Here is a 142292-nt window from a genome sequence, read left to right on the forward strand (position 1 = left end):
AAGGATCTTTTGGCCCACATTTTGGCTCGTTCTCCATTGACGGAGGTGATGTGGAGTTAGGTGCTCTTCCATCCTGGAGGTTGAGGGCCCCGTGGTACCAGGTAGGGTGCCAGGGAAAATGAGGGATTCCAGTGCCACGAGGCTGAAGGTGCTGTAGCCTTGCCGTGCATGAAGCTGGAGGTCTGCTGCATTGCCACCAAAGAACCCCTTCCTCCTTTGTTGGTGAAGCAACGTTGATTGGCAAGCACTCCCTCTGGTGCTTGCCAATCAAGCCACTCATGTGGCTGAAGGTTGGGAATGGAATGTTAAAGGGTGCGCCTTGCAGGTCTCTTTGGTGGTGGGGTTGCTTGTCGCCTGATGCTCACCCGTTCCATGAACGAAGGGGTCAAAAGAACTAGTAATTTTTTGTGAACAGAATGAACAAGGTCACCGCCCATAAAATACCCGTTCAGTCTGTTCAGTTGCAAATACTTTTTTTTTTTTTTGATTGGCTGGAGAGTCACTTCACCGTTCCTTTTTGCAGGGCGGGACTATCTGCGTGCTTGCCTGCTTATCCTATCGTCGCACCTCGCTCTGGGTGGGTGGGGTTAGCTGACTGAAAGACAGAGACCGAGAAATTGACCGACCCTGCCGGCGACCTCGTTCATTCCGTTCACAAAAAAGAACTAGTTCTTTTGACCCCTTCGTTCATGACTGACACACGAACGAACATGAACATGAGTGAACGGACTGACTTGACACGGCTGACCGGGTTTATGCACGGGGAGATCACAGGCTAACGACCAATTGACCAAAATGACCAAAATGACGGAAACCAACGAAATGAACGGATCTTTTTATGTAATGAAACCGGAATGATCCAGTTCACTGAAATGAACGGTTTTGCCCAGCACTAGTTTGGAACTCGGCAGATGTCATGAACAACCCCAATCAAACATCAACACAATAGATAGATTTAAAACAGACAAGGCTACTTGTGTAGAACAATAAGTAACAATTATGTGGCTTAAAACGAATAACTTCAGAGCTATTTATTAACGAGACAGTACCAAAGTACGCTGGAAACCAGGAAGTGCACCCATCGACGCTACAATATGAAGAGGAGCAAGTAACTGCTGCTTATGATGTGGGCGACATAAGATGTCAATTAAGGGGCTCAATTATTGAATTTCTTCTCCTTAAAAAGCTGTTATTTTATGTAACTCTATGTTCTCTGTATTATGTGTTATTTGTGTACTCTCAATGTATACATGTTATAAATATATACTTTAAAAAGACGCTTGTACATTTTCGAAGTAGCCACAGGAGGGCGATAAAGGCCCAGATAACCTCTGTATGTCCGTCACAGGCCACCGTAGTGATCCTACGCTCGGGCGACGTCACGCCAATTCAGGTTCTCCAAACCTCAACTATTTGTTTCAGATGTTCCAGATTATTAGGAGTGAACAGGGTCACCTTCTTAACTTTGAACAATTCTATCAGAAATGTCACTTCCAGCCACCAATATACAAATGAAAACATTTACTCAAAGCCTTACCAGAACCCTTTTTATTTTGGGTTACCATCTCTTCCACAGCTTAGCATACACGGTCTGTCATTAGAGGAGAAAAGATGCACCAAGTATTTTATAAGATCATCTTTAACAGGACACCCCTACCCAGGGAAACAAAACCTCCAAAAGTAAGAAATTCATTTCAAGACCATAAATAACATCTATCCATCTAAAGAGTTTTTGAGACTTCAGTTCAACATGGAGGACAAATGTTGTTGTTGGGATATAGAGACAACAGAGCATGTGTTCTTTTCATGTGTAAATATGCTAGGTTTTTGGACTTTGTGTACTCATGGTTGCAACCACTTTTTCCTTCTCTCACCAAAAGCTCCTGTAGTCATGATGTACTATTTGGTGTGATCTTATCAAACAAAAAAACAGGACTAGTATGTAATACAATGCTATGTCTAGCCAAATTCCATATTCTTAAATCTAGATATTTAAAACCCTACCAAATATAACTGATTTCCAAAACTATTATAGTAAATTATACCTAAAATCCTTGAAAGCAATCAAGAGCAAAAATGCATAATGTATATACCCTATCTGTTCCAATCTGGCTTAACCTTGATTTTGTACCCCCTTTCTTATTTGTTTTGTTTTATTTTGTTAATTATATACTTATATTTTCTTCGGCTTTGCTTATCTATGTAAGAGGGCTATTTCTATGTCAATATGTTCTGTACTTGAGTTCACTGTATTGTAATGCCATTTGTTTGTTAATAAAGTTATTTAGGAAAAATATATATTTAAAAAAATGTTTAGCTATAAAATGTTTGTTCTCCTGCTGCACGGTGCTCAAGTGGTTAGCGCGCAGACCTCACAGCTAGGAGACCAGAGTTCAATTCCACCCTCGGCCATCTCTGTGTGGAGTTTGCATGTTCTCCCTGTGCATGTGTGGCTTTTCTCACTGTTGAACATTGCGCACTGCACTTGTTTTTTTTAAGAGTGATGTTTTAATAATGAGTGGTTAGCATGTATAGGCCACACAGGAGATCGGGAAGACCTAGGTTTGATTCTCCGCTTGGGCATCTCTGTGTGGAGTTTGCATGTTCTCCCCATGCGTGGGTGGGTTTTCTCCGGGTACTCCGGCTTCCTCCCACATTCCAAAAACATGCTAGGTTAATTGGCGACTCCAAATTGTCCATAGGTATGAATGTGAGTGTGAATGGTTGTTTGTCTATATGTGCCCTGTGATTGGCTGGCCACCAGTCCAGTTCGCCTCTCGCCCAAAGACAGCTGGGATAGGCTCCCGCGACCCTTGTGAGGAAAAAGCGGTAGAAAATGGATGGATGGTTTGGCGTCCTCCTCTGTGGTTGCTCTTATTTGTATACGGGTAATTTTGTTGCAGTTGTAGTTCGTTGTATATCAAGATATGAAAAATAATTTTGCACCTCAATAAACACCTCAATTTTCGAAGTAGCCACAGGAGGGCGATATTGGATCACATCGACTTTGTATGTCCCTCAAAGGCCATCGTACTGATCCGTCAATAAGCGGTGACGTCACGTGAATTACAATCAAATCAAATCGTACCCAATTTTTGATAGCACTTCACGAATGGTGCCCAAGGTGCTTCAGAGGAGTATAAAGAATGTATAGCAAATCGGGTAAGCTCGAATATTATATACTATAAACTAAACAAATATACATGCACAGATAATTAAAGCTATTAAGATCTTTAATTTGTAACTAATAATACTTTAAATTGTTGAATTTGGTCCAACCACTGGCGATATTGTCTGTATTTTCGTATACTGTTAATATCGATTTAGTTGTTGGTCGCTAGGGTTACAGGATGAGGCTGGCCCTTTAAGAGGAATTGCATTATAGGAGTTGTGTGCTGTTTTAGCACGAGGGGTACCTCTCTTTCGTCTTCAGACCCTCTGCAGGACATGTATGACCACAACTGTGACATCATAGAAGTTGCTTGTGGCTAACTATTATAATGGCGTGAAAGTCGCTTCCTGCTGCCGTCACTTAGTTAAGATGTCACTTCCTGGTTACTTCCTGAAATACATAGCGCACTGTTCAAATCCTATTTGAATCTGTTGCCAGTCCGTTTAACTTGAGGCATCGCCGTAAGGTTAGTGCCGGACGCGCATCTCATGTTCGGACACATTTGGGACATAGAAGTATTAGTAGCTTGTGACTTAAAGTACATTATTTCGAAACATTATATATTTTTTTATTTCCAACTTTGTTTTTTTTTATTGCAAACTTCAATTGTACTAAACAGTATAAGCAGAATTGCAGGAACATAAAAGAATAACATTATCATAAATAAGAGCGAGAGTAAAGAACAAAGAAAGGGATGTGCGACATATATTGCTTGAAAATAAAAACTAAAAAATAGAAAACATGTCACTTGTTCTTCATATGAACTCTTTATAGACATTCTCCAATGTATGAAAGGTTTTCATTGCTTTTCTGATTTTGATTATCAGCTTCAGTGATTCATATAATATCTTCAGTTCAGAAGAAAACCCGTGAATATTTGGCTTACATAATATCACGCTGGATTTGTCAATATAGAATTGACCTAATAAACAAAGACATTTCACAGCATTCTCCAAATCTTTATGAAGGTTACATTGTAGAAACAAGACCATTTCCATTTTAATGTCAATGAGTGTATTCAAAGACATAAAAAGGCAAATAGAATGATGACCAAACCAAATCAACTTTATTTGTATAGCACTTTTCCATCGCTGTTCCCATCTCGCAGCTCTTTTAACATGTCACTGGAGCTGTCCGTCTTTCCTTTGGATTGGAAGTCTGCACTCGTCTTCCTGCTCCTTAGAGGTGGCACTGGCTCTGACCCCAACTGCTACAGACCCATCTCCATCCTGCCGTGCCTTGCTAAGATCCGCGAAAAACTGGCTCACAAACAATTAAGCCATTTCATGGCCTCAGATAATGTTCTGTTCAACCTACAGTCTGGTTTCTGGCCAGGCCATGGTACCACAGCGACCTTGGAAGTCCTGGATGACATCATTACCTCCCTGGACTCCAAGCAGGTTTGCATTGCTGCTTTCGTGGATCTCACCGAGGCATTTGATTCTGTAAATCACTCCATCCTCCTTCGAAGGCTCACTAGCATCGGTTTGTCATCATACTCCTGAAAACATCCTGACTCCCCCTCGCACCATCACCAAAGGGGTGCCGCAAGGCTCTAGTTTAGGCCCAACACTGTTTTCCATCTACATAAATGACGTAGTCTTATCTGCTGGTAAGTCCAAGATCCACCTATATGCTGATGACACCATCTTATATGCAGAGGGCCCTTCATTACACTCCACATCCACACTTCAGTTCAGTTTCACCTCAGTAGAGCAGCACTTCCATAGCCTTCACCTTCTACTTAACACCAAGAAAACCAAATGCATCATCTTAGACCGGAAATCTGATCTCACCCCTACTCCCCAAATCTTCTGTTACAAATATCTTGGCCTCTGGTTGGACTCGCCCCTCTCCTTTACCACCCATATCAAGCACTTACGGTCAAAGGTCTTGAGTTTCCTCTCTTACATCTTTCTCACTTTGCATTCAATCTAAGGTCCAGTAATCACATCAAACTCTCCATCCCCAAAGTTCGTAGCGTCTGCTGCAGCTAATGATTGGAACACCGTACAAAACTCTCGAAAACGTTCAGCCTTCACATCTGTCTTTAAACAAAACTTGCAACCAATGACATCTGACTCATACACTTGCTGATTAGGCCTATTACTATTATATATTGCTTTAGTGTTGTTTAATGCATTTGTATTGTATGTATTGTACATATTTATTGTATTGATATTTGTCATTTTATATAACGTTATTTTCAGCACCCCCCTTTCCCGTCAAAGTGCTTTTGCTCTTTGTTCAGGCTGCATTTGTAGATAAGAATTTGCTCTTAAATTGCTAGCCTGGGTAATAAAGGTATCATCATTAAAATGAATGAATGAACTATCAAAGGATGCGGAGTACAGCTCTTGGTAAAAATTTGAGATATAGGTTTTCATGGCGAAAGTAAGTAATTATCGGAAGTAAGAACATCATTTATGTAAAGTTGATCAATTTTTTTAGTAGACCCATGTTTCTTCTTAGAACGCTTTTCCTAAGACTCCTCTTTATCTCTCTGAGAATATCTTCCTATTCTTTAGCTTTTTTTTTTTTTAGCAAGTTCTTTACTAAAGCCGATAGAAAACTCTGCATTCATGTTTCAGCAATTCCGGCTTCTGAGTGAAGGTAACCGCCTCCATTTCCTTGTGGCAGGTAATTATTTCTTGAATGGACTGACAGTAGGACGTATTGTTTAATCAGGTACACTTTAGTTTCCAGTATCCAGTGTTCCTGTTTGGATTGTGACAGTAGCAAGTAAATCCCAGCATGATCAGCCAAGAGGTGCTGTTGCCATCCCACATGAGTGCAGGACATCATGCAAGGAGTGTGAAATCAGCCAAGGATATGACTTCCTTGTCATATCCTTTTGGAACCGTGTTGAAGAATCCCAGAGGGGTCTAGCACGTTAGTAGTCTAGTTATTACAGAAGGTGCAGACTATTGGATTCATGGTGGTTTTATTTCTCTGTGGAAATCACTCAAGTTTGGCATTTGGTGCTTTGTTAATAGTCTCCTCCAGAGGCTGTAATAAATTTTGTTAACATGCAATATTTTTGGGACTATTTTGTCAGAGCTTCACATTTGCAGCTGAGATATTGTAACCATATACATTGTAACCATAGCATTGAAGTGCATGTCCATAACTAGAATAATGCAAAACAGGAAGAACCAAAACAGCAGCAGCTCAGGGAGTAGAGATAGCAACCGGCAGGCAATTACTCCAGGCTGCTGTGAACAAAGATGCAAGGGTTAATGAACACAAATTGAACAAACCTAACCCACTTAATACAAATAAATGACGTCTAATTGGCCTAAATGATGCCTAAAGATGATGCCCCGTGTTCAGCAGAAGCTAAACGTTGGCAGACAGTGTGCTACCTACGTACAGCAGGTGACCACGCGACGCAGTGTTTCCAGGGGTCACGCTCTCTCTCCCTCTCTCTCTCCCACCCTCGCCCCAGCCACCGAATGCACTGCAAGTCAGTGTTAAAAATGAAGTCACCAAACCACACAGGAGACGTTGCTTATAAATTCACTTGTCTTGATTCTCATCATTCATAAGATAGATCATAAGATTCATAAGATACCTTTAATTTCAACATTGAGGGTCGAGGCAATCGTACAAAAAGCAGGAATAGCATTTAACCCACAAACATGAGATTTTTTAAATAATAAGTAGAAAATAAAATACAGGAATCAACCCACACACAAAACAGATTCATTGATGCCTTTCTATATCCGAAATCCACAGTAAAATATCCAGCAGCAATGACTCCAGTTGATGCACAAAGTGCAACTACCGCCACTGCAGCGTAGCAGTATAGAAACCTCGCCCACTGATACAAATAAACATGAAAGTCTATCTGGGAGCTAGTCTCAAAAATGAATGACATTTTATCCTTGTTGCATTGCATATGCACTGATCAGGTCAGAATCATCAACAGTGCGTGCAAAGCATGAATACAGAGAAAGTAAAGCTACATGGAAAAAAACAGACATTTTACAGTACATAGTAAAATAAGCATGATAGCCATGGCCAAAAATTTGGGGAGTAAGTTCAATTTTGGGCTTTCTGCTTCATTTTTCATTTTTGCAATCCGCACAAAAATGTATTCTTCCTTTTGCCCACAAAGTCAGTACAAAAGGCAAAAGGTGCTCTTGTATTTCTTTACAATAAAACATGTGTCCCTTAACGTGTAGCAAATGGCTACAGAACTTAATATGTTCTGTCCATCAGTGCCCTGGATCATATGCTAACATAGCTGCTGACAATATGGCATTCAAGTAAATAACATTCATTTTCATAGAAATATTTGGTAGTGCAATTTCGCTACTTCCCGATGATGCGACACATCCCACACTCTTCATATAAATATGGCAGCAGGAGGAAAAAAAGCGCATGTGACTCATCTTCTGACATGCTGCACACATTCACAGGCAGGGACACAAAACATTCACACTTTTTTACATGATGTGAACGTGTTCAGTTCACAGAAGTTCCGCTTCGTCGCCATCATCCTCCGAACCGGATGGGCCCTGCCGGACTTCTTCATACCACTTGTTGGTTAGAGTCTTCATCTGGATCCGTCCGTGCATCAGGTCCTGCAGGATGCAGTGATGACACATTAGCTGACATGCTCCCCAAAGCTCAACAAAGAAGCCACCGCAGGTTTTTCAATGAATTAGAAAACTAGAAAAGATTCATTCTTTCATTCGTCTGGACAATTTGGAATGTTTGCATTGCATTCTGAAGTGAGGAACAGCGCAATGAAACTGCACTTTCTTTTTATCGAGTGTTCAACTTGTTGGCAAAAAGAGCTCACAGAAGACACAGTGAGAAACAGTGAGGCAATGAATATGTAAACATTCTATGAGTTACAAATACAAATAAATATTAACCCACAAAGTCTCTGAGGATGCAGGAGACAACAGAAATGTACTATTTCCTTCTTCTTTCTCTTTGGGCTTTTCTCTTCAGGGGTCGCCACAGCAAAGTCTTTCTGCATCTGTCTCTCTCATGTCCTCCTTCACTACATCCATAAACCTCCTCTTTGGTCTTCCTCTATGCCTCCTACCTGGCAGCATCCTTCTACCAATATATTCACTATCTCTCCTCTGGACATGTCCCAACCATCTCAGTCTGGCCGATAACTGACTTTATCTCCAAGGCCTCTAACATGTAATGTCCCTCTGATGTACTCCTTCCTGATCCTATCCATCCTGGTCACTCCCAATGAGAACCTCAGCATCCTCATCTCTGCTACCTCCAGTTCTGCTTCCTGTCTCTAGACCAAACAACATGGCTGGTCTCACCACAGTTTTGTACACCTTTCCTTTCATTTTAGCTGAAACTCTTCTATCACACATCACGCCTGACACTTTCCTCCACCCGTTCCATCCTGCCTTCACACGCTTCTTCACCTCCTTTTCACAACCTCCGTTGTTCTGGACCGTCTATTTCCTTGAGGGATACAAATCACGGACACTTGACAATGACATAATGTTTGCAGAACATGATTAATAAATGTTCATTTTTAAAAAAGTGATATTGTATAATTCCTCACAACACAGCCGACGATTTCTCACTAGGTGAAAATCACTGCACTAAGGTAACCAAACTGTCTTCATTGTTTTGCAACTAAAGCTATTTGTTTTTGTTGAAATAATCCAGTATCTTCATTGTTTACATCATTACATTGAAATGTTTATGACAGCTATTTTTTTGAATGATCAATTGATACTATAGCTGGTATTATTTCATGTTGTAGTTATTTTTCCAGTAAAACTTGAAAAGTGAGCTATTCTTTTCTTACAGGCCCATTTTTGTAATATAGATTACTTCATTCCCAATATTTACAATACACCATCAGCATTTGCCGAAGAGGTATTATTTCAGGCATAATGCATTGTGTTGCATAACCTGTGAGAAGAGCATCCCTGCAGTTTCTTTCCCAGGCCATCACTCTGATGAACACTCTGATGACCCCCCCCCCCCCAAGCAACCAAGTTTTTTAGCAACACAACCACTTACTTGAATTACACTGTCCATAGATTATTATCCCTTCTGCGCATCTTAACCCTTTAGCGTCAGAGTTTTTTTCATTTTGACATTGCTATTTCAAATGGTTGTAGCTTGAAAATGGTTAGAAGTGAAGGCATACTATAAATGATAAAAATCATTATAGGATGAGATTACTCATCTAATGTGCATATGAATTGGTCAGATCCCTTTCGCCATGATACCTGCTCATCAAAATGTCTGATCCACTTGTAATACTCTTCCTCATCTTTCAAGCAAACCCAGCCATCATCATCGTGGGATCTTGCAAGCCACACTTGACAGTGCACCAACATTATTACACAGATAGATAGAAAGTATCCATCTATCATGTCTGGAAATATTGTCTTCCATCCAGGTCATTATATTCTCAGTGTCAAGAACCGGTCTGGAACCCAAGATGAAGAGGCATGTTGTGAAACAAAAATGTTTTATGAACAAAAAGTGTCTGCACACGGAAAAGTCCAAAAGAACAGGCAGAAGGTAAACTGAGATTATACAGTCCAAGGGTAAAATTAAAAAAAACTGTAGAAAACTGTAAAAACGAAAAAAAAAATGAGGCACAGGGACAAAAAACACAGCTGACAGCTGCAAATAGCAACAAAAAACTCCATTGCAAAAACCAGTGGGCTAGTACCTGTGGAAGCTTGAGGTACGGTACAATCTGGCGGTGAGCAGGGCTGTGAGCAAGGCCGTAGTCCAGATAATTGACTCTTAGCAGTGCATTTTTTCCCCAATAGTTTCCCGTGTATTGTTACACTTATGACGCCAATGCCACGTTTATTTATTTTTTACATTCCCACTACCCCCTTACCATGAGCTGTGTATTAACAAGCCATCACCTCCCCTCCTGCCACCTGGAACACGATTTAGCAAAGCATCGGCTCAAGTATGCTGCGTGGAGGCTGTCATGACGAGCCAACTCGCTCCCAAAAGGGCTTGAAAGCATAGAATCTTTGGCTTTGTCTGAATCCAATCAAGCATAAGTATTGGTTCATCAATAATTAATCATTTGTTTGTAAATCGTTGGAGTTTGAGTGTACTACCATTTAATATATCAGGTTTAGCTGTGGGCTGGAGATAAATCTGTAGGATAACATTTCTTCTCTCTCCTGGAAAACCTCATTTCAAAAACAAATACAGTAAAGTCTCGTTATATCGATATTCTCGGGAGTCAGAAAAAATACCAATATAACCGGACTATCCATATATCCGATCCTGCGCCGAACTGCATTAAAAGTGGGCGGATCTTTGATATGGCATGTAATTTTCTCCTTGAGTTCATGGATTCCGTATCTAGCATGCTTTTGTACTACAATAAATTTTGTACTACAGTAAATAAAAATAAACTTACGCTGTAGTGATTACCGGTTACCGGGACATAATTCACCCCGGAACTATCGATAGGGAAGGTGTTACCCCCCGGAGGGGTAGGCGCGAGGGACGGGTGTTTTCCGCTGTGTGTGCTGCACTCTGGTGGTGGAAGTGTGAAAAATAAAGTTGACTGGAAGCAGCCGTTCGCCGTGTTCTTTTTTAGTATTGAAATCCTTAAAGCTACGTTCACACCAACGCTGAATCGATGGCGAATTAAATCGGCGAGCAAAGCGGCGGCAAAGCGTAACAAAGCTTAATGAAAGCGTAAAGACCGTAATACAGCATAAGAAAGGTTTGAGCAATTCTGGACATTCGGCAAGAGCGCCAAAAATTTTTAAACTGTTTTTAAATTTGAGGCGATCTGTCACGAATTGCGTAAAGCGGGGAGAGCGTATTAAAGCTTATCAAAGCGTCACAAAGCTTATCAAAGTTTTGCTCAAAGTGTAGGAAAGCTTAACAGAGCTTGGTTCAAAAGATCAATGGATCTGCTGCATCTTTATATATTGTAGCGTCGTTGCCGACGCTATGGAAATTACACGATTGCGAAGCTTTTTATTGCACAACAATAATACTGGCTACTGTCGGCCGTAACCACGCTGTTGCAACCACCGCCAGCAACACAACAGTACTTCCTCCACCAGACACGCCCCCAGCCCCTGGTGCATTCACAGTCACCCGGAACAGTCGGACACCCAAGAGCACAACGTCAACATGAATACGTCAGGGTCGCTACAATATGCTCTGGATCAGAGGCGGGATGCAGTCGGGATCTCGAAATTTTCCATTGCGTAACAGAGCCTATCAATGCACAAGAGAGCTTGATAATCGTATCAGAGCGTTATTTAAAGCGTGATAAGCGCACCAAAGCTTATCAATGAGTATTAAAGCGCATCAAAGCGTGATTTAAAGCGTAACAAATCCTGATCAATCGGCATCAAAGCGTGAGTTGCCGTAGCGATTCGGGAAATAATTTGTCGCCTAAAGCGGGAACGAATTTCGTATCAGAGCGTATCAGAGCTTAAACATCTGAGGAGATCGTGAGATTTTTTGAAAAATTACGCCGAATTCGTCGCCGATTCAAAGCGTGACATTCGGCGTCTGTGTGAACGTAGCTTAAGCAAAGATTGATTTAAGCTGCTTTTGTATCGATATAAGCAGACCAAATTGGCTGGCGGGAGATGAAAAGGGCATCCTAGTAACCGGATTATCATAATAACCGTGTATCGTACTAACGGAGCTAATTATATCATAAAAGACTAGAAATTTGCCAGGAAATGAAAATAGTATCGTAATACGTAAGTAGTAATTCGTTTTAACCGATATCGATTTAACAAGACTTTACTGTAATGTCAATTTTCATTTGTTCGCCTTTAGTGATGTTACTACTTTGTTCCTGTTGCGATTGAAGACAGATGTCGTTCTGTCATGGCGTCAGGGTGAACATGTGAAGACGTGACACAACCAGGAAGTGTGACGAAGGCTAGAAGACTGGTTCGTGGCTGGAGGAGGAGCCTACGAATAAAGTGTCATCTTTGAGTTATCATTCAGTATCTCGTTTCTGGACTGAGTGTCCTGCTTTTTGGGAATCAAAAGTAGTGTAGAGTATACAAAAAAATCCTTCAAGGATTGCCAGCAAAATGATGAAGCAGCCGCCTGAGTGACAGAATATTTCTGTCTTGCCTTCTCTTACCTCTTGCGTTAGCCTCCGGGTAAAGAAAGGGTTAAGGTACTTAGCATCAAGCCACATGAAGCCCTTGAGATCCTGTCTCTGGTATATCTGAGCTTCATATTCCTCCTCCGTCAGTTCTGATAGATGCTCCGACTCAATCGTATTCCCCTATGGGAAGATAAAAGGGGGAAAGAGAACAGAGAGAAATGAAGTGGGATGTCTGACTACAGCAGAGCAAAAACAAATGGAGGGACAAATGGTGAGCAGTGGACGGCCATCTCAATAGTAGACATGTCAAGATCACAGTCTCAATAAAGCCATTTGCTTGCCAGAAGGGGAGTCTAGTTGGACGGACAAACAAGGTATCTTGTAGTTGGTCTCCTTGGAGTCTAGCACGCAATTTAAAAAATACAAAATACGCAAATGTTGAACACAGAAAGTTAATGACTTTTTTCTGGTTGAGTTTCTCTAGTTTCTAGTTTGAAACTGAGTGCCTTTATAATGAGCATGGTTCACATCGGGCTAATCATGTCCCCTTCGCACAACCCATCTCCAGCCCTTTGAAGAGAAATGTACAGTATACTCTGATGGCAGAAGATGAAGATGGCACAGCTTGTATGAATATGATTTTACTGTGTGTGTGTTACCATTTTCTGTGTCTTGCTGAGATTAATATCTTTCTTGTTCTTCCTCCGTGACTGGCTATCCTCAATATCCATGATGCGGATGAGGGGCATGGTTCCGCCCCCAAGGAGGAGGATGGTAAAGAGCACAATGATGATGGTGGTGGTGCCAATGAGCTGCCGCTTCTCGATGGGCTCCAGGCCAAGATGCAGACTCAAGGCATATGGGATAGCGCCTCTCAAACCTCAAAGAGGAAGAGGAGAAGAACAGTAAGGAATGTTGATGGTTTTCAACATGCATGCATGCATGCATACAAGTTACATTTGCAATACAGGATTTTAAAGACTAAGTCGCACTTTTTGGCCTGTTTTGTTAACACTGTTACTCCTTTCGCAACATGCCGTACATATTGTTGATGAGCGCTTCCAGTACATCCTGCTGAGAGCAGAGTATTTACTCTCTTTGGAATGTTGCCGTCATTGACTAACTCCTTTGGACTAATCGCGGCTTATTTAGAGTTTGTCACAATCACTGAAAAAATGCACGGGCAGTAGATCAACGCAAGGATCCATTGTTTTGACCATTTCAGTGCAGTACATGTACTTGTGTCTGACAGGCTGCTGCAGCAAACGGTGAACCAAGTAACATGACATTTTGTAATGGGGTTTGATCCAACATGGCTGTGTTAACAAATCGAGCACAGATACAACATTTTGTATTTGTATTTTAGTACATTTAGCCATTTTACAATGCCTAATTTAGACAAAAATATTTTTGCCTGTGTGTATAATATATATATATATATATATATATATATATATATATATATATATATATATATATATATATATATATATATATATATACACGTATATATACAGGGAGTCGGAAAAAATACCGATATAACCGGACTATCCATATATCCGAACTGCATTAAAAGTGGGCAATAATGCACTCGACATTGTTCTATAGTATAGATATCTGATATATAGATATCTGAATACAACACAATTAAATACATGTATTTGTACGCTTGTGTCTTCGCTGGAATAGGTGTGTATGCTATGTCAGTTGGTTCTTCTGTTGCAGGCATGTGTTTGGCCAGCTATGTGGGGCGGGTTGAGCATGACCTGTGAACCAGGAAGTGCGGGAATCGGTGTGTGTGCTGCGCTCTGGTGGTGGAAGTGTGAAAAATAAAGTTGACTGGAAGCAGCCGTTCGCCGTGTTCTTTTTTGGTATTGAAATCCTTAAGCAAAGATTGATTTAAGCTGCTTTTGTATCGATATAAGCAGACCAAATTGGCTGGCGGGAGATGAAAAGGGCATCCTAGTAACCGGATTATCATAATAACCAAGTATCGTACTAACGGAACTAATTATATCATAAAAGACTAGAAATTTGCCGGGAAATGACAATAGTATCGTAATAAGTAGTAATTCGTTATAACTAATATCGATATAACGAGACTTTACTGTATATACAGTGAAGAAAATAAGTATTTGAACACCCTGCTATTTTGCTATTTCTCCCACTTAGAAATCATGGAGGGGTCTGAAATTTTCATCGTAGGTGCATGTCCACTGTGAGAGAGATAAACTAAAAAGAAAAATCCAGAAATCACAATGCATGATTTTTTAACAATTTATTTGTGTGATACAGCTGCTAATAAGTATTTGAACACCTGAGAAAATGAATGTTAATATTTGGTACAGTAGCCTTTGTTTGCTATTACAGAGGTCAAACGTTTCCTGTAGTTTTTCACCAGGTTTGCACACACTGCAGGAGGGATCTTGGCCCACTCCTCCACACAGATCTTCTCTAGATCAGTCAGGTTTCTGGGCTGTCGCTGAGAAACACGGAGTTTGAGCTCCCTCCAAAGATTTTCGATTGGGTTCAGGTCTGGAGACTGGCTGGGCCATGCTAGAACCTTGATATGCTTCTTACGGAGCCACTCCTTGGTTTTCCTGGCTGTGTGCTTCGGGTCGTTGTCGTGTTGGAAGACCCAGCCACGACCCATCTTCAATGCTCTGACAGAGGGAAGGAGGTTGTTCCCCAAAATCTCACAATACACGGCCCCAGTCATCCTCTCTTTAATGCAGTGCACTCGTCCTGTCCCATGTGCAGAAAAACACCCCCAAAGCATGATGCTACCACCCCCATGCTTCACAGTAGGGATGGTGTTCTTCGGATTGTACTCTTCATTCTTCTTCCTCCAAACACGCTTATTGGAATTATGACCAAAAAGTTCTATTTTGGTCTCATCTGACCATAAAACTTTCTCCCATGACTCCTGTATCATCCAAATGGTCATATGCAAACTTAAGACGGGCCTTGACATGTGCTGGTTTAAGCAGGGGAACCTTTCGTGCCATGCATGATTTCACATCATGACGTCTTAGTGTATTACCTACAGTAACCTTGGAAACGGTGGTCCCAGCTCTTTTCAGGTCATTGACCAAGTCCTGTCGTGTAGTTCTGGGCTGATTCCTCACCTTTCTTAGAATCATTGAGACCCCACGAGGTGATATCTTGCATGGGGCTCCACTCCGATTGAGATTGACCGTCATGTTTAGCTTCTTCCATTTTCTAATGATAGCTCCAACAGTGGACCTTTTTTCACCAAGCTGCTTGGTAATTGCTCCGTAGCCCTTTCCAGCCTTGTGGAGGTGTACAATTTTGTCTCTGGTGTCTTTGGACAGCTCTTTGGTCTTCGCCATGTTACAAGTTAAAGTCTTACTGATTGTATGGGGTGGACAGGTGTCTTTATGCAGCTAACGACCTCAAACAGGTGCATCTGATTCAGGATGATACATGGAGTGCAGGTGGACTTCTAATGGGCAGACTAACAGGTCTTTCAGGGTCAGAATTCTAGATGATACACAGGTGTTCAAATACTTATTTGCAGCTGTATCACACAAATAAATTGTTAAAAAATCATGCATTGTGATTTCTGGATTTTTCTTTTTAGTTTATCTCTCTCACAGTGGACATGCACCTACGATGAAAATTTCAGACCCCTCCATGATTTCTAAGTGGGAGAAATAGCAAAATAGCAGGGTGTTCAAATACTTATTTTCTTCACTGTATAATTGTTGGCGCGAACTGGCACAGGTGGACTCCTACCATAATAACATACCAATAATAAAGAACCGCTTGAACAATCATTACTTAAAGCTGGGTCAAGTGACAAGTTAGGTTTTTGACTTGAGGTATAGTATCCTTTCCCTCATGTGTTGTGTACCATTAAAATTGAGGGTTGCTTTGATATGTTTGAGAAGCAATTATGGCAAGCGACTTGAATTGAAGGACAATGCTGTCCAGGTCACGCTCTTCTATTCTTGTGTTTCTCCATTTGTGTTGTGTCGCTCTCTCTCCTCCTGTGTTCCCTGCTCAGATCCTGACACCTCCTGAGCTGGGCGGAGCTACTGGGACCCTGCAGCTGTTTCCAATTAGTTCCCTTCTTATCCTCCTCACCTGCAGCCAGCCAGTGCTGGATTATTCTCTATGGTGGAGTCTTCATGCCATGTGCCTTCCCGCTCACCTACCCTTTCTCGTCCGCCAACTGCAGCTTGCTTCTCCTCCTTGCCATCCGGCCGACCTGTACTCTCACAGCCCGTCCAGCTCATGTGGTATACCCTTCTATGTTTTTTCGTCCACGGTGCCACCTTTTGTTTCACCATCACCCTGAGTTCCAGTTCCTGTCCACATTTTTGTGTTTTCATTAAATTATTTTGAACTGTCCCCGTGTCTGCATCCTGGGATCCATTCACTCTGCTCGGTTGAGCATGACAGTCCACCTGTGCCTTGTCAACAATAACTTAGATGTGCAGCAACATTTCTAACCATACCTTTGACCAAAACAGCTCATGTGATCGCCCAGGGGCTCAACAGCTTTACATGTGCCATGTGACCATAAACCAACCAACACCTCGCAGCCAAAGCAGTCATGCAATATACCAACGAGAGGTTGTACGAGTGGTTAAATATTACTCATATAAAAAGGTGAATGTGATTTCCCTCTGGCAGGACTGCGGCTGAGGCCTAATTGTGAGCCTTTCTACACCCACACATAACATGACTTCCTGTTATTCCTTAAACAAAAAATGTTGACTGCATCATCTCACCACTGAACCACATGATGAACATCATCTTGGGTGTGATCTTGTGGTCTCTGCAAAAGTTAAGTAGGAATGAGAGAGGAAAAATGTTTACAGCACGACCCAGAAGAACCAGGACCTACAGAAAGACAAACAGCTGTCAAGTTCATGCTGAGGCGAAAACAGCACAAATGGCTGCAATTCATGGCACCAAAATAAAATGTACTTACAATGCACCAAACAACAAATGATATTTCAAAATTGTGAGGGAAGCTGAAGATGGACAGTCCGAGGAAGGCAAATACACATGTCTCTGGAGGGAGAAGTCAAACAGTTACAATAATACCATTTTTTGTTATAGTACCATTATATTGGGTACAGGTTAAAAAAAATAAGGATCTACTGACCACACATGAAAGCAACTGTACGCAGTGTCTGCTGCATGAGAATCTGGGTGACTGGAGACAAGTTGTGATGGGTGTAGTGAGACATCACAATACCAGCAAACAGGATGGACATAATTCCTGAGTGGAGAATGGTGCAGGTCAGCTTGAGATATGAAAATCAGATCTCAAAAAAATGTAAAACTTTAAGTGTGCACCTACCAGACAGTTTAATACCCTCTGCCAGGCCATAGGGGAGGTAGGCAAATATTATCATCATGCCAAACTCCAGTGAGGGTGTCTTCCTCAAGTCAAAGTGTTTTAGAAACTGGTGAGCAAGTTAGGGAGTACAAATAAAACCATTTCACATAGACGTGACAATTGTAGACATACATAAACACCCAGATTATTGGATACAAGAGCAGAGATGAGTCCTGTCAGGGTTCCCAAGGCAGCAGAACCAAAGAACATTTTCAGGAAATAACCCACGGCTTGTAGAAATGTTTCCCATCCAGTTACCATGTTGCTGTCTGAGCGGGAAAAGAATCCCTCTGCTGTGCTGCAAAGACCAGATGCAAAGAAGCAAATGAAAAAATATATATACCGTATTTTCTGGATTATAAATCGCTCCGGTGTATAGGTCGCCTGAGGCCAAAAATGCATAATCAGGTAGAAAAAAACATACATAAGTCGCACTGGAGTACAAGTCGCATTTTAGAACATGAGAATGGAGAACATTCTGAATAGGTGTAATATATGCTAACACAATGGTTATTCAGCTACACCAAAAATAAACATGAACAGAAAAGGTGTCCAGTGTTTATGTAACATAAACTGTTTTAAGTACAGTAACTGTTTTGTTTTCTTCATGGCAGTAAGAGTAGCCTCCGCTTCGCGCTTCACTTCCCTCACAAGTTTCTCACTTACTCCAAACTTTCTCTCTGCTGCTCCGTTCCTGTTTTCAGCTGCATTTCACTACTTGCAGCTTGTTGTCTGCAGAATATGAATTTCTTTTGGGGGGCATTTGTGTTCTGTCGTTCTCAGTTGTCTTTGAAAGCTAGCTAGCGCCTCCTGACCATCCAGAGCCTGTCTCAACCACTGCCTAAAAATCCTACAACACTCTTCTTGTTTCAGCTTCCACCATTTGATCCTCTTCATCTTCCTCACCGTGAGGGTCCTTCTACACCCCCCCCAACCTGTGCTGTCTGGCTACACTTTCACCTACCACTACTTTGCAGTCACTGATCTCCTTCAGATGACAGCGTCTACACAAGATGTAGTCTACCTGGGTACTCCTACCTCTACTCTTATAGGACACCCTATGTTCCTCTCTCTTCTGGAAGAACGTATTCACTACAGGCAAAGTCAACCACCACCTGTCCTTCTGCGTTCCTCTCCTGAATACCAAACCAACTCTTTCCCTTCAATTGATGCTCTGCATCAATTCATCAAGGTCCTTTTTTCCTCCAACTCCCATCCTATCTGACACTCTTTTTACCTCCTGGACATTCTTAACCAAGTCCTCCTCCTCCATTTCTCTTCCATCTACACCATGATCGAAGGAGTTGAACCCTGCTCCTAAACTTCCAGCCTTGCTACCTTTCCGCCTGGTCTCCTGGACACACAGTATGTCTACCATCTTTTCAACCAACTCTCTACCTTTTCCTGTCATGGTTCCAACATTCAAAGTCCCGACTCTCAGTTCTAGGTTCTTGGCGCTGCTCTTCTCTCTCTTCTTATGGACACATCTTCCTCCTCTCCTTCTTTGACCAACAGTAACAACAATTTTTAACATGCTCGCACCTAGCAACATAGCATCAAGTGGTGAAAGTACTAAGTCACTGGTGTAGTGGAGCGGCTCAGAGGCAAGATTCCAAAAAATGTGCATTTTCAAGTCATGCTGTTGAAAGTGGTTTAATAGTCTATACAATGCCGATTATCACATATCACAGATTAATCGATATTGATGAAAATTGAGCCGATATATTAACTTTTTTTCCTCTCTGAAGGTTGATTCGTTGTTGTTACTGATCAGGCTTATTATGAGGGAAGCGTGGCTAAACCAGATTTAGGGAGACTAATCCAGCGGGCTGGACTCCTGAATGGCCTTCTCACCAGGCTCTCTAAACGAGCTGTAAAACAGCTGCAGTACATCCAGAATGCTGCTGCTCGAGTCCTGACAAGAACCAGGATATATGAGCATTTTAGTCTAGTACTCGGGTTAATTGGCAACTCTAAATTGTCCATAGGTATGAATGTGAATGATGCTTTGTCTATATGTGCCCTGTCAGTGTGCGAACAATCCAGGGTCCGAAGTCAGCTAGGATAGGTTCCAGCATATCCTCACGGCCCTAATGAGGATAAGTGGCATAGAAAACGGATGGATGGATGGATGGATGGGTGGGTGGAACGAATGATGGATAGTCCAGTATTCAGGCCTCTGCCTTGGCTTACTGTTGCTCAGAGAATAATAACAATCCTCAACTTTGGCAATGTTCAAATCCAGGCTGAAAACATTTCCAGTCAACTGTGGAATTAGCAACTGAAATTTGTGCAATTTTTAAATTTGCACTCTTCATTGGCTGTATTTTTTTTTTTTTTACGGAATGAATTGTGGAATTTTATGTATTTATTTTATGTCATATGTAATGATTTTTAACATTCTTTTCTGTAAAGGACTTTGAATTACCTTGTGTACAAATTGTGCTCTATAAATAAACTTGCTTTGCCTGAGCCTTTCACATCAGCCACGTATACCATGAATGAATGAATATTATATATATATATATATATATGGAATATTCCTTTCACCAATCCGATTGAGGTGTCCTGTACCCGCTCAAATGGAAAGTTGTCGGGGTGCGTTCTTCTTCTTCTGTTTATCGGCGGTTGGCAAGCAGCTATCGGTGTGCATTACCGCCATCTGTGGAACAGAATCTAAACTCTTATAGTTTTTCTTATAGAAGAAAATATATATCTCTATAAAACATGTCCTGTTTTTAATTGTAAAATATTGGCACGATTGAATTTGATCTTCTCCTGTTTCAATTTATGCTGTTGCGTTCTTTCAGCGCATTCTCAGATATGATGTAACACGCAGTAAAGAGGAAAAACTCCTCATGTAAACGTGGCTATTGTCTGCTAACATCTTCTTGACAGTTCCTTTTGTGACAAACTGCGTCCACATCAAGAATGAGAAAATAACATAATAAATGTCAATGTGTTCCTGCCATAGTTACGTAGTCTGAGAGGAAGATAATCTTACTTTGTGAGGACGATAGAGACTGCGTCGTTAAGGATGCTCTCACCAAACACCAACATGTTTAGGACAGGATCCACATTGAGGGCATTAAAGATGGCTATGGTAGCAACCGGGTCCACAGCTGAGATGAGTGAGCCAAAGGCAAAACTTCAGCAGAGGAAAGGGGAGTTTAGGTAGATATTACCTATATACATAAATGGAATAATGATTATTGTAAGTCAATACTCACCTATCCGTCATGGTCATCTTGTAGATCACATCTGCCTGTTGAGAAAAATTAAGTTGAAATGAAATGATAATCATTTATTATCAGGGTTTCTCAAATGTTTTGGACAGAAAATGAACATAAGATTGGAACAATAAAATGAGCCCACTTTTGGTTTAATTTGATTTCTTAGTTCCTAGTAGGGGTGTCACAAGATTAAAAAAGATTAAAATGTGAAGTGATTTCTCATTTGGAGAAAAGCTAACAGTGCTACAAGGGTTTATAATAAATGCAGTATGTAAGTGGCAGTGTGCAATGCATTATGGGAAACACACATTAAATGCTTTATGCACACTTTAAACCCTGCAATCCAACTTACCTGGTGTTTCCGGCATCAGCATAAGGGACTGACGTGCGGATGTTTTTTTCCCAGTAAGTTGGTTAATATTTAATATTCAAGCAGACGCTATAGTAATTCTACACTTCATCAGAGATACTAGATTTAGCGGACCGAAACACTTACATGTTCAGACTTGCCTGCATCCTTAAAAGAAAACTACACGTTTTTATTTTGCCCATCATGCACAATTGTTATATTAGCTTATATGAGACAGGAACACACGTCACTACGCCGAACGAAAGGGCTGTGGCCAGCGCACTTTGCAAATTTCATGAAGAAGCACAGCCACAGAGATGAGCTGTCATGCTTTTTTTCTGGCGGACTTTTCACTTCCAAAATGTTGCGCTTTGCCTGCACCATGAATAGACCAGGTCGGAGCTGACGAGCTTTCAGCACACATTTCACAAATTGTCACTGCACCAAGCTAAAACTGTGGACACCAGTCTCTTAATTCCTTCCTACCTTAAACCCACATGGGCAATTCTTTGGGGGCCAACATGGAACCCTCGGACAATCCCACTTGCATTGCTTGAGCTGCTGCAATAACTAATACGAGGTCAATAGAACAGGATACGCTACACAATGTGAAGGGAGTCCAACAGAGGGTTGACATGCCCCTGGATGGAGGACGATAGGCTGAAGGGCTGCCATAGCAAGTTTGTGTCAAGATTATTGTCTGTTCAACAGGAAGGTGCTTGGAGATAGTACAGTTCTAGAAAGCAAGCCAAGTAAAATAATATAAAAAGCCATTTTAATGACTAATAGATAATTAGCTGATGCTAGATGAGATCCAGGCAGCAGTAGGTGTAGGCACAGGCAGAAGCTGGGTGAGATTCAGGTTTGAATGGATGTAGGCTCAGACGGAAGAGAGTTCAGATTCAGTCTGTGGCAGATGTAGGCTCAGGCTGAAGCCCACCGATATGCACACACTGCAGCAGGGGTAGGCTCAGGTTAAGTCCACCAAGATGTAGGCTGCAGCACATGCAGGTCCAAGCCAAAGCTAGCTGAGATCCAGGCTGCAGCAGGTGTAGGCCCAGGCTGAGGCCCACCCAAGATCAAGGTTACAGCAGATACAGGCCCAAGCCAAACCTAGCGAGATCCAGGCTGCAGCAGGTGAAGGGCCAGGCTGAAGTCAACTGAGATCCAGGCTGCAGTAGATGTAATTCCCGAGTGAAGCCACCCAAAATTCAAGCTTCAGCACATGTAAGCTAGCTGAGATCCAGGCCACAGCCGGTGAATGGGCTTGCAGCAAATAATTCTCACTTGTTGATAAAACTAAAAGTCCATAAAAGCAGTCAGGTAAACTCTTTTAGGACGGGAATGAAGGCAAACTTTCACAAGGCAAGCTTCAAACAGACCGACTGAGCTGGCGTCCATCTTGAATCTAAAGTATTTACAAACTGCAATCTTCACATCACATCAGCAGTAGTGGAAATGTGATAATTACACATTTTTTGCAGGACCACCATGTTCCAGACCGTGAGCACGGTGGTTCTCTCAAACCTCCATGGACGCACAGCGTGTCCCGACATTAATTCACCTTTCCCGGCGAGTGTGCACAGCAGTTTGGCGGGTAGTTCACGTTCATGTTCACAAAAACAGTCCGGTGTGAAATGCCGTTGACAGATGAAAATAGTTTTCTCTTTTTCCAAATAACTTCTGCCTGAGCTTGCCTCGTAAACAGAGCAGAGCTTGGGGGAGGGTATCGCACCTACAGCCATGTCCATAAGAAGGTTTGCCCCTCTGTGACATCACAAAGGAACAGGAACCGAACGTTCAGAGCCATCTGAAACTTCTTTCAAACCACATGTATTCTTATGAAACTTTGCATGGTTTAAGAATACAACATTCCAACTACATTTATACAGTGAAGAAAATAAGTATTTGAACACCCTGCTATTTTGCTATTTCTCCCACTTAGAAATCATGGAGGGGTCTGAAATTTTCATCGTAGGTGCATGTCCACTGTGAGAGAGATAAACTAAAAAGAAAAATCCAGAAATCACAATGCATGATTTTTTAACAATTTATTTGTGTGATACAGCTGCAAATAAGTATTTGAACACCTGTGTATCATCTAGAATTCTGACCCTGAAAGACCTGTTAGTCTGCCCATTAGAAGTCCACCTGCACTCCATGTATCATCCTGAATCAGATGCACCTGTTTGAGGTCGTTAGCTGCATAAAGACACCTGTCCACCCCATACAATCAGTAAGACTTTAACTTGTAACATGGCGAAGACCAAAGAGCTGTCCAAAGACACCAGAGACAAAATTGTACACCTCCACAAGGCTGGAAAGGGCTACGGAGCAATTACCAAGCAGCTTGGTGAAAAAAGGTCCACTGTTGGAGCTATCATTAGAAAATGGAAGAAGCTAAACATGACGGTCAATCTCAATCGGAGTGGAGCCCCATGCAAGATATCACCTCGTGGGGTCTCAATGATTCTAAGAAAGGTGAGGAATCAGCCCAGAACTACACGACAGGACTTGGTCAATGACCTGAAAAGAGCTGGGACCACCGTTTCCAAGGATACTGTAGGTCATACACTAAGACGTCATGATGTGAAATCATGCATGGCACGAAAGGTTCCCCTGCTTAAACCAGCACATGTCAAGGCCCGTCTTAAGTTTGCATATGACCATTTGGATGATACAGAGGAGTCATGGGAGAAAGTTTTATGGTCAGATGAGACCAAAATAGAACTTTTTGGTCATAATTCCAATAAGCGTGTTTGGAGGAAGAAGAATGAAGAGTACAATCCGAAGAACACCATCCCTACTGTGAAGCATGGGGGTGGTAGCATCATGCTTTGGGGGTGTTTTTCTGCACATGGGACAGGACGAGTGCACTGCATTAAAGAGAGGATGACTGGGGCCGTGTATTGTGAGATTTTGGGGAACAACCTCCTTCCCTCTGTCAGAGCATTGAAGATGGGTCGTGGCTGGGTCTTCCAACACGACAACGACCCGAAGCACACAGCCAGGAAAACCAAGGAGTGGCTCCGTAAGAAGCATATCAAGGTTCTAGCATGGCCCAGCCAGTCTCCAGACCTGAACCCAATCGAAAATCTTTGGAGGGAGCTCAAACTCCGTGTTTCTCAGCGACAGCCCAGAAACCTGACTGATCTAGAGAAGATCTGTGTGGAGGAGTGGGCCAAGATCCCTCCTGCAGTGTGTGCAAACCTGGTGAAAAACTACAGGAAACGTTTGACCTCTGTAATAGCAAACAAAGGCTACTGTACCAAATATTAACATTCATTTTCTCAGGTGTTCAAATACTTATTAGCAGCTGTATCACACAAATAAATTGTTAAAAAATCATGCATTGTGATTTCTGGATTTTTCTTTTTAGTTTATCTCTCTCACAGTGGACATGCACCTACGATGAAAATTTCAGACCCCTCCATGATTTCTAAGTGGGAGAAATAGCAAAATAGCAGGGTGTTCAAATACTTATTTTCTTCACTGTAGGTCAGAAACGTGGAAAAAACATAGGTCCCTTGTAAAATGATTTTATTTTGATAACATGAAGGCCACCTTTAAATTAACAAACCAAGAATGAAGTATACATGTAGTAATTCTTAATTACTACGTGCACTATGTAGCACTTTTAGTGCATGGGGGAGCTTTCGTAGTGTGCGGGGCTGAATCGAAAAAAAAAAAAAAATAGCACCAGTTAAATGCAAAAGTTTGTTTGTCCAGTCATATTATTCATTGCACTGTTCCTAAAATTATTGTTAAAATCTCGTCTTGTGGACTCAGTCTTGTGTAATGTTTTGTCTTGTGAGTTGGGGTTCTTGTGAAAGCCCGACTTTCTACTAATATCAATATTTATGGCAGAAACTGAACATAACTGCGTTAATTAAGTATCAGCTTCATGGATTCCTTTACAAGCACCTGAAGACACGACACACACAAAGTTTGAGAATGCCTGCTCTAGAAGACTAAAAAAAAAACTGAAAATAAAAAAAAAAACATAAACTGAAACGTAACAATGAGAAAAACGTTTTATGTTTTTGAACATACCGTACTGACCGTAACTTACCTGTCCAAGGAAGTAGATGCCTCCTCCAACTATGAAGGCAGAGATAGCTGTGCCAATCACAGCAAACAGGGTGATGGAGCCGATGTTTTGGAAGAAGTTACCCTAAATGCACATGGTAGCACATAGGTATTCATGACATCATTTCAATGTGGAGAGAGCTGTTCCTAATTTTAGGTCCTTCAATGTTAAATATTATAAATTTAGCGCTTTCCTCTGGCACTGTCCCTGCAGCTTTCAAGATTGCAGTTATTCGACGTCTACTCAAGAAACCAAACCTTGACCCTGTGAGTATTTGTACTTATAGGCTGGTGTCTAATCTCTAATTTATTTCAAAAATCCTTTAAAACATTGTAGTGCAGCAGCTTAATGATCTTAATAATGGCCCCCAAAAATTAAGTCAGTCTGGTTTTATGGTGAACCACCGTACAGAATCATCCAATCTTCTTTTATTGATGGATCGTGACATCTCAATATTATTATTATTATTATATCTCAATACTACCTTCGATACCATAGCTCACACTATATCACTGGAATGCTGGTACTTTCTTTTCTTGGCTTACTGTACATCTTATCTCCAGAATCGTACACATTGTGTAGTTTATATGTGACATCTCAGTACTGTGGTGTCACTTGCGGCGTTCCACAAGGATTAGTGTTTGTCCCTATTCTGCTCAATATGTAGATGCTGCCTCTTGGTGACATCATTGTCAAACATAAGATTAGCTTTCACTATTATGCCGATGACACTCAGCTATATGTGCCACTAAAGTTAACTGACCCAGGACTGCTCTCATCTGATCTCATCTCTCTTATCTTATTGATATTAAAGAATGGATGTCCTGGAACTTTTTCTTCTTAAACCCTGACAAAACTGAGATATTAATAGAGTTGTTTGGACACCACTCTGAGTTTAGATAAAAGTATCATTAGCCAAAGTGGCTCAGTAGGAAATATCAGTGTGATATTCGATTCAAGTCAATCCTTTCAAAAGCTCAGCAAGAATGTTACCAAAACTGAATTTTTTTCATCTTTGCAACATGGCTAAGATACGGCCTATTCTATTCTCTGCCTAAGCAGCGTCCCTTGTCCATGCATGTGTCACGTCTTGCCTTGATTACTCTAATGTGCTGCTTTCTGGCTTCCCAATGTCTCGTTAGAAAAGCCTGCAATTAGTACAAAATACAAAACGACTCCTCACGGGGATGCATACGTTCAAAGTATTTTTCTAGTACTAGCCAACCTGTTCCAACCGGTTCTGTTACTTGCCTACAAAATATACAGTGCATCCGGAAAGTATTCACAGCGCTTCACTTTTTCTACATTTTGTCATGTTACAGCCTCATTCCAAACTGAATTAAATTAATCTCTTACCTCAAAATTCTACACAAAATACTCCATTATGACAATGTGAAAAAAGGTTTTTTTGACATGTTTTGAATTTATTAAAAATAGAAAACAAAAAAATCACATTTACATAAGTATTCACAGCCTTTGCCATGAAGCTCAAAATTGAGCTCACGTGCATCTTTTTTCCACTGATCCTCCTTGAGATCTTTCTACAGCTTAATTGGAGTCCACCTGCAGTAAATTCAGTTGATTGGACATGATTTGGAAATATAATAACTGTCTATATAAGGTCCCACAGTTGACTGTGCATGTCAGAGCACAAACACCAAGCATGAAGTCAAAAGAACTGTCTGTAGACCTGCGAGACAGGATTGTCTTGAGGCACAAATCTGGGGAAGGATACAGAAAAATTTCTGCTGCTTTGAAGGTCCCAATGAGCACAGTGGCCTCCATTATTCGTAAATGGAACACGTTTGGAACCACCAGGACTCTTCCTAGAGCTGGCGGGCCTTCTAAACTGAGCGATCAGGGAAAAAGGGCCTTAGTCAGGGAGGTGACCAAGGCCCCGATGGTCACTCTGTCAGAGCTCCAGCGTTCCTCTGTGGAGAGAGGAGAGCCTTCCAGAAGGACAACCATCTCTGCAGCAATCCACCAATCAGGCCTGTATGGTAGAGTGGCCAGACGAAAGCCACTCCTTAGTAAAAGGAACATGGCAGCCCATCTGGAATTTGCCAAAAAGCACCTGAATGACTCTCAGACCATGAGAAACAAAATTCTCTGGTCTGATGAGACAAAGATTGAACTCTTTGTGTGAATGCCAGGCGCCATGTTTGGAGGAAACCAGGCACTGCTCATCACCAGGCCAATACCATCCCTACAGTGAAGCATGGTGGTGGCAGCATCATGCTGTGGGGATGTTTTTCAGCAGCAGGAACTGGCAGACTAGTCAGGATAGAAGGAAAATGAATGCAGCAATATATAGAGATATCCTGGATGAAAAGCTGCTCCAGAGCGCTCTTGACCTCAGTAGACTGGTCATGTACCTTGACCATATAGACAGTAGACATTAGCACACAGCCAAGATCTCAAAAGATTGGCTTCAGAACCACTCCGTGAATGTCCTGGAGTGGCCCAGCCAGAGTCCAGACTTGAATCCGATCGAACATCTCTGGAGAGATCTGAAAATGGCTGTGCACAGACGTCTCCCATCCAACCTGATGGAGCTTGAGACTTATTGCAAAGAAGAATGGGCAAAACTGCCTAAAGATAGGTGTGCTAAACTTGTAGGATCATATTCAAAAAGACTTGAGGCTGTAATTGCTGCCAAAGGTGGATCAACAAAGTATTAAGCAAAGGCTGTGAATACTTATGTAAATGTGATTTTTTTGTTTTCTATTTTTAATAAATTCAAAACATGTCAAAAAAACTTTTTTCACATTGTCATAATGGAGTATTTTGTGTAGAATTTTGAGGTAAGAGATTAATTTAATTCAGTTTGGAATGAGGCTGTAACATGACAAAATGTAGAAAAAGTGAAGCGCTGTGAATACTTTCCGGATGCACTGTAACATGGGTTGGCACCTTCCTATTTGGTTGACCGAGTTGTACCTTATGCTCTGTCCAGAAATGTACTTTTCATGCAGTATTTCTGCACAAACTCTCAAGGGTGGCTGAAAAGTCTGTATGCTGCTGTACCTTATGTAATGAGTATCCAGATTCAAAGATGATCGGTGGCAGGAGCAGAAGAAAGAACATATTGGGTCGGAACATTTCCTCCTCCTTTTTGAAAACAAGAAGCAGCAAAAAAGAAGAAAACATTTCAAAAGTCAGACATGTATAAAAAAATGTAGAGCTCCATCACTGTGCTTTAGAGAAATTCAACATGCATTCAATGTAATTGTTGCTAAAAATGAAGCTAAAAACATGAAATTTAAAGAGTAATAATATAACATTGAAGTTGATTCAACAGGATACATCATATTTTACAAAATTGTTTTATTTCCGCACATTTAGTTTATTTCCTCACAATACACACATTGTGTTTTATTCAAAAAGTGACCTTGATGCTAACCAGTCTAGAAAATTAACCACAGAATGCTCAAACACACACCGATACAAAATTTAATTCAATATTACTTGAGATTCATTTGAGTGGTGGTGGTGATCATCATCTGTTTAGTTTTGGACAAGGGTAAGAAGGTAAGCTTCAACTGCCAGTCGCCATGGTTTATCTGGCAAGGCATGTTAGCATGTTGTTTTCCTGATGACTGGTGCACACACACACACACACAGTGCTCATTGGGGCATTCATACATGCATTCAAAGAGATCTAACAGACATCAACACACACGCTATAAAAAGACACATGAATTCCTTCCTCAGTATAATCTTCACACACACACACACACACACACACACACACACACCCTCTGTTCCTAACTTTCCGATTATTTCATTGAAATAATGAAATCATTGTTGCATCTCAGCTAAATGGGCCGGCTTCCTAGGTCAGGCGTAGGCATCGTGTACCCATGCATTGCTCTCTGCTTGCCATTTCTTACTGCATGCACCCATGTACTGTAGTATGTGCAGCATACGGACCAGCGCACAGACACGCGTATGAGTGTAATGAACATGCATCGTGTGTCCACTAATTATAGTCATGATAAATGACAGATGTAAATCAAAGCTATAATTCAAGCTGTAAGTATCAGACCAACACAGTATGCAAATGAGTCCCTACAATTGCACTCAGTGCATGTTAAACTTAATACACTGTGGGCATTATAATAAGAAGGCAATATCTATTTCTGGGTGGTGACTGAGGCGCTATTTGTATCAGTTCTGAAGATTTAAGAGGGCCACTTCATATTTACACATCAACAATGTATCTCTTTGTGTTATAGGCTGCAGACCTGACAGCTTGGTAGAGCTTCTCTGCCCCAATGACCCCACAAGCAGATGGACTTGAACACAGACTACAGTCATCATCTCCAGGCACAGTACACCCATGGAGAACAGAGATGGAAAACGGCCCCCTTGTCGTGAACCGGGGCCAATAGCTGTATTTGTTTCATACCTGCAACAAGTACAACTTGTGCAAGGGTACAGGTGTGCCTTTGTTGCTGATTATTTGTTAAATATGGCTATTGGACTTTCCTGCATAGAGGTGTGGGTGGAGATTGCAGTCACAAAAAAATTACCGACTTTTTAATCTACCTACAGTGATCAATCAAATGTTAGCTGGAAAACTGGACCCTAAATGTACGGCCCAGAAATTAAGATGTTAAGCTAAACAGGCGTACGCTAAACAATGAGACAAATTAAAACGATGATGTAAAACTACAAAATTTCAGGCATAAACCCCAAAAGATTGTGTTGACACAAATGTACACCACTCTAACAAGCTGTTAAAAGTAGGTCATGCAAAGGGATTGCTTACAGAGGATGTATGCACAGAGTAAATGGCTATTTTCGTGTACTACCCTACTCCGGTGGTAAAAAAAAAAAAAAAAAAAAACTGCAATAGATGCTTTACGGTTGCTGCACTTCATCAACCTAAATCTCGACTGGACCTTACTCCTTCAGGGAATATGAAAGGTCAACCATGTATATTAACATCTTTAACACAGCATTTCATGCATATTATATATACAGTGGCAAGAAAAAGTATGTGAACCCTTTGGGATTTCTTGGATTTCTGCATATATTTGGCATAACATGTGGCCTGATCTTCATGTAAGTCACCACAATAGATAAACAAATTCTGTTGTAACTATAATGGCACAAAATGTTATATTTTCATCTTTTCACTGAACACATCATGTAAAAAACTCAACAGTACAGGGTGGAAAAGGTATGTGAACCCCTTGGTCAATGACTTCACATGGAACATGGAGTTCAATGCATGTGGCGAGTTTGCAGGAGTCGTATCAAGCTGCACTGCCCTTTACATGTGTATGTATATGTATGTATATGTGCATATATACATACATATACATATATACACATTTATATATATATATATATATACACACACATTTTTATATATACACGCTCACACACACACATACATACAGTATGTCACAAAAGTGAGTACACCCCTCACATTTCTGCAAATATTTTATTATATCTTTTCATGGGACAACACTGAAGAAATGAAACTTTGCTACAATGTGAAGTAGTCAGTGTACAGCTTGTATAACAGTGTAAATTTACTGCCCCCTCAAAATAACTCAATACACAGACCTTAATGTCTAAACTGCAGGCAACAAAAGTGAATACACCCCTAAGTGAAAATGTCCAAATTGGGCCCAATTAGCCATTTTCTTTCCCCAGTGTCATGTGACCCATTAGTGTTACAAGGTCTCGGGTGTGAATGGGGAGTATGTGTGTTAAATTTGGTTTTATCACTCTCACACTCTCTCATACTGGTCACTGGAAGTTTAACATGGCACCTCATGGCAAAGAACTCTCTGAGGATCTGAAAAAAAGAATTGCTGCGCTACACGAAGATGGCTTAGGCTATAAGAAGATTGCCAACACTCTGAAACTGAGCAGCAGCACGGTGGCCAAGACCATACAGCGGTTTAACATCACAGGTTCCACTCAGAACAGGCCTCGCCATGGTCGACCAAAGAAGTTGACTGCACGTGCCCAGCGTCATATCCAGAGGTTGTCTTTGGAAAATAGACGCCTGAGTGCTGCCAGCATTGCTGCAGTGGTTGAAGGGATGGGTGGTCAACCTGTCAGTGCTCAGACCATACGTCGCACTCTGCATCAAATTGGTCTGCATGGCTGTCATCCCAGAAAGAAGCCTCTTCTAAAGATGATGCATAAGAAAGCCCGCAAACAGTTTGCTGAAGATAAGCACACTAAAGACATGGATTACTGGAACCATGTCCTGTGGTCTGATGAGACCAAGATAAGCTTATTTGGTTCAGATGGTGTCAAGCGTGTGTGGCGGAAACCAGGTGAGGAGTACAAAGACGAGTGTGTTTTACCTACAGTCAAACATGGTGGTGGGAGTGTCATGGTCTGGGGCTGCATGAGTGCTGCCGGCACTGGGGAGCTACAGTTCATTGAGGGAACCATGAATGCCAACATGTACTGTGACATCCTGAAGCAGAGCATGATCCCCTCCCTTCGGAAACTGGGCCGCAGGGCAGTATTCCAACATGACAACAACCCCAAACACACCTCCAAGACAACCACTGCTTTGCTAAAGAAGTTAAGGGTGAATGTGATGGACTGGCCAAGCATGTCTCCGGACCTAAATCCTATTGAGCATCTGTGGGGCATCCTCAAACTGAAGGTGAAGGAGCACAAGGTCTCTAACATCCACCAGCTCCGTGATGTCGTCATGGAGGAGCGGAAGAGGATTCCAGTGGCAACCTGTGAAGCTCTGGTGAACTCCATGCCCAAGAGGGTTAAGGCAGTGCTGGAAAATAATGGTGGCCACACAAAATATTGACAATTTTGGCCCAATTTGGACATTTTCACTTAGGGGTGTATTCACTTTTGTTGCCAGCAGTTTAGACATTAAGGTCTGTGTATTGAGTTATTTTGAGGGAACAGTAAATTTACACTGTTATACAAGCTGTACACTGACTACTTTACATTGTAGCAAAGTTTCATTTCTTCAGTGTTGTCCCATGAAAATATATAATAAAATATTTGCAAAAATGTGAAGGGTGTACTCACTTTTGTGACATACTGTATATACTACATACATATACACATACATACATATATACATATACACACACACACACACACATTATATATATACACACACACACACACACATTATATATATATATATATATATATATATATATATATATATATATATATATATATATATATACACATACATGTGCAGATATGTACACATTAGGGTGCATCAAATGTGAAATTTTAATTTCATAATATCAATTTGGCTGGCATTTCATTTTTTTCTAATGAACATAAAAATGTCTTTTGCAAAGTTTTGAGGAAATCAATTGAGACTTAGGGGTGCCACGTCACACATAAACTTCGGAATTTCGGAAAATGTGCAAATGTGTCTAATTGCCAAAAAGTTGACCTGGAAATGTTGAGTACAATGAACTTCTATACAGCATCATTTTCTATAAGGTTATCAAAGTAAACAATATTTGTTTTCTCTTTGGGCAGATTGGGTATTTCTCAGAATTCAACTTTCAAGATTCTCCATTTATTTGTCTATTGACAAAATGAATGGCGGTAAATGGGACATGTTCACATGGCCTTACCCTGAATTTTATGTCGCAGTGATGGATATTTGACATACATATAAAGTTTAAACACTTTGTTTTTCATTTTATTTGTATTTTATTGTAAACACAAGGGGCAATAGTAACACATTTAAATTAACTCTCTCTACTGCCAAACTCACTAGAAACTCACAGGGATGAGAACATTAACTAAACCTCAAACATAATTGCTTAGTCTATTGTGCCTCTCCACTGAGGAACATCACAAGGGAGAGATGAAATCTGAAGTGAACCTCACCAGTGCATCTAACCCCAGATTTGTCATCCCACCTGCCACCCAGGAGTAACCCTCCTAATTCAGGGATCAGCTTGGGTTTGCAGCGACGAAGGTTTGGCTGTTGGCTGTGGTCATGTTCAACCGCCTGCAGCACATTCTTTATGTTTTATGTTTTAACTAGAGCTCAGAAATTGTCATGATTAATCAACATGAGCAACTATGTCTAAAATATGGCCATGTTCACAGTATTTAATGGAGAGAACAGGACAGGATATTTATATATATATATATATATATATATATATATATATATATATTTAATTGTTTTTCCTGCGTAATTTCCAGCATAGGGCCACACGGTGGTCTGGCCACACAGTCAGGAGATCGGGAAGATCTGGGTACGACTGTTGGGCATATCTATTTCAAACTGAAGGTGTGTGAGAGAGAATTCAGAAAATTCTTATTTGGAATGATGATGGACTGTGTAGAGACATTTAGACGGAGAAGCTGACAAGAATGGGCAAAGCATGCAGCTGCCTCAGGGGTCTGTACACCCATGCTGGCTTGTGCAGAGATGCTGAAGGCTTGATAGATTAGTAAAGTGGGCCATCTTTGGAAACATGCTTACAGGGGGAGAGAACGCTTGCTTTCAGGGTAGCTAGAAGCATAAAGAAAGTACGCAGTATGAACCCACCCTAAAAAAACATGAAAGAAATATAATTGGGGGAAAAGACTGTGGATACTACATTACAGATTTGCTCTATTGGTGAAACTTATTTCCTAGGAGTTAAACAAAAATATTTTGATATAGTTTGCTACTGGCTGTGATTACACAGGTTAGGTTACACGGTTCATTCGGCCTTGCATTATGGGTTGTATACAGTGTTCCCTCATTCTCTTGCGGTTGCTTCACATTTCGCCGAATTTTTTTTGGTGCTTTTTTTATGACAGCGAATGAATGCTGTTAAAGACCAAGCCTGGCCCCAAGAGTGTGTCTTGCTCTCTCTTCCATCTCGGCCTGTCTGCACCACCCATTGTCTTCTGCATCCTGCTCTAATCTCCTTCGTGCCACCATGCTGACTGCTGTATCTCGTTAGTTTGCAGTCTTTGTTTGTTTGCAATTTTCCCTCCCGATAAAACCCAAAATGTTGATGAAATGTACTCTGCCCAAAAGGCGGAGGAGGATGCTAATCATTGAACAAAAGGTTGGAATTCTGGAGATGCTGAAGGAATGTAGAAGATACGCAGCTATACAGCGCCATTAAAGAATATTTTTTGTATTGTACTACTGTAATGCACTTTATTCCGGAATTAGCCAGAAGTCTCTCTCCCACTTCCAGTTAGTCCAGAACTCTGCAGCACGGCTTTTAACAAGAAGCAAAAAGAGGGAGCACATCGTGGAGGGATCATATCTGTAGTGGAGCCTATCTGTAGTTGGCCCCAAGCTATGGAACTCTCTCCCCACTCAAGTAAAAAAGGACCCCATCATCGAAAGCTTTAAGTCTCATCTTAAAACTTTTAACTCTGCATGAGTCGTATGGTCCTCACGTGTCTTTTAGTTTGAATTAGTTTTATTTTTTATACTCTTATTGCTTTGGTTCTTGTTTTTAATATTTTACTGTCTTAAATGTCTTTGTTCTTATTTGATCTTTTAGTTCTTGATTAAACTAAATTTGTACTTTTATTTATTTTTATTTATAACACTTGAGTAATTTCAATAATTTCTTGTCTCCCCGGTTGATCGTCAAAATTCAAACAAAGGTTTGAACTTTTTTTGAGTGTTTAAACATGAGAAAAATGTGAGGACATGTCATGCCTGTCTGAGAAAATGTATAAAGTGTATGGTGAGGGGTTTTGCGGTCTTAAAAGAACTAATAATTGCACACAAACAGTTGGCTCCTGAACGGATTTCAGGGAATGAGGGAACACTGTAGTCCACAAACTTCTAGGGTTAATTAACCCCTTTGAAAAACCTATGAGGCTTTGTAGCATACCATAGGCACAAAATAATGAATTTACCTACTCTGCAGTACAACAACATTAAAAGGAGGTTTCTTCTGATATAATCCGATCCGTCTGTGAGAAGGCAGGTTCAGAACACAGGTTCTGAAGAGTGAATGATCTCTGAGCTCTCACGTTACTGGGGTCAATGACTCCACAGAATCCAGGGGGCCCCAAGGTAAAAAAAACCCCAAAACAAAACAAACAAAAAACAATGGGCCCCTGTGTGTATAAAACATTGACACAACCTGACCCCCCCGCCCCCTTTCTGTGTTTCTCTCTCATCGCTTGTTCATTCATCCCTTCCCTCAGTTACAGAGAACAAGGAATGTTAATTAAAGGCTGCAAGTGCCAGAAAAAAACAGTGGGTTGGGTGTTAGTGGGGGAAATGGGGTATTTCAAGAGAGACAGCCAGCAAAGAACAGAATGAGCAGCTAACAGGAGCATAGATTGAAGATTAATGACAAAAAAATAGCAGGCAAGACATGGCTGAGTGAGCAAAAAAGAAACAACAAAGAACACAACAAAACCTAAAGCAAAAGAAGAATTGAGTATTGTTAATTTTGGGGAAATTATTAAAAATTTGCAAATTACATTATTAAAAAAGACAGGCAGGGTGGATTTTATACAGTTGAACCTCGGCTACAGGAGGTGCAGTGTGGTATTGGTACAGGGGGGTACATTGGGAGTTTGCCCAGTCGGTCTACACATGCTTGTGGACTTGGAAAAGGCATTCGACTGTGTCTGTCGCAGTGTCCTGTGGGGGGTACTCCAAGAGTACTGGATTGGTGGCGCGTTACTAGGTGCCATTCGGTCCTTGTACAGCCAAGGCTGCCCTTTGTTACCGATTCCGTTCAAAATTTGGATGGTGGCTGGACTCAACCTAAGAGATAGCGTGAGGGGCTCAGTCATCCAGGAGGGTTCAGAGTACAGCTGCTGCTGTTTCAAATTAAGCCACCTCAACAAAGGTTGAAGTGTCTAGTCTCTAGTCTGGATGCCTCCCGTACACCTCCTTGGTGAGATATTCCGGACATGCCCGGACGGTCCTGGGCAGACCTAGGAAGCGCTGGAGGGATTATGTCTCACAGCTGGCGTGGCAACACCTTGGTGCCCTTCTGGTGGAATTGGAGGAGGTGGCTGGGGACCGGCAAGTCTTGGCTTCCCTACTGTTGCCTCTGTGACCTGGTTGGATGGTATAAACTAAAGTTGAGCGATATTTTTTATGTACCGGTATAGATTCTTCCGATAACAAAATGACTTATGCTGGTAAAAAGGATATACATAAGCATGCCAAGTTGACGACTATGCGCCGCGGCAGATATATAAGATGAATAAAATGCTGAAATTGTGAGAAGGAAAGTTTGTGCGTGAAAGCATTTACTCAGCAGACCGTTCAGTCGTGTTCCAAAATCAAAATAAACACTGAGCAATGCCCTCCCAACCAAAACAGGTTGAATTGGCAATAAATCCTGGCTGAATCTCCTTTTACACAGCATAAATGGAGCTAGCAGGGTTAGCCTGTGTGGTTGTGTGTGCACGTGTGACTTGTGCTCAATATTTTCATCATGTTGTATTTTACAGTTTTAATGGAAGGAACGTTTTCCAGTGCCTGGTGACAACATGGAAGTCCTGAGTGAAAATATCGGAGAAGCACATTTATTTTTTAACATAGCTCATCTTAGCCATCCATCCATTTTGCTACGCTTATTTGGGTCCGGTTTGTGGGGGAAGCAGTCTCAGTAGGGAAGCCCAGACTTCCCGGTCCCCGGCCACCTCCTCCAGCTCCACCGGGAGAACACCAAGGTGTTCCCAGGCCAGCTATGAGACATAATCCCTCCAGGGTGTCCTAGCTCTACCCCGGGGCCTTTTCCCGGCTGGACATGCCCGGAGGCATCTGGACTAGATGCCCGAGCCACCTCAACTGACTACTCTCGATGTGAAGGAGAAGCGGCTCTACTCTGAGCCCCTCCCGGATGGCTGAGCTCCTCACCTTCTCTCACCATCTCTTAGGGTGAGTCCAGCTACCTACCGGAGAAAACTCCTTTCAGCGGCCTGTATCCTCGACCTTATTCTTTCGGTCATGACCCAAAGCTCATGACCATAAGTGAGGGTGGGAAAATAGATCGACCGGTAAATTGAGAGCTTTGCCTTCCGGCTCAGCCCTATTTTCACCACGACGGTCCGGTAAAGCGACCACATTACTGCCACGGCTGCGCTGATCCCTCTGTCGACCTCACGCTTCCACCTTCCCTCACTCGTGAACAAGACCCCGAGATACTTAAACTCCTCCACCTGGGGCAGGACTTCATTCCCAACCCAGAGGGAGCATGTCACCCTTTTCCGACTGAGAACCATGGCCTATGATTTGGAGGTACTGAGTCTCATCCCAGAAGCTTCGCACTCAGGTGCAAACCGTCCCAGTAAACGCTGAAGGTCGCAGCCCTAAGAGGTCATAAGCACCGCATGATCTGCAAATAGCAGAGATGAGATTCTAAGGCCCCCGAACCGGACTCCCTCAACACCTTGGCTGCGCCTGGAAATTCTGTCCATGAAATTTGTGAACAGAATCGGTGACAAAGGGCAGCCTTGGCAGAGGCCAACGTTCATGAGGCCAACGTTCACCGGAAACAGGCTCGACTTACTACTGGCAATGTGAACCAGGCTCCTGCCCCGTTTGGACAAGGACCGGATGGCACGTAGTAGCGCGCCACCAATCCCATACTCCCGGAGCACCCCCCATGGGACGCCGCAAGGGACACGGTCGAATGCCTTTTCTAAGTCTACAAAGCACATGCTCCCATGTACTCCCATGTACCTCAAGTCCCCTCGTGAGGGTGTAGAGCTGGTCCAGTGTTTCGCGACCAGGACGAAAACCACATTGGACCTCTTGTAGCAGAGGTTCGACCACCGGTCGTACCTTTCTCTTCAGCACCCTGGAATAGACTTTCCCAGGGTGGCTGAGGAGTGTGATCCAGCAATAATTGGAACACACCCTATGGTCACCCATCTTAAGGAGGGGGACCACCACCCCAGTCTGCCAATCCAAAGGTACTGTTCCTGCCTTCCATGCAATGTTAAAGAGACGTGCCAGCCAAGACAGTCCCGCAACATCCAGAGCCTTGAGGAATTCTGAGCGGAACTCGTCCACCCCCGGAGCTTTGCCATTGAGGAGCGTTTTGACCACCCCAGATACCTCAGCCACGTTGATGGCACTGTCCACGTATGTGTCCTCAGACTCTGCTTCCTCTATGGAAGGTATGTCAGTGGGATTGAGAAGGTGAGAAGGGCATAGTATTCCTTCCACCGTCCGACAACATCCCCAGTCAAGGTCAGCAGGCCCCAATCCCCACTGTAAACAGTGTGGACTGGGCACTGCTTCCCTTTTCTCAGGTGCCGGATGGTTTGCCAAAACCTCTTTGAGGCCGACCAAAAGTCGTGCTCCATGGCCTCACCGAATTCCTCGCACACCTGAGTTTTTGCCTCGACAACCGCCGAAGCTGCATGCCGTTTGGCCTGACGGCACCTGTCAGCTGTTTCAGAAGTCCCACAAGCCAGCCATGCTCGATAGGACTCCTTCAGCTTGACCTCTGGTGTCCACCATCGGGTTTGGGTGCCTGCCGCCACGACTGGCACCGACTGCCTTGAGGCCGCAGCTCCAGTCACTGCCTAAGCAATGGAGGCACAGAATATGGCCCATTCACACTCAATATTCTGATCCTCCCCGGGGATGCACGGGAGACTGCCAGACTTTCCCAGCACACCCTCACACCCTAACTACTCGTTTGGGTCTCCCAGGTCTGTCCAGCATCCTCCACCGTTGACAGCTCAGCCCCTCTCTTTACCCGTGTCTCCAGAACAAGCGGACGCAGGTCTGAAGATACGACTACAAAGTCGATCATAGACCTGCAGCCTAGGGTGTCCTGGTGCCAAGTGCACTTATGGACATCCCTATGTTCGAACATGGTTTTAGTTATGGCCAAACTGTGGTTCGCACAGAAGTGCAGTAACATCACACCACACAGGCTTAGATCAGGGAGGCCATTCCTCCCAATCACGCCCCTGCAGGTCACACTGTCATTGCCCACATGGGCGTTGAAGTCTCCCAGTAGAACGACAGAGTCACCAGCTATGGTGCTCTCCAGCACCCCCCGATGGACAAGAAGGCCGGGGACTCTGAGCTGCCGTTTGGTGCGTACGCACAAACGACAGTCAGGACTCTTTTCCCAGCCTGCAGGCGTAGGAAAAATACCCTCTCGTTTACGGGGGATGACTCCAACACAGAGGCTCCAAGCCAGGGGGCTGTTAATAAGCCCACACCGGCTCGCCGCCTCTCCCCCGAAGCAACTCCAGAGTAGAACAAGGTCCAGCCCCTCTCGAGGAGTTTGGTTCCTCAACTGTGGGTCAAGGTGAGTCCGACTATATCTAGTTCAGGCTCTTTCCCCACCAGAGAAGTGAAATTCCATGTCCCAAGAACCAGATTTGGCCGCCAAATACCACACTGATCACATTACCGTGACAGTCCATCAAAATAAGAGCGCAGTTTGCCCCATATCTGCATAAAACAAAACAGGAGTGTCATGCAAAATGTCTTACATGCAGTGGGTTGCAAAAGTATTCATACCCATGAGCAACACTCAATTCTTCGGCACAGAACAAAAGGAAAGGTGTTTCTCCTGTTTACATGAAAGGAATTAATCACAGTTTTTGTTCATAAGTACTCTTTACTACAGAGAGATTGCATAAGTCTGTATTTCATTGTTGCAAAAGTATTCATACCCTTGAACTGAAGTTGTCATTGTTAGTGGAAAATGACTGCACACCAAAAAATCTTGCATCATAGTGTCACAAGCCTGCATTTACACACCGATGACTCTTATAGGCTTCATTACTCCCTATAAATTGTGCCCAATAGTCACCTGTCCATATTGTCAGTGGTCAACAGTCATAAAGTCAAAAGGAGCTGTCAGAAGACAACACAAAGAAAGTATGAGACAAGCATAGACATGGGCAAAGCAATGCAGCCATTTTGGGTGCCATCAATTTGCCAAAAAGTACTGTTGCTTCACTTGTCCAGATGTGGACAAGTGGTGCCACTGACAACCTCCGCAGAACAGGGCATCCCTCCAAGATCACGGCAAAAGGCAAGAGAAACTGCTGAGGAAAGCAAGAAAAAACCTCTCTAACTCTTGAAGGCCTGAAGCAGTCTCTCCAGGTTGCTGGGACTAATGTACACAAGTCGATATATCCCGCACTTTACGCAAGGAAGGTCTCCATAGGCGTTTTGCAAAGAAAAAGCCATACCTGAGGAAACAACATCTCAAGGCTTGTTTGAAGTAATGTGGGGAATAGTGATCTGGTCAGATCAAACAAAAATGCAACTTTTTATGGCAAACATAGACCAGGAAGTATGTTTGGTGCAAAGCCAACACAGCTGATGATGCGGTTCATACCATCCCTACCTTGAAACATGGAGGCAGGAACAGAACGCTACGGGGCTGTTTCTCTTCCTCTGGTCCTGGTGAGCTTGTCCATGTACAAGGGACTATGGATAGTACCAAACACATCAACATCCTTGAGAAGAACCTCTTCATGTCTGCAAAAAGCCTGAACCTTCAAAAGAGGTTTATCTTTCAGCAGAATAATGACCCAAAACATACAGCTCAAGTGACACAAGAATGGTTCAAGAAGAAGAAAGTGAAGCTTCCAGCTGCAACCAAGTGCTGACTATGACTTGATGCCTCGTGGTGAATATTTTTGCAACAATGAAATACAAACTTGTGCACGTTATCTATAGTTCAGACGCTTCAGAACAAAATCAATGAAACATGTTTGTGCTATTTACTTTCATGAATAAAAGAGAAAACGCACCTTTCCTTTGTTCTGTGCCAAGAAATCGAGTGTTGCTCATGGGTATGAATACTTTAGCAACCCACTGTATGCAGTTGGAATTGCATGGGTGACTGCATCTTCCTGAGCATTACAGTTTTTAGATGTAGTAGCAATGTGTGCAGAGGCTGACATCCCATTAGAAAAGTTAGCATGTTTGTTACCAATAAATACATGTTCTTTGTAATATTGTATTTCTTTATATGGTTTAAGGTTCAGAGCTCTTTATACATAACTCCACTGATTTTAAATTTTATATTGTATTATATCATCGTATTGTGATACATCCAAAAAAGGTTCATATACCCCAACCCTAGTATAAACCCAATATGTGATGTTTTCAATAAGCAAAATTAAGATTAAAAAATACATACTTACCTGACTACAGAAGAGACAAATCAAAACACCAATAATTACCAATAACACTTGTGCCCAGTAATGTTGAAAACACGAACATGAGTAGAATTTTACCTTCCAATTGGCCAATTCCTGGAACTCAATGACCTTAATGCATCCTCCCATTAGAATTCCTAAAAGAACAAAAAGGATGCACAAGAGGAAAAGAAAAGAAAGAAAAATATAGCACCACTATTTCAATCTTGGGACTGTATGAAGCAAACATGTGGAATTAAAGCTGGTTAAAACTAATAGATTATTAGAACTAATGTGTAGTTCCCGTATACCATGGAACCTTGGTTCGTGTCCCCCGTGTTTACTAGGTTTTTTGTTTCATGTAAAAATGTTGCCTCGGTTTGCATGCATTCTCCGGTTAGAGTACAACACAGCATGCGTCTTGCTGTGTTGTGAATACACTGCGCGAGTCCAATTATGTTCTTAATATAATTTTTTTTAAATGACAATACCTCCATCCTTGTTACAACTACAACCAGTAATTCAGAGTGTATACAGCAGAGGGCAGTAATGCCTGTTGAGAACCAACATGTGAATGAAGAAGAAGATATTCAGGAAGCGTTTCTAAGATTTCCATATAGATCAAGTTCCTATATGAATGCAGAATAAATGTTCAACTTATTTCAGACGCTGTAAAATTGTAAATAGTTAAGATGCACTGCTTGTGTGGTGATGTATAAATTTGATAGACTACTTCGATACTTTGAGCCTTTGAACAGCTCCGCAAAACTGTATTGCATCGGCTGCATGCATGCTTGAATGACACACAAGCCTATCGCTAGGTGGCAGCAGATCTCAAACTAATAGGTTTCGTGTTCAACCTGGCCAAGCAAGCTAGCATGCTAACAATTAGCTCTTTCACAACACTAGCATGCTAGGTGTTAGCATATTAGCTTGTCTGTTTTTTCAAAAAAAAACATACACAGACACTGTGTTCAGGTTAGGTTATAGCATGCTAACTATTAGCACGTTAGCATTTTTACCATTTGAAATGTATAAACTAGGGATGTTTTTTTCCCCCCACAAAACCCATATGGCCATACTGTCCTGCTCCTGGTGACAACTATCGTTTGCATACATGCTGGAGAGGTGGTTTGATGAGGTCATCTTTCGCATGCCGGCAAATACGGACGTCCATTTGTGCAGAGCTGCTGGAAATGTGAATTTTTCTTGGAAAATAACATACTATCTAAAACATACTATCCATGTATCTATGTGTGTGTGTGTGTATACAGCATACATCCATATAGTGGAATTAATTCCGCTGCCAAGAGTGCCTGCCTTTCAAACAGCTCTGTTTGTTCAAGCACAATTTTATGTGCCATGAGCATCGTTGTGATTCCCTGTCTATCCATTGATATCGATAAATTAAAGTCAAGTGGTTAACAAGGAAGTGGAAATTCAAGCCTCGAGGACCCTCTATTATCATGGGAAATGCACTATATAACCAAAAGTATTTGCTCACTTGCCGTGACCCACATATGAACTTACGTGCCATCCCATCCTAACCCATAGGTTACTTGGGGATACCATCTAAAATAGAAATGTTACTCACCAAGGGACACAACAGCAACGCTCTCAGGAAGAAAATGCAGCTTGAACTTGATAAGCAGGTGAACCAATATAATGCAGATACCTAAGGGAGAGGAAGGGCATACAGTGAATACACCTGGATCACCATGTGACAAACCCCCATCTGCCAAAAATAGATATCCTGTACTATTATTGCAACACATGTTTCAGACATGTAGTATATTATGTATACATTTTATAACACATACTGTAATACACATTATGATACATATTATTGTACTACAAAATAGGCTTAGGCATTGTATAATTTGAACAATTCCGGTTTTGATTCTGGTTCCTAATGATCTGATGCTTTTAAGAGGCAGGGTCATAAATGTTTACGTGGTTTAAAAGAGGGTGGTGACTGGAGTGTTTTGGATTAAATGTCTGAGCTTCTAGATTTTCTAATCATATAAACTTTTTATCAGGCTCTGCATGTTGAGGGACTGTCTTGGCTGGCACGTCTCTTCAACGTGGAAGTCGGGAACAGTACCTTTGGATTGGCAGACCGGGGTGGTGGTCCCCCTTTTCAAGAAGGGTGACAGGAGGGTGTGTTCCAACTATAGGGCAATCACACTCCTCAGCCTCCCTGGGAAAGTCTATTGCTGGAGAGAAGGGTCCGACCATTGGTCGAACCTTTGTTTCAAGAGGTCCAATGTGGTATTCGTCGTGGTCGTGGAACACTGGACCAGCTCGACACCCTCACGAGGATGCTTGAGGGTGCATGGGAGTTTGCCCAACCAGTCTACATGTGCTTTGTGGACCTGAAAAAGGCATTTGACCGTGTCCCTTGTGGCGTCCTTTGGGGGGTGCTCCGGGAGTACGGGACTGGTGGCGCGCTACTACGTGCTATCCGGTCCTTGTACAAATGGGGCAGGAGTCTGGTTCGCATTGCCAGTAGTAAGTCAAGCCTGTTTCGGGTGAAAGTTGGCCTCTGCCAAGGCTGCCCTTTGTCACCGATTCTGTTCACAATTTTCATGGATATAACTTCTAAGTGCAACCAAGGCGTTGAGAGAGTCTGGTTCTGGGGTCTTAGAATCTCATCTCTGCTATTTGCAGATGATGTGGTTCTTATGGCCTCTTCGGGCTGTGACTTTCAGCGTTTACTGGGACGATTTGCATCTGAGTGTGAGGTGTCTTGGATGAGACTCAGTATCTCCAAATTAGAGGCCATGGTTCTCAGGCAGAATAGGGTGGAGTGCTCCCTCCGGGTTGGGAATGAGGTCCTGCCCCAGGTGGAGGAGTTTAAGTATCTCGGGGTCTTGTTCAAGAGTGAGGGAAGGTGGGGCGCATGAGGTCGACAGAGGGATCGGCGCAGCCTCGGCAGTAATGCAGTCGCTGTACCAGACCATTGTGGTGAAAAGAGAGCTGAGCCGGATGGCAAATGTCTCAATTTGCCCGTCATTTTACGTTCCCACCCTCACCTATGGTCATGAGCTTTGGGTCATGACCAAAAGAATGAGATCGCGGATACAGGCGGCTGAAATGAGTTTCCGCCGTAGGGTAGCTGGACTATGCCTCTGGACTAGCCGCTATGCCTCCCGGACGCCTCCCTGGTGAGGTGTCCAGCCTGGACCGGATAAGCAACCTGGACCGGATAAGCGGCGGAAAATGGATGGATGGATGGAATGGATGAACTTTTTATCGACTTTGTTATGAATTTCTCACAGATCTATTTTCAATCTAGTACATACTATAAATATAAAACCATTCAATGTGAATATACAGTGAAGAAAATAAGTATTTGAACACCCTGCTATTTTGCTATTTCTCCCACTTAGAAATCATGGAGGGGTCTGAAATTTTCATCGTAGGTGCATGTCCACTGTGAGAGAGATAAACTAAAAAGAAAAATCCAGAAATCACAATGCATGATTTTTTAACAATTTATTTGTGTGATACAGCTGCTAATAAGTATTTGAACACCTGAGAAAATGAATGTTAATATTTGGTACAGTAGCCTTTGTTTGCTATTACAGAGGTCAAACGTTTCCTGTAGTTTTTCACCAGGTTTGCACACACTGCAGGAGGGATCTTGGCCCACTCCTCCACACAGATCTTTTCTAGATCAGTCAGGTTTCTGGGCTGTCGCTGAGAAACACGGAGTTTGAGCTCCCTCCAAAGATTTTCGATTGGGTTCAGGTCTGGAGACTGGCTGGGCCATGCTAGAACCTTGATATGCTTCTTACGGAGCCACTCCTTGGTTTTCCTGGCTGTGTGCTTCGGGTCGTTGTCGTGTTGGAAGACCCAGCCACGACCCATCTTCAATGCTCTGACAGAGGGAAGGAGGTTGTTCCCCAAAATCTCACAATACACGGCCCCAGTCATCCTCTCTTTAATGCAGTGCACTCGTCCTGTCCCATGTGCAGAAAAACACCCCCAAAGCATGATGCTACCACCCCCATGCTTCACAGTAGGGATGGTGTTCTTCGGATTGTACTCTTCATTCTTCTTCCTCCAAACACGCTTATTGGAATTATGACCAAAAAGTTCTATTTTGGTCTCATCTGACCATAAAACTTTCTCCCATGACTCCTCTGTATCATCCAAATGGTCATATGCAAACTTAAGACGGGCCTTGACATGTGCTGGTTTAAGCAGGGGAACCTTTCGTGCCATGCATGATTTCACATCATGACGTCTTAGTGTATTACCTACAGTAACCTTGGAAACGGTGGTCCCAGCTCTTTTCAGGTCATTGACCAAGTCCTGTCGTGTAGTTCTGGGCTGATTCCTCACCTTTCTTAGAATCATTGAGACCCCACGAGGTGATATCTTGCATGGGGCTCCACTCCGATTGAGATTGACCGTCATGTTTAGCTTCTTCCATTTTCTAATGATAGCTCCAACAGTGGACCTTTTTTCACCAAGCTGCTTGGTAATTGCTCCGTAGCCCTTTCCAGCCTTGTGGAGGTGTACAATTTTGTCTCTGGTGTCTTTGGACAGCTCTTTGGTCTTCGCCATGTTACAAGTTAAAGTCTTACTGATTGTATGGGGTGGACAGGTGTCTTTATGCAGCTAACGACCTCAAACAGGTGCATCTGATTCAGGATGATACATGGAGTGCAGGTGGACTTCTAATGGGCAGACTAACAGGTCTTTCAGGGTCAGAATTCTAGATGATACACAGGTGTTCAAATACTTATTTGCAGCTGTATCACACAAATAAATTGTTAAAAAATCATGCATTGTGATTTCTGGATTTTTCTTTTTAGTTTATCTCTCTCACAGTGGACATGCACCTACGATGAAAATTTCAGACCCCTCCATGATTTCTAAGTGGGAGAAATAGCAAAATAGCAGGGTGTTCAAATACTTATTTTCTTCACTGTACGTTAAATGTTATAAAGATTATTTCCACAGGAGCAGACTTTCACAAATGACGCTTACTTCTGAAAACGTCCCTGTTCCTGACTTAAGTCCGACATAGCATGTCAAATATGAGGCCCTCTGTTATTTATACAACGTGAATATAGAGGTGTTCCATCATGTTAGTTGTACACCCTACTTTGCTTTGCATGACATCACTGTGTTGCATATATTACATTCAGCCAGACGCTCTTTTTTAATTAATTTTAGTCAAACTTTTCAGCCAGTTCTTTGATGGTGTTTGCGGTTATTTTTTCTGGAAACTAGGACTCAAAATCGTAAGAATGGAATACTTCCATTCAATATACAGTATTGATTTGCTTTTGGTTTTATTTTGTTTGAGCCAAGAAAACGGAAATATAGATTTTCTTGAATTACAAATGACATTTAAAAAAAAAAAGCGCCGACATCACATTCAAACCACTTTCATTTTGATTTCCATGTTATGACACACATTTTCATGATTGAATTACTATATAACTGAAGCTATGAAAGCTATTTTGAAGTTGAATTAACATAAAAATAATTGAAATATTATTGCTGTGTATTGAGATTAAATTTAGTCTCTAGATTGTCTGCAAGTAGGCGTAGACTGAGCCAAAATTTGAGCTATGAACTTTATGGTTCAGACTGGGCCACCCCATCACCCATTCAGAACGTCCATTTTTTTAATATATAGTAAAATCGACACTCTGAATGGTTGGAATCGAACATGCACTCACTGCCCTGCAAGGGAGCAGCATTCACTCCTACACAATTAGAGATTGTCAATGGAAATGATGTCTATCATGGCAGTGATACGCACCTGCAACATCCAGCAGGTGTTAATGTTGAACAACACAGCGGCACAGCATCGATGCAGAATCGATAAGGTTATGTGCCGCAACGCTTCACAAAGTCTATAATGTCGCTCTATTTTTTTTTTTTTTTTTTTACCTACATTGGTACCCACATTTACCAATGCAATATAACTAAATGACAGATACAGTCCCTTCCAAAAGTATTGGAACAGTGAGGCCAATTCCGTTATTTTTGCTGTAGACTGGAAACGTTTGGGTTTGACACCAAAAGATGAACATGAGAAAAGAGATCAACAATTCAGCTTTCATTTTCAGGTATTTACATCTGGATGCGATAAACAATTTCAATCAATCAATCAGAAAACAACATTTTTGGTGAGCAAAAGTGTCACGAGCAGGCTTGCGAGCTTAGCGATGCGACCCCAGGATGCAGAGAGCAGGACCAAAAATGTAGGTACAAGGGATTTAATGGCGTTTAAGCAATGTTGATAGCAACTACAGGCAAACCAAAAACAAAGACAATGAAGCCACAAACGAAAGAGCACACACCTGAACTAAATAGGGAGAGTGGAAATTAGAGACAGGTGTGTGAAATGAGTCAGAGAGAAAGCAGAAGGGAACAAGAAAGGAAGTAGTACCAAAATAAGGGCATGAACAGAGGCAAGGAAAGAAACTAAAGGAGCTGTCACGAGAGGGTGACGCCCACATCGTGACAGTACCCCCCCCCTCAAGGACGGATCCCAGACGTCCAAAAAGTCCACAGACCAAGAGGGATGGGAGGCGGGGGGACCGGAGGTGGGTTGCTGGCCGGACCTCTCCGGAGGTCGGCCAGGGTGGCAGGGCCACACAGGAGGGCAGCCTGCAGGGTGAGCAGCCCGAAGGGAACCGGGCTCCTCTGGAGGACGGCCATGACGGCAGGCCCAGCAAAAGCCATGGATGGACCCCTCTGGGGGCCGGCCAGGGTGGTGGGCCTGGCAGGGGAGGCCCGCCCGCCGTGGAAGAGGTGGTGCCGGAGGAGGCGGCGGCGGCGTGGCGTCCCGCCGTGGAAGAGGTGGCGCCGGAGAAGGCGGTGGCGGCGTGGCATCCCGCCGTGGAAGAGGTGGCGCCGGAGGAGGCGGCGGCGGCGTGGCGTCCCGCCGTGGAAGAGGTGGCGCCGGAGGAGGCGGCGGCGGCGTGGCGTCCCGCTGGGGAAGAGGTGGCGCCGGAGGAGGCGGCGGCGTGGCGTCCCGCCGTGGAAGAGGTGGCGCCGGAGGAGGCGGCGGCGTGGCGTCCCGCCGTGGAAGAGATGGTGCCGGAGGAGGCGGCGACGTGGCGTCCCGCCGTGGAAGAGGTGGCGCCGGAGGAGGTGGCGGTGGCGGCGTGGCGTCCCGCCGTGGAAGAGGTGGCGCCGGAACACGAGGAACGGACCCTCGGTCTCTGCTCTGCTGCCCGGACCAGGTCTAAAAGGGACCGCCGGCGGGATTTGGGCTCTGGAGGGGTCTGGAGCATCAAGCCGCTGGACACGAGAGCCAGGGGATGCTGGGGCTTGGGGCTGCGCGGCTTGGGCACAGGAGGAATCTGGGGAGTCACGCAGAATGGCACGGGAGCCGGGGTTTGGGAACCCTTGAGGCTGCGTGGCTTTGGAACAGGAGGAATCCGTGGCGTCACGCAGCATGGCACGGGAGCCGGGTTTTGGGAAACATTGAAGCTGCGTGGCTTTGGGACAGGAGGAATCCGGGGGGGTCATGCAGCATGGCACGGGAGCCGGGTTTTGGGAAACCTTGAAGCTGCGTGGCTTTGGGACAGGAGGGAACTGGGCCGTAACGCCGCTTGGCACGGGGGCCGGGTCTTGGGAATCCCTTGGGCTGCGTGGTTCGGGCACAGGAGGAGAAAGTGTGCCGTACTCCTCTTCGTGTTGCACCGGAGGCAACGGGAATCCGGAAGAGGGCGGCGGGAGATCGACGTGCTTGCATGGAGTGGGAGCCTTCTTGCGCTTGGTCGTAGGCTGGTACTCTGAAGCAGCGTGAGCGGGGGGGTGCACCCCGGCTTGGCTCGGAGGTGAGGGAGGAAACGGCTTCGCCCGCTGAAGCCTTGCTAGAGCCGGCCGAGACGTGCGTCGGCGCCGGGCTGGTGTGTCAGCGCCGTGTCCACGCCATGGGTATAAGTGTTCCGTCCGGCCCCCACACCATGTCCTCCAGCTCCTCCGGAGTGAACTGTGCGCACTCCTCCTCCATTGCCTTGAAAACCTGCAAAGTCCAGAAGTCCATCTCAGCGAGGTCGTCGTTCGGTTGGTTCATTCCGTCCCGAATCGGCATGCGGGTGTTGCGATGCGACCCCAGGATGCAGAGATGACGCGACTGGTGCAGGTAAAAGCTTAGCTATATTTCTTTGAAAGTAGGCGAATGCAGCACTGGCATACGACACAATGCAACAAACATACAATGAACCAACAAAAAACAGACGCACCCGGCTGAACTAAATAAGACAATCAAATTAGAAACAGGTGCGCGTAAAAAGGGAAAGTAAAAGTGACGGGACACAGGACAGACCAACACAGGAAGAACAACAAAATAAAAGCATGAAAGCAGGAACTAAGGCAAACAACGTGAAACACAAAACTGTCACAGGAGGCGATGCAGATTGTGACACAAAAGTATTGGAACATGTGACTGACAGGTGTGTTTTATTGCCAGGGTGTGCCCTATGCCATTGATTATTTCAACTATAAATAGCACTGAAGTTTCAGATTTGGGTTTTGCCTTTGCAGACATCCGAGGTGTAACAAACATGAAAAGAAGAGAGTTGTCTATGGGTGAAAAAGAAGCAGTTGTAAAGCAAATGCTACGTTCACACCGACGCCGAATCGATGGCGAATTAAATCGGCGAGCAAAGCGTAACAAAGCTTAATGAAAGCGTAAAGACCGTAATACAGCGTAAGAAAGGTTTGAGCAATTCGGGACATTCGGCAAGAGCGCCAAAAATTTTCTAACTGTTTAAAAATTTGAGGCGATCTGTCACGAATTGCGTAAAGCGGGGAGAGCGTATTAAAGCGTATTAAAGCTTATCAAAGCGTCACAAAGCTGATCAAAGTTTTGCTCATAGCGTAGGAAAGCTTAACAGAGCTTGGTTCAAAGGTTCAATGGATCTGCTGCATCTTTATATATGCTCTGGATCAGAGGCGGGATGCAGTCGGGATCTCGAAATTTTCCATTGCGTAACAGAGCTTAACAGAGCCTATCAATGCACACGAGAGCTTGATAATCGTATCAGAGCGTTATTTAAAGCGTGATAAGCGCACCAAAGCTTATCAATGAGTATTAAAGCGTATCAAAGCGTGATTTAAAGCGTAACAAATCCTGATCAATCGGCATCAAAGCGTGAGTAGCCGTAGCGATTCGGGAAATAATTTGTCGAATTGTTTGAACGAATTTCGTATCAGAGCGTATCAGAGCTTATCAGAGCATAAACATATCTGAGGAGATCGTGAGATTTTTTGAAAAATGACGCCGAATTCGTCGCCGATTCAAAGCGCGACATTCGGCGTCGGTGTGAACATAGCATAAGAGAAGATGGAAGATCAAACAGATCGTCAAACATTGGCCATCGCCAGTACAACCATTTGGAATTTCCTGAGGAAGAAATAAACCACTGGTGTACTAAGTAGCAGACATCCAATGGCTAGACCAAGGAAAACAACACCAGTTGACCACAGGAACATCGTGAGCGCTCTAAAGGAAAGGCCCTAAAACCATAGTTTTTGTGAAATCAGCAACAACGCCCAGAAGGCAGGAGTGAAGATACGCCGAAGACTTCATGAACAAAAGTACAGAGGCTACACCAAAAGATGCAAACTACTCATTAGCAAAAAGAATAGGTAGGCCAGACTGGATTTTGCCAAAAAGTACAGAGACAAGCCTAAAAAATTCTGGGACTGATGAGACAAAGATTAACCTTGACCAAAGAAAGAAAGGATCTGCTCATGATCCCAAACATTCAAGCTCATCTGTGAAACATGGTGGATAATGTTATGGTTTGGGCTTGCCTGGCTTCTTCTGGGACGAGCTCATTAATCGTCATGGATGATGGAACCCATAATGGCAGCAGCAAAAGGAACTCAGAAATCTACTGAAACATTTTGTCTGCAAATTTCAAGCAGGATGCATCCAAACCGATTCACTTCATCATGCAGCAAGATAATGACCCCAAAACACTGCAAAAAAATAACAACAACAAAGGAATTCATCAGGGCAAGAAGTGGAAGGTTTTAGACGGGCCAAGTCACTGTCCATACTTAAACCCTAGAGCAGGCATTTTACCAGCTCAAGAGGGAGTAACCCCCAAAAACAAACAACAACCAAGATGCTGCAGTGAAGGCCTTGAAAAGCGTCACAAAGACGAATGGTGATGTCAGTAGGTCACAGGCATGATGCAGTTATTGCAAACAAAGGATTTGCAAAATATTAAGTCTTATTCACTTTCATTTCTTTTAAGTCTGCCTGTTCTAATACTTTTGCTCACTTAAAATGTGGTGTTCCTTTATGAAAATAGTGCTATCTTGTAAGTTGTTTATCACATCCAGATGTAAATACCTGGAAATGAAAGCTGGGATGTTGATCTCTTTTCTCATGTTCATCTTTTGGAGTCAAACTCAAATGTTTCCAGTCCACAGCAAAAATAACAGAATTGGCCTCACTGTTCCAATACTTTTGGAAGGGACTGGAGACAGACAGATCTATATATATTTTATTTATTTAGATTAACATCTATTACAATTAGTAACAACTATTATCCTTCAAGTTTCAATCATGTTTCGTCTTGAGTGGTAATTTGATGCTATTCCTCTTTTCAAAGGTAATCAACCTAACATGTACGCCTGTAAATAGTTGGAGGTGTGAAATAAAACTCCAGAAAAACTTCTGGACTTGAGTTGATTAAGCGCCCTCTGCGATCATCACTGTCTTTTCAACTTCATCAGGCTGGTGAAGTTCTAAAGTTCTCTACGCCCATTGATGCTTGAGACTTCATGCCCAACCCTAACAATCATGTGAGGTTCTGAAAACATCTTGCTCAAATCCTATTTCCTCACATTTGCAGACTGTATCAAATAAATATTACTATGCAATCTTGACATCATCCAGAGGTTTCTGCTTACATTTGGTCCATTAACTCATTGCGTCTTTTGCTAGACTATGGTATTTGTCAAGAACGCAGTAGCGAACTACCATGCACGAAGGACACTTTCAACGACTGAAGAAGAACTTCAAAGACACATATGAATAATATTCACATGTAGTCTGAAGTGCATTTGTTTAATAGTCATCTTCATTTACTAATTTGATTCAATGTATTACTTTGTCAATCATGATTATATATAGCCTTGTAGATTAAGCTAAACTGTAATAAAAGAAAAAGACCCAACCTACCAATAACCAGCAGGCTAAAAAATATGGTCAAACCACTGGACTGCTCTTCTTCTTGGGCCTTGACCCCCGTTTGCACCGGAAGAATGGCCTTCGGATTTGGGTGTTCTGGGGGGGTTGGCCTTATTGCTGATGTTGTGAGGTGGATGGAATCATTTGAGTGGTTCTCCGAGTCATTAGTCTTGCTACAAGAAGAAAATCAGGACAGTATACAATATGTATAAGAAAGGGAAGCTACACCATAAATGGTACAAATAAAATGAAAAATGGTTAAAATTGAAAGTACTATGTTCACATCCAAAAGCATGTAAAAACAGCTGTTACCAAAGCACCTTTGTTACTGTGTATTAGCCCTATGATGATACATAATAGTCAATATCATAAATGTCATTAATGTTAGCCTATTACTACACACTTCTTATTGTGTGGCAGTTTATCAACAATGGAATTTGAGGCAAGGTTGTCCAGCATTAAAATGTAGCAATGTTACAAAACCATACTTCAGCAATGAAAACATCTGACAGTGAGCGGGCGTGCTCTATAGGAGAGTCTGTGGGGACTTCCTTCAAAATGCATTTCCCCCCATAGCATATCGGGTGCATTTTCATTCGGAAACATGTTTCTTGCGTAGATTACTTTGTTATCAATTGTTATCAATTTGTTATCAATTCAATTTCATATCAGATTTATATAGTGTTGGACCACATCACGTCAATAAGCGCTTGGCAAATTAACAACTTAAATCCTTTCAAATTCATAAACCAGCGATACAGAATAAGATAAAAGGTATATGGATTTACTTGACTATCTGCAGACAAAATCTCACTAAAATGTAATTGGGCACTTCCTGGAAACACTACATCTGACATTTGCATTGTGGTTAGTGTGAAAGGGTGAAAAGGAATGCATAGGTGTACTAGTGTGAGACATATGCATTACAAAATATGACACATGACTTTCTTCCGTGGACTTGTTGATGATCAGAAACATGTAAATAGCTGCTCTGTTTACTTTTAAAACAGATTTTCACAGCTTTAGTGATATATTTTGCAGTACAGTTGTCCGTGGGTCGATCACAGCTTTTGTTTAGTCTCAATTATAAAAGCAATGTGGTCCAAAGGTACTACTTCCCAGTACTAAATCTGCTCTAACTTCTTTAATGTTTAGGTTAGAGAAGTGAATGATCAAATTACAGTGAAAGTTTCAGAATAAAGCACATACTTCATTTTACACATGTAAACATTAATTATTGACCTGATTTTAACAATTAATGTTTACATTTTGATTAATTGGTTAACCTGATATTAGCACACAGTATAAAATACTAGCAAGCATTCTCCACAAAGCACTGAATCCAAAAACACGCAAACAACAAGCTCAAACCTGGCAAGTGGTCCATCCTCGTGCAGGTCTGGTAAATCATGTTTGATGAGTGTAATATGGTTTTCAGTGTTACTAGAACCCTTGTGTTGAGCTACCCCACCTCCATCTCTCTCGTTCACGTACATATTATTTTCCCTCTCAGTACGCTCTGATACACACGAGTACATATACATCAAAATGCATATCAACAATACGTGCCAAATCGTACGTGTCATTATCATAAATGTGTTCACAAACAAGAACGCAACCATTTCTCGTCAATATACTACTAATTCCATGTCGACGAAACCACAGCGTACGTTTGGACGTGCCAGCACCACTTCCTGGTTACGCTTTTGCTGGGAGTTGTAGTTTTTGTATGTAAACGCATGCTAATACCAACTCAAACAATGCAGTTTGGTGCCGTTTTGGCACTATATTTTGGGGGACTTTTTGTTGTGTATAAGGGCTAATATCAAGTCGGTATTCCTATAAATATTGTCATGGAACCACGTTTTTTACAGATGTACTCAATTTCCCATAAGCCATTGGAAAGGACTCAGCTGCCAGGCCGTGTTTTTAGAAATTAGTGGTGTAGCCCAATGCAGCGGCATAGGGAGCCATTAAAGGAACCTGCCACCAAGTGGAGAGGAAAGGCGCGGTACGTGTCATTATCATAAATATGTTCACAAAAAAGAAGGCAACCATTTCTCGTCAATATACTACTAATTCCATGTCGACGAAACCACAACGTACGTTTGGACGTGCCAGCACCACTTCCTGGTTACGCTTTTTGCTGGGAGTTGTAGTATTTTATTTAAACGCACGCTAATACCAACACAAACAATGCAGTTTGGTGCGTTTTGGCACTTTTAATTATATTTTGGGGGACTTTTGGTTGTGTATGAGGGCTAATATCAAGTCGCTATTTCTATAAATATCGTCATGGAACCACGTTTTTCACAGATGTACTCAATTTCCCATAAGCCATTGGAAAGGACTCAGCTGTCAGGCCATGTTTTTAGAAATTAGTGGCGTAGCCCAATGCAGCGGCATAGGGAGCCATTAAAGGAACCTGCCACCAAGTGGAGAGAAACGGCGCGGTGGTTTCTATAATTGGAACATATTACACAAGTAACATATTGGAAACCCCCGTGTTGGCGCTTGATCGGCACCGAATATGTCACATGCTACACTCCACCCCACCACTGTCGCCTCCAGTCGGCACACCTTAATCCTGTAAGACCTGACCTAAAAAATAATGGGCATAAATAGTTTTGTACAAAAGTTCAATTAAATTTGCTTTTTTGTATGTATAATGTTATATTTGAGACATTAGTTTACCTTATCTTTTATTTTTCTGTGTTGACAGGCAGTACAGTACCCCACCTGTAGGCCAATTTCTTCCTGATCACTTATTTCCTTGCAGATTTATTTGTTTGGTCTGTGTCACTGCTGCACCCACTTCTTCTGTCCTTATTATTTAAATGTGAGCTCAAGGAAGGAATTATACGTTGCTTCAGCAGAGTACATTATCTTCTAAAAATATTAGCATAGATGAAAAATAAAATCTCACCACTAATCTCATTTTACATTGTGCCATGTGATGTTGTAGTGCAAAAGCTAACCTCCAGGGGGCAGAAGACAAGTATACAAATTTGTACAACTGTTTACAGCAAGGCTGCGCGGTGGACGAGTGGTTAGCACACAGGCCACACAGCTAGAGCTCGATTCCAATAATTGTCCAAAGCTATGAATGTGAATGATTGTTTGTCTATATGTGCCCTGTGATTGGCTGGCCACCAGTCCAGGGTAGACCCCGCCTCTCCCGAAGAAAGCTGGGATAGGCTCCAGCGTGCCCTCGACCCTCGCGAGGATAAGCGGTATAGAAAACGGATGGATGTTTCCAGCAAAGTTTTGATACTACGTTAACGTAATAGATCTCTCAAACGTCGCTACAATATCAGAGGAGTATATAAGTATATATGCAGTGAGCCGGGCGATGGGTACACGCTTTACAAAGGAGGGGTCCTTCATAGATTGAATGCTGAAGGTTGAACGTTGCGGTGTTGCCTGGTGAGTCGGCGTCTACGCCCACTTTAATGTACCGCTCCTGCTCATTTTTCTGCGGTCATCACAGGCAGGAAGGGAAGCCAGCCAGCAAGCAGTCAGCCAGAGAGGGGAGGGAGAGCACAACGGCGGCCGAGCACCATTAGCGACATAAAGCGTGTCAGACAAATGATGGTGCCTCGCTGAAAAAAGAACAGCCCGGGTTTCTTCGCGTTCCAGCCACAAAGCCTGAACCGTACAGCCTAAATCAGCCGCCTGGAATGGGATTTGTATGACTCGACTGATTTTGCCGGAGGTCCTCTCCTTGTTGCCAACCTGCAGAGGAAATCGACGGGAGCTCTTCGCCGCCTGGTGCCTCGACGCTGCCGCAGCGAGCGACACCCCTCCAACAGCTCGGATCATTAAAAGCCTCCATTGCACCTGGACACATTGGAGCCGCTGTGTGTTGTGTGCATAGCTAAATAACACAAACGTGCCGCCGTGTGCTTCTTTGCTGCCTGTATAATGCCGACACATTTGCGTTTCCGGAGAAGGTCATACCTTGGGCTTTTATTCCTGTTCTCGCTCTCAACATCGGCACTGTATTTCATCTACTCCGCTCCTGGAATAGGTAGGTGAAATGAAATATTGTTGTTGGCTGTATATTGTGGGATGAGATTTGCTTTGGTTAGGTCATGTGACAGTGTGCCTCGTCAGGTCCCAGTCGATGATGATGATGATGATGATGATGATGATTGTGATACCCGACTGGATGCTACATCTAAATTCCACAATAATGAAAATAACGATGAACCCCCGTGACTATGATGAGGCATCTACTGACCATGGCTACTGTTAGCTAGCTAATGTTTAGAGGCCTAACTGGGATTGCATTTGGATTTGATTTTGAGGCCTGCTGAATTAGTCAGTCACACATGTGTTTGGCTAATTTCACAATGATTGACTCCATCTGGTGTGTCAAAGGTCCCTTCATGAGTCACAGGCTCACAGGCCCAAGTGATATTTCTGATGTCATTTTGGGGGGGCTGGCGGCACACCTGTGTGGTACACCTGTGTGGTTCTTGTCTCTGCAAGCAGCTGCGTCTTCTCCATTCCCTCAGTGAGGCCTTCTTTCGCTTCAGGCACGGTTCAGCACTTCCCCTTACAGATACAAAGGGCCAATCACAGTTTGTTTTAAGAATTATGATCCATCTTGCTCCCAAGCACAAGCCACTGTATTGAAGCTGAGTGGGTATCGCACATCGTAAAGCAATGACTTTCCCCTGATTCTGTCCTTGACTCATCTGTGGAACCACTCTCCTGAAATGCTTTCCCAATGTATTGGTGGAGGAAACACCAGGGGAAAAAAACAACATACATGCCAGTAGAGCCTTTTCCCATTTACTGCTTGAGTCAGCATTTGTTGGATATCCTGTTGTGCTGGCTGAACAGGCACATGCTTGTAAGGTCCAGTTGCTTTATTTAGATTGATCTAAATAAACCTAAAACAAGGGATATCAGTTCAAACCTTTACCGGATTTCAAAATGTATAGCTGTCTGTTGAGGCGGAGAGGGATGTTAGTGTAACAGTGGTACCCGCCCTGCACCGGCTGGGGCTCGAACACAAATCCTTACTAAATGAGAGTTCAGCAGCGCTAGCTGACTAATTAAAAGCCACAGCATCAACTCATTGTCCAGCACGGCTCTTTAAGGTGTCGGGAGCGAGGTTTACCAACATACTTTGGCACAGCCACACTAGCTGGCATCCTTTTACACTCACCTCCCACAAACCTCACTCTTACGGCACCGACGTAACGGTGATCACCCATGCCTTTCGTCCCTGCCCTCTCTGGGGCTCCAATCCTGTTATATTAGGACTGCTTTCATTTCCTGCAATTGCATTCATAGACACCATCAAGGGAAACTTTGTCGCTCAAAATGACAATATATTCATTCTCACTTTTTACCTGCTGTGGACAACATAAACGGCCGATTAGACATGACATGAATAGCCAGTCCAAGTCCCATATTCATGGAAAAACACCCTCTTGTTCTGTGTAGGACTGTAACTACCTTGTGAAGAACTGGGGGTTAGAGCAGAAACTGAACAAAGACCAACAGCAACAGTCGATTAATTATACATAGTAACCAGGAGCAATGCTGCTTCTCCAGCTGTTACTAAAAGCTACTTAGTTTTTACACACAGGGTGCCTGATGGAGGCCCATCAGGGAAATGAGCTGGCTTTTGAAGTGGGTTGCATTACAACAATGGAATAGTTATATTTTGTTTTAGTTGTAAGGTGGCATGGCTTACTTCTCACCGTTGGTTGAGGGTTCTGGTCCTTCAGTTGAATGGTCCTCAGTGAGTAGCAGCAAATGAATATTGTTAGCTAAAACATTTTAAACTACAACATGCCATTAGCTTTCGGTTTTACTGTGTTTCCTGCCAGGCCTTGACTGTCTTTAACCCAATGAGCTAGATTAGCAGTCTCTGCACTAGGCATCAGTGTTAGCAGTGATAGGGTTTCAGTGTAGTGAGTGAGGATTGTAGAGTTAAAGGGATAGTTTGGATTTTTTGGCATGAAGTTGTATGACACCCCCATAAGCAGTGAAGTCCGTCAACAGTGACTCACTCCCCATTTTGTGTCCAGAGCAGAGTTCTGGTTGGATTTCAGTGCTGAGGAAAGTAGTTCCAGCTAGTTGGTGAGGACAGTTAAAGTAAAGACCTCGAATATATCGGAAATTCGCTCACAATGGACAGATAAAAAAGATTTTTTTTTTCTGTAATGCATTTCCAATAAAAATTCATTGCATATATCGGATTTTTTATAACGGATTTCGCCTATTTCGGACAAAATCTCCAGTCCCGTTCCAATTTCCCTCACATATATTGGATGGCCGCATCGTGGCCTTTGATCCATCTTTGATCCATGTTCACAGCCAAAGCTGAAGATTATAACATCTTTGTATGAAATACAGACATATACATGAGCATGTACAACGAAAAAAAAAATTCTCAAATCTGTAGAAATGCCTTCTTGTTGCTATTAGCGAGGTTTAGAAACCAAACGATAAACGTAAGTGCAAACGATAATGACGTCACATGCTATTGAAATGTATGGGAACTTGCCGACTTGTCAATAGCCTGTGACGTCATTATTGTTTGCGTTTACGTTTATCGTTTGGTTTCTAAACCTCCCTAATAGCAACAAGAAGGCATTTCTACAGATTTGAGAAATTTTTTCGTTTATTTCGTTGTACATGTCTGTAATTCATACAAAGATGTTATAATCTTCAACTTTGGCTGTGAACATGGATCAAAGAAAGTTCCCCCATGGCATTGCGCGTCCGTGTAATGAATGTGGCAGGAAGGGTAGGCCCTAGGTCTACATGAGGCCAAATGCCAAAACAGTAGTGAGGTTAAGATCACGTAGGCCTACGTTATGCTAATCTTGTTGATGTCACTGGCTATTGTCTTTCTCCTGGCTCCAGATTTAGGACAAATATAAAAGTGAGTGACGTCAATAATACTAGCACAGCAGTGAATGAGATCTTAACCTCACTATTGGAAATAACGTAGGCCTGGCGGGCGTAACAGGGCCTAGCTTAATTAACAATTTGTTATGCTCAGAGTCCAATAAAGTTAAATTCTCATTACCTTACGTCTCTTTTCATTGCCCAGTCCAGGTACATTGGAAACATAGTCAAGGAAGTGCCTTTTTATAACGGATAAAATCCGATTTACGCATATACCGGATATAAATCCGATATATGCGTAAAACGGACTTTTTCCGGTATACGCATATAACAGATTTCGCTTATATCGGACAAAACCAGTGGGAACAATTGAATCCGATATATCCGAGGTTTACTGTGTGTGTGTCAGCAAAACTGTGGTGAGACCAGCCATGTTGTTTGGTCTAGAGGCAGTGCCACTGAGGAAAAGACAGGAAGCAGAACTGGAAGTAGCAGAGATGAGGATGCTGAGGTTCTCATTGGGAGTGACCAGGGTGGATAGGATCAGGAAGGAGTACATCAGAGGGACATTACATGTTAGAGGCCTTGGAGATAAAGTCAGTTATCGGCCAGACTGAGATGGTTGGGACATGTCCAGAGGAGAGATGGTGAATATATTGGTAGAAGGATGCTGCCAGGTAGGAGGCGTAGAGGAAGACCAAAGAGGAGGTTTATGGATGTATTGAAGGAGGACATGAGAGAGACAGATGCGGAAGACAGGGTTGAATGGAGGAGATTGGTTTGCTGTGGCGACCCCTGAAAGGAAAAGCCCAACGAGGAAGAAGAAGAAGAAGATATGTATGTATATGTTTGTGTATTACGGGTGGAGCTGAACCGGAACACGGTATTCAAAATGTCACTGACCGATTTAAATGAATTTCTTTTGCTGAGCGTTTTTAGCCATCCCAAACTTCTTTTAGGGCTCATTTCCAAATGCACCAACCTCATTATCTGAATCTTTGGCATGGTTTAACATGAGAATACAACATTCTAACTACATTTATAGGTCAGAAAAGTGAAAAAAGCATCATAGGTCCCCTTTAATAATGGTAACACATTAATAACTAATGAAGTTGTCAGTATGCTGAAATTACTGGCTAATTCCAAACTCTGAAGCGCCCTGTCTCAGAGGCCTATTAAATGTCAGCAGCACCTCATCTACGTTATTTTGAGCAGTATTTTTTTTCCACCGTTGCAACGTTGAGCATATCTTTAGCAAAGTGATAGCACACAGCTTTGGTAATAGCACCTCACATTGCACTTTTCAGGAGGAAAAAGCAAGTAATGTGTTTTGTATTGTGGCAGGAAATTTGAGGTTGTGCAGCCGGGCCGTTTCAGCCCGCAGTGTCACACACTTGTCCTGGAGTTTGTTTCAAGTGTAAGGTGGTGAAAAAGATTTGTAGTGTTTTTGTACTTGAAAGTCACGTTTTTTTGAAGTACAGTAAACCTCGGATATATCGGATTCAATTGTTCCCACTGGTTTTGTCCGATATAAGCGAAATCCGTTATATGCGTATACCGGAAAATGTCCACCACATTCATTACACGGACGCGCAATGCCATGGGGGAACTTTCTTTGATCCATGTTCACAGCCAAAGATGAAGATTATAACATCTTTGTATGAATTACAGACATGTACATGAGCATGTACAAAGAAAAAAAAAAATCTCAAATCTGTAGAAATGCCTTCTTGTTGCTATTAGGGAGGTTTAGAAACCAAACGATAAATGTAAACGCAAACAATAATGACGTCACAGGCTATTGACAAGTCGGCAAGTTCCCATACATTTCAATAGCATGTGACGTCATTATCGTTTGCACTTACATTTATCGTTTGGTTTCTAAACCTCGCTAATAGCAACAAGAAGGCATTTCTAGATTTGAGATTTTTTTTTTTTATTTCGTTGTACATGTCTGTAATTCATACAAAGATGTTATAATCTTCAGCTTTGGCTGTGAACATGGATCAAAGATGGATCAAAGGCCACAATGCGGCCATCCGATATATGCGAGGGAAATTGGAAGGGGACTGGAGATTTTGTCTGAAATAGGTGAAATCCGTTCTAAAAAATCCGATATATGCAATGAATTTTTATTGGAAATGCATTACAGAAAAATTGGTTCTTTTTTATCTGTTCATTGTGAGCGAATTGCCGATATATCGGAGGTTTACTGTACTTCCAAATATATTTTCCGACATGTTCTTCCAGAGCAAACAATTCAACAGCCTATACGGAAATGAGAAGCCAGTGTTTTCAGATTTTCCCACTCTGGAAGCCGTTTTCAGGCGACCCAGAACCCAGTTTCGATGTCGATGAAAGGCTGAATTGCTAAAATACTTTGTCGTTTTCACCTGAAAATGTTTCAGTGTGGATTGGCCCTTCCTTTGTTGTGGTTTGTACTCTGGTGACCCCACTCTAGAAAACCTGAGCAGGGGTTCCTATGCTAGCCAGGTGGCTTCAGCGCAGATTGTCCTACTTTCAGTTTAGTTCAGTTGTCTCTACCCTGTTGCCGGCTGCCCTTGTCTTTTCCCATTTGTCTGCCGTCACACTCGCTCATGCATTTCCACCCAAGCCTCTGTGTGTGTTGCCCTGAAGCATGTATGCTAACTGATGCGGGCTTGGGATGCAGGCCACACCTGGGCCCAATTGCAGCAGTTTATTTAATTAAAACATGAGAGAATCCCATTGGTGCAAAACCAGGAAGACACAGGTTCTATTTATAGGGTTGAACACAGATGCACAGCGCACACACACCTCCACATTCGGGAAGAGCAGAGGAGACGGCCAGGTGGCTCCCTTTTGTCCCAGGAGAGCTGACTAATTCTGTTTGTTTGTGTGGTGTAATACTGAAGATTCTGTGTATGTATTAAGGATCGACTGATACATTGGCCGGCCGATATATCGGGCCGATATTTGCGTTTTTTACTTGGATCGGTATCGGCCGATACCCGCGTAGGTTCACCGATATTTTTTTCCGCCGCATGATTTACAGACAGGCATCCGCCGGGCAGCTATGTGTTGCACATCATAACAAGGGTACTTTTCAACTTATAATTAGCCTCTAACAGTTAGGCTTAGTTGAAATAATGCCACCTGCTTTGAAAGCGGTAACATGAATGCCAAGTAAAATAATAAGCTTGCTTTTTACACCATACATTTCACTGGGTGACCGCTAGGCATAACAGTTTAAGTCATGGTGTGACAACAAAAAATCCCAAAAACATCACATACCAACACGACAGACGAATAAAAGCACTCTCACTAGTTGAGCAGACCAATAATGAACAACTATGCAACTTTAACTACAAACTGACAAACTATTTATATTGACAGTGCCGCAAAGCACGCTGGGAACCAGGAAGTGCTCCCAGCTACAATATAGTTTAGTTTGTGGGTCTGAAAACCAGGAATGCTGCTGAATGCTTCATCTTTAAAAATGCCTACCATTGGAATTAGGGAGCTGTCGATGTAGTTGGAGGCTAATGTGTACAGCTGTTACCAACACCGCTTTAATGGCAACGTTGTCAATTCAGTCCCATGGTGTTTGTAGGAGTTTCATTTAGCGAACGCCCGGCTGAGGTTAAATGCGTATCGTGTTATGTGTGTGCGCTCTCTCCGAGCACGCACACACACACAGACACAGAAGGAGGCACGCTGTGCAGGAGCAGTCATCACATCGATGCTAGATAAAACTTAAACGACGACAGAAATGTTTTGCACATGGTTGAATATTTATTCCTTTTAATGTTGATAATGCTGCTTAAATGTGTGTTTAAGAAAGCTGAATCCTACTGTTTTCAGTGTTTCACTAAATACTTGTTTAAACTTGAGACCTGTAATATTTATCATTGTCAATTTTTCATATAAATTGAGGGACCACAAATATCGGCCCAAGCAAAATCGGCCATCGGCTAAGGGTGATGTAAAAAAAAATCGGTATCGGCATCGTCCGGAAAAAAAAACATATTGATCGATCCCGAGTATATATTAGGGCTGTCAAAGTTAATGCATTAACGGAAGTAGTTGGTAGTAGTTGTTTGAAGCACGGTAACTCTGTAGCCACAAGCTGGAAGAAATATTGATAGCAAACGGAGAAAGAAAAGAGTATTTAGATTGGTAAAGTTGGCTTCAAAGCCCTGGCAGATGGCTCTTGTAGCAAGACCAAAGTTATTAGTATCTACTGTCGCTGGGTTTGACTTATCGCGGATTCCATGGCCTGCCAGAGACTGGAGCAGTGCAGGTATTGTTTTTATTGTCATTTCCAGTGCTACCTTGGCATAAGAGTGGCCCAACTAACCAGTGCTTTTCACATTTTTACATCTCTCTGAGCTCTCTTAGCATTGACCTACCAGCTAAATTGGACTTCCAGCTGCTATTGATGGGCTGTCAATGTGATGACCGTGGCTGAAGTGTTGTTCTTGCATTAGCCATTTAGCATGGACTAGCTAGGGGAGGATTTTCAACATCTGGGTAAAACATACGTGTATTATAGCAATGTGATTGTATTATGTAGTGTATGTATTGTATAAAACTATGGCAGGAAAAACATCAAATGAAAAGCACTAAATGAATACAGAGCCACCATCCCACTTGGTGAACTTTTTCAGAGAGGTTGTGTACCACAATTCTGTATATTAGTACTCAAAGTCATCAAAGTTTACCTTCATGAATTCCCACATAATATCAGCATTTGGGAGCAAATATGAGGTGAAAGAAAAAAGGGAGAAAATATATCCATACAGCCCTCTGGGCATCGGAGAACGGTAGGTGGTGCGTTCAATGAAAGATAGGATAAATTGCAGCTCGCATTAAACATTCAAGAACTGTGGGATTTTAAATAAATAGTTACAGTATTGTAATAAAAACATTTACTGTAATATAATTAATTTCTATAGATTTGTATGTTTTAAAATATTACAACGAGTTTGCAATTTTGATTAAATGTTATATGAATATTACCCTGTGTTTTGGGGATTTTCATGGAAAAAAAAAGGTGCATTGAGGCAAATCGCCTGTTCTCCCCGCGTGTGCGTGGGTTTTCTCCGGGCAATTCAATTTCCTCCCACATTCCAAAAACGGCAATGTTAAAGGGAACCTATTATGCTCATATTCCGGCCCTTTTGTAATGAGTTGTGGACTCCTATAGAGCAGCTGCACACGACAACCAGCACAGAAAGCTTTCTATCGACAGATTTTCTACATATATATACGCCAGTGTGCCTTATGTATGAAGGAAGTGTATTTTCCTACAAATTGGTGAGGCTTGTACACCAGTGCGGCTAAAATATGAACAATATAATAATATAAAGAAATAAATATAAAGAATATAAAATATGGCTTACATACCGGACAGTACAGTAGTTAAAAAAAGGGTTTTCTCATTTTACCAATGAGTTTGTATTTCATGAATGTACTAAAAGCGTTTGACATGCTGATTCAGTGTCACTAGTCTTCACAACCGAGGACCCTGTATCTTACACAAGCACGCACATGATTTATTTCCAGGCGTGACCTGTCAACAGCCGGTACAAAGTCTGTTTTTCTCTATATACCACACATGTGTGTTTTATGTAATGGTGACAAAAGGTAATGCAACAGAAAAAAGGTAGGATGTCGCACACAACATTTTGTCTGTGTCGCTTGATACTTTCTCCAGCTAAGGCTCAATCATGAAAAATACTACGCCTTACGCAGACAGTTTTTTGGGGGAAAGCAAACAAGAATTGTTACCAACATATTACAAATATTTGTTTTCAAAGCTTTTCATTTCATAGACATATGGTGCGCCAGTGACGTGAGATGTGGCTCATGGCTGGGTAGGCACTGATTTTTGGGGAGTTGTTTTTATTTTTTATGTCAATACAGGTTGCGCATTAAGAGGATAGCCAAAACAAACCCAGAGGTTAATTCACTTTGGTTAAAAAAAAAAATCAACTCATTTCCAGATACTTTGTTCTTCTTCCTCCCATTTATCATTTTTTTTAAATGAACTGAAAATCATGTGTTCTTAAATTTTTAATCCATATATGAAGTACATGCACAGTCCTTCTCCAGGAAAAGTTCTGACACTTTCTGACCACGACCCTTGGAAAGCGTGGATTTGAAATACTCTAGTATGGCTGTCAAATCAGTCAGCAGAGCTTGAAAATCCCTTGCATTTGACTGGTTTGTAGCGCTAGCTCTCGCGCTAGCTTTGTGTGTGTATTTCAGTATTTCAGTGTATTTTAAGTATGTGTGTGTGTGTGTATGTATATGTGTGTGTGTGTGTATGTATATATGTGTGTGTGTATATATATATATATATATATGTATATGTGTATGTGTATATATGTATATATATATATGTGTATATATGTATATATATATATGTGTATGTATATATATATATATATATATATATATATATAAGACAAGCACCTTCCTGGCCTTCCACACCTGGCCCCCTTCAGGATGTATCAGTACGGCAAGTTTTATTGTCTGTTAGCAAGAATAATGATGGCACACTTACATTATACAGGGCCGGAGCTATCGAATATTTAATAATCAACTATTCTAATGAGTTTTTATTTAATTGAGTAATCAGAAAAACACATACATTTGCTTGGTTAAAAAGCAATAATACATTTACAAGAAAAAAATAAACCATTTCACAAAATAATGTGACCAATGGGTTTAATTTTTTAGATAATCAAGCATTTTATTACTTAAATGTACATAGTGTGCATAGTGTAACTGGTGATTATTTTTAGCGCTATCTATTTTCACTATATACAATTTGACTGCACAAAACAAACAGTTCTTGGAGGGAGTCTAACTGATGTTTTTTTTTGGGGGGGGAGACAAAATACTTCCTTTGGCTGCAAAACCAAGCTGTGCAAAAAAACCAAAACTGACCTGTAAAGGCCAGAAAACATGCATCGATATTTAATATTGTCAAAATGTTGACCAGTACACAAGTTTTGAATAATTCACAGTTTTGCTCAATATGGCAATTTCGCATTTCAATCAGATTACATAGCATCCATTATACGCAGTGCACGTTCCACTACTAGTTTAGCAACCGTTAAAGATACAATAAACAATTATTTGGGGAAAAAATAGCAGCCGAAATTAAGGTAAAACAATAAAAACTTAAGCCAATGACACCAATAGTCATGCAATAATAAATTAACGAACATGTAAATGATCGGCGATCGGAGCAAACACAGTAACTTTTTCCAGCCAACCTCCACAACACAGCAACATGACATTACGACATGTTGCAATTGTGAAGGGTGTATGCTTCTTAGCGCACAGTTTTTATCCTCAGCCGTCGGTGACAGCCAGTGGTTGATTTCACGCTGGGATTTCATTGTTGCTGTAAAGTGTCGGCGATAAATCAGGAAGGGACTGTGATACATAAGTGCCGCGTTCCAACAGATACACGTCACACTTTATGTCTGCATTTGATGAGAAAATGTGCAAATTTTAGCCATTTTTAGTTAACAAAATGTTGAAAACATTAGTTTTTGTGAGGCTCTGCTTCACTTGCCTCCCCTGACTGCATTTCACTGCTTTCTGTGAGCATTCCTTAAGCATATCAAGGCAATACTGTATGCTTTTAAAGCATTGATATAACCTGGATGTAATACATGTAACTACTAGTATTGGGATTTGTCCCATGTGATTGCCCAACTGACAGTATCTTATCATGAATACATAAATATTGATTGTTTTTTTGAAAACCCATGACAGATTAACAAAGTTAATTATGGTTCAAAGTCTGCTACAATGTGGTATATGGCAATCCCTTTATGTGGTGGTATCAGCATGCTCTGCAATGGTAACAATGAATATTGTGATACACTTTATTTCTCTGTGTATTACAGGGAAAAAAATTCCCATCAGGGGAATCATAGAATGTCAGATAATTTAAAGGGGACCCATTATGCTCATTTCTCAACCCTTTGTATTGAGTTGTGGTCTCATAGAGCAGCTAGACGCAATGACCCGCACAGAAAACTTTTTCGATTTTTACAGAATCTGTATCTATTCCAGCTGTATTTGCTTTGATATGGCTTCCAACCAAAACGGTCTGTTTTAATTTATTCCCAATTTATTTATGGCCCACTTCCGCGCATGCCCACTGCGCTCTGATTGGTCACACGCCCAAAGTGTGACCAGGTTGATGAAGGGCAGTTTTACCACACCTTTTGAAACGGAGTGTTTTGAGCCAATCCTAAATTTCTTTCAGGGCTCACTTCCAAATGCGCAAACTTCATTATCTGATACTTTGGCATGGTTTAACACAAGAATGCAACATTCTAACTACATTTACAGGTCAGAAAAGTGGAAAAAGCCTAATAGGGCCCCTTTATGTTCACCACGCACTGGCCTCCTATCTGACCTTGAGGGGATTAGTCATGGACATACCGAGCAGCAGGACTATGTTGTGTTTTATGCTCCGTCATGCTGGAAGATTTTGTCTTGTCTTGGTGTGTGTCATCTAAACGTACAAATATTTCTGTTAGGATGCACAGATCAATGTTTTGTGTTTGTGTACTGTTGATCAGTCTTTGTGAGTTTATTTACTGCAAAGTGACATTTCCAGCCTTACCATTAGTCGCTGCCTTCCCAGCTCAAAAATATTTGAATCCTAATTTGGGTAAGAACCTTTGGGTAGTTCCTGCTTTCAGTACCTTGAGCGGTGGAGAGAACTAACTATGAGAACTAGATAGAGAACTACTGAACTAACTATGAAAGATAATACAGATCTTCGCAATTGAAGAAAATTGAGCAAGTGCAAATGTATTTAGTGGCAGTATAAGTGTTAATGATTAACATTGTTTATGAGTTTTGAAACCTTTACTTCTTTGTATCTTTGAGATAATGACTGAGGCTTTGTTGTTTGATTGATGAGTAACACTTGTTTTGATCTTAACAACCCTGCTAAGGATATAAACACCAAATCGTGGCCCTGTCCTGGTTCCAAGACTTAAAGGAAGTTTGTGTTCTTGCCAAGTGTACACTAGATGCAACAGCGGTTGTATTGCTGCAGCGTAGCGCTAACCACAGTGTCCCATTTAGCTTGACTTGAGCTACTTGCTATGGGTTTAGTGGGCTATTACTGTGCACGGCATTGGTGAGTATTTGTATTAAAGGGGACCTATTATGCTCATTTTTTGGCCGTTTGTATTGCGTTGTGGACTCCTGTAGAGCAGCTACACCCAATAACCAGCGCAGAAAGAAAGCGTTGTAGTTCTTCCAGAAACACTTGCGGTTTGTGCCGCCAACTTTATAGGAGTTATATGGTGATTCATCGTTTTAAAATGTATTTATTTAAAATGTCCGTTTTTAACATACAGCCGTATGTGTTGGATCCCGAATCTGATCCGGAAGTAGAGACTGTACAGTTCAAAGTTTCTCAAGAACAGAGGTTACTTCAAGACTTCTCTCAATGGTATGCAGCTTTAGCATTTTACTGTTTCTTCGTGTAATGTCTTTTGTGGGACGACTAGTGTGTAAAAGCACTCGGCTCGAGTGATAAGCAACCTAGCTTCCTCTATTCTATAATGCTACACACCAATGCTTCCACACCACCAAGTAATGTTGGAAAGGCGTAGGGCTTCAGCAAGTTTGTGGGCTAGTCCAGCTGCATAGTGGCCCATGTTCACTAAACAGTCCAGTGGGAAATGCCCTTGACAGATGAAAATGTATTTTTTTTACTGGTAGGGAATAAGGAACTCCAACCACTTGTGTCTGATGGTGGCGTCTTTAGGAATTGGAAACAAATGTGGCTTTCCCTTACGAGGCATTGCTAGCAAGTAAGCAGCGGAGCAGCGCTTGGAGGAGTATGGGGGAAGCAAGTTGTCTGCCGTGTATCCCACTTTGTGGTCAAAGCCACCGAAGGGGGAGGAGGATAACTGCACCGAACACCAAATGTAGTCATGGTTTCAGATAAAGAGAACAGATTAGTAAATTGTGGAAAATTAGTAAAAGTTGTATAGCACAGCTGGTAGAGTGCTTTTTCAATTCCTGATTTAAGCTCAAACTACCAATTTACTCTTAATTTCATAAGTTTTAGAACATTTCCACAGCATATCAGTCGAGCTTCAGCTTCCGAACGGCTACTGTGTTCATTTTAAATTTAGATTTTTGAACCTTTTCAAGCGTTTCAGTTTTGCTTCCGAATTCACACGCAATATCTGCTAACATTGCATCATCTAGTTAACATTGTTAATACTTTGTTGCTATGTGAAATCAGTGCACCCAAGAAGGAAGTTCCGGTAATGCTTAAAAGGAACAAATTACGGCAAAACACAAGTATTGCATGTTGTCATGAATGTACCTGTTCCTACATGTATTTAAAACCAAACTACCTTGTGGAGGTGTTTGGGGGTGTTTTAATAGTGGTTTTTGTAGGTTGCATAGGTGTGTCCCATTACATGCAGTAATGAGCTGTTTTTATATGTTTAGAATGCACAGAAAAGTGTCCCTCATAAAGATTATGGATTGTGAATTCCATAAAAAATGCAGTTTTCCCCTAAGGTTGGCAGCCTGTATGTAGCTCCCAAGAAGAGGGCCGCCTAATGCTACCTTCCCAAATGGCAAGTGTGTCAGAGTGTGTGATGTGTGATTGTAGCTGGTGATGATTGAACCGAACATGGCATGTCAAGACAACGTTAAACATTAAAACATAGTACTTTTATCACTGTAATTGTAAAGGCAGACAAAAAAATACAGCCAGTCAATTTCTGGTCTCAGTTCTATGGTTGGGTGTCATTCAGCATCCGACACCGGTGCAAAATTAAAACCTTTTAAACCATTTTGCACAATTAGTGCATACATTGATGGTACAAAATTGGGGCGATTTGCGAGAGTTGTGTATTAATTGAGTAAAATTACTTGCACAATATAATATTGTTGCTGATTGCTGAGTCTGCATCTTCTAAGGTGAAGTACAACCAAAATTTTGAGTGTTTTGCCCTGAGCAGTTTAGGTAGATTCTCAACGTTGTCTGCTGAGTTTCGGTCCGCACCCCTGCCCAGCTAGACCATTTCTAACAGCATGCTTGAGACTTGAGTCTAAATGTGTGTGCACAGACCCAGCACCTATATGACTCAAAACTCCATTGTTTATGAGTGTTTGGTTAAACATCAATAGAGAAGGAATTCATTGCACCGACTGCTCACCCACACCCACACACTGCAAGAAGGATATTAGGTACTTAGCTTTTGGGTTGCAACACTGAAATGTGAAATATTCCTTCCGCCCAGTCAGTTAGTGTAATGTTCTTTTAGTGTTTTGTGATGTCATATTGTCAATTATGATGGACTGTGAAACTGTTTTGTTCCATTCACGATCAATATTACTTATATTATAATCCTCCCCCTCCCAGTTAGTTTTCTAACATTATTGGTGGTTTAATAAACCTTTTTTATTTATTTATTTTTAATGCTTGTTTCTTGTTTCTACTGTTTACAATGATGTTCCATTTGGACGAAACATGAGCGGCATACAAAAGTGAAACATGGTTAACATGGTTTTAATACATTTTTGGGAAAACCATCAGTCACCATGTTGCACATGAGATTTACTGCATTATTTGTTATTTGAACCGCAGTGTGTATGTGTATCACCAAAAATGTTTGTGACACATTATTTCACGCTTCCAATCTCCTTTGTCTTCATGTGCCTACGATACAGACACATTTTTAACATGTTCCTTCTTTCATCATGCGTTGTACACCTCAACTTCCCTAACCTTTCCTCACTATGTTAGTATATCTGAATGTATATGTATGTATATGTGTATATATGTATGTATATGTATGTATATGTATATATATGTATGTATATATATATGTATATATGTATGTATATATATATATATATATGTGTGTGTGTGCGTGTGTGTGTATGTATTCATTAATTCAATCATTTTCTACCGCGTATCCTCACGATGGTCACGGGGGTGCTGGAGCCTATCCCAGCTGTCTTTGGGTGAGAGGCGGGTACACCCTGGACTGATTATGCCAAGAGTCCACTGGGCTGGTGCCAGTTCGTGCCAATGCAATTTGCTATGGCACCTTGTGTCACCAATAAGGTGCCTAGTGGCATGCAGTGGCTCAAACTGCCTCCCAACTGGCTCGTGGTAGCCCGTAACGGCGGCAAAAAATGAGTTTGGCTGCAAGAAATTTAAAAAATGTATTTTCGTCCAGTCTCCACCATGTGGAAACAAATGTCGCAACCAATCCACCTATTGGAATCCACTGGAATGTAATGGCGCGAGACAAATTGTGCCAATGATGCTAGGAGGCCACTGGGCCGGCACCAGTTCGTGCCAAAGATTAAGTGGTTGTTGTGTAGTGGCTCGCTGTGGCGCAGAATAACGGTAACATGGCAACATGCCGAGCGAACATTAATTCGGCCACTACACGAATCCCATAATCGGTTCACAGTTCCACATGTCCATAAGGAGTAGGAAGAAGCAAAGCTTATTAAATCCTACCCCGCCATATACAAACACAAAGAAAAAACTAGTGTAGCGTTACTCTAGCTAACATTACACAGGACTGCTTAATATCAACAAACACAAACTGTACTCGCAGGCGTTGCTTTTAGCTGTAGAGGCAAGGAAAGACAGGGTTGCAGAACTGTAAACCGAATATAATACATTTAATAATAATATATTTTATTTGTTGACACCTTCAAAACACCCAAGGCCACTGTATACGCAAAAATAGAACAGAATACAGTACAATGCAAGTAAAAGAAGATCAGGAGGAATAAACAGTTTTGAACAGGTGAGTTTTGAGTTGTGATTGGAAGGTGTCAGCAGAGTCCAGTAAACGGATGTGTCGAGGTAAAGTGTTCCAGAGTCTCGGGGTAGAGCAGCTAAAAGCCTGAGCACCAAAAGTAGTCAGATTTAAAGTGAGAGATCCCGGACGTGAGATCAGGGCAGCTGAAGATGAACGGAGTAAGCTGGAATCAGATGGAATGTGGGAGGGAACCAGGTCTAGCAAGTATGGGGGTGCAAGGTTATGGTGTGCTTTGAAGATTATAAGGAGTTTGTATTGAATGTGTTATTGAACTGGAAGCCAATGAGGTTAAAGAGAACGGGTGTCATGTGGTCAGAATACCGAGTGTTGGTAATAAGTCTCGCAGCGCGGTTTTCAATCAGCTGAAGTTGATGGATGAGTTTGTCTGGAAGACCAGTCAGGAGGGCCTTGCAGTAATCCAGGCGAGAAGTGACCAATGATAACAAGGATTTCAGCTAAGAGAGGGTCAGAGTCGAGAGATGTTGCGGAGATGAAAGAAAGCTGAGCGTGAGATATTGCTTATGTGGGATTTAAAGGAGAGTGTGTTGTCAAGGATGACTCCAAGGGTCTTAACTTGGGAAACAGTAGGAACTGGGAATCCATCAACTTGAATTGTAAGGGGATGGGCCATGGAGAGTGATGACTTGGAACCTTCAAGAAGAACTTTTAACTTTTATTACCATTGAGCTTGAGCATATTGATGGACAGTTAGTGATGGCTTGTAGATAGGCAAAGGGTAATGGTGGTGGTGGTGGTGGGGGTTGTTGAGGAGGGCTTAGTTGAGATGTAGATTTGGGAATTTTATGCGTAAGAATGTGCACCCTAAGAGGAAGAAGATAAATGACCTTGTATAAAGTGTGAACCGTTGGATCGGTATGAATAAAACCATTGGAGGGCTGTGCTAGAGAGCCCAATGGAGGCTAAACAATCAAGGAGGACAGTGTGGTAAATGGTATTGAATGCTGCGCTAAGATCGAGGAGGACGAGAATGCAGAGAAGGCCAGAATCAGCTGCGAGGAGGAGGTCATTGGTAATATGAATGAGAGCAGTTTCAGTACTGTGATAGCGCCGACAACCTGACTGAAAGGGCTCAAAGAGATTGTTGTTAGATGGTCCTGGAGTTGAGCAGCAGCAATAGGCGCTAGTAACTTTGGGATAAACGGAAGGTTTGATATGGGTCGGTAGCTTTTTAGATGCATGGGGACCAAGACCAGGTTTCTTGAGTATTGGAGTGACTGAGGCGATTTTAAGAGAAGGGGGAATGGTAGACAAGGAGGTGTGAACAATTTGGCTGATAAGAGGTGAGAGTGTTGGTAAACACTCCTTAACTAAGGCGGTTGGCAAGGGGTCTAATTGCTAGGTGGAGGGTTTGGAGGACCTGATCTGGTCAATAATCGGTTGACAGGGATGTAGGAAATACGCGGCCAAGATTGCAGTGAGAGCAGTCAGTGATGTGTTGAGCCAAGGGCAGGTAAGTGGAGGAGTGCCCAAAGTGTTCAAATTCTGATGGATCGAGCTGACCTTTTTATGCAAGAAATCAAGATATTGTTGGCATTGTGATAGGGAGGTTCTGATATTATAATAAGGTTCTTCTATTATTTCATTCAAATTCATGCAAAGAAGAAGCTTGTGGGATTAGTAGGTAGTCGAAACGGGAAGAAGACGATGAATCCCAGGAGATGGGCTAGTACAGCTAGCGTTTCCGGGTCGTAAGTCGTGTCGTCATGAACATGAAGAGCAAGAGTGGAAACGTTCACTGAGAGAACACCAAAGAGAGCAACATGGTAGGGCTGCAACAATTATTATCCAATTATTTAGATAATTCCAATACCTCCATTACGTTTCGAAGAATCGCTGAAGTCACCAATGTGTCTACGTCACCCACTCGGAGGACGAAGAAGGAAGCGGGTGTTTGAAGATGCAGGAAGATTGAAGATGCTCGAAAAAGTGGCAAGACAAGGAAAAGTAATGTAAGAAAACAGTCAGAAAATGTGGCTAAACAGCAATTGGAGCACCGTGACGTGTATCGGTTTCAACGCCACGTTTCGCTGTCACTGTTGGCTGTGTGCCAACAATGAAATCCCAGCGTTTGCTGGTGTGGCTGATGAATAAAACAACTCTGTGGTAAGATGCACGCCCCTTTTACAATTTCCACTCGCATTTGAAGCCGCTATGTTGTGTGCAAAAGTGACTTTTTTGGTTGCACCATTTGTGCCATGAACGTCATTTGATAAAGTATTTTTCTCATTAGCCACGTGTACATGGACCCAAATATTCCAATTCCATTCAGGTTATTTGCTCAAACGGAAAGAATGTAACCTTTGTATACACCTCATTCCGAAAGAAAGATCCGAATGAATATATAATGGGATTCCCAGGGGTGGAATATTCCTTTCCCCAATCCCATTGAGGTATCTTGTACCCGCTCAATTGGAAAGTTGTCAGACTGTGTTTTTCTTCGTGGTGTTTTTCTTCTGTTGTTTATTGGCGGTTGGTAAGCAGCTTTCATGTGCATTAGCGCTATCTGTGGAACAGAATCTAAACCCTTCTATACGCCATTCACAAGTCCAGTTTCATTAAAAAGAAAATACATATCTATATAAAACATGTGGCGAGCTTAATTATAAAATATTAGCAAGATTGAACTTTATTTTTTCCTGTTTAAATTCATCCCGGGTGTGTTCTTTCAGCAAATGCTGAGATATGATGTAACATGCAGCTCCAGACGTTCTTTGATTTAAAAAAAAAAAAATAAAAAAAAATGGAGGCAAGCAATCGGCACTTGACTGCTGCGGAAAGTTTGTTTTTGATTCAAACTAAATTTCAAGACTGGACGAAGGGAAAAACTGGCAATACGGAGTTATTCCAACAAGTGAAAGAAAAACTCGAGGAAGTCAGTATCACGTGATGTTGATGTTTACGTTTTACTGCACATGCCCCATTGACTATCCTGGTTGATTTATAGCGGCGCATGTAGACCAGAGATTGGAATATTTCTTTCCATGTATACATTGCTTTCGGAAAGGTCATTCGGAAAGATTTCATTCGGAAAGAGAAAAACTCCTCATGTAAACTTGGCTATTGACTTGTTTGTTCATTTATTATTGCGTGACTGAGTGACTAGTGGTGTCATTGACTTAAATTTTTGTTGTGTTACCTTAATTTCGGCTATCAAAAATTAATAATTGTCTCTCCTTATTGTATCTTTGTTTGTTGTATGGTTGCTAATCCCTGAACTGAACGAATGAATGATCTTTTGAGCCAACTTCTTTCAGGGTTCACTTCCAAATGCGCAAACCTCATTATCTGAAAGTTTGGCATCGTTTAACACGAGAATGCAACATTCTAACTACGTTGATTGGTCGGAAAAGTGGAAAAGGTATAATAGGTACCCTTTAAGTTCTTCAGCCTGCTTGAACTACAAAAGTTGCTTTATCAACTAAAACCCATTAGATTTTGTGTGTATATTTCACACCATTTATTTGCAGCTGTTTGTCATGTTCATAAACTTAAGTCAAAGAGTAATATCATCAAATTACAACTTTAAACATTGTTCAGTGGTGAGTAAATAACTGAGGATAAGCGGTAGAAAATGAATGAATGAATGAATTTCCATTTAACAGTATATCTTGGAGCTAGATCTAAGATGTAAGTTGTCTCTCCAATCTTCGCTTGTTACCATGATTTCAGTAATGTCTTCCGTTTTCTATTAAATATACATTTACTCTCTGCACAACTACCCTTATTCATATCATGCAAGCCTCATAGGAATAAGAGGTCCATCTTCATTATTTGTCTGAACGTGTTGACAGATTTGATGACTAATAGGGCTGTCAGATGGTGTTTTACACAACAGTTTCAAATTAGTCCTTTTTGACCAAATAGTTGTACATGGGAGATCTTCACAGTTTCGTTCAGTTCCTCATAGTAGACCTTATCTTATATCTTGTGTCTGTAAGACAACCCTTGTCCAACCCCAATTGTTGAGACATCCCAACACAGACAGATGGCAGGGCTGAGTGCACTAGAGGTGATCCGGGTTAGTAGGCAGGCCAGTGTTTGTACTGGTCTAACATGGAGAGTTGTGAGTCAGTGCATTGGCGGGCCTAAGCTCTTACTTTGAGGCTCTAATGATTTATGTAACCTAATCATCCAGAGGAGAATCCCAGTCTTTGTTGAAATGGCCTGTGCCTGGCTTTGTTACTGTTACCATAGATACTTTGGTCAAGCATATGGGGACAACTGTTGCTTGGAAGTGAGCTGGCGCGCAGCCATGATCATGAGGACAGCAACCCATAAACGTAATGCAGACCCGTTATGTTGTCTTCCAGCAGAGTTGATTAAAAATAATACACCAGGGATACAATTCCCTTCTGTCCGTGTTGTGCACACATATCTCTTGATGACAATTACTGTGAGGCAAGTCAACGCTCCCTGTGATGTTGTTCAGTGACTGCATTAGTTAATAAAAAACATGCGAATATATACTCTTTCTTCCACTTCTTTCCACATCTCATCCCTGCATGCTCTGTGTATGGGCAGGTTGGAGTTTATGATAATTGGAGAAAGGATTTTATTCATTTTGAGGTCAAGGTTTCTCTTAAGCTTGCACTGTTGAGAAAGGGTTAATCCAGGGTATAGCAATAAAAGGGTAGCTATAAATGGGGTTGGGCGATACATTTTATGTACCAGTATACAGTAGTAATACCAAAGTATTCTCTAGTAAGTAATCTTAAGAATTACTTTATGTGGGAAACGACTACGGTACAGTGCTGTATGAACGTGCAAGTACAGTGCATTCGGAAAGTATTCACAGCGCTTCACTTTTTCCACATTTTGTCATGTTACAGCCTCATTCCAAACTGTATTAAATTAATCTCTTACCTCAAAATTCTACACAAAATACTCCATTATGACAATGTGAAAAAGCTTTTTTTTTGAATTTATTAAAAATAGAAAACTAAGAAATCACATTTACATAAGTATTCACAGCCTTTGCCATGAAGCTCAAAATTGAGCTCAGGTGCATCTTTTTTCCACTGATCATCCTTGAGATCTTTCTACAGCTTAATTGGAGTCCACCTGCAGTAAATTCAGTTGATTGGACATGATTTGGAAAGGCACACACCTGTCTATATAAGGTCCCACAGTTGACTGTGCATGTCAGAGCACAAACACCAAGCATGAAGTCAAAAGAACTGTCTGTAGACCTGCGAGACAGGATTGTCTTGAGGCACAAATCTGGGGAAGGATACAGAAACATTTCTGCTGCTTTGAAGGTCCCAATGAGCACAGTGGCCTCTATTATTCGTAAATGGAAGACGTTTGGAACCACCAGGACTCTTCCTAGAGCTGGCCGGCCTTCTAAACTGAGCGATTGGGGAAGAAGGACCTTAGTCAGGGAGGTGACCAAGGCCCCGATGGTCACTCTGTCAGAGCTCCAGCGTTTCTCTGTGGAGAGAGGAGAGCCTTCCAGAAGGACAACCATCTCTGCAGCAATCCACCAATCAGGCCTGTATGGTAGAGTGGCCAGACGAAAGCCACTCCTTAGTAAAAGGAACATGGTAGCCCGTCTGGAATTTTCCAAAAAGCACCTGAATGACTCTCAGACCATGAGAAACAAAATTCTCTGGTCTGATGAGACAAAGATTGAACTCTTTGGTGTGAATGCCAGGCACCATGTTTGGAGGAAACCAGGCACTGCTCATCACCAGGCCAATACCATCCCTACAGTGAAGCATGGTGGTGGCAGCATCATGCTGTGGGGATGTTTTTCAGCAGCAGGAACTGGCAGACTAGTCAGGATAGAAGGAAAAATGAATGCAGCAATATATAGAGATATCCTGGATGAAAACCTGCTCCAGAGCGCTCTTGACCTCAGGCTGGGGCGAAGGTTCATTTTTCAGCAGGACAACGACCCGAAGCACACAGCCAAGATCTCAAAAGATTGGCTTCAGAACCACTCCGTGAATGTCCTGGAGTGGCCCAGCCAGAGTCCAGGCTTGAATCCGATCGAACATCTCTGGAGAGATCTGAAAATGGCTGTGCACAGACGTCTCCCATCCAACCTGATGGAGCTTGAGACTTATTGCAAAGAAGAATGGGCAAAACTGCCTAAAGATAGGTGTGCTAAACTTGTGGGATCATATTCAAAAAGACTTGAGGCTGTAATTGCTGCCAAAGGTGGATCAACAAAGTATTAAGCAAAGGCTGTGAATACTTATGTAAATGTGATTTTTTTGTTTTCTATTTTTAATAAATTCAAAACATGTCAAAAATACCTTTTTTCACATTGTCATAATGGAGTATTTTGTGTAGAATTTTGAGGTAAGAGATTAATTTAATACAGTTTGGAATGAGGCTGTAACATGACAAAATGTAGAAAAAGTGAAGCGCTGTGAATACTTTCCGGATGCACTGTATGTTAACAAAATACATGTGTAACAACACAAGCAATAAAATGCACACATATATTGTCCAAAAACTGTTAAACAAATGCATTCAAATGCACTGGATGCATTCCAGTCTCTCTTCCATTACCGTTTCATTACCGTTCCTGTTTGTTTGGATGCCATGAGGCCAATGTACACAAATAAAATTAAGATCTTTCCAATAACAGTAAAAGTCATGCCAATAAAGAGATGTGATCTGACAGTAGCCTTAACGGGCGCCGCCGGGCGACCCACCAGGCCAGGTTGGACAAAGTTAGGGTTAGAAATGGCAGAGCGGGTTACCCAACAACGCTCTTCCGGGCCATAACCCTCCCAATCCACTAGGTACTGGTAGCCTCTCCCTCTCCGACAAACATCCAGGATATGTCAGACATTGAAGTCCAGATGGTCATCAATGACTCAGACAGGAGGATGAGGTTCTGAATTATGAGACGGAGTGGTGGAAACAGGACAGATCTGGGAGACATGAAATAGTGGGTGTTACCCATAGGGTGGGTGGCAACTTGAACCTCACCGCTGAGGGATTGACAATCTTCTCAATGGTAAATGGACCCAGAAACCAGGAAGAGAGTTTGCGAGCATCTGTCTTGACGGGAATGTTTTTGGAAGAGAGCCCAACACTTTGCCTCAGAGAGTATTGCGGAGATGGGATGCGTCGTCTGTCTGCCAGCCTCTTATTTTCTTCTGATGACCTCTGCATGTCCATGCAAGCTTCTTTCCAGACCCTCCGGGAGTTTAGCCTCTGAGGTTTAGCGACACAGCTGAAATTTCAAATGGATCTGCGGTAAAAGTTGGCAGACCTGAGAAAACGTTGTCACTCCTTTCTGGTCTAAGGTGTGGGCCACTCAGTCACTGCCTTTATCTTCTCCATGTCTGCCCTGATACTGCCTTTTTCCAGAATGGAGCCTAGGAATGACACGGATTCTGAATGGAAAAGACACTTGTCTGCTTTGACAAACAGTCTGTTTGTAAGCGCTGGAGGACCTGGCGAACACAGCAGATGTGCTCGTCAAGGTTCTTTGAGTAGATCAAAATGTCATCGAGGTAAACAAAAAAAATCTTCATAAGAAATCCCTCAATACATCATTTATCAAAGCTTGGAAAACGTCTGGGGCGTTGGACAGGCCAAACGGCATAACTAGATATTCGAAATGCCCCAAGGGTGTGTTGAATGCTGTTATCCACTCCTCTCCAGCTCTTATACGCACTAGATGGTAGGCATTGTGCAGGACTAATTTGGCAAAGACAACAGCTCCTTGTAGAGCATCAAAGGCGGATGTGAGCAGGGGCATTTATTTTTGACTGTGATGTTGTTTAGCCCTCTGCAGTCTATGCAGGGTCTCAGAGTGCCATGTTTCTTGCCTTCATGGAATAAAATGGCTCCCACTGGGGAAGAGCTGGGTTGAATTTTGCCTGCAGCTAGGGATTCCCTAATATACGTAGGTCTCCATAGGTTCATGTTCAGGATGTGAGATGTTATACAACTTTCCCACAGGGAGAGGGGCCCCCGGAAAGGGATCAATACAACAGTCATATGGCCTGTGTGGGGGGAAGGATAAGTGCCCGTCTCTTGCTGAAAATTTCCCTAAATTCCACGTAATCTGGGGGGAGCTGGGACAGGTCTGGTCGTGCCTCAAGGCTGGGGGTGACATACTTTGGGGAAGGGCGTACAGCTGACTTCAGACAATGAGAGAGGCAGAAGTTGCTCCAGCTGAGTATCTCTCCTCCAGTCCAGTTAATTTGGGGGTTGTGCTGACTGAGCTACGGAAATCCCAGGATCCTCAGGGGTTCACCATACAAAAAAGGATATTTCTTCCTGATGGTTCCCAGAGAGCATAAGAGTTATGTTTTCAGCCAGACGACGACGAGAGCCTTCACCATGAAGCTAGCTTCTAGTGATTTGAGTTGCACTCCAAGATCAACTGCTTGATCGGCATTGATCAAATTGTCCTCTGCTCCAGAGTCTACGAGGGGTGACACGGGGAGAGATCGATTATCTAACAGCAGTTGGGTGACCAATGTCGGGCATTTAATGGGGACCTTCTGACACAAGAGTGTCAGCTTGCACTATCCCTAGCCATTTAATTGAAAAATAAACACACAAAAAAAGCCTAGTCTAGAGTTTGCTCACACTTACCTGGAGGAGCCCAAATCTTTCTGGGAGAATGTCCTGTGGGCAGATGAGACCAAAGTAGAGATTTTTCACTACCACAGTTACTATTGTTTACTGAAAACAAAATGAGGCCTTCAAAGAAAAGAACACCGCAGTTAAACATGGCAGAGGTTCAGTGACATGAAAAATTTCCTCACTTTGACAAGGTCAAAAGGACCACTTAAGTAAATTTAAGCCAATTTTGTTTCCTCTTTTTTGCGTGTTCTTTATGTTCGTGTTCTCATGAGAAAGAAACAAGACACACAAACTATTAGATTTACAAAATGTATTTAAAAATATATTAAACAGAATATAATCGAATGCAATAGAATTAACAATGAATAAGACAGAATAGAGTTGCTGTCCCCCCAAAGATACTGTAGCTCTCCATCATTCCTTGACGAAGCTTATATGCACAAGGTGATGAGCTGGCATCTCTGCTGAGATCTCGGCAGAGATGCCAGCTTATCACATGCTCCCGGCTTGCTTTGTCTTTGCTGATCTGATCTGATATGATCTTACAATATTTTTGCATGGCCTTTGACTAGGGCTGGACGATATGGACCAAAACTCATATCCTGATATATTTAGGTAGAATATTAATACATGATATATATCTCAATATTTTTTCCAGAAACTGAATTTAGACAAAAGTCAAAGCCCAGTCTGGGCTACTTGTAATTACTCACTTGATAAATTATTTGGTAAAATTGTGAATATATTAACACACTCTGGTAACACTTCTACTTCTATGAAACACCATTATATCACATACTAATTATGTTAAAATACCTTTGTTAAATCACACACTAATATTGTTATAATGGTCTGTTGTGCTAAAATCTAAGCTAAGAGTGTCCCTCTGCTGTCAAATCTATGACTGCATTATGGTAACTCTATTGGTACATGTCACTTGATTAATGAAACATCAGTAAAAGTATTTTTTATCCGACAATACTCCCTTTGTCATAAGCAAGGATTAGAAAAGTTATCTTAAACATCGGAAGGGCTTTGGTGGCAGTGTATGGTGATGTTTTGGGGCTGCTTTGCTACTTCTGGTCCCGGATACCTTTGATTGTATGCATGAAATCTGAACTACCAAAGAATTTTGGGACACAATGTATGGCTCCGTGTTAGAAAGTTGAGTCTCTGTCAGACTTGATGGGTCTTACAGCAGGACAATGACCCTAAGCACACTTCAAAAAGTACCCAGAAATGGCTTAAGACAAAGCACTGGAGAGTTCTGAGGTGGGCAGCAATGAGTCCAGACTTAAATCCTATAAAACACCTGTGGAGAGATCTCAAAGCTGCACCTCAAATTAAGGATATCGGGCTGATATTTGCGTTCTTTACTTGAATCGGTATCGGCTGATAGGCACGTGGTTTTGCCGATGTATTTTTCCGCCGCATGATTTACAGACAGGCATCCGCCGGGCAGCTTTGTGTTGCCGGAGGACCCTGCAACACACGCAGTCGTGGTACCCCTCCCACGCGCAACAGTGGTGAATCACAACAAGGGTACGTTTTCAACTTTTAATTAGCCTCTAACAGTTAAACTTAGTTGAAATCTTGCCACCTGCTTTGAAATAGGAAACATGAACGGCAAGTGCATGCAATATCCGTGCTTGGAAAATATAGTTTAGTTTGTGGTCTGAAAACCAGGAATGCTGCTGAATGCTTCATCTTTAAAAGTGCCTACCGTTGGATTTAGGGAGCTGTTGATGTAGTTGGAGGCTAATGTGTACAGCTGTTACCAACATCAGTTTAATGGCAACGTTGTCAATTCAGTCCCATGGTGTTTGTAGGAGTTTCATTCAGCCAACGCCGGGCTGAGGTTAAATGCGTGTCGTGTTATGTGTGTGCGCTCTCTCCGAGCACGCACGCACACACAGAATGAATTGGAGCAGCCGTGTCTGCTATCAGAGGTCGTTAGGGTGCACAACACGAACTTTAATGATGAGAGAAATGTTTTATATATATCGCACTAAATTGTGTCAGTGTGATGTGTTTGTGTGTGTGGAGGCGGGGGGGGGCTGCGTCTCACTGCGGAGGAGCAGTTATTACATGGATATTGGTTAAAATCTAAACTACGACAGAAATGTTTTGCACATGGTTGAATATTTATTCCTTTTAAAGTTGATAATGCCGTTTAAATGTGTGTTTAAGAAAGCTGAATCCTACTGTATCCTACAATCCTTCAGTGTTTACATTTCAATAAATATTTGTTTAAACTTGAGACCTGTAATATTTATCATTATAATTTTTTCATGTAAATTGAGGGAGCAAAAGCAGTATCGGCCCCAAATATTGGCCCAAGCAAAATCGGAAATCGGCTAAGGCTGGTGGAAAAAAATCAGAATCGACATCGGCCTGAAAAAAAACATATTGGTCGATCCCTACTTCAAATCAAATAGACATGGAACAGTTGGCAAAAAAGAGTGGGCCAAGACAACCTAAACAGTCCAGTTGCAATCGATTTGAATGCTAAGAAGTGTAAGAAACTTGTTGATAGTTGGAGGAAGCGTTTGACTTCAGTTATTCTTTTCTGCTAATTATTTTTCCCTGTCCACTTCTGTTTTTTTTCCAGCTTTTTTTCCATGGATTTACAATGCAAAGAAAGTAAACCAGCATGTGAATACTGAAGCATTGGTAACTTTTTTACATTTTTCTGGGAGAAGTGGTGCATTCCCTGACAGAAGCACAGTAGTGCCAATGCTTTTGGCCATTACTTAAGGTAGAGGAGTAATAGGCAGAATATCTGTCATCATCCTGTGACAGGAAATTATGTCATTTCTTTCCAATAGTTGAAAAACAATTCCGATACTATTAATGGGCAATAGAAATGATAAGTGAAGAAATACAAATTCAAATACAGTATGAATCTCTTACGGCCTTGCATATTGATGACATAATTATCAACAAGTTAGTTCTTAGTAAAAATGACTGAGCTTCAACAGGAGAAGTGTTTGGTGTCAGCGCACAACGTCCAACCTGGAACCAGATCCCTTCCTTTTTTCTGCAGCCAAAGGGAATGTGAATTGCATTGGGCCTGATGCGAGTGCAGATACTTTCAATCAGTCAGGCTGTTACACATCCAGTTTGAGGAGGGGGTGAGGGGGACCCCCAGGGAGGGGGGCCCCCAGAGGATTATTGTGCCTCCATAAGAACGGTGTTGGCCATCTTCAGTCTCCTTCTTCAAGTAGCACGCGGTCATCTGAAGGGACTCTTTGTGGTGAGGGGCTTTTCCCGCGGAGATGAAATGATGACGTGACGCAGTTGGTGACTTGGCACGTCACATGCAGGAAGTAGTTGCTCCTCCAATCTCTTCCCAGCCTGTGGTCCTCTGGATGTACTGGAACTGGCTCCTTCCTATCGCTAATACTATGCTTGATGCTAAACTGATCGTTCACTAGAAACTACAGTGACTGTTTTTGACTAACTTTTAACATGGGTGACTATGTTTAATGTAATTTAAATGATGGCAACTAAAACCTCATTTATATTATGCGAACAGGTTTGCTGAGAAACTGAGTCTGAAAGATGCTAACTGTCTCACTTCTTGAGTTAGTGAACTATTGACAAACTACTGTGCATGTACTTAAGTTTTTATATTTTTTATTTTGCTGTTGGATGACAAGAGAAGTGTCCAGTTGCTCTGCTACACCCCCAACAACATTGCTGGTATAATTAACAACCTTTGGTGACAAAAAGAATTGCACTCAATCCAATCTGCATTTTATTATTAATTGATCCACCAACACAAACAAGGCCCGTCCCCACCTGATTACAAGTTTTACACCTCAGAAATTTAATTATATCGACACTCTCTAACACTTTTACTTCTATGAAACACTATATCACCACATACTAATTATGTTGAAATTACCAAAAGTTGTGCTAAAATCGACATTATCAAAACTGCATTATGTCAACTCTGCTAGTACATGGCACGTGATTAATGAAACATCAGTCAAGTATTTTTTTTTTAAATCTGACAGGCGCCATAAACTATAAATGTCATTTCAGTGGGAATGTCCGATAATATCGTCCACCAATGATAATCTGCCCAATATCAGTCTAGAAATCGGATATCGGTATCAGGATTTTCCCTTTAGGAGAACCGATGTAGAGAATTTAGCATTAACGTTGCATTTGTGGAGAGTGCAGCAAAATGCAGTTTTGTGTTGCTCAAAAGGATATTAAGTCCCACTCAGAGGTCATAATGAACTCAACAGTTCATTGAAAATATGGGGGGGTTAATATTCCACCTACCATTCTTTCTCACAGTGTCTTAAATAATGTGCTAAAACATCACACAGCAATGTAATATGTAGATAACAACAGACAACATCCATCCAGTCATTTTCTACCGCTTATCCTCACATGGTTAAGATAATAACGTAATTAATCTCACACAGTCGTGATAATTCACATTACATCAGGTATAGAGCAACAATAGTGCCTTTAACAAAAAAATCAATTATCATATTTTCTGCACTGTAAGGGGCACTTAAAAGTCTTACATTTTCTCAAAAATCAATGATGTGCCTTTTCGTGTAGTGCGCCTTATGTGTATGTATATATGTTGTTCTACTTGGGCAAGCGCTCCGCTTGAGTGCGCGTAAACCATTTCCTGCTGGCACAGGGATGTAATGCTACGCTGGCAGCGATAAACCAATCAGAGAACTACACAGAATATGCATTGCACATATCCTCACATCCGTCACGGTCCAACAACACCGCTCCTATCTCTCCTGTGAAAGCGACCTAACGACAACAGACTCGGACAATAATGAGAGAACCGGCATGTATGATGGCGAAATTGACATAAACACGGGAGGAAGCACCGAGCGAGTTACACACAATAAGTTGAATGGACTACCTAACGGCAACAGACTCCGACAATGATTGAAGAGAACTCGGCATGTTCGATGGCATAATTGACGTGAACACAGAGGAAGCGCCAGGCAAATTACACCACCAATAATTGTTTGGAAAATATGGTAACTCTTTCCATAAATCAAGGCACAGGACACACAAGTGTATTCTTATAAAAATATATAATACATGAATGATCTGTTCTAATCTATTTTATCATTCACACAAACAAATCATATGAAAATGTCATGTGACCAAGATTGACATTTTGGCTACATGGGCGGTGCCCACGGCTGCTTCTTGTCAAACATTTCTACAAAGGATGTCTTTGTTTTTGTTAGTTCATCCATCCATCCATTTTCTATGCCGCTTATCCTCACGATGGATGCGGGTATGCTGGAGCCTATCCCAGCTGTCGTTGGGCGAGAGGCGAGTACACTCTGGACTGGTGGCCAGCCAATCACAGGGCACATATAGACAAACACACTCACATTCATACCTATGGAGTCGTCAATTAACCTAACATGGGGGAGGAAACCAGAGTACCTGTATTAAACCCATGCTTGCACGGGGAGAACATGCAAACTCCACACAGAGATGGTTTAACATCCTACACCTGGCAAGAGCTTTTGAATATTACTATTATCAATATTTTGCTGTGCAATGTTTTTATCACTGATCTTGACTCTTAACTGGAGTCTTCATACACACCAGCCACCCGCAGTAAGACACTTTTAGACATCAACGTTTTCACCGAGACTAAACTAAACAGTCCTGGATAATGATATTGGGCTAACATTCCGCCACACACTTTAGGCTGACAGTATGGAGATGGAACCAGCAACACAAGGGGTGCATCTATACTGTTATTAGTTTATAGAAGCATTTTAGCCTTTTTCTTTGAGGTGGAAAAAGTTACAAACGACATCTGTTTATTTGTAGGTATCACTATTGGTGGTGCTCTTAAAAAAACAAAACAATATTGGCCTATTAGTAAAAAAAATCTAACAAGTCAAAATTGACATTGGAAATCCTGAGTTGAAAAAATACCTGTTTTCCTTTTGTGGAAGGTTTTTAAAGCTATACCGAAAACGGTAGACCATTTTTTAGGTGGACATTTTCACTCAGTCCACAACTTGTCAGCCGTGTTAATCTCGCATTTTCTCTTTCATCTTCAGTTCAGGCTATTTTTGCCAGTTGATGCAGTTGATGGCAACAGCCAAAAAAGAAAGTGATTGTGTGCTCGGAAAAGAGTGCTTTTCTCAGTCACACACTCATACAAATAGTTGCAATCTGTCTGTCGCCCCCCTATTCCTCACACCTCCTCCTACAGATCTGTTTTCTAGTATTTGCTTGTAGAGAAGTAAAAACAAGGAGTTCTGGAAATACTGCAGCATCGATGTGCTCATCTGGTCTCTGTGTTTCGCTGTCGTTTAACGTCTCAGCAGACACGGTGACTCAGGGGAGGATCTCAAATGCACACAAGCTGGCTGATAAATGCACACGGCGGCTGCGGTAAAGAGCAGATGGATGGGGGGCTGGTCCAAGATAAAATATTTCAGCCCTGAGTAGACCCCATGGTGTACTTGCTCTGCCGCTGTTTAGTGTTTTTTTTTTTTTTTTTTTTAGCACATTACTGTTGTAATTATACTGCATGTTTTGGTATGATGTCTTTTTAGGACACAGATGCCATACCCATGAACTCACTTTATGAAATTGGCATTTCTGCAAATGTTCTTTGCAAATGTATTAGCTGTATCTTCACATTACCGACAAAGGGCTTCCCTTTACAGTGTAGCAGTGTGAAAATGGTAAGAAAATAAATAAATAAATAACAGCTGGGGTAGGCTCCCTGCCACCCTCGTAAGGAGAAGCATTATAGAAAATGAATGAATGAATTTCGGCAGATTAGGCTCCAACATACCACCGACCCTGGTAAGGACAAGCAGTATATACAATATATATGATATATATAATACAATGCAATATATCAGCAGCATTCTTGATTGAGCTGTCCCCTTTGCAACATTAAAAATACTAATTAGCAAATGAGTAATTCAGACCCGTCACCGTTAAAAAAAAATATATTGACCTTTTGTGGAGAATATTGTTGCACAAAGGGTAATACATTGGATCCTTGTTTATCATCATAATGCAGTTCCAGTTGGCACTCAAACTAAAATGTACTCTAACATAAGCAATTTTTCCCAGAAGAAATCATGCAATTCCAATGAATCCATTCTGGACATCCCAAACTGTTAACACATTACACTCTTTAAAATAGCTTCACATGCAGGAAACAAACGTGCAAAATGTAGGAATGGAAATACGTGAGTGATGAATGAACATGTATGGTCACTTTTACCTTGATTGAAGACTTGCTTGTTGCGGCCGTGAAGCTGCGAGAGCCCCTCTGTGTTTTCTTTAATCTCACCTTTGTCAAAATTCTGGCATTGGCAACTTTCTTTACCTCCATTTTGTGTTATTTTGCTCCTGTGCTCAATAAGAAAACCAGAGACGTGTGAGACTAACTTTGTAAGTTAGCAAAGAGCTACCAAGTCAACTGGTGATGACATCGTAGATAATGGTAATGGAGCTGCGGGATAATGACTTCTGGTTCCAATTTCCATGCTAACACTCTGCTTACGGGGGAGTTGTGTGATTAAAAGTCCATTCCAAACACAGTTGGACTTAATAACATGACAAAACGCACGATATATTGTATGCTAACTGGGAAATGTGAAATGACAACTGAGGCCGGATTTTTGCACACATTGAAACCAATAGCCTACTCGACTATGAAATAGTCGGCATAAATGTTTGCACTTTTGAACAATTCTTTTGTCGTAATGTGATTGGTTTGTTGTGAGGTGGGACAATCTCTACACAAGTTTAAGATTGCTCATTATTGTGCACTATCCAGAAAAAAAAGCTCATCGTATTGTTGTGGCATGTAATGTATGCATATAAGATGTACTGTAATATTAGACCTTGTGATCAAGACATTGCATTATTTCAATAATTGAGTGAGGGGCAAACCAATAGAAGGATAGATGCTTTAGTTAAATGAAAATGTAATTAATGAAGGAAAATGACCAGCCGAGGGAAATGGGAAGAGGAAAAAGGCAGAATGGAAGTGTTTTGGAGGCTCTCAGCAAACGAGTCTGATGCCAGAGACTCTGATAAGTGCTGATGTCGTTTTTAAACTTTCAAGCCTGTCAAAGGGACATCTGCTCAGTGTATCTGTCTCTTTGTTTATAGTTGTCTCCTATCTTTGCTTCAATCACTTGCGTGTGTATGTATATTGGTCTGCCAATGTTTTTATGACTGTGGTGTGTTTGAATTCCTGTGCCCGATGAGGAGGGTTGTGGCCAATGTAGCTGTGGTGTGTTTTTCCGGTCATTGTAGTGCCACGCACACACTTATTTTCGGTGTGGTATGAGTGTGTGTTAATGTGCACAGTGCCGCAAGGACCTCAGAGGAATCCTCATGATCCACTTATGACTGTCATGTGACTCTTACTCGCAGTGGGATAATTCTTGCTTTGTTTTGTCTTGTTCAGGAGTCGACAACCTTTACTATCAAAAGAGGCATTTTATCCTATGCTCACTAAAGGAAAATAGACTGGACTCGCAAAACGTAATTTAAAAACAATATCCTATAAACTTTCTAAAGTTTGCCAGTTTTAGAAATGTAATGCACCTTGCAGATCTAAACGCAGCATCCTTCTACCAATATATTCACTATCTCTCCTCTGGACATGCCCGAACTATCTCAGTCTGGCCTCTCTGACTTTATCGTCAAGGCCTCTAACATCCCTCTGATGGAGTCGTTCTTGATCCTATCCGTCCTGGTCACTCCCAATGAGAACCTCAGCATCCTCATCTCTGCTACCTCCAGTTTTGCTTCCAGTCTTTTCCTCAGTGGCACTGTCTCTAGACCAAACAACATGGCTGGTCTCATCACAGTTTTGTATACCTTTCCTTTCATTTTAGCTGAATCTCTTCTATCACACATCACGCCTGACACTTTTTGTCACCCATTCCATCCTGCCTGCACACGCTTCTTCATCTCCTTTTCACAACCTCCATTGTTCTGGACTGGTGACCACAAGTACTTAGACTTGTCCACCTTCTGTATCTCTTTTCTCTGTAACCTCACTCTTCCACTCAGGTCCCTCTCATTCATACACATACTCCATCTTGCTGCGGCTAATCTTAATTTCTCTCCTTTTCAGGGCAAACCTCCACTCTTCTAGTATCTCCTCCACCTGCTCCCTAGTTCTCACTACAAATCCCAATGTCATCTGCAAACATCATAGTCCATGGAGATCCTTGTCTAAGCTCTTATCAGCCTGTCCATCACCATACATAGCAAACAAGAAGGGGCTCAGAGCTGATCCCTGATGCAATCCCACCGTCACCTTGAACTCTTCTGTCACACCTCCAGCACATCTTACCCCTGTCTTCCAGTCCTCATACATGTCCTGCACCACTTGAACATACTTCTCTGTCACTCCAGACTTCCTTATACAATACCACAGTTCCTCTCTAGGCACCTGTCATAGGCTTTCTCCACATCTACAAAGACACAATACAGCTCCCTCTGACCTTCTCTGTACTTCTCTATGAACATTCTTAAAGCAAATACTGCATTTGTAGTACTCCTTTTTTGGCATAAAACCATACTGCTGCTCACAAATGCTGACTTCTGCCCTTAGTCTAGCTTCAACTACTCTTTCCAATAACTTCATGGTATCGGTCATTAGCTTTATACCTCTGTAGTTGCCACAGCTCTGCACATCGCCCTTTTTCTTGAAAATGGCCACCAACACACTTCTCCTCCATTCCTGAGGCATCTTCTCACCACCTGAGATCCTATTGAACAACCCGGTCAGGAACTTTACTGCTACCTCTCCTAGACACTTCCGTACCTCCACAGGTATACCATCAGGACCAAGGCCCTCCCCACTCTTCATCCTTTTCAATGCTCTTCTCACTTCCTGTTTACCAATCTTTGCAATGTTCTACTCTTCCTTCTCTCTCCTTTTCCCCATACATCAACTCTTTAAAGTACTCTTTCCATCTTCCCATCCCACTACTGGCATCTGTCAGTACACTTCCATTCCTATCCTTGACCACCCTAACCTGCTGCACGTCCTTCCCATCTCTGTCTCTCTGCCTTGCTAACCTGTAGAGATTCATCTCTCCCTCCTTACTGTTCAACCTAGCGTACAAGTCATCATAGACCTCTTGTTTGGCCTTTGCCACCTCTACTTTCACCTTACCATTCATCTCTCTGTACTCCAGTCTACTCTCTTCAGTCCTCTCCACGTCCCACTTCTTCTTAGCTAGCCTTTTTGGCCGTATACACTCCTGCACCTCCTCATTCCACCACCAAGTCTCTTTGTCTGCTTTCTTTCCAGATGACACACCAAGTACTCTCCTACCCGTCTCCCTGATCACATTTGCTGTAGTTGTCCAGTCATCTGGAAGCACCTCCTGACCATCCAGAGCCTGTCTCAACCCCTGCCTAAAAGTCCTACAACACTCTTCTTGTTTCAGCTTCCACCATTTGGTCCTCTTCATCTTCCTCACCATGAGGGTCCTTCTACACCCCCCCATCCTGTGCTGTCTGGCTACACTTTCACCTACCACTACTTTGCAATCATTGATCTCCTTCAGATGACAGCGTCTATACAAGATGTAGTCTACCTGTGTACTCCTACCTCCACTCGTATAGGACACCCTATGTTCCTCTCTCTTCTGGAAGAACGTATTCACTACAGGCAAAGTCAACCACCATCTGTCCTTCTGCGTTCGTCTCCTGAATACCAAACCTGCCCATCACCTCTTCATCATCTCTATTTCCTGCACCAACATGCACCATTCAAGTCTGCCCCAATGACAACTCTTCCCCTTCTAAGGATGCTCTGCATCAATTCATCAAGGTCCTTTTTTCCTCCAACTGCCATCCTACTTGTGGGGCATACTGACAGCATAAACTGTCGATGTTCTAAACAGTACCTGTAACACAATGTGAACTTGTTGTTTTAACTGCACATAGTTACATAGTTATTTGAAATACTGTATTAATGGAAAGTTTCATAAATTTCTGTCCAAACTACTAAATTGTATCAGTTCCTTTAGTCCCTAAGTTGCAAAAGTGGGGTACACATTTCCCCAGGGGTATGCCAATTGTTTTGGGGATACATTCATAAAAATTAACAACAATTAGCACCTAACACTCACAATTACGAGTGCGCCTGAACCCCTATGGTGCAAGGAGAACAGCAGAAAGAAGTCACAGCATGAAGTTGTTCATTGCTCATTCATTGTGTGCATTATATGAACAAATAATTACGTTTGAGGATTATTCTGTGCATTAAAACTCTTTAACCGCCAAAATTGCATCACGCAACATTTCAGCAAATATGGAGGAAATAGTAGTTAATACTTTTTACACCACGAGAGCGCGCCAGCGAGTCTACCGCCGCAGTCACCTAGCAGCATATACTTTCACTGGTGCTTTCCTTAACCATATTTGGGGTGGCACAAGGGGAGGTGGTGAGTTGTCAAGCACCGCTCACAGTGAGAGGAAGAGCGGGAATGTGAAAAAAACGGAGATTGCAGCATAGCTGGTCGACCATAGCTGGTCGAGTTCTCCAGAAAAAAATGAACTGCTAATTGACAGATCACAACTGAGAATATAATGACCCGCAAGCATGATATTCACAGGCATAATAGATACTTTCTATCTATGAAATAATAGCGGCGTGTAATGACTATTGAGTGCTGTTCAAGATACCGCTGGAAGTGACAATGATAATGGTTGGGCGTGCTGGAGAGATGAGGAAGAGTATCACAAGTGGATCAGAAATTTTGATGAGCTGGTTTCGTGGAGACAGGGATCTGACAAATTCTGACCTGATGATGTCATAATATGCACATTAGATGAGTTTTAGATGACATTTAGATTAGATGACATTTAATCCCATCACAAACTTCTGCTCATATAATCTTGAACCATTGTCAAGCTACAGCCTTTGAAATACTCTGGCAGTCAATAGAAAGTATGAGACATATACAGTATATTGTCACAACTAGTGAGCTGGACCTGAGCCCAAAATGAAGAGGCAAAAATGTTTATTCAACAAAAGGTGTCCTTGCAGCAAATGTAATTAATTGTAATGGTTTTATTTCATTTGAACATGCATCAGATTACAAGTGCATCACATAATTTCATGAGTTCTCTTCCTGCTTTCCTAATATAGTTGACGTTGGTTTTTTTTGGGGGGGGGGTTGTCACGTACTGAAGTACGAGGTGATATGACCATACAGTGACATAATGGGTACCATAGTAACTGTCAATATAGTGATATGTATAGCACATCATGACTGGTTCAAGACTCTTCATCCTTGTATTTAGCAAACATCAACTGCTTGCATTGTTTTTTGAATTCGCTCAAGGGTCTTACTCAATGCATTCCATAGTTTGATTCCGCATACTGAAATGCTATGGCTTTTTAACGTAGTCCTAGCATATAAGTGTTTCAAATTTAGTTCTTCTCCTCTCTTGTAGAGAAGTATTGGATGGCATTTTTATGTAATTAGTCGTTTTTAGCCTTATGCATTATTTTAGCTGTTTGGAACTATATCAGCAAGTTTAAGTAATTGTGATTTTAGAAATAAGGAGTTAGTGTGTTCTCTGTAGGCGGCATTATGAATTATCCTTACTGACCTATTTTGCAGTACATTTAGCGAGTGAAGATTCCTTTTATAGTTATTACCCCATATTTCCACACAATAAGTAAGATATGGTAGAACCAGAGATCAATAAAGAGTGTGGAGTGATTTCTGATTGAGAACAAATTTTGCTTTGTTCAATATTGAAATATTTCTGGCCACCTTATGTTGTATATTTGTATTTTCATGTATTGTGATCCCCAGAAATTTATTTTCCTTCACCCTTTCAATGTCCACACCATCTATTTGTATTTGCTGGTGTGTGTCTTTTGTGCTGTTACCAAACAGCATGATTTTAGTTTTACTTAGGTTCAAGGACAATCTATTATCATCAAACCATTTTAGTGTGACCATTTCTTCTCTGACCTTTCTAATGATTTCATCTGTACTCCCTCCAGAACAAAAAGCAATAGTATCATCCGCAAATAATACCAGCTTTAAGTCTTTCGTGACTTTGGAGATATCATTAATGTACAAGTTGAACAGTTTTGGTCCCAGTATTGACCCCTGGGGAACTCCGCATGTAATATATGAACTTGCAGATGTGTATTCTCCTAGCTTTACGTATTGCTTCCTGTCAGCTAAGTAGCTTTTGACCCAGTTCAGAACTAATCCTCGTATTCCGTACCTTTCTAATTTAGTTATTAGGATGTCATGATTGATTGTATCAAAGGCTTTTGTCAGATCCATGAATACTGCGGCTGCACACTTCCTCTGATCTATAGTGTTAGTGATTTCCTCCGTAATTTTGATCAGTTGCATGGATGTAGAAATGTTAGCTGTGTATCCATACTGACTTTCTGATAGTAATTTGTTCACATTAATAAATTTATCCAGCCTATTGTTGAATAGCTTCTCAATAATTTTGGAGAATTGTGGGAGTAAGGAGACTGGCCAATAGTTTGTAAATTGGTGTTTGTCACCATTTTTAAAAATTGGAACAACCTTAGCTGTTTTAATTTCTTGGGGAAATCTTCCGGTCTGAAAAGATAAATTACTGATGCACATCAGCAGCTCTACAATCTTGTTGACTACCGTTTTTATAGTGTCCATTTCGATGTAAACAAGAAACTAACAGCCCGGCCTCTTGCGACAACGATCAATTCCAGAGAATGGTCAGTCCCACCTTGACCCTTACGGGCGAGCTTCGGCGATGAGCCAGTCAGACGAAGCACTTGGCAATGCAGTGATCAGGGCTCCTGCAGTAGAGCTGACCCTGACTCTGTCTAAAGTCTTTGACCATAATCCTCATACCCCCCAAAAAAACTCATACCTCCAAGCCTCAATGACTCAGGCCATCGCACTCACCCCAATGGTGATGAAATGCTTTGAGAAACTGAGAGGCGGGCCAACCTGGACTGGTCGCCAGCCAATCACAGGTGTGTGAGGAAACTGGAAACCACACACACACACACACAAGAAGACCATGCAAACTCCACACAGAGATGTCCGAGCATCATCCACTACTTTTTGTTGTATTATAACAATGACAAAAAGATATTCATTTCTATTCTCTTGCAGTAATTGTGAGGAATTCCTTGATAATGCCTTTCATAATCAGCTGTTTACTTTCCAATAAGGTGTTGAAATAGGCTTCTATATCACTGGTGGCCAATTGTGAGTGTTGTCTTACCAGTGGAGGTTATTTAGCTTTTACACTGACATAACATGCATTCAGTGTCCATGGAGAAGATATACACTCATGGTAATCCACTTCCCGGGTGTCTGTGGGCATCAGTTATACACAGTGGCTGTAAAAACGTCTCTTTTCTCTGAGTGACTAGGAGTGGATGTATAGTGAGTGTGCTTGTATCACTGTGTGCATGCAGGGAGGAAAACTGCCTTTCAGGTCTTATCAGTGAGCCAGCAGAGTGGGGCCGATCACCTAACACTGCTGAGCTATCAATGTGGAGGTTTTTTTGGGGGGGGGCAGGGTTTTTCCATTTTCTTTCTTGCAAAGGTGTGCCTAAGGGGAGGAAAGCGGAAAGACAGTTAGGTGAGGCAGCTATGTGCAATAGAATGATTAAGAGGTAGCGTAGGGTATTTAGGGTAGGGTAGGGTTTGGCATGTGGACAGCATGGTCTTTTGTTACAGCCATAGCATACAATGTCATTCAAGGTCTCCTTTTTTGCTTAATAATCGTACTTTGATTGGTAGTGGGGATGGCACTGTGTCGCTTTCTAATCTCAAGTGTGTCATGATAATTGTGTATGAGTTGATCATGCTTGTGCAAGTTACATTAACCTCTTAAGCGCTGGGCCATGTTTCTCGAGAAATTACATTCAAAAGAAATCAAGATTTTTTTCCCCTCATCCACAAAGTCTACGTGGGTGATACTGGTATCAAAATAAAGTGGACAGGTTGACATCATTTTAAAATGAACATATTGATGTTACTCTGTAACAGTGTAATTTTACAGCAGTTTTCATAATTTTTTGGCTAAAATGTATGTTAATTTGTCATAAAAATTTATTGACTTTTAGTATAGTTTTCGTAAATTTAACAATATTATAGTTAACTAAAATTACAGTAAATCCAGTCATCTAAAATATAAAGCATAAAAGATAAGGCATCTTTAAAGTTTAATTTTAACCACCTTCGTTTTTGGCTACCTGCAAAATTGCTGTTGCAACCTAAAAACATGAAACATCTGATTATCAGATTGTTACGCGTGCAAATTACAATTATGCAGCTATCCTTGATTTTTCCGTTGCTTCCTCAAAGGGGACCTGTACTTTTTTGGAATTTTGCTCATCATTCACAATTCTTATCACATATATATTAACACATATTTCTTTCCCTTTTCTGTGCATTCAAGCATGAGAAAATGACTTAATATGAGCTAGCTAATAGTAGACGTCATGGGAAATATGTATTTTGATGCTAAAGGCCTCATAACAAAATGTAAATGTTCCATTTATATAACAGACTTATGTATATTTTATATATATTAACCAAGCTACAGTTATTGTAGCAGCTAACACAAAAATATATATTTATCTGGCGGACTAACACGACACATTGCTAGCCCTTTGTGTCAGTGTCACGCACAGACAGAAAAGTGGATACCTCGCGCTCAATTTCACTACGAAGACAAGACGACAAGATGCTGGTTTGCTGTCGGCGGTTTTTACCTGAGGAAAATGGAAAGAAATGTGTTCATGTTTCATAAGGATTATGAATGATGGCCAAAATTCCCTAAAAAGTACAGTTCCTTTTTAAGTCAAGTCCTTTCTTGTTTTTCCCTCCATTAAGAGCTTCTTGGATTCTTTTCCTTAACCCTCTAGTTGTGGATCCGTGCGATCACCAATCTAAGTCTACCCCCAGGTAGCTTAGCTTACAGGACTCTGTGGGCTCGATCTAGCTCTGAGGGGGAAGTCGGGATATCATCGCTGAGGACCTCCAGCAGGAGCTTGTTGATTGAGTGGGTTGATTGTAAAACTAAAATAATGCTTGGTTTGGTAACAGCAGAAAGGACACATACCAGCAAATACAAATAGACGGTGCAGACATTCAAGGGATGAAGAAACATTTCTGGGGATCATAATAGATGAAAAAATGAGCTGGAAACCGCATACTACAAATATACAACATAATGTGGCGAGAAATATTTCAATATTGAACAAAGCAAAATTTCCCTCCACACTCTTTATTGCTCTCTGGTTCTACCATATCTTACTTATTGTGTGAAGATTTGGGCTAAAAACTATAAATGGTAGGGCTGTAAAATTATTCATATTTGAATCAGATTAATCATGGTTCTCAAATTAATTAATCATAATTAATCACCATGTCTCACTATGCTAACAATATCACAGCGTGATACACTCCAATAATACGGTGCCAACAGTGTCTAGCATTGAAGCAGTGAGAAATAACCAGGTTACTCACACTTATATGTTATCACTGTTATCACTAAATATTCAGCTCAGAATAAAGGCATGAAGAGGTGACAGTCTGTGGGACTGTGAGGGGTGCTAGACTGTACCGCTGTTTGTCGTCATTACAGGGAGCGGTGGTTGCATGCGTTATTTATGCAAACAGAAAATGTAGGTAATTAAAGGCCATTCCGCGGTCACTAGTCACACTCCCGAGCGTTCCCGAAGACTTCGGGACTACTGGCGAACCCCACTTTCTAATTTTGTGAGTATAGGAGTTGATAATAAATGAATAATCACTTTGGAGAGCTACTTGAAATGCGCTTAGGAGCTCCTGGTAGCTTATGAGTTACTGACTGGAGAACCATGACTTACCGTGTATGAACGTTTATGACGAGTGGTAATAGAGGTCAGTGTTGACTCAGTACTTGACATCGGTAGTGGAAATGTGGTTATTACACTTTTTTTCAGGAATACCCGTGTAAAAAAAAAAAAAAAAATTCTGGTGGGGGGCAGGGCCTGCAGCTTGTGCTCACTGTCAGCGCACTTTGACACCACAAAGAGCCAATGTTGGGGGAAAAAAAACAGCTTAGATGAAATGTCAACGGAGGTTCCACTGTATATCCCAATTAGAGGAAGCCTTATGAATTGTGAAAAATATGTCATGCTATATAGTATTTTATTGTTCATCTGTGTTTTCTGAGTATGAACTTTATTTTGTGATGTCACCATCAGGCCTCACTGATGTGAGCTCCATGCATGAGTGGAAAACACACTAGCGTAAAATGTATATAATTACCATAATTATCCCAGCTAATAGAACTGTTTCTCAACAAGTTAATCAAGGATATTTAATCCTGTCCAACCCTTTATTAGGATTGGATTGGAATTGGATTTGTACTTTCAAGGGTACAAGGATACTTCAAAATTGGTTGGTGCCTGCAGGACTGTGTCACATGCCAATAATCAAAACTTTCCACCATATGGTGACACAGAGGCTCCTCATTTTGAGGCTGTGCATGCAAGTGTCTGTGTGTGAGAGAGAACTGTTGGTTTTAAAACATTTAACATTCATTGGCAGGAAGTTGCGGTTAGAGATTGAACTTGTAGATAAGGGGTTTGGTACTCCTGAGGAGTGATTGTGTGTGTGCGTGTGTGTGTGTATCTCTGCCTACATGTTGGGATTGATATATTCTGTCATCAGAGTGATATCTATTTTTCCTCTAGCTTCCCTTTTACTATAGCTATTGTCTACAGAGATCTTGTAACCATGCAATTCTATTTGTGAGTGAAAGAGGTCAAATTAGAACTTTATCGTCACTGCATTTTGCCACAAGTGTCTAGTCCTGCAAGCCAGGCACTTTGTGCTGAACAAGATAAATGTGATGGGAACTGTAATACAATTACAGATGACAAATCACATCCTGTGGATTTGGAGCTCAGTGGTATTACTCACACGTGCATGCACAAACACACACAGACGTAAATTCATTGGGGGGGTTGCATCATGTTGGGATTGCTTGGTTTTGGATTAGTGACAGAGTGATTGTGCAGAGTTGCAGGTTCACAGGAAAAGCAACTGAACACAGTTTAGCAGCATGGTGCTAGCATGTAGTTCACAATGAAAGAACAAATGCAGTAGTGAAGTGTTATTCCAAGAAACGTCTTAAGTTGCTTGTATGTATATGAGCTGACTCATGGGATTCCAAGTCAGATGTTGATGTGAAGTTCTATGCGGTTGTTGTTCTTCCAAAGTCCAAGTTTGGACTGAATTATTAAACATTTGGAATTGTGTAAGGCATTATACAGGGTCAGGCGAAATGATCTGACACATTTGTAGGTTAAATAAAAGGCAAATAAAGTAAAGAAAGAAAAAAGTGTTTTTATTCTCAAAGTACATATAATGCCATTCTGTTTCATTGTGTTTTAATGAAATCAAACATGAAATCAGTTCTGGCGGTGCAAGGTTGGCCGTTTGATTTTGGTTTGAATGCAGATCCAGTAGCTGTGAAGTAGGTAACCATAACAAGATGGTTTCCAGCTGCTACGGGATCATGTCTACCAAGATTGAAGGGCTAACGGAACGCTGGTTGTGGTGCAGTTACAGATTCCTTTGTTTTGATAAACGTTTCCACAATGAAAGCCCCATCCATGCTCACCAGTCCAATTCATGGCAGCAACGAGAAAAGAAACCAAAAACAAAAGAAACAAAGCAAATGGCATTATATGAAAAAATGACATATGTTCTTTTGGAAAATAAAAACACTTTTTTGTTTCTTTACTTTATTTGCCTTTTATTTAACCTACAAATGTGTCAGCTCATTTTGCCTGACGCTGTCGATGCTGCTAAATTATTATTGTACTGTTGGGCGAGAAGAAACGGGTCACAGACGGGGGGGGGGGGTAAAAACGCGGGTGTTCCTGCCGCCAAGTTCTTCCTGGAGAACCACCAGGAAGCACCTTGCTGTGATCTGCTTGTGGTTCTACATATGAGACGAATGCTAACCTTCCTGTCTTTTTAGCCACGTGTGGTATCGTATGATACCACACCGTATGAATATAAATGATCAGAAACTTGGGCAGTCCAGTATTTAGAGGTTTATGGTTTAGCCCACTGCCTCCAGAGACAGCATGGAAGTGTTCTTGATAACACTTTGCACCTGACCAAGTCCTTAATGTGTTACTGGGAATGTTATATTGTCATGCACTTCACTTTAATGAGCTCAATCTTCATTTTGTTGTTAAGCAGCATTGCTCCCTCGTTTTCTTCCATTATTGTCTGCCCCCCCCCCCCCCCATAACAAATCATCATCAGTGACTCAGTGCATTAGATACGTTTGTGATGCCTTACAATAGGACGCAATTACCATGCTTGGTGGCAGGAACCACTCAGTCAAACTCATCATCTCCTTCTTGTTAGCTAAACTTGAGTTTACCCCAATTTTGTTTCCTCCATCATCAGATTAACATTCCAGTTGTTTGCTTCTTTGGAATGAAAGGCCGGATGTGTTGTTGATCAGAATCGCCTTTATTGTCATTGTATTGCGTACAACGAAATTTGGGTGCAACTTCACGGTGCATTTTGTAGAAAGTAAAATAATAAATAAGGAAAATACAACTAAAATAAGGAATAAGAATATAAATATAAAAAGTGACAGGTGCTGTTCAGAATAAATGTAAATATATGTACATCAAAAACAATAACCTATACAGTAACCAAAATGTGGAATTGCAGTAAACAAAAAAATTGCACCTAATGTACCTGAATTTCAATTGAATGAATGAATCCATTTCACATCAGTCCCATATTGCACATTTTGAAGCTTATTGTACAGAACAGTGAGATGTGTGTTTTAGTGCTTACCATGTCGTTATCATTTTCCAAATTTCTCTTCAAGAAACATCCTCACAAGTTAAAGTAGCAATTTATAAAACACATTTTTTGTAAGGATGATGTCGTATTGCAGAATATACAATTGGCCCTTCTATCAGAAAGTGTCCTTGAGACTGTGGTCACACCCGTTTCCAAGCTTTAAGGTTCACAAATTTGAGGTTGGTGTATGATCAATGGTCCGACTTAAAGTAACGAGTGGTTAGTGCACAGGCCACACAGCTAGGAGACCCGAGTTCAATTCCACCCTCGGCCATCTCTGTGTGGATCTTGCATGTTCTCCCCGGCTTCCTCCCCCATTCCAAAAACATGCTAGGTTAATTGGCCACTCCAAATTGTCCATAGGTATGAATGTGGGTGGGAATGGTTGTTTGTCTATATGTGCCCTGTGATTGGCTGGCCACCAGTCCAGGGTGGACCACGCCTCTCGCCCCAAGACAGCTGGGATAAGCTCCAGCACCCCCGGGACCCTCGTGAGGATAAGCGGATGGATGGCAAATTCCAGAGAAAGATGTGACAGACGAGTCCCAACAAGGCATCTATTTTGAGCTCATTAGTTTCCAACATCTATCAAATATTTGGAACCTCACTAATTTCACTTTGTTCAGCCTGTCAGTAATTTGAGTTTGCTGCTGATATTTTGCACGCATAAATTAAGTAGCAAATCACTCTTCACGGCGTCTGGTGCAAAGTGTAAAAAACTAACAATTGTTACCTTAGTGCTGCTTTAAAAGAAAGAAAAAAAAACAGGTGAGAGAGACTTGAGCATGAATGGACTATTGTGGGCTCTTCCACCTACATACAGTAAACCTAATGTCTTTTTTGGATCTGCTCGACATAAATGATTGACAACTGAGAGCCCAAGAATAAAGTCCCTCTGTGTCTCTATCCACAGTGAATGAGTATGTGTTCATGGTCCAAGCCAGAGGGATCCAGATCAGAGAAAATGTGAAGAACATTGGAGCTCAGGTCCTGGAGCAGGTGGTGAGAGGTGCCTACAGCATCAATGGCACAGGTAAAAGAATATATACCTGCGTACCCTTGAGACCCAATAGAGCTGACCTGATATACGTAAGTGTGTGTTTTATGTGTTTCCAGATTACTCGTATGACTTCAACGTGAGCGAAAGTGATTCTCCCTCCACTACATACCTCCCTGAGGGTTTCACATATATTTATTCACAAGTTTGTCCTGAGAGGCTGCCCTCTATGAGTAAGTTGGTTGCTGCTGTCTTTTGCTTTCTTCAAAGGCCTTAATACTGTACATGAGAACAACGGCAAGAGCAAACGCATGTGTGAAAGTGTTCCTGATTTGTAGTTTTGCGTTTTTGTCACACTTAAATGTTGCAGATCATCAAACCAATTGAACCATTAGTCAATGACAACACAATATTTAAATGAAACATTTTGTTATTAAGGGAGGAAAAAAATGGCCTTATGTGGAATGGCTTGAACATACATTTGTACTATAATACCCAAAATATGAAATAATAATACAAAGAAGCAGAAGACAAATTAAATCGTGGAACTTATTTCTTATTAGTAACACTGTCAATGTAAGGACTGTAAGCACAGTGATCAAATTCAAAATGCAAATGTATGACTGCGTCACTGTATGAATGTAATGTATGAATGTATCACTGCTTGCTCAGGACACCAAGTGGGCAGTGAGACGCTGTTGATGGACTTGACTGCTTATTGGGCTGCCATGCAACTTCATGTCCAAAAATCCAAACGATCCCTTTTACGCCACTCCTTTTTTCAGGCGGAACAACAATTCTCATTCAGTTCAACTCGTATTGACATATTTTCTGAAACAGCGATTGTTAACATATACTAGCGTTATTTGGTGTCCTGCTTTTTGATTGAGAAAAAGTGTAGTAAGCACCTTTTTAAAGTTACTGAGCTGTGGTGATAGAATTAGTATTTTAGTTGTCATTTTATCTTTTTATAATCTAGAATGGTTGCGAGGTTGTATTTCATTTCAGCTGTGACTGACGGTACTTACAAATGTTTTTGTCGTTTCACAGAAGCTTAATATGTTAATTATGCTTCTAATCGCTCAACTGTTAATGTTTCACTTGCATTGCTCATTTTCGCTCACTCAAGTCTTTTGATAATCAGTTTATATTGCTTGTCTTGTTTCCTTCCCGCCTTGCGCTATACACACGCGACTTTGTTCCTGCAACAGAAGGCAGATTGGAGGTGAATATGAGTGAAGTGTCGTTGGAGGATGTGGAGAGATCACTGCTGGGGCAAGACTCCACCATGGCACCCGGAGGCTACTGGAAGCCCAAAGACTGTTTACCCCGATGGAAGGTAAGCAGGTCACTTACTGTACTTTTACCAAAATGTACAAAAGTGCAATGCTAATAGCCATTTTCCACCACAATAAGTGGCTCTAACTGAGTTTTGTAAACACTGGTAGTCCTGCAAAAATAAACCGTGTAATGACCACATTAGACGCCATTGATGCTGTACAATACCTGACGCTACTTCCACAACTCCTTCCAAAGGGCCGTAAAGAGAGCATAATAGGTCCCCTTTAATAGTTAACAGCTGTAACATTCTCCGATGGTGTGTTACACTCCTTATGCTTCTTCTCCAATCACATGTATGACAGACACAATTTTGGTTTTCCTGGCAGATGTTCGTTCATTCATTCATTCATTCATTTTCTACCGCTTATCCTCACGACGGTCGCGGGGGGTGCTGGAGCCTATCCCAGCTGTCTTTGGGCGGGAGGCGGGGCCAGCCAATCACAGGGCACATATACACCACGCAGGCACTGGGAGAACATGCAAACTCCACACAGAGATGGCCGAGGGTGGAATTGAACCCTGGTCTCCTAGCTGTGAGGTCTGGCAGATGTTCAAAAATGTTAATACACCGTATTTTGACGGGAGGGAGCCTTTCATCCATTTCAACCATGGACAGTCACTAGTGTGATAAAAAATGAGGATTGTGCAAAGGAGAATCAACACTCACGGGATTAAACACCTCCGGATTCACGGTTTACAGAGAGGGTCCCGTTTATCACCCTGTTTTTAACGGACTATACCGGACTTCTTTCAAACGATCAGGTAAGCAAAATAATAAATGACGTCGATCTGAGTAACAAATTTTGCTTTATACTCTGAATGTGGCAGCCAATCAAATATCCAGCTAACGTAATGCTGTGTACTTTACCTGACGTTCATGCTAGCTTTAGCCAACAAGTTGTTACTCCACTCACCTTACTTGTTTGTTAGTTTTGCGCGTTGGATGTTGGATACAGTATTCACCTCTGTCGCTGTTAACTTCACGTTGTCAGTCGGATGGATGGCCCCATAGCAACAGTGATACTGCTGTTGCTGCGTACTGTAGTTGAAGAGAGTTTTTGTTTTTAAAAAAAGCGATATAGTCCATCAACGTCCTTCATGCAGGTTAGTAGGAACTCACTGGCGTGGTTAAGTTACACTTATAAGACAATCTCCAACACAAACAAAAGAATACGTGCCATTGTTTTTTCATCATCTTTTTAAGAATAAAAATCATTTGTGAACGTGGACTCCTATATAAAGAGTATTCTACATATTTATGTACTTATATACTGCTTATTAGTAGCTCTATGAGAAATCCATGGTAATTAATAAATCATTCATAAAAAGGCCACATCAAAAACATGGAGACTTTCAGACATTTCATCCAAGAACTTTGGTCAGCGCCCTCATTTCAACCATGCAAACCTTTTATGACCCTACGTCTGAAAAGAATCGCAATCAAGAATAAATAGGACCGGAATCAGAATGAGGATTCTGAATCGGAACTGGAATCTGTCAAATTCAAACAACACTAACCCTATTTATGAACCACACTGCACACATCCGTATTTCCCATGCATTACTGTAAGTGCTGTTCCAGAAATGCACTAAGCATAATTCTTAAATCAGTTCATGAATTTAGTCAATAAATTATTAATTTCATTGAAGCTTAAAAACAGGTTAACAGGTTGGACATTATTATAATGAGCTGACAAATAAGTTAATGAATTTATTGTGTATGTTTTCGTTGTTCCCATGGCGGAACTAAAGATTCTTGTTTTGTGCTGCTAAGTGGCAGCATTAATTGAAGGACAAAGGAGGAAGTTGTAAACGCACAGCACGTCATTTGCACGTACTGTCTAAGTGGGAATCTAACAGTTACATGGATTTCCAAGACTTTAAGGACCTCTTTTTGCAACCAGCAGCCAACGAGGTATATTTTTCCAAGTTGTTAATTAGTCTTTCACGATATTAAGTTTCATTTGCATATGTTTGATATGACGGGATCATTTTGTGACATGTTGTGTGTCATGTCTTGTGTCGTGGAGAGAGCTACAATTACTCTGCTTGTTGTGTGTGCTTTGAGTAACAAATGTCGAGATGTTGTACCAGAAGAAGAGCCATAGAACTACCAAGAGATGTTCTATGTATGCGTTGTTATTCCTGTGGCTCTTTGCTTTTTACTCAGCTCCAAAAGAAGCTGAAAATAGGGTTTGAATCGCTGCCACTGGTTGTGTCAAATAAACAACACAGCTTTCAACTGGCATCAAGTGCATTCCTTCGTCACGTGTGATTTATGATTGTCTGATGTCATTGCATAAAAGATGATTTCAATCTCAAAGCTCCGAAGCACACATGACTGTCAGCTCACATCTCTTCTACCATCCTTGTGTCCTCAGGTGGCAATCTTAGTCCCGTTCAGGAATCGACATGAGCACTTGCCAATCCTCCTGCGACATCTAGTTCCAGTCCTGCAGAAACAGAGGCTGCAGTTTGGCTTTTATGTTATTGAGCAGGTATGCACACACCAAGCTCTTGGAAGGGTACCCTTTCTAACCAGCACGTCCTCGATGACACTTCTTCCCCTCCTGTCCAGGCTGGCATTGAGCCATTCAACAGAGCCATGTTGTTCAACGTGGGCTACAAAGAGGCCATGAAGGACCTGCAGTGGGACTGTCTCATCTTCCATGACGTAGACCACCTCATGGAGAACAGCAGGAACTACTATGGTTGCACGGACATGCCCAGACACTTTGCAGTCAAGCTCGACAAGTACTCCTACATGTGAGTCCTGATACTGTCTCCTTGGGGGTGTTGAGTAAGGGTAGTCCTTGCTTAATATAAATTTAATATGTCTGAATTTTTCCTCTAAGGCTTCCGTATAATGAGTTCTTTGGCGGTGTCAGCGGCATGATGGTGAGACAGTTTCAAAAGATTAATGGATTTCCTAATGCGTTCTGGGGTTGGGGAGGAGAAGATGATGACCTTTGGAACAGGTGAGAACACACACATGCTGCATACATACTTTGTCACAGCTGCACAGCGAACGAGTGGTTAGCGCGCATGCCTCACAGCTAGGAGACCCGAGTTCAATCCGTCGGCCATCTCTGTATGGAGTTTGCATATTCTCCTCGTGCATGCGTGGGTTTCCGGTTTTTCCTCCCCCATTCCAAAAACATGCTAGGTTAATTGGTGACTGGTGCGGTGACTGGTATTCTAGGTTAATTGTCCATAGGTATGAACGTGAGTGTGAATGGTTGTTTGTCTATATGTGCCCTGTGATTGGCTGGCGACCAGTCCAGGAGGGACCCCGCCTCTCGCCCCAAGACAGCTGGGATAGGCCCCAGCACCCCCGCGATCCTCGTGAGGATAAGCGGTAGAAAATGAATGAAACATCGCCAGCTTCCATTTGACACCCCTGCACAAACTGAACCATTGTTGCATTGAAAGGAAAAAGCATCCTGAATGTTGATGGCACACCCTACGATGTGCCATGTGGAAAACATCCCAACTGGGTTCTTCTTGTCATGCCAGTTATGTTGGAAGCCACCAGGACTCTAAAGCTTACATATTTTCTCATCAGAGAATAAAGCTTTCTTCCACCTTCCACCTTTCAATGTCCATGCTTGGTTCTCTCGTGCAAATTCCAAACAGGTAATTTTGTGGTGTTGAAGGGAGATAAGTCCTGCGAAGATGTTCATTGTTCTTAAAACCCTTCTCCCTATACAACAATAACAACCTTCATTTGTCTTGACGGACAGCCAATTGGATGCTCCGGCTCATAGCCGCTGGCATTTTTTGGCGTCTTATCACTCTACATTTTTGTTCCATAATCCTCAGGATTTGTTAGGAGGTTTAAAATGTGTCCAACCGCTGCAGCAATGGCGTGCTCTGAGAGGCCTCGCTTATGCAGCTGAAAAATCTGACTGCGTTCAAGAGAGAATGCTTTTTCGCCTTTGCCATTAAGAGATTATAACGGTATGAATACCTGACGGAAAATGACAGTGACAGCAAATCTTTGCCAAGATTTTGCCTTTTAAGGACTAAGGTCTTAAAATTTTGATCAACAAATGAACAGCCTACTTCATTTAGTTGGATTGCAATAAATTGCTTACCCCCCCACCCCAATTTTTTTTGTTACTTGCTCTACTCAGAACCCCCTCAAGATCCAACAGTACAAAATGCTAATTATTGCAATTTTTCAACTGCTCTTAAAATTGTGATGAAGGATTTATGTCCACGTCAAGTTCCAAGTTGAGCAAGCAGGCATCCTATGAACATATGGCAATTAGTGTCACCATCGTAGCAGATTGTACTACATGCATCACTAAGCACAAAATCTGTTTGTAGGGTGCTGTATGCCAATTACACCGTAAGCAGACCACATGGAGAGCAGGGGCGCTACATGTCCATTCCACATCACCATCGTGGAGAGGTCCAGTTCCTGGGAAGGTCGGTGCCATTGCATGCAAACCTCATTTACATGCAGACTCTCACACACACACACACACACACACACACACACTCAATTGGACCGCAGCTTAGACTCATGTGAGTCAGTCACATGAAAAGCACAGAGCAGTGACTTTAACAAATTCTAACTTGTTTAAAGACTTTGCATGTGACATACAGCTTGCGGGCAATCCTCACTGCATTCATTGCACTCGATTCTGTCTGTGTGCAAACTCATTTTGAAAACTATACATTTACAAATAAAAAACTGTCTCATTCCTCTCACAGGTATAGTCTGCTCCGCCACTCAAAAGAGAGGCAGAGAGTGGACGGTCTGAACAACTTAAACTACTCTCCCCTGGTGTCCAGGAGGCCTCTCTACACTAACATCACAGTCAGCTTGAGCAGAAATCTCGCCCCTGTAGCCGACTACTGATGTAGGCATAGCTGGACTGACAACCACCTGGGAATCAAAAGTCCTCTGGGACATCAGCCATATCTCACCAGTTGCGGCACTGCTGAAAAGCTTTTTAGTTCAGTCTTGCTTTATTTCTTTTGTGGGTATGCAAAAAAAAAAGAAAAAGGAGACTCCAAATGCTCCGAAAATGTGTTGGATAAATCATTCAAGACGATAGGGATAAATGCTGCACTTGTTTGTGCCACAGTCCATCACTCCACTCATCTGGGCTTATCTAGTCTTCAGTGTCCACATGCCTTTTGCACCATTTTGGCCTTCAGCATCCATCATTCATTCATTTCCCTCCTTGAGTCGGCAGGTAACTTATCCCCGCAATTTCATTTACAGAAGTTTCATCAAATAGGCTGTGAAACTCACTTGCCACTCATGCACGCATGCAGCAGTTTTGATTCGCAAGGTGACGATGATGATGATAACATGGTCTCTTTTTTTTGCTTTTGCACTTCTTACACAAATGCAGTAGTCCTGTGAAAAATGTGCATGTATACACACACACACACACACACACACACACACAACTTTAACCGTGTGGAAGCTTGCAGCAGGTTCTGCAAAAGGTATGCCAAAATCTACAGTTGAAGACAACAAGAGACCGTTCTAGGAAGAGGAAGTTTTCAATCATCTATATGTCAGATAGTTTATGCTAAATTTAGAGAATATTAATACCTTGCTAATTTCTTACAACTATATTATACCCTGTGAAGATACAATTGGAAGACTGTGATCTTTGTGTTTGCGTTGCTTTGGATGTACCTGGCTGCCAGTGAGTGGCTGTGTGGGGGGGGAGCAGCGCTCATCCTGTTAGCAATAAGCTGCAAAATCACACAGATGAATTTCGACCCGACTGCCTCATGATACAGATGCAATAGCACAGGTGCTAGACTATACTCGTAGGACCGAGGAGGGGGGGCGGCTTATGCAAACGCTGCATCAGTCGCATCCATCCTTGAGTCAACATGCCACCCAATGAAGAACAATGTCTTCTCAGAACCTCTCCATGGTTGTGTGCATGTCTGTGAGTATATTAGTGAGAGTCGATGCAAATGGCTTTATGAAGTGTGTTGCCATGTCATCGGAATCAGAGTGACGGACTGACCTATAACCCCACTTTGTGTGCGGTTTGTAATCACAGACCAGGGAAACGTAGAACGTAGAGAACCTTTTTTTATGTTTAATCACCTCCATGATCATAAGTGTGAACTGGAGGTGTAGGACTTGATTGCTGTCACTGTCCAGGTGTCGTTTACTGAAGCTTTTGATTTGTTGTTTGTGGGATTGCGTAGTGTTTGTAACTCGATTATTTGGCCCCCGACACTGCGGGGTGCTGTCAATACTGTATGTCTTTAACAATGCATTGCTGGCTGCCTTTAGTTTTTTTAAGTCAAATCCCTTCCGGTTACTAATATATGTTCACATCTACACTATTCATCAACATTTACACACAAATTAGCTTGGCTTTTACCTCTGGAAAACATTCTCATTTGTTTTTTTTTTCTTGTTTGTTGGGTGGCGTGCAGTCTGACATTGTGCACTGACAGTGACGATGCTCTGATGGTACACAGCAGTCAAATAATTGCCCTTCTTTGATTCGTGTGTACTTTAAACGAACCATCCCAACCTGAATATGTGGGTCCTATAATCAAAAATGGAAAATAAAATGCAGATACGCTCCCCCAATATCCCAAGTCACACAGCTACTCCATTTCACACAAACCGCCTTGTATACATTTCTTAAGATGTTTGTGTGGGTGGGTGGGGAGGGGGGGTGGTACTGTTGTGTTCCCACTGTGAGGCTGGACCTCTTTTATTTATTTGATCTTTTATTAATTGTTTTCTGTAATTGTTGCTGAGTTTTGTTTTTTTTGTTTTTTTCAAATATTTTGCAGTTAATGCAACAACGTGAGAGCTGAAGTATGACAGGCTGTGTTAGATGCACTGAATCTTGTAGTTGTGTATTTGTGTGGGGGTTGTAAGGTTCAGATCTATGTTCAAACCTGGGAACCGTTTCATTTCATGCAGAATATCTGCTGAAATGGACCAGGACCCGTTTCAGATGACTGTATGTTTATCTGCACAGCAGACACGTCTGAGGACACCATTTTGTGTGACAACCGCTGGAAGAGCATGTGAGCAAAGTCAATGAAAGCTGTCCCGGGTCTTTCATTGAGCACCTCCTTTCAAACAAAGTGATCATCAGTAGTGCCCACCCTTCCAGGCGGTCTTCTGTGTCCTGGCTGGAACTCATTCTAAGAACATGTGGCCGCTACCAACAGGCTAATCATCCCTCCAACTTCATTCCAACTGATATACATCCACAAGAACACATTTGTTGTTTCACATTTGGGGGGGGGGGAAACACTGAATTTAAACATACTTGCTTGTCATTGGACAGTGACAACGTGACATATTTGGTCAATTGGAGACATCTTTCCCCTTGCTCAAGCATCAGTAGACTGAAACAATTTTGACCTCCTCCCCAAAAGCTAAGGAGGTGCCCAATGACGTTCCTGGACAGCCGTAACATTTGTGTAAAGCAGGGGTGTCCAAACTGCGACCCGTAGCTATTCGCTACTGTGTTTTATTTAGTTGCAGCACATCCCTAAGATATCATTTACCTCAAAAAATGGAAAAAAAGAAAAATTACTTTGAAATGTTAAGTGAAGAAAATTGTAATCTAACTAAACTAATTGGTTTAAGGCAAACATGGAAATAAAGTCATTATTTTACAAAAACAAAATTATGAATATTATTTCAGAAGAAATATACAATTTATAGCGTAAATGGAAAATAAGAGTGAAGTTCATACTAATAATGTGCATATCTACATCTGTTGTTCCATGAATTTTCTATGCCGCTTGTCTCCACTAGGGTCACACTAGGGTGGCCCTTGCATCTTTTCAATTTCCAGGAAGTGGCCCTCGCTGTAAAAGTTTGGACACCCCTGGTAAAAACCATCAAAAGTTTCTTCATGCGTGTTTGAGTGAAATGGTTTGGCCCTCCAGAAGTGCAAACTCATTCCAGACTGATATGAAGTTGTGGAGTTTTCTTTCCTGCACTGACAATGCTTTCATGCAGCCTGGTAGTGAGAAACCGAGCAGGTTCATTTTTTGATGATACACTGTATATGTTTTATTTTTTAATTGCTTGAAATTAAAAGCTCAATGGACGTATGTAATAGAAAGAGTCAAACGGTTAAGGATAGCAGCATTTACATAAAAAGATTTGACACTGAAGAAACAGGATTTGTCACCACTGGACTCTAACAATGTAAAAAAAACAAGCAGTATTATCTGCCTGCTGCATATTCAACATTTAGTTTTGCCATGACGACTACACTGGCTTAACTCTGAATCAGTCCGCACCCTCATGCTTTTATCTAAAAAAGGAAATTGATTGTTTTCAGTTGGTGATAGGAGCATGCTGGCCAGTCATGTACCTCTTCTATACACTATATGACCAAAAGTATTTGCTCCCCCGTCCAAAGGATCAGAATCAGGTATCCTAATGACCTGGCCTGGCCACAGGTGTATAAAACCAAGCACCTCGGCATGCAGACTGTTTCTACAAACATTTTGTGAAAGAATGGGCCGCTCTGAGAAGCTCAGTTAATTCCAACATGGAACTGTCATCAGATGCCACCTGTGCAACAAATCCAGTTGTGAAATTTCCTGGCTCCTAAACATTCCACAGTCAACTGTCAGCTTTAATATAAGAAATGGAAGAGTTTGGGAAGAACAGCAACTCAGCCACCAAGTGGTAGGCCATGTAAACTGATGGAGATGGGTCAGCGGATGCTGAGGCGCATAGTGAAACAAGGTCATCGACTTCCTGCACAGTCAATTGCTACAGAGCTCCAAACATCATGTGGCCTTCAGATTAGCCCAAGTACAGTACACGGAGAGCTTCATGGAATGGGTTTCCATGGCTGAGCAGCTGCATCCAAGCCATACATCAACAAGGCGATGCAAAGCACCGGATGCAGTGGTGTAAAACACTCCGCCACTGGCCTATAGAGCAGTGGAGATGCCTTCTCTGGAGTGATGAGCCATGCTTTTCCATTTCAGTCTGGGTTTGGAGGTTGCCAGGAGAAGGAGAAGGAGTAATTATGTTGGGGGTTGTCTTTCAGGAGTTGAATGCTCCAGGATACCAAAACATTTTGGACAATTCCATGCACCCAACCTTGTGGTAACAGTTTGGAGCCGCCCCTTCCTCTTCCAGCATGACTATGCTCCAGGGCACAAAGCAAGGTCCATAAAGACCTGGATCACAGAGTCTGGTGTGGATGAACTTCACTGGCCTGCACAGAGTCCTGACCTGAACCCCATAAAACACCTTTGGGATGAATTGGAGTGGAAACTTAGAGCCAGGCCTTCTCCACCAACATCAATGTGTGACCTCACCAATGTGCTTTTGGAAGAATAGTCAAAGATTCCGATAAACACACTCCTCAACCTTGTGGACAGCCTTCCATGAAGAGTTGAAGCCGTAATAGCTGCAAAAGGTGGGCCGGCGTCATATTGAACCCTATGGGTTAGGATGGGTTCATATGTTCATATGTGGGTCACGGCAAGTGAGCAAATACTTTTGGGTATATATGTGTGTGTGTGTGTGTGTATATATGTGTGTGTGTGTATATATATATATATATATATATATATATATATATATATATATATATATATATATACACACACACACACAGTGGTTTGAAAAAAGTTTGGGAACCCCTGATCATTTTCGAGATTTCGAGACGGGCACCCTTATAGTTTTATTGATTTAAATACCTTTAGCGCTAATTATTGAACACAAAATGTGTTTGGTAAGCTTACTGACCCTTGACCTGCATACACAAGTGAAGCCAATCATAGAAAGGGTATTTACGGTGGCCAGTGGCAAGTTGCATCTTCTCTGAAGATTAGCACCATGGTAGCTTCAAAACAACTGTCACATGACCTGACAGCAAAGATTGTTCAACATCATGGTCTAGGGCAGGGGTCGGCAACCTTTACTATGAAAAGAGCCATTTTACCCAATGCCCACTGAAGAAAAATAGCCTGGAGCCGCAAAACATATAGTATGTTTAAAACAACATTGGAGGGAATTTGGGGGTATCAAAGTAGTTCAGATAAGAAAAGACGAGTTGGAGTACTCTTGCTAGTATTGGAGATAAACTTACATAAATGGATGTGTAAACTACTGTAAACGTAAAAACAAGTTCCCATGCCGCTGTTTTTAAATTATCTCGAATTTATTTTTTAGATTTGTAGGTAAGTATTACTTGTTTTTCTTCATGTACTGAACTGGATAGCAGTCAGAACTCACTCAGGATGCATTCATGGTCTCAGACAAAGTTGGATTTTTTAAAACTCATTACAAAAGACGTGCATTTTCCCCACTCGGGTGTTAAAAATATTCAAGCATCGCAAAGGGAGCCACAATAAAGAGTCTGAAGAGCCACATGCGGCTCTGGAGCCGCAGGTTGCTGACCCCTGGTCTAGGGGAAGGATACAAAAGCTAGATCAAAGATTTCAGCTGTCAGGTTCCACTCTGAGGAACATGGTGAGGAAATTGAAGACCACAGGCACAGTTCTAGTTAAGGCCCAGAGTGTAAGCCCAAGAAAAATCTCACATAAGCAGAGGCCAAGGATGGTGAGAAGAGCCAAAGTCTACCCACAGACCAGCTCCAAAGACCTCCAACATGATTTTGGTGCAGATGGTGTCACTGTGCATCAATTCTACTAAGGCATTCATGCAGAGGAACAAGTAAGACATTGTGGAACGGCCATCTCAGTCCCCAGACCTAAATATATTTATTGGACGCTATAGGAAGCATTTCTTTCTGCAAAAGGAGGCTCTACTAAATATTGATAAGACTGAGGGTGCCCAAATTTATGCACCTGCCTACTTTTGTTTGAATAATGATTGCAGACTTCCTGAAAATCCTATAAAGTTCATTTGACTTCTCATGTATCCCTGTGTTGGTCTGCTATATGATCTATATGATATATTCACCTGGAATGGATGAGCCCAACAACATCTGGAACATTACCAGGGGTACCCAATCCTTTTCATCGTATGTATGTAGGTATACGTGTATATATGTATGTGTGTGTGTGTGTATATATATATATATATATATATATATATATATATATATATATATTGGTCTCAGTACAGAAAAAAGACGGAGCCTGCTGCTCATGGTATCATAACCTCATTTGTTGTGATCCATTCTATGCCGGTTTAAATGAAGGAACCATTATTGGGCATCTGACAAAACTGGCAGCCTTAAAAGCTTCCTAATTTATTGCAGTGTTTTTCAGACTAATTTTTTTTTTACAAGCAAAAATATTTAAATTGAAATAAGTGCATATCAAGATAAAGATCATTGTAAATATTGTTGTGTGTAGTGTTTTAGAAAATATATAAGGTCTCTGAAATGTCCTACAGACGGTAGCATAAAGAACAAGATTTTGAAGTCAGTTGGCTGGTCAAAGGTGCCATTTAAGTGCTAAAGTGAAGCTTACAGAGTGACAGCAATGTTTTTACATCACTTCTTCCCGACGCACCCTTTTTTAAACACAGCAAATGAAATGATCCCCCCAAAATTGAGATTCCTCTCCCATTTGCAGGGGCATTCTGCGTAGACTGTAAGTGGCCTCCCGGCTGTAAACATGCTGGCGCTGTAGAATTATGAGCACCTGCCTTCAGAACAGGTCCGGTGTCGTTGTTTATGCTCGTGACCTCTTTTAGGGTGACAGCAGTTGGGGTGTAGGTGAGTGGACTGCACTATAAGTGAGGTGTCTGCCAAAAACACCACATGCTTTTAATGTCCTAAAAATACTGGCATCCAATTTACTCCAAAATCTACACTGATTTTTTGAGCTAATAGAAATTTGAAACAGACCACTAAATTAACAATGTAGTGTCCCGATTGTGAAGAGGGGCATGCTCTTAAGGGAGTCACTGAAAACCTCATGTCAAAACTTGTCAGCCTTATGTGGATCTGTTTGTGTATTGGCATATTTATCTTTTGATTATTGAAATTTGTATGATGGGGATTTTCTTTTATACCATCATTGGTATTGTCAAAGTACACCAATAAAAATAAAGTTGTAAAAATGCAGGCTCTCTCCGTGTGTTTGTGTAATGTAATGGTGTGCCCTCACCATTTGCCAGCCAAGCCTGAGCACCTCTGTGGTTGGCGGCTCCGTTTTTAAATATTCCACAAATTGTGGTTGCGTTGCACTGTGAATGTTGGCATGCATGCAGGAATGTCGCTGAATCGTTCAAATGGTTGCACAGGTCACAATGTTGTCAAAGGTTACAGCTTAAGATGCTAGTAGTTCAGATTTGACCTGCGGTGACCCCTTCACTTTGGTTGCTGCTCTAATGCTAAGTTAGGAATCTTAATGTGATTTTCTACAAATCTGAAAGCAGCAGGATGCTGTGCCCTCTTATGTGGAGAGAGCAATAGCACGTCCTTCTTAAGTACCCAAACAAGAGATTCATTATCTCCACCACTACCAAAACGCCACACAGAATATGTCCAGTTATTTCACTCATTCCAAACTCATTTTGACCACACATCATAACACATGGAACCTTGTTGTTTTTCCCAATCCTGCAGAAAATATAACACAACTAAGTCTTTGACTGGGCAGGGTAGAGAGAGAGAGAGAGAGAGAGAGATTGAGTCAATCAGAGCTGCTCCAGCCCTGTGGCGTTTATCATATTAATAGTTCATCTCCTTAAGTTTAACAGAAGTGACAGATGATAATTCAATCATCCTCTCAGAGAAAGGGATGGTTTTAACTACAACCCACTCTTTTATACTCTCCTTTCTGTTTTTACTGTTCAATACTGTAGCCAAAGTAGTAAACACAGCTAGGCTGCAAACAAGGAAAGTTTAATTTTGAATGCTAACCAGCGAGGACAGGAAAAAGTGCTTCACAAAGCTAATATTGTCTCGTTCATAAGTTAGAAATTATGTCTTCGTAGTAAACACCAACAAAGGACGGACTTCAACCCAAAGAAAGCTAGGTAATAAACTTGGGATGTCCCGATTCACATTTTTTGGCATCAGATGCAACTATTTTGTACCAATCCTTTTTATAAAAAGAAAAAAAAGCTTTTGTTACAAAGCATGGGGCGTCATACCCATTTTCACACTAAAGACCTCACAAAAAAAGCACAAAAACGCCAACAGTGTTCCATTTACATACCTGACTCATACTGAGCAAGCCGAAGCGATATTATTCTTGTAGCAGCTAGCATGAAAAACTATATTTATCTTGCAAACTAACACGATGCATCGCTAATCAGCATCATTCCCACACGGGGAAGAGTGGATACCTACCTCTCAATTTCACAACAAAGACTCAACAAGATGCTCGTTTGTCATCAGCTTTTTTCAGCTGAGGTCTTGTGCTGGAAGACACAGCCATCCTAATGATGGACATCGTAAGTGCTGACTCTTCTGTTGTTGAAGGAACTAGCATAAGTATGTATATCAATGCGCCTCGAAAGAAGTTTAATTAGTGTCTTAAATAATCAAAATACTATGTTTTCTATGTTAGCTGTTAGCTATTTTATATCACCAGTGTACGTGTTAATGCATGATCACAGCATGGATATCAAACAATGCAACATTAGAGGGCTTTTTTAGAGGGCTTCATAGTCCAAATAGGTGTATCCCAATAACAGCATTGTAAGCTAGCTCAAATTAACTTTTTTTCTGTTGTTGTAATGAACAGAAAAACAAAAGAAATATATGTTCATGTTTCACAAAACATTGTTAATGATGGGAAAAATAAAAAAAGGGTGCAGTTCCCCTTTAACATACAGCCATATGTGTTGGATCTCAAATCGAATCCTGAGGTAGATACTGAACAGTTTCTCAAGAAAAGAGGTTAGCATTTTAGCTTTTTCTACAGCATCATTAACGCGTAATGTTTTGGTAGCGCCACTGATTGTGGTGGGAAACAGAGGCAGAGCTTGGGGGAGCTACAGCCACGCCCATATGGAAGCCCACTCCTTCTGTGACATCACAAAAGAACAGTTTTGCAACGCCCTCTGAAATAGAGCGTTTTGAGCCCTCCCAAACTTCTTTCAGGGTCAACTTCCAAAAAACGCAAACGTCATTATCTGAATATTGGCTTGGCTTAACATGAGAATACAACATTCTAACTACATTATGGGTCAGAAAAGTGGAAAAAGGATAATAGTTTGTTTTCTTTAAACAAACTAGTCTCTTCAATGCAATAGTCCTTAAAATATAGTAAATACGAGCCCCCTGCAACATGACACAGCAGTCCAGGCACAGTGAGGGGGAACTCCCGCTGTACCTACGGAGCCCAATATCCAATGTCCAACGTGAAAGTAACCTCAGCACGGTACACTGTGGACATGTCTGCATGGTGGTGTTGCCTTTTCTTCTCCATACGGGTGGCGGGAGTCGTGGCGCAACCACCATTGAGGCGCATTGCCGCAAGTTGGTGTGTAGTCCTGTGTTATGAACGTGGGATGTTAACCTGATCGTGCCGAACTCATGGCAGAAGTCAATATCATCCAATCCTCAAACCTCCAGTGGATTGGCCGACAAGCCATTCCTATCCATTCCCCTCCATTTATCCGGGTCGCGGGGGCAGCAGTCTCAGCAGGGAAGCCCAGACTTCCCAGTCTCCGGCCACCTCTTCCAGCTCCCTCTGCTGATTCCGATCCTGCAAATTGGCTTGGGACATCCCTATAATAATCGGATTTCAGGGTCTGTTTGGTTTTCTTCTTCTTCATCTTTCTCTTTGGGCTTTTCCGTTCAGGAGTCGCCACAGCAAACCAATCTCCTCCACCCAACCCTGTCTTCCGCTTCTGTCTCTCTCATGTCCTCCTTCACTACATCCATACACCTGCTCTTTCGTCTTCCTCTACACCAGGGGTGTCAAAGTCAAATGGACGGAGGGCCAAATAAAACATTTGGCCACAAGCCGAGGGCCGGACTGTCCAATCTTCATTAAAACCAAGATTTAACCAACTGAAAACATAACAAATATATTACAATATGATTGGATAAATAAAACAATATTTTCTTATGACTCTGTCAGTCATTTTTAATTTCAGCAGGTACAAAATACAAATGTCCTTTATATAAAAAACTCATAACATAAAATTTATGTTATGAGTTTTTTTTCGACTGGGCTTTTCTGAACAGACTCTGTCGAGATTTGAGGCCTCGTTTTAATTCCTCGACCTTCTGTAGCCTTTGTTCCATGTCCAGAATCTTGTTTTTGTCTGTGTGTTTTGTTTCATGATGCCGTCTCATATTATATTCTTTCATCACCGCCACACTTTCTCCACATAGAAGACACACAGGTTTTCCAGCTACCTCCGTGAACATGTACTCCAACTCCCACCTTGTTTGAAAGCCCCTGTTTTCACCGTCCACCTTCCGTTTTGCCATTGTTGATGGGTATCTGTAAATTAACTGTTATGCTAATGACTGATGCTGAATGACTGCTGAATAAATTAAGCCGCCTCCCGCTATGCTCCCGCTCGCGCGTCCCGGTTGCATTGTGGGAAATGTAGTACAGTTTATCTGCGGGCCGAATCTAATAATAGATTAATATCATCACGCGGGCCAGGTAAAACCCTCTCGCGGGCCTGATGTGGCCTCCACCTTGAACTCTTCTGTCACACCTCCAGCACATCTTACCCCTGTCTTACAGTCCTCGTACATGTCCTGCAGCACTTGAACATACTTCTCTGTCAATAAATAGTCTGAATGACTACTTTCTGTGCTTTCATTTATTTTGCCGTTCCAATGAATCGCTGAAATCCAGGCCCTGTGAGTGAAGATTCAGCTGAAAATGAGGCTTTATTTTTGGTTGGATGTAATAAATAATATAATAAATAAATAATAATAATAATAATAATTAAAAATAATAATTATAATAAATAATGAAGGGTCTACATTGTAGAGGACGATTGGTTGCCTTGGTTACATGGTCATATGTGTGTGTGTGTGTGTGTGTGTGTGTGTGTGTGTGTGTGTGTGAGGTGGACGCCAGGCTGCCATTAGCATGTCGCTACATCTGAGAAACACAAGGCTTTGGCAGGCTAACACCACTGACTTGGCTGTCAGACACACACAGAGGTAGCTCTTCACATCTTAGGAGTGTACCCTCCATGTGAAATGCTGACATCATGCAGTAAAGGGCCCATTGGCTCGTATCTGGTTTAATCAGAAAACACAATGCCTTACAGGAAGATTATTGGTGTGTGTGTGTGTGCATGTGTGTGTTTGCCACATGAGTGTAAAACATCAGTGGCCACCACATCGGTGCAAAAGTCTTAGCATTACATTGGTTTTGGCAATGATTTTATGACCATATACTGTTAAATGATATAAATTATTAACAGCAAGTGGTTAGCATGCAGGCCTCACAGCTAGGAGACCCGAGTCCAATTCCACCCTCAGCCATGTCTGGGTGGAGTTTGCATGTTCTCCCCGTGCATGCGTGGGTTTTCCCCGGGTACTCCGGTTTCCGCCCCCATTCCAAAAACATGCTAGGTTAATTGGCCACTCCAAATTGGCCATAGGTATGAATGTGGGTGGGATTGTCTTGTTTGTCTATATGTGACTGTGATTGACTGGCCACCAGCCTCTCGCCCCAAGACAGCTGGGATAGGCTCCAGCAGCCCCCGCAACCCTCGTGAGGATAAGCGGTAGAAAATGCATGAATGAATGAACTAACAGCAGTGACAAAAACAAATGTCAAACCCTGTATTTATATCCTGGATCATGCAGAATGGCAATGCCTTTATGATTTTGGGGGGTGGATGCATGCATTCATGTCCAGGTCCTTACCATGTTATCCTTTGTTATCCTGTCTGCTAAGTTTTGTGGAATTTGGTTTTATATTTGTTGCATAGTCCTGCAAACTGTACCTTCCCTATGTGCTGTTGTTCACGATGGTCTGTAAGACAACAAACCTAGTAACATAAGACTTGCTACTGCCGATGCTATTTTCTCATCAGGGTGGGCTTTCATTAGGTCACAAATAGGACGGATGCCACTGGATGCCATTGGATGCCACCTCCGCATCCAATAGCACTTTAACACTACCACCTGATTAGCAGACAAGAAAACGTGCAACTTCCAGAGGCTTGTTGTGATGTCAACCTTCTTTCCTCTGTGAACACATGTACACACACTTAGTTCTTATCTTCCTTGACATGATTGCCATAAGTGTCTATCCTTTGCTCTTTTGGCTGGCCTGTCCTTGTCACATCCTGGCTATCAGCGCCAGTGATCCTCCTCAGTGAGCCCGCTTCCCCGCTACAGTCCCTCTTAAAGCCTTTCTAGTCCATTGTCTTTTTATCTCCCCGATGCCATCTCATTGTGTCTTTTTCATTAGGCTTTATTTATCCTGCCTTGGAATCATCTGATCAACTGTAGTCTCGTATGTTGTCTCTTTAGTCCACCCTTTTCATCTACTCTACAGTCGTCCTCCAGCAGTTTTATTTTTATATCCGGCCTCATCGTGCTGGGATGGCTTCTCGCTTTTCTAGAGAGCTTCTCTGAGACAATGTGCTGATGCTAAACAGAAGACTGGCTGACGGTGCAGTTGTGTTACCAGGTCAAGTGTTTTTTTTCCTACAGTACATTTCATGGCTGTTTAACATGCCTACACGGCCTATCGCTAGTACACATAATGCCTATGAAAAGGGATATTTCAGATTTTCTGACATGAAGTTGTATGACATCCCCATCAACAGTGACGCCCCCCCCGACTTTGTAACGCCAGCTGAGTTCTGGTCGTTTTGTGGTGTTGAGACAAGTAGTTCCGCCTAGTTGGTGGGATCACTTAAGTGATTTGCTTCTCAAAACAATATAGTTTCAAAAGACTAATACACGGACATTGCTATTAGACAACTTTGGCTTCTGGCCATATTGGCTGGACGGTGGGAACCAAAGTGGCCAGAATGAATATGTGTAGTGAGCGTGTGTAGTGCACGATAGCGAGAAGGATTACATTCCTACATGCCCAACACAGAGGAAGAAAGGAAGAAGTCTTCTGCTGTTCCAGCACCCCAGGGAAGAGAAGGGTACTAGGTCATTAGATGCTGGATGGAATGGTGTTACACACGGAACACGCTATACAGAGTCAGTTCATAACGCCCTGCTGGAAAAAACAGCATAGACCAGCACATGTTTTTTTGCAGCAGGGTGCTCCTGCTACCTTTTTGGTTTCTACTGGAGCAGCCTACCAGCATGGGATGTGGTAAGACCAGTAAGACCAACATACCGTGTGCTGGCTTGCTGGTGGCTAACCTGTGAATCTGTAATAGTTGCCTGATCACCAGTGCTGGTAAATCATACCTCTTTCCGACCATGGCAACACAAACAAACAGCTACAACCCAGCTATCAAAACGAGCCCAGTCAGCAGCCCAGGGAGCGTCTACAAATGTTTTCTTCTTCTTCTGTATTATTGCATTAATTCAATGTCTCCAACTTTTCAGTAAAAAAGTAGCTATTGGCTTCCAAGAAGTCGCTCTATGACGCAGGTGGTTATTGTGCTATTTTGGTTTTTTTATTATTGTGCTTTATGATAATTTTGGGGCATTTCTGTAAAAAATAATCACGAATAAATTCTAACGTCTCTGGAGAATAGGACCACAATGCTCACTTCACACATCACTTTCTCCTCTTCATACTACAGCAAAGAGTTTGCAAATATGTGCTTTTCAAAATTTAGGGGGAATTTTTCTAAAAAGAATAATAATGAATAAATTCTATTGGGAATTTGTAGGCTCTAAATGGAGCCACAAACCATGGAACCACCAGGACACAAGTTTGCAGTTGAATATCCAGTTTATTTCAGTTCTGGATACTGGTGGCATTAAATGAGGATTGCTATGGTTCTAAATAAAACACAGAAATATAACATTACGAAATCTCTCTTAAAGTAGTAACACAAATATGGCCTTTAAATTGATAGGATAGTCGACAGCAGTCAAATACTAACAAGCCAAGTATAAATCATCTCATCATAAATCAAATGTCTATAAATCAAAGCCATATATTATGAAATCATATTTAGGGAGATTACAGAATTTACATAGAACGATGTTCAAATACGCAATCATCAGTTCTTGGTGGCAGCCCACTCACAGACTGGCTGCTGTGAATTGTTTGGAGACAATAGAAAGGTGTGGCTGGAGATGCAGGCCTATATGTAGGGAGTGGCAGGAAGTGAGGTGGCTGCAGGTCCACTCAGGGTTTCACCACTATTGGGCCCCCTTGTGGAGCGGTGGGGAAATACTGAGGGAACCTTATAGTTTGTAACAAATTAAATTATGTGACATATACATTCAATAGCTTCACATCTGTAAAGACAAGGACTGCAAAGCTGTCCACATACGTCCATGACCTTCTCCTCTTCTTGCCACAGCAAAGAGTTGAACGACTGTTGCTACTCTGCTACTCTACCATTAGCCTACCTTCTTCCGTCGCTGCTCATAATGTGGACATGCACGATCTTCATCTGGTCTACACTAGCTTGGCGTGTTGTGCTACTGGCTCACCATCCCGTCTCTGGTGTGCTCCATCACTCCTCTGCTGTGCTCCTTCGGCTCCTGCTCCACCGGAGATATATCTACCGTGGGTCTCGCTGGAAATTTCTTCACGACAACTCCAAAGTGATCCCTTCATTTTGGTCCACTTCTCATCGCCATGCCAGAAATGGAGCCCGGGATGTTAACCACGGCATGCTAGCCCAACAACTTTATTATCAACTTCGGTCTGCTTAACATTTGACACTACTCCTCCCAGGTTTGTTTACTCTCTATCACGTGGCTCTGGTTGTGGTGGATGTAATTTATCGCAAGAAGTTTAAAGTTCAGCCAGTTTCTGCCCCGGACTTCAGGTCATTTGAATACACAGCATGTGAGCTGTCTGGCCCCACCCCCACCATTATTGCCACAGTTTACTCCCCCACAGTTTTGCTTTTCTTCAATACTCTTCACCGCTCACATGAAAGGCCATACGCTGGACCTCATTTGTTGCTCCGGTCTCACAATTTCCAATGCACAGTTGTTGGTATTCACATCTCCATAAACAAAACTCCACGTCTTATGTCATTTCGGAACATCAAAGACATCAACTGTCTTTGATTCTCTTGCCTCCCGTATCATGACCATTTCCATCCCCCCGATGGCCTTTGTGACAACCATCTTCATAACGTTCTCAATCAACTTGGCCCAGTGAAAAGCTCCGGACCCAAAAAGTCAAAGGGCAACAACAAAAGCGCCTCTGCAGGAAAATCATTCTAACCATCCGCAAACAACTACAGTATATAAAACCCATATCTTGCTCTACAAGGATTCTACTGCCCAAGCCAAATTTGCCTATTTCATCTGGACTCATCTCTTATAAAGCAGGAAAGTAGAAAATTCTCTTTTCACTCTTTCACTAAATTCTTCAGCGACCTGACTCCCCTCCCGTCCCCTTGCTGTTCTTCACTCGTAAAATTTAAAACCAATTCGCCAGGTACCTTAAATTCAACTTCTCCATCTTGCTCAATTGAATATCTCCCCCACCGCCGGCCATTCTTCACCTTCCAGCTTCCAGACCCTCACTGCATTTCAGACATCATCTGCAACTCCAATCCCTCCACTTGCCAACTGGATCGCTGTCCCACAGCTCTCGTCAAAGGCTGCCCCCCTCTGCCCTATCTCTGCCATCATCCACTCCAATGTAATTGTTCCCTCTTCATTCAAAACTGCAGCTGCCACCCTGTCACTCAAGAAACCAGGTTTAGAGCCCAACAACTGCAATAATCTCCGCCCCATTTCCACCCTTCCATTCATTTCAAAATGTTTGTAAAAAACTGTTGCCTCTCAGCTCCACACTCATTTAACCCATAATGCCCTCTTGTGAAGACTTCCAGTCTGGCTTTCGCCCCCCAACACAGAACGGAAACTGCCCATCTCGAGATGACCAAGGACCTCCTGATGACTGTGGATTCTGGCCTGCTTACCATCTCATCCTCCTCGATCGGAGTCCGGCCTTCGACACAATCGCTCACTCCAACCTCGTCAGTAGACTTCCCTCCATCAGCATCAGCCACACCCCCCTCAGCTGGTTTCATTCTCATCTCTCGCGTCGCACTCAGTTCATCCAGCTCAAGTTCCACAGATCCCAGGACTCCGCTGTTACCACCGGCATTCCTCAAGGCTCTGTTCTAGGACATCTTTATCCCTTACCTTCTCCCTCTCTGCAATATTTTCTGGAAATATAACATCAATTTCCATTGCTTCAGGGATGATACCCAGCTCGACCTTTCTACCAAGCCAAGTTCCATCCTGCCTCTCGTCCCTCACCTCACCACCTGTTCATCCGAAATCAAATCCTTGTAAACCTCACATTTCTGCTGGTTGGTTCCTAATCTACATTGTCCAAAGCTGACAGTTTCTCCCTCAGCATTGACAATAACTTTGCTCATGTAGTTTGTTTTTGTTGTTCTGTCATTGTCATTGCAATTGTTTGTTGTTGTTATCGTCCCTCTTTGTATTGTCCCCCTCTCGTTAATGTTAAGAATCCATATCTGATAACACTTCATTTTGTCGGATGAAGTTGTGTGACATCCCATCTGCAATGTAGTACATCAACAGTGATAACCCACATTAGGTCCCGTGAGGCTTGTACTGGTCGGATTTTGGTGATAAGAAATGTAGATCCGGTTAGTTGCAGGGGACATTTAAGAATTTGGGTTCTCAAAACAATATGCATTCAAAAGAGTAATACATTGGCATCACAAAAATGCCTAAAAAAAAATCAGGCCTCATAATCGTGCCTCATTGCTTTTGCTCTTCCGTTCCTTGCTATCACCAAAATCCAACCATTAATGGGCTCATGGGACCAAGTGCGGGGAAAGTTACCATTGATGTACTACTATGCTGTAGGGGATGTCGTAAAGCTCATAAAATTCATGTCAAAAAGTCCAATCTATCCCCAGGGTTTCCTCTAGGTTTTTTTGAAGCTGGTGGTGAGGTGCTTGGGACTGCCTCTGGTATGTCTGCATGTTTTTTTATTACAACTTTTATATGCCTTATTTAGTATTAATGTGCTTATTTAACATTTTTCAACAACCATCAGAACATGAATGGAGAATATTACATTTACTTTGATGCCTGTTTTAGAGTAAAACTAATACATGGGAAATCTTCATTCTGCGGTGTGCTTCAAGGCTCCATACTGGGCCCTTTATTGTTTTCGCTTTACATGCTGGCTCTGTCATAGCCCGGCATAGCCTAACCTTTCACTGCTAGACAGATGACCTGCTAATGTATCTTCCTGTTCTCCCAAACATAAGTAGTGTGCTTCAAACCCTAATTTGGCTGTGTACTCAAGTACTTATTGCACCTTGCGACCTTGCAAGTCGGTTTACTGTGTCTTTTAATCATGCTTTGCTTTTTTAAAGATATTCTACTTCCTCGAAGTATACAGGAACATGCAAATTTCCCCATGGAGATGAATAAAGTATCTACCTACCTACCTACCTACCTGCCTACCTGCAGACATTAAAATGTGGTCTGTATAAAACCGTGTTCTATTTTGTGATTCAGCACACTCTGGTGATTTGTCTTTCAAGTTCAAATCTACTGTGAGGAATCCTGGAGTTATTTTTGATAGCAGATTAAAATTTGACAAGCAAATTGACAGCGTGGTTAGGGCCAGTTTTTATCAGTTACGGCATCTCCCCAGTTTTATTTGACTTCACTGGCTCCCTGTTTCTTTTATAATTTATTTCAAAATGTTAATCTTAGTTTTTAAAGCCCTTAATGGCCTTGCCCCTCCCTATTTGTCCCCAGAGCGAGGACTAAACTCTGGGGTGATCAGGCCTTTTTGCTGGGCCCAGACTATGGAATAAGCTGCCCTTTGGGCTTTTTAAATCTAGGCTCAAAACCTACTTATTCAGACTGGCTTTTAATACATGTGAGATATTTTTGCCATCAAACACTCACTTTGGCCCTACAAATAAAAGATGACTGATTGATTGATTGAAGGAGAGCAGAGATCATAAGTGTTGTCGCCATCAAACGGAAGCGCTGTCACTACACCCGGAAGTGCTGTCACAACAACCGGCTAACTGGCTAACGTGGATCTCCTGAAAATCTTCATTCTACCTGCTGCTCTGAGTTTCCGCGAAAGTCAGAAGTGTATTCTCTACAGTTGGGCCCTTTTCTGGGCCCTTGTCTGTAAGTCTCGCTCTTTCATATCCTGCACTGTTGCTACTTCTCGGTTGCGAACACGACGCCGTTTCTACACAGAGGGCTCCATTGGAGCCCTTGCGTGTAAGTCTCTGTCTCCGCTAACCAGCACTCTTCTACTCCACTGCTGCCTGCCATAAGCAGAATCGTGCACTTTCAGCCTTGCTCTGGCCGTCTGCCTGCTGTTTTTCAGCAACCTTACCCACCATGGCCCCACTTACCTCCACTTCCGGCTGCCCTGACTGCACAATCCTCCTGGGAAAAATCCACGAGTTGGAGGAGCGCATTGCCACCATGCACAGGGTCCGTGAGGCTGAACTCCTAATGGACACCATCACCTTCCGTCTCCCATCTCCACGGTCCGAATCTACCACACATCAAGCCTCCCTCGCTGCCACAACGGATAGTCCACCTCTCCCGTTGCATGATGTCCTCCACGATTCGCCGGATGTTTCCCTCGCTGTCCCCCCGGAAGCTCCCAACGCCGCAGACGTCTTGCCCGGGGATAAACCCAAGTCCTTGGCGACCTCCACCCCAGCTAAACTGTCACCCAGGCCAAAAAGCTCTCGTCGCGTCTCTGTTGTGAACTTCACCCCTGCACCACGGCGCCATCTTGCCTCTTTAACTTCTACCATTCCAGCTGCGGAGTCACCCCCACCCCATGTGACCTCGCCACCCCATGTGACACCGCCGCTGCCACCTGTCCAGGCTTCTTCGGCACCGCCCCGTCCCCTTTTCCCCCCAACCACCATCATCATTGGGGACTCCATCACAAGGAACATTCGCTTCTTCAACGCCATAACGTACTGTTTCCCCGGAGCCACTGTCCCCCTCATCCACTCAAAGCTTGTTGACATCGTTGAGCGATCTCTCCCCCCTTCTGTCCATAGAATAATTGTACACGTTGGCTGCGTTGATGCTTTCCGCCGTCAGTCTGAAATCACCAAAGTGCAGTTCAATAATCTTTTTCAGTTCCTTCGCAAAACTGGCAAGACTATCTTCATTAGTGGCCCTCTCTCACCTCACAACCACGGGTATGGTATATTCAGTCGCATTCTCTCCCTCCACACCTGGCTCCAGTCTGCTACAAACTCCCTCTCTCTTAACTATATCGACAACTTCGATCTTTTTTGGGGCCGGAAATCCTTTTTTAATCCTGACGGCCTCCATCCTAGCAAACTTGGTAGTCGAATTTTAACAGTACACTTACAACGCGCTGTTCACAGTGCGTGACTATTTACATTTAATCAGACACCCCCCCTTTCTCTTCTTCCTTATCTGGCTACAATTCTACCCACAGCTCCTCCTGCAGGCCACAGCGTCCACTGCACTCTGCTACTTCTTGTTCTACTTTTCAGCCTGTTCTTTCACCAACAAACAAGATCCCATCCCACTGGTCATACCGCCCGACTGGACTCCGCTATTACAACAATAAATATGCTAATCTGATAAATCTCCGCCCACTCTTCCGCAGCCAAGATCAAATGATGAACTCTCATAACATCAAATTATCCCTCCTAAATGTCCGCTCTCTCAACAACAAGGCTCTCATCCTAAATGAATACATCACTGAAAATAACCTGGACTTCCTCTGTTTGACTGAAACCTGGCACAAACCTTTGGACTATTTCTCCCTGAACCAAGCAACACCTCCTGGATTTACTTACCTTGAAAACGCCCGTCCTGACGGACGTGGCGGTGGCACAGCAGTTATATATAAAAAGGACATCAAAGTCACTCCAGTCTCCCTCCAAAATGTTCACTCCTTCGAATTCACTGCCTTCAAACTGTCCGGTCCATCCCCCCTTGTCACTGCTGTCATCTATCGCCCCCCAAAACCAAATTCTTCTTTCCTATCAGATTTTACGGACCTCATCACCCAATTAAATGCCATCTCATCATCCATCCTTCTGCTCGGTGATTTCAACCTTCATATTGACAATTCCAACTCCAAACCTGGGAAAGAATTCCTTGATCTTCTCAGCTGTTTCTCCATCACTCAACAAGTTAACTTCCCCACCCACACCAGAGGACACATCCTGGATCTTGTCTGCACTACTGGTATCAATATTCACAACCTCACTAGCCATAACCTGCACATATCAGACCATCTGGCCATCACATTTGATTTACACACATCTCTTAGTGTCTCAAAAATCAAACGTGAAATAACCTTCAGGAATCTCAAATCCATCAACCCTCATGCCCTTACCTCACTTCTAACTGCAAAATTTGCTATCTCCCCTCCCCCGCTGTCCGAGGACCCCTCTGAACTTGTCTCCTACTACAACAATACCCTTTCCTCCTGTTTTGATGAACTGGCCCCTAAAAAAACCAAATTGGTCTCCTTCTCCCACACTGCCCCCTGGTACACCCCTCAGCTCCATAATATGAAGTCCCGCAAACGCCAGCTTGAGAGACTGTACAAGATAAAGATAAAGATAAAGATGCCTTAAACACTGCCCGCTCACAATACTACTCCAATCTCATTACATCTGGTTCCAACAATCCTAAATCCCTCTTTTCAACAATCAACACACTGCTAAAGCCAAATGACAACTCCTCCTCATCCTTCACCACCACCAAATGCAACAACTTCTTAACCTATCCAGTCCAAAATTACCAAAATATACAGCTCCCTAACCGCCCCCCCCCCCCCCCCCCCCCCGGCTCACTCGCTTCCCCCTGACCCTCTGCTATCTGGCTCCACCCAACGACTCTCCAAATTCACACCTATCTCACCTGTGCAACTCACTGAAATACTAACCGGTATGAAGACTCCAACATGCTCCCTGGATCCTATCCCTTCTTCATTCATTAAACCCTGCCTCCACATCATCTCCCCGCTGATCACAAGTATCATTAACTCCTCCCTTATCACTGGATCCGTCCCACAGTCTCTCAAGCTGGCGGCAATCACCCCCACACTCAAAAAGTCTGGTCTCGATCCCAATAACCTCTCCAATTTCCGTCCCATATCCAACCTCCCCTTTCTATCCAAAATCCTTGAACGTGTCATAGCTTCTTAACTTCGAACTCACCTCAACTCCAACAGCCTGTTTCAGTCCAGTTTCCGTCCCAAACACAGTACTGAAACAGCTCTTCTTAAAATCACCAATGATCTTCTTCTCTCCTCCGATTCCGGCCATCTTACCATCCTCATCCTCCTAGACCTCACCGCAGCCTTTGATACCATTAGCCACTCTATCCTCCTGTCCCGCCTCAAAACCAGCCTCAATATCACTGATTCAGGCTCTGTCCTGGCTCCAATCATACCTCACCAATCGTCAACAGTTTGTGCACATAAATAGCTGCTCCTCCTCCATAGCCCCTTTACCTCAAGGTGTTCCCCAAGGTTCGGTGCTTGGTCCTCTTCTCTTCATCCTCTACATCCTTCCACTTGGCAATATCATCCGTCGACATGGCCTCAATTTCCACAGCTACGCCGATGATATTCAATTATACATTTCTACCACCTCCATCACCTCCAACATCTACTCCACCCTTACCAACTGCTTAGCTGATATAAAAACTTGGATGGAACAAAATTTTCTCAAACTTAATAGTGACAAAACAGACATTATCATCATCGGTCCCAAAAACATCACAACACCCACCCATAATTTCTATCTTCAATTTGACAGCGCCACCCTCACTCCATCCCCGCTCATCCACAACCTTGGTATCCTCCTAGACCCCACCCTTTCATTTGAACCCCACATCAAATAGTTAACCCGGACTGCATTCTTCCATCTTAAGAACATAGCCCGACTCCGTCCATCACTTACATTCTCTGCCGCTGAATCACTGATCCATGCATTCATCACAACCAGAATCGACTACTGCAACAGCATTCTCTACGGTACACCATCCAAAACCCTCAACAAACTACAATATATTCAGAACTCCGCTGCCCGCCTCCTCACCTCCACCCGCTCCCGTGAACACATTACCCCTGTCCTCCAAAACCTCCACTGGCTTCCCGTTCCCCAACGCATTCACTTCAAAATTCTTCTCATCACCTACAAAGCCCTCCATGATCTGACCCCCCATATCTCACAGACCTCCTCAATCCACATAATCCCCCGCGTCCCCTTCGCTCCTCAGACTCAAACCTCCTGGCACTCCCCTGTAAGACCAAGCTCCGAACCTGGGGAGACCGAGCCTTCTCCATCGCTGCCCCCACCCTCTGGAACTCTTTGCCCCATTCACTCCGTGCTTGCCCTGACCTTCCCACCTTTAAAAAACAACTCAAAACCCACCTCTTTAAATCTGTTTTTAATGTCTAACCTTTTATATCTGACTGCTGTGCCCCGCCCCGCTTTTACTCATGTTTTAACTGTACTCATGTTTTTACTCATGTATTAACCAATGAATGTTGTATTTTGGTGTGTCTTTTATTCTGTTTACTTGTTTTATTCAACTTCATTCTTTTGTAAAGTGTCTTTGAGTATCTTGAAAAGCGCTATACAAATAAAATGTATTATTATTATTATTATTATTATTGTTGTTATGTGTGTCAATCAAGCAGTTAGTTTTGGTGGTGTTTTAAATAATCACAATACGGGGACTATTACATGTTATCACTGTACGTGTCAATGCATGATCAGAGTGTGCATATCAAAGTCAAAGGGACTTGAAAACATCTTGTTTTGACTCATATGTCTCACAGCTGAAAAATGCTTCACTTGACATATTGCTGCTGTTATTTATAAAAGATGATTCATCTTGTTTTAAGAAATGTACTCAACTCAAATTAAGACATCAAATTAAGTAAATCTGAAATCTGCTTTATTGAATACTTATTGAATGTCCATGTGATAAAATAAAAAAACAGAAAAAAGCTCTGGAATAATTTTCTCTGTTTATACTCCAAATGATTGTTATACGTGAAAATAAATACTGACATTAGTTCCATATCATATTCAGCCCAAATGCCCCCTGTCACGACAGATGCAAAATTATATTTGTTGATAAAACAGTGACATGCAGTGAGGTTTATTGTTTGTGAGGCTATTAGAATTAGCACAGAAAAGCATGAAATCAGAAAAACTGGAGTGGAGCTTGGAAAGTTTTCAACCCTGCTGCTTGTACCAATGAGTTATCCCCCAGCAGCTAACAGCAGAAAGTCCCATGTTATCAAGAAACCAAATGCCCCTTGTCATGTCTTTGGGTGAAAGACTGTGGTTTCATGGGATTTCTGACTTGATTTAAATTGTGTAAACAGGTTCACAGTCGTTAAATATGTAATCATGAAAAACTGGTTAAAAAGCCATGGTTAAAAAAGATCAAAGTGAGGCATCCATCCATCCATTTTCTATACCGCTTATCCTCACAAGGGTCACAGGCATACTGGAGCCTATCCCATCTATCTTCGGCATCTTTTCCAAAAACAATTGTTTCAGTGACAGGAACAGTCAGTACTCTTGTCGTGATTAGACGATCTTTGACAGTTTTTCTTCTCTCCGTGAAGCACAAGCTTGTAATGGTAATGATTTTATTTCATTTCAACATGCATCAGATTACAATTGAGTGCATCACATAATCAGTTCACAGTTCCACATGTCCAAAAGGAGTAGGAAGAAGCAAAGCTTATTAAATCCTATCCCTCCATCTGGTACTTTTACAATCAGTAACTTTTACATTTGTTCACTTCCTGCTTTCCTAATATAGTTGAAGTTTTTGTCTTTTTTTTTTTTTTGGTCACGTACCGAAGCATGAGGTGATATGGCCATAAGTGACATAATGTGTACCATAGTAAGTGTCAATATAGTGATATGTATAGCACATCATGACTGGTTCAAGACTCTTCATCCTTGTATTTAGCAAACATCAACTGCTTGTATTGTTTCTCGAATTCACTCATTGTTGTGCATTGTTTGAGGGTCTTACTCAATCCATTCCATAGTTTGATTGCGCATACTGAAATGCTATGGCTTTTAACGTAGTCCTCGCATATAAGTGTTTCATATTTAGTTCTTCCCTGAGATCATATTTCTCCTCTCTTGTAGAGAAGTATTGGATGACATTTTTAGGTAATTTGTTATTTTTAGCCTTGAAGATGAACTATATAAGCAAGTTTAAGTATTTGTGATTTTAGAAATAAGGAGTTAGTATGCTTTACCATTATGAATTATCCTTACTACCCTTTTTTGCCGTACATTTAGCGAGTGAAGATTGCTTTTATAGTTATTACCCCATATTTCCACACAATAAGTAAGATATGGTCGAACCAGAGAGCAATAAAGAGTGTGGAGGGATTTCTGGTTGAGAACAAATTTTGCTTTGTTCGTTTGTATTGAAATATTTCTGGCCACCTTATGTTGTATATTTGTAATATGAGGTTTCCAGCTCATATTTTCATCTATTGTGATCCCCATAAATTTATTTTTGTTCACCCTAATTTAGTTATTAGGATGTCATGATTGATTGTATCAAAGGCTTTTGTCAGATCCATAAATCCGGCTGCACACGTCCTATGATCTATAGCGTTAGTGATTTCCGCCGTAATTTTAATCAGTGGCATGGAGGTAGAAATATTAGCTCTGTATTCATACTGACTTTCTGATAATAATTTGTTCGCATTAATACATTTATCCAGCCTGTTGTTGAATAGCTTCTCGATAATTTTGGAGAACTGTGGTAGTCAGGGGACTGGCCGATAGTTAGTAAATTGGTGTTTTTTCACCATTTTTAAAAATTGGAACAACCTTAGCATTTCTTGGGGAAATCTTCCGGACTGAAAAGATAAATTACTGATTTATCTGCGGTTCTACGATCTCGTTGACTACCGTTTTTATAGTGTCCATTTCGATTCCATTACAATTAGTTAATGTTTTTGCTTTACAATTTTTGACAATGTCGATTATTTCATCTGTCAGAAACAATTAGGATTCTTTGGGATTGTTTCATTTCTTTCCTCGCTTGTCAATGACAAGAAATGACAGAAATGAAGTTAAAAAGCTCATAAACGAGCTGTGGTTTGTTCTAAAATATTTGGTTTTTGTGAGTATCTGTGTAAAAATCACCTGAAATAGCGATTTCAAATGTCCCTGAATTGTTATTTTGAATGTGTTTGTGGTGTGATGTACTAGCTGTTAGCTATCTTGTGTTTTGGCTAGCTACCTCTATTCAGCATATTTAATTAGATTAGATTAGATTAGATTAGATTAGATTCAACTTTATTGTTATTGCTCATGTCACTTGTACAGGGCAACAAAATGCAGTTAGCATCCAACCAGAAGTGCAATTTTTATAAGTACATTAGTAGTAAGTATTGACAGATCTATGTAAATAAAAAATATACAGGCTATGACTATAATACAGTGAGGATATGTACAGGGATATAAATGACTATAATATGGCTATTGTAGATTATACAGATTATAAACAGTATGGATATGACAATATATAATAACAGTAATATGTACAGTATTGCAGTGAAGTGACTAGAGTAGAGTATGGTTATTGCAGATTATATAAATTATAAACAGTATGATCAATGAATCAACAGATAGTAGTATGTACAATAGTGCAATAGTACAATAGTGCAATGAAGTGGTGGGGGAGGGCATAGATCAGCGGGGGGATGTAAGTAGTGGAAGGGGTGGGCAAGGGGGGGCAGAGTTCAACAGGGAGACAGCTGTTGGGAAAAAGCTGTTCCTGAATCTGGTGGTTCTTGTCCGTAAACTCCTGTAGCGCCTCCCTGAGGGTAGGAGGGCAAACAGTCTGTGTGCTGGGTGGTGTGAGTCTTTGGCAATTTGTGATGCTCTCCTGAGACAACGCTTCCTGTAGATGTCCTTGATGGCAGGAAGTGGGGCTCCGGCAATGCGTTGGGCAGATTTGACTACTCTCTGCAATGCCTTCCGGTCCGCGACAGAGCAGTTCCCATACCAGGCTGTGATGCAACTGGTTAGGATGCTCTCGATTGTGCATCTGTAGAAGTTCACCAGGATGTCTGAAGAGAAGTGGTTCCTCTTCAGGGTCCTCAGGAAGAAGAGGCGCTGGTGAGCCTTCTTGACCAGGCTGGAGCAGTTGGTAGTCCAGGAGAGGTCCTGTGAGATGTGGATCCCCAAGAATTTGAAGCTGGCCACACGCTCCACTGTCTCACCGTTGATGGAGATTGGTGGATGAATGGCAGCATTCTTCCTGAAGTCCACAATGAGTTCTTTTGTTTTTGTTGTGTTGAGTCGTAGGTTGTTGTCCTCGCACCACGCAGCCAGGCAGTCCACCTCCTCCCTATAGGCAGACTCGTCGTTGTTGTTGATGAGGCCAATCACTGTAGTGTCGTCTGCAAACTTAATGATGGCATTGGAGCCATGTTTGGGTTTGCAGTCGTGGGTGAAGAGAGAGTAGAGGAATGGGCTTAACACACAGCCTTGTGGTACTCCGGTGTTTATGGTGAGGGTGGAGGAGCAGTGGTGGTCCAGCCGGACATGTTGCGGCCTATTAGTTAGAAAGTCCAGTAACCAGTTGCAGACAGGAGCTGTGATGCCCAGGTCTGTGAGTTTGGCTACTAGCTTGGAGGGGATGACTGTATTGAATGCTGAACTGAAGTCTATGAAGAGCATTCTGGCATATGTGTCCTTATTGTCCAGGTGTGAGAGGACAGAGTGCAGTGCTGTGGAGACAGCCTCCTCTGTACTCCTGTTCTTACGGTAGGCAAATTGGTGGGGGTCCAGGGTGGGGGGAAGGCAGGATTTGAGATGTGCCAGGACTAGCTGCTCCAAGCACTTGGAGATGATGGGGGTGAGCACCACTGGACGGTAGTCATTTAGGCACGTTGGGGCGGAGTGTTTTGGTATTGGCACGATGGTAGTGGTTTTAAAGCAGGTTGGGACAGTGGCCTGGGCCAAGGAAAGGTTGAATAAGTCCGTCAGGACCCCCGCCAGCTCACCAGCACATGCTCTGAGAACACGACCAGGGATGCCATCAGGTCCTGCAGCTTTGTGTCCGTTGATCTTGCGTAACACTGCTTCAACGTCAGTAGTGGAGAGTGTTAGTGGTTAATGCACATTTACAGACTGTAATTGTATTCTCTGTACGTTACAGTTACTGCACACACACATGCACGACAAAGAAAGCTTGACTGAAGCAAGAAAAGTAAGCCTTGTGTACGGAGTTTTCTTTGTTAGCTGGCTAGCTGGCTAGCTGGCTAGCAGCATACAGTCACGTACGGAGGACAGCACACTCCTCTCTGATTCAAACCTGACTTGCAGTCCTTACGATGTAGACCGCTTGTACAAATATCCTTGCTGTCACTTAAAGGTTGATTAATTAATAGCTAATAATCATACCCTAAAATGAAGTGCTAGCGAGTTAGTGATATGGAGTATTAACATGTTCATTGTTGTAGACAGGAGCATCGCTCTTTATTTGAAAATGTCTTTTCACTCTGCCATACAATAAAATCTGGAGGAAACTGAGCTGCAGACCAGATGGGCAAATACAGGGCGCTTCATCACAGAAAAAATATGGGCAACAAACCAACAAAAAACCCACTTAGAGTCAGAATGTGAGCAGGTTACTGGAACCTAAATACGTGCAAGTAAATTGATTTTAGTTCCATTGCATCTTGTTGCTCTTTGTTTTATGATCACCTTCTTAATGTGTGTATTTGTTATGGGTATTTATTAAATGTTGGCTAACCCACTGTTATTAAAACTTAGTTGTCTTCATTCTAGTTGTTGGAATCTTACATGATCCAAGAAAAGCATTGCAATATTTTCACATCAGACCAGCATCCCACCCTTGTGATCAGGCAACTATTACAGTTTCACAGGTTAGTCACCAGCATGCCAGCATCCAAACAGCATACAGTATGTTGGTCTTGCTACATAAGTCTATGCTAGGCTGTTCCCCACCACACCAGAAGAGACCAAAAGCTAGCGTGCTCGTAGCTGGTCCGGTGGAACAGCATACGTTGTGTTTTCGATCTGGTATGCTGGTCTGGAGACCAGCTACATGGCACATTTTAGATTAGATTCGATTCAACTTTATTGTTATTGCTCATGTCACTGGTACAGGGCAACAAAATGCAGTCAGCAACCAACCAGAAGTGCAAATTTATAAATAACTTATTAGTAAATAAATGAAGAAATAGAATAGAGCTGTAAATAGACAGATATATGTACAAACTATAAAAGGCTATGACTATGATACAGTGTGGATATGTACAGGGATATAAATGACTATAGTATGGCTATTGCAGAGTATACAGATTATAAACAGTATGAACTATGAATGTGACAAGATATAATAACAGTAATATGTACAGTAGTGCAGTGAAGTGATTGGGGGGCAGAGTTCAGCAGGGGGGTGTGAGTAGTGGAAGGGGCAATGGGGGGCAGAGTTCAACAAGGAGACAGCTGTTGGCAAAAAGCTGTTCCTGAACCTGCTGGTTCTTGTTTGTAAGCTCCTATAGCGCCTCCCTGAGGGTAGGAGGGCAAACCGCCTGTGGCTGGGTGGTAGGAGTCCTGAGCAATTTGTGATGCCCTCCTGAGACAACGCTTCATGTAGATGTCCCTGATGGCAAGAAGTGAGGCTCCGTTGGGCAGATTTCACTACTCTTTGCAATGCCACTCGGTCCGCGACAGAGCAGTTCCCATACCAGGCTGTGATGCAACTGGTTAGGATGCTCTCGATTGTGCATCTGTAGAAGTTCACCTGGATGTCTGAAGACAAGTGGTTCTTCTTCAGGGTCCTCAAGAAGAAGAGACGCTGGTGAGCCTTCTTGACCAGTTGATAGTCCAGGAGAGGTCCTGTGAGCTATGGATCCCCAAGAAGAAGAGGCTGGCCACACGCTCCACTAGCTCACCATTGATGTAGATTGGTGGATGAATGGCAGCATTCTTCCTGAAGTCCACAATGAGTTCTTTTGTTTTTGTTGTGTTGACTAGCAAGTTGTTGTCCTCGCACCACGCAGCCAGGCAGTCCACCTACTCCATATAGGCCGACTCATCGTTGTTGTTGATCAATCACGGTAGTTTGGCTACTAGCTTGGAGGGGATGACTGTATTGAATGCTGAGCTGAAGTCTATGAAAAGCAGTCTGGCATATGTGTCCTTATTGTCCAAGTGTGAGAGGACAGAGTGCAGTGCTGTGGAGACTGCCTCCTCTATACTCCTGTTCTTACGGTTAGCAAATTGATGGGGGTCCAGGGTGGGGGGTGGGCAGGATTTGAAATGTGCCAGGACTAGCTGCTCCAAGCACTTGGAGATGATGGGGGTGAGCGCCACTGGACGGTAGTCATTTAGGCACGTTGGGGCGGAGTGTTTTGGTATTGGCACGATGGTAGTGGATTTGAAGCAGGTTGGGACAACGGCCTGGGCCAAGGAAAGGTTGAATAAGTCCGTCAGGACCCCCGCCAGCTCACCAGCACATGCTCTGAGAACACGACCAGGGATGCCATCAGGTCCTGCAGCTTTGTGTCAGTTGATCTTGTGCAACACTACTTCAACGTCAGTAGTGGAGAGTGTTAGTGGTTGGTGATCAGCTGTCCATTTTGCCTTTATTGCAGATGTGTGGTTGTCCTTCTCAAAGCGAGCAGAGAAGTTGTTGAGCTCATTTAGGAAGGATGTGTCAGAGGGAGGTGGGGAGGGGTTTCACAGATTTTCACAGCCTAAGTTATATATTTTGTAGAATGGTTGTACTTGCAAAGTTGGGTCGATCACAGCTTTTGTCTTGACTCAAAGTTAAAGCAATGGGGACCAAAGGCACAATTTTTCTTAAAAAAATCTGTTCCAACGTCTTTACTATTTGGAATACAGAAGTGAATGACGTATTAAAATAAAATTCAAGTCATGCTTAATCACAGACTTGGTTTTACAAATTTCTATATCATATATTCAATATCTTGAATCATTTGGCCATAAGAAGCTGTTGTTTGACACATAGTTTTCAAACTTTTCAGTGATTTGTGCTTGTTCATGGCCACCATCTGGTAGTGTCTCTCCTTTTTCCCTCCCCCTTCCTCTGGGAAATCCTCCTTCCCCTAGTCTCTCCCTTTTAAAACAACTGTGTGTAGGAATATGAGATTACGCTGATTCCCTTCAGGTGATAACATCTCATATATTTGGTACATTTTAAAAGTAGTATTTTTCAAATTAAGCACAGTGACTGTAGTCACCTCAAATGGCTGGAGTATCAAAATATTAACATTTTCATAGATAATAGATTTAATACAGTAAAGTCTCGTTATATCGATATCGGTTATATCGAAGTACTGCTTATTACGATACTATTTTCATTTCCCTGCAAATTTGTAGTCTTTTATGATATAATTAGTTCCGTTAGTACGATACCCGGTTATTATGATAATCCGGTTACTACGATGCCCTTTCATCTCCCGCCAGCCAATTTGGTCTGCTTATATCGATACAAAAGCAGCTTAAATCAATCTTTGCTTAAGGATTTCAATACCAAAAAAGAACACGGCGAACGGCTGCTTCCACTCAACTTTATTTTTCACACTTCCACCACCAGAGCACAGCACACACACCGATTCCCGCACTTCCGGGTTCACAGGTCATGCTCAACCCGCCCCACATAGCTGGCCAAACACATGCCTGCAACAGAAGAACCAACTGACATAGCATACACACCTATTCCAACGAAGACACAAGCGTACAAATACATGTATTTAATTGTGTTGTATTCAGATATCTTTTTATCGCTTGCAATAATCACTGTTTTTCATATGTACATGCTGGCGTTCATGGTTTCTCTCGTGTGTATAGATTCTATACACACGAGAGAAACCCCGAACGCAGTTGGTTCTTCTGTTGCAGACATGTGTTTGGCCAGCTATGTGGGGCGGGTTGAGCATGACCTGTGAACCAGGAAGTGCGGGAATCGGTGTGTGTGCTGTGCTCTGGTGGTGGAAGTGTGAAAAATAAAGTTGACTGGAAGCAGCCGTTCGCCGTGTTCTTTTTTGGTATTGAAATCCTTAAGCAAAGATTGATTTAAGCTGCTCGACATTGTTCTATAGTATAGAACAATGTTCTATAGTATAGAACAATGTCGAGTGCATTATTGGCCACTTTTAATGCAGTTCGGCGCAGGATCGGATATATCGACAGTCCGGTTATATCGATATTTTTTCCGACTCCCGACAATATCGATATAACGAGACTTTACTGTAGATATTTTGGTATCCACCTGCATCTTACTAGGTCTCTGCCTGTCATTACGACAGTGTGCCTTGGCACTTTCACTACTTGATGCTATGTTGCTAGGTGCTAGCATGGTAATTGTTAGCATGTTAGCATTTTAGCTCATTTACTCATGTCTAACGGCAAATACACACATGGTATAATACAGGGATGTTATAGGGCAGCTTTGGCGCTTTCTCTATATTGTGCCATCTTGTTAGATGTTAGCATGCTACTTATACAGGCTGCATGGCGGTCAAGTGGTTAGTGTGCAGGCTTTACAGCTAGGAGACGCCAGTTCAATTCCACCCTCGGCCATCTTTGTAGGGAGTTTGTACAGCCTTTGCACTTTTGGTGCAGAGCGCTATCTTGCTAGGTACTAGCATGATAACTGTTTGCTTGTTAGCATTTGTGCTAATTTATTCATGTCCAAAGGCAAATACACACATGACACTATAGAACTACCTTGGCACTTTCAGTACTTGAGGCTATCTTGCTAGGTGCTAGCATGCTAATTATTAGCATTTTAGCTGATATACTTACATCTAAATGCAAATACACACTTGGCATGGTGTATAGACACTATGAAACGGCTTTTTTCGGCCACTTTCGCCATTTAGTGCTATCTTGCTACCATACTAACTTTTAACATGTTAGTATTTTAGGTTTTGTACTCCTTTTTAAAGGCTTATACGTATGTGGCACAATGTAGGAATGCTTAATGACAGTATTGGCACGTTTGATGCTAGCATGCTAACTTTTAGCATGTTAACATTTTAGCTAAACCTCACATCTAAGGGCTAACACAGAAATGAACATTTTGCTAGGTACTAGCATGCTAACAGTTAACATGTTAGCTTTTTTACTAATTTCCTTTTGTCTCCATTCTAAACTACACATGGCATAGCTCGCCGGCGTGGCACAGCAGACACCGGGCCCAAGGTTCACAGCAGAGGTGGCATGCCCATCAAAATTTCCACAGGCATTTTCTAGTTATTATTATCATTGTTGTTATTATTACATCAACATAAGACAATATCTGATTAAATGTATGGAACCCTTCAGGTTAATACTAATCTCTGAAACTTGGATTGAAGCCAAGAAAGGCCTAGATTTTGAGTCGGAACGGTATGAAATGAACTAAAAACCAGGAATAACAAAAATGAAGGAGGAGTGGCTTTCTACGTTGAAAAACAATTGAACTACAAAGTGGTCAAAAACATTCATTTATTTTCTACTGCTTATCCTCACCAGGGTCGCAGGCGTCCTGGAGCCTATCCCAGCTGTCTTGGGCGAGAGGCGGGGTCCACCCTGGACTGGTGGCCAGCCAATCACAGGGCACATATAGACAAACAACCATTCACACTCACATTCATACCTATGGACAATTTGGAGTGGCCAATTAACCTAGCATGTTTTTGGAATGTGGGAGGAAAAGTACCCGAGTACCCGGAGAAAACCCACGCACAGGGAGAACATGCAATGTCCCCACAGAGATGCCCGAGGGTGGAATCCAACATGAGTCTCCTAGTTGTTTGGCCTGCACGCTAACCACTCTTCCACAGAAAACATATAATTTGCAATTTATAACATTGAAGAATGTATAACAATTGAAGTCTGTAAAGAAAAAAGGTATTGGTTGTTTAAACTATAGAGTTCAGTCCAGTATTGAAATGTGTGTACTTGATTCAGTTTTCTGCTAATTAACAATACCAATGACCATCTTCCAGTGTTTATAATTTATAACGAAAACTACAGGAAGAAAAAGGTTGAGCACAAAAATACATTTTTAGACTACGACCTCAGGATAGTATTAATGCTTTTAAATTTAATTTTAAAAATTAAAATTTTGCTCATCATTCACAATCTTTGTGTGAAACATGAACACATATTTCTTTCTCTTTTCTGGCCATTATAAAACGAGCAAATATCAACTAGCTTACAATGCTGTCATTGGGATTCAACTATTTCGACTATGAAGCTCTAAAAAAAACTTCTAACAACGTTGCATGGTTTGATATAGTGATGATATCAGGCAATAGTCGTGGTATCTTGCCGTATTTTGAAACTTCTTTCCTCAGCGCATTCATACTAACTCATAGGAATGAGCCGAATACTCATTATAAATGATAATTTGTTACGGAGGAAAAAGCGGTAGAAAATGAATGAATGAATGAATAATGTATTTTGCTGGAAACAAGTATGGAACGAGTACATTATCCCTATTTGTGTTTAAAGAAAATGCTCATTATGTCTTCACTCTTGATGCTCTGTGATTGGCCAGTCACACACAGCCTCTCCCTAGATGGCGGCAGCTCAGTCGTCCTGCATTAATGTACAGGGTGCAATCGGCAAGTTAAAAACGGCTCGGGTTGTGTTGGTCACACTGCCTCAACTTCATTAGGTTTTCTTCAGCTGCCTCTATTTGGGTTTGTATCCAAAGCTAAACGTGTCTCGTAAAGTATGCAGGCTTGTATACAGTAGGGGTGGAGGACACAGGTAGTCTACCTGCCCCTCTCAAGTCGCTCCTTCACACAGCAAAATAGGAGGCTGAACTTAGTTGCATCCATATTCTGCCTTGTAAACATCCTACCTTTCACCTCAACTGGGTTTCAGACGCTGTTTTCAATAGTTTTCAATCAGTAATAGCAGAGTTTGGCAGGGAGATTATTTGGTTGCGCTGCATTTAGTTCCTATTCACTTCTGCGGTTGGGTTCACTCTGTTAGCATTCATCTGTTAGCGTTCATGTTGACAATGATATTGTAATGGCGGCTGAATAACTAGACGTCAGGATGGATGTATTCAGTTGGCCATTCATTTGTAACAGCAGC

The 142292-nt window shown here is 42.1% G+C and overlaps 2 protein-coding genes across 8 annotated transcripts; one reads left to right on the forward strand and one right to left on the reverse strand.

The window, feature by feature from the left end:
• Positions 1-3938: 3938 nt before the first annotated feature.
• On the reverse strand, positions 3939-54303 carry slc9a8 (solute carrier family 9 member 8). 5 transcript variants are annotated; one of them, XR_013629884.1, is made up of 16 exons: positions 53964-54302; positions 52584-52765; positions 42996-43076; positions 41501-41559; positions 28325-28408; positions 25280-25381; positions 20856-20890; positions 20630-20773; positions 17782-17923; positions 17587-17692; positions 17389-17505; positions 17212-17294; positions 17009-17120; positions 12908-13128; positions 9403-12428; positions 3939-7761 (listed from the first exon to the last, which is right to left on the reverse strand). XR_013629884.1 is itself a non-coding variant. In XM_058052396.2 (16 exons), exons 1-16 carry the CDS (start codon positions 54212-54214, stop codon positions 7648-7650), a joined length of 1980 nt encoding a protein of 659 aa, XP_057908379.2. In that variant the 5' UTR covers positions 54215-54301; the 3' UTR covers positions 3945-7647. The 5 variants fall into 5 exon arrangements, 4 of the variants coding, with proteins under 4 accessions (XP_057908381.2, XP_057908379.2, XP_057908378.2 ...); XM_058052396.2 differs by having other exon boundaries at positions 3945-7761; positions 12282-12428; positions 53964-54301; XM_058052398.2 differs by lacking the exon at positions 42996-43076 and having other exon boundaries at positions 3944-7761; positions 12282-12428.
• A 255-nt stretch (positions 54304-54558) lies between these two features.
• Positions 54559-110385, forward strand: b4galt5 (UDP-Gal:betaGlcNAc beta 1,4- galactosyltransferase, polypeptide 5). 3 transcript variants are annotated; one of them, XM_078796775.1, is made up of 10 exons: positions 54559-54603; positions 56083-56622; positions 101702-101821; positions 101905-102018; positions 102997-103124; positions 105508-105624; positions 105705-105892; positions 105982-106104; positions 107459-107560; positions 107849-110385. In XM_078796775.1, the coding sequence occupies exons 2-10, from the start codon at positions 56517-56519 to the stop codon at positions 107994-107996; spliced, it is 1146 nt and encodes a 381-aa protein (XP_078652901.1). In that variant the 5' UTR covers positions 54559-54603; positions 56083-56516; the 3' UTR covers positions 107997-110385. The 3 variants fall into 3 exon arrangements, with proteins under 3 accessions (XP_078652901.1, XP_078652900.1, XP_057908382.1); XM_078796774.1 differs by lacking the exon at positions 54559-54603 and adding an exon at positions 55641-56018; XM_058052399.2 differs by lacking the exon at positions 54559-54603 and having other exon boundaries at positions 55641-56622.
• The last annotated feature ends 31907 nt before the right edge of the window (positions 110386-142292 follow it).

The sequence above is a fragment of the Doryrhamphus excisus genome, linkage group LG15, assembly GCF_037039965.1.
Source record: "Doryrhamphus excisus strain RoL-2023G ecotype Guam linkage group LG15, RoL_Dexc_Guam_v1.1, whole genome shotgun sequence".
In the NCBI taxonomy this organism is placed as follows: Eukaryota; Metazoa; Chordata; class Actinopteri; order Syngnathiformes; family Syngnathidae; genus Doryrhamphus; species Doryrhamphus excisus.

Excerpts from the sequence above, each read along its gene's own strand:
- slc9a8 (XM_058052395.2), bottom strand. The coding sequence starts at position 54,214 with ATGGTTGCGTTCTTGTTTGTGAACACATTTATGATAATGACACGTACG. Across the intron at positions 52,766-53,963 it reads GAGGATGGACCACTTGCCAG|CAAGACTAATGACTCGGAGA; the intron begins GTTTGAGCTTGT and ends TTCTTCTTGTAG. Across the intron at positions 41,560-42,995 it reads CGTTGCTGTTGTGTCCCTTG|GAATTCTAATGGGAGGATGC; the intron begins GTGAGTAACATT and ends TTGTTCTTTTAG.
- b4galt5 (XM_078796775.1), top strand. The coding sequence starts at position 56,517 with ATGCCGACACATTTGCGTTTCCGGAGAAGGTCATACCTTGGGCTTTTA. Across the intron at positions 101,822-101,904 it reads CTACAGCATCAATGGCACAG|ATTACTCGTATGACTTCAAC; the intron begins GTAAAAGAATAT and ends ATGTGTTTCCAG. Across the intron at positions 103,125-105,507 it reads ACTGTTTACCCCGATGGAAG|GTGGCAATCTTAGTCCCGTT; the intron begins GTAAGCAGGTCA and ends TTGTGTCCTCAG.